At 40.7% G+C, this 137508-nt stretch overlaps 7 protein-coding genes across 7 annotated transcripts; 4 read left to right on the forward strand and 3 right to left on the reverse strand.

Moving 5' to 3' along the window:
- The first annotated feature begins 22169 nt into the window (after positions 1 to 22169).
- Positions 22170 to 27734, forward strand: nceh1a (neutral cholesterol ester hydrolase 1a). Its single transcript, XM_074692059.1, has 5 exons — positions 22170 to 22458; positions 24374 to 24629; positions 24932 to 25001; positions 25174 to 25345; positions 26270 to 27734. The coding sequence occupies exons 1-5, from the start codon at positions 22318 to 22320 to the stop codon at positions 26888 to 26890; spliced, it is 1260 nt and encodes a 419-aa protein (XP_074548160.1). The 5' UTR covers positions 22170 to 22317; the 3' UTR covers positions 26891 to 27734.
- Positions 27735 to 33966: 6232 nt separating this feature from the next.
- On the forward strand, positions 33967 to 41523 carry LOC141806627 (tumor necrosis factor ligand superfamily member 10-like). Its single transcript, XM_074692240.1, has 6 exons — positions 33967 to 34340; positions 35500 to 35637; positions 36511 to 36556; positions 36671 to 36778; positions 39473 to 39705; positions 40860 to 41523. Exons 1-6 carry the CDS (start codon positions 34227 to 34229, stop codon positions 41067 to 41069), a joined length of 849 nt encoding a protein of 282 aa, XP_074548341.1. The 5' UTR covers positions 33967 to 34226; the 3' UTR covers positions 41070 to 41523.
- Positions 41524 to 43349: 1826 nt separating this feature from the next.
- msl2a (MSL complex subunit 2a) lies at positions 43350 to 48479 on the reverse strand. Its single transcript, XM_074691776.1, has 3 exons — positions 47499 to 48479; positions 45391 to 46805; positions 43350 to 45205 (listed from the first exon to the last, which is right to left on the reverse strand). The coding sequence occupies exons 1-3, from the start codon at positions 47638 to 47640 to the stop codon at positions 44903 to 44905; spliced, it is 1860 nt and encodes a 619-aa protein (XP_074547877.1). The 5' UTR covers positions 47641 to 48479; the 3' UTR covers positions 43350 to 44902.
- Positions 48480 to 49740: 1261 nt separating this feature from the next.
- On the forward strand, positions 49741 to 56532 carry pccb (propionyl-CoA carboxylase subunit beta). Its single transcript, XM_074691777.1, has 15 exons — positions 49741 to 50028; positions 51519 to 51638; positions 51755 to 51823; positions 51914 to 51970; positions 52050 to 52163; positions 52940 to 53050; positions 53222 to 53330; positions 53524 to 53644; positions 53729 to 53810; positions 53902 to 54025; positions 54854 to 54961; positions 55043 to 55143; positions 55278 to 55376; positions 55468 to 55567; positions 55656 to 56532. The coding sequence occupies exons 1-15, from the start codon at positions 49783 to 49785 to the stop codon at positions 55775 to 55777; spliced, it is 1683 nt and encodes a 560-aa protein (XP_074547878.1). The 5' UTR covers positions 49741 to 49782; the 3' UTR covers positions 55778 to 56532.
- A 1739-nt stretch (positions 56533 to 58271) lies between these two features.
- On the reverse strand, positions 58272 to 113714 carry stag1a (STAG1 cohesin complex component a). The gene is made up of 32 exons (XM_074691887.1): positions 113532 to 113714; positions 72289 to 72489; positions 71910 to 72030; positions 71676 to 71831; positions 71485 to 71581; positions 71320 to 71396; positions 69419 to 69623; positions 69146 to 69297; positions 68951 to 69024; positions 68725 to 68848; positions 68509 to 68607; positions 68318 to 68397; positions 68124 to 68231; positions 67917 to 68031; positions 67707 to 67824; positions 67464 to 67567; positions 66210 to 66302; positions 65490 to 65783; positions 65192 to 65262; positions 64916 to 65084; positions 63509 to 63601; positions 62589 to 62763; positions 62368 to 62507; positions 62049 to 62150; positions 61796 to 61944; positions 61430 to 61558; positions 61135 to 61337; positions 60881 to 61049; positions 60686 to 60802; positions 60473 to 60587; positions 60299 to 60379; positions 58272 to 59752 (listed from the first exon to the last, which is right to left on the reverse strand). The coding sequence occupies exons 2-32, from the start codon at positions 72315 to 72317 to the stop codon at positions 59729 to 59731; spliced, it is 3783 nt and encodes a 1260-aa protein (XP_074547988.1). The 5' UTR covers positions 72318 to 72489; positions 113532 to 113714; the 3' UTR covers positions 58272 to 59728.
- Positions 113715 to 124764: 11050 nt separating this feature from the next.
- Positions 124765 to 130978, forward strand: slc35g2a (solute carrier family 35 member G2a). Its single transcript, XM_074692147.1, has 2 exons — positions 124765 to 125149; positions 129416 to 130978. The coding sequence occupies exon 2, from the start codon at positions 129442 to 129444 to the stop codon at positions 130798 to 130800; it is 1359 nt and encodes a 452-aa protein (XP_074548248.1). The 5' UTR covers positions 124765 to 125149; positions 129416 to 129441; the 3' UTR covers positions 130801 to 130978.
- A 3030-nt stretch (positions 130979 to 134008) lies between these two features.
- On the reverse strand, positions 134009 to 136309 carry LOC141806941 (pentraxin-related protein PTX3-like). The gene is made up of 2 exons (XM_074692673.1): positions 136098 to 136309; positions 134009 to 134665 (listed from the first exon to the last, which is right to left on the reverse strand). The coding sequence occupies exons 1-2, from the start codon at positions 136231 to 136233 to the stop codon at positions 134025 to 134027; spliced, it is 777 nt and encodes a 258-aa protein (XP_074548774.1). The 5' UTR covers positions 136234 to 136309; the 3' UTR covers positions 134009 to 134024.
- Positions 136310 to 137508: the final 1199 nt, after the last annotated feature.

Raw genomic sequence — 137508 nt, forward strand, 5'->3', positions numbered from 1 at the left:
GCTTTTTTCGGTAACCGGGGAACAGCAGGCAGAGAGAGTACGGAGGTTTGCTCCAACATGCAGCGACTCCGTGTGTGAGGACGCGTATGTGTGTGAGTATGTGTGTGTGAGTGTGTGTGTGACAGCTCATGGAGAGAATGAGCAGAGAGCGGAGAACCGGGGAACTTAGGGGGAGTTCCCGTTAACAGGCAGGCGGGGCGGGGGCTTCGGGAGAGTGACAGGCGGGCCAGACCTGAGGTTTCAGGGCTCAATTCAGGTCTATGAACAATCCATATTCCCGGGAAACAAACGTGACACCTTTTAAATACCCAAGACTGATTACATTTTATTTATTTATTTTATTATTCATTTATTTATTTATGTTATAGCGTAGCCCAAACTATATTATTGTCCAGCAGCAACCTCAGGTCTAAAATAGTGTTGGGACTCCATCAAAAAAAAACAAAAAAACAATTAGAGGTTTGAATTGATTGATCCCATTTAATCACATAGCAATATTTGATAGGAGAAGCTACATTTTTCGATTCACATAGTTTTTTTTATAGATAACTGAATCAACAAATATATATTTAAGTAAGCCTGAACAACAAAATCCTGTTTATTTTCAATCAAGACTGAACAAATAAAGTCAAGTTTTTAAGGACTTTTTGTAAACCGAGGACGTGGTCACACTGGCCAATTGTGCCTTGCCTAAGCACGCTTCAGCCGTTAAGCACGTTTGGAATGGTCAGTGTGACCGCAACTGTGCCGTGCTCAAGCACGATTCCCCTCCGTGCTTCTGCACGCTTCGAAGAGGTGGGCTTAGGCACGGTTTACTTCATGCATGAGCACAAGCACGCAGACAGCGCCTGCGATCCATTACGTATAATCACCACAAGCGCATCTCTCGACAATTATTTTAAACAAAGCGGGGGTGTTAGAGGGTTGTGTCGGGCGAAAACGACTTAATATAAGTCCAAAAGTCTCTATAGTTGCAGCAGTGCTCTCTGTGTCTCATTGTGCTGACTCTGATGAGATCGGGCTTCATGTAAACAGACGCGTCACGATGACGAAGGCGGGCTGTGCGCGTGTCTGATACCTGCTAAAGTCTGGTTCATATTGGGGTAGTGTGACCGCCGGCCGTACTCTCCAGCTGGGGAACAGCTCTGCAGGGGGGCAATTGTGCTTAGGCACGGCACGTTTTGGATGGCCAGTGTGACCGCGCTTTTAGGTGTAGGTTGCCGACATTACTCATTCCAGTCTATAGAATTGAGGTGATACAAGGGGTCCTTTCAAATTTTTTTTAACTCAACACTTTCATCCATCGGGTCAAGCAACATTGTCTCGTCCATCTCATCTGTTTCTTCTCTTTTCCATATTGTAAATGTCCACCTGCTTTTGTCTTGAGTTCAACGATGAACTGCAACAAAATTGGTAAATTTTTTCAAACACTCTTACTCTAAATTGTTAATCGTAATTAATGCATCAAAGTCCTAGCCTAAGTGAAAGTGTGGTGAGATTCATTGTATGTTGACTTAGTCTGATTAAAGCCCTCTGGAGGCCTGTCAGGGGCAGAGCTTTTGGCAGACCTTGGTGCTTGAGGCCCACCCCTCCAACGAGTCATGAACTAGTTAAAGAAATCTATATGTAATGACTTCATCATTTCAACAAGTCTTGTGAAGATCTTGAGAAGACCCCATAAAAACTCACGAAAATCTTGTGCTACATCAGACTGTTTTGAAATGACCCTCAACTCTGAGTGTTTTCTGATTTTTCTCACTTTGAAAATGGTTGGTTTGATGAAGGTTAAATTTATTTTTGAAAAAATTTCAAAGCTTACAAACAATATAGGGCTACAAACTGTGAATTTCATAAGCATATAGAGCTGAAATTATCAGCTGTGAGAATTTGAATAGTATCTGTTGCAAAGGACCGTTCATCATACTCCAAAGTAGCAGGCATGCAGCTTTACCAAAATAGAGGACTGCTGTCTGACGTAACTGACCAATGACAATCAAGTGTTCAGTCAAGCTGTGTAATTATAGGGACAATGTTCAACTGCTGTGTTCCAGATTGGAAAAATACAGCCTGCTGAAGAAGAGAATCTGGTAAATTACTATCGCAGCATAGTGTCTATTGTTTAGTAACTGGAAAAAACATGGATTGTGAAATACAAACTACAAACAAAACATGGATGTGAAATACAAAGAAAATAGGCTGTGTTCTTAGCTGAACAGCATATTTGATACTACAGTCAACATCTTAAGTTAAGTATAACAATGTTACAGGACATGAAAGCAAAGGAGTTGAAAGGATTTAAGGTAGTTGAAGCTAATAAGTGGTTGGATGCTAACATTAGCTGTTATAACTCAGCTTTCAAGAACTAGTTTGCATTTGCCTGCAGAAATCCAACAGTTTACAATGTATTGTTCTATACTTGAGATATTGTCAGGTCTCAGAGACTTTAGCATGCTTTAGCGCAATACATTTCAAACTAAAGGCTAATTTATGCTTGACACGTCTGCTGGGTCTGCGCAGCTTTGTGTTGATGAATGACGTCATTTTCGCATCTACGCCCCGTGCGCGGTCCATTTACGCAGGAAATTTCCACTCCAAAGCTTCTAACCTGCCGGACAGACACGCGCGGACAAGATGGCAGAAGAACAGGATCTCCTAGTGGTCGAAGTGCAGAAATACAGGCATCTGTTTGATTCTTCACACAGAGATCACTTTGATAACCGAGTGGTAAATATCTCATGGCGTGAAATTGCAGCCACTTGGCAGTGAAGGGCAATCGGTTAAAAGAACCTAGTAAAATCTCCAGGACAGATATATCATTTTGTAATCAAAGGCAAACTTCTTCGACTCTCATTTCGTACTCTGGTAGACGTGCATTTGTGATACACCGCCCCCTGCAGTTTGGGAATGGACACCAACGGACGCTTCAGGTGGGGTGTTAAAAATCATAAAAGCCTCACATGTTCTGTCGTCTAGATCTTGTGCGTCAGATTTCTGCGCGTCAGGTTTGTGTGGAAAGCATAACACAGCCTTAAGGAGTCTGACCACTCAAGATATCTGGTTCTATCAAGGAGAATTTTTAAAGAGTTTTCAAACCTTTCCAGCTGTGCATCGCCATCACGTCATGATATGCCTCCACCCTGAGAGAAAATTCAGGGAGAAATGGCTGATGGATAAAATTTCTAAATTTAAAGCTCATGTGAGGAACTTTTTGTTTGTGTAATTTTGGCACCCTCTGTGGGCAAAGTGATACCTCACCTTGCCTTACCAGTTTCGCATTTGCACATCCATGCTTTCTTAGTATGATTCTCACCCTGCTTTCATTGAAAATTCAACTTAAAAAGTGTCAGAAATCAGGCTATAAGTGCCCAGTGGTTGGGGTTGCACTCCCCATGTGGGGACCCTGTTTCATGCTCGTTCCACTGTCCCGTCCATCTCTAGATAAAGGCCAAAAAAAGCCAGAAATGTCTTCAAAACAATATAAAAAAAAGCTTCAGTGAGGAACTGGTTTTGGTTAATGTTTTCGCCCCCTGTGGATAACGTGATACCTAATGTTGCTCAACTCAATTTTGCATGTTTAAATCAGAAAAAGGAGGCCAATAAAGCTAATGGTGCTGTTGATTGTCTAATCTGCCACCTTTCCCCTCCATTACCATTCAGAGACAGTTATTTTTCTATTACTATTTTTTCCCTTTTTTTTTTTAGCTAATTGTCCCATTTGCTTTTGTTTGTCATGCAGAGGCATCAATATCATTTTCAGTGCAATTCATGACTAGCTAAAAGGGCTTTATATTCAATCACAGGATGCACTATACTATATGCTATAAATAAACAACAAAGAAATCATCATGGATCTAGGCCTCTTATGCTTCTATACAGCTGCTTTATTCATCCTGTATTATCCTGGTCCCTTTAAGATCTGAATTTTCTTTCCTCAAATTATGAATTATAAAGCTAGAAAGCAGTGTTCACATCACGCAGCAGGTATAGTTTCACCACAATATTTGATTTGGTGAACTGCAAGACTTCTGTGCTCAAAATCTGTGTTTCTATGGAGACCAGGTAGTCGACTACAGCATAGACTGCAGATTGTGATACAGTTTGAGTTTATAAATGTGGGCCTGAAGACTTTTTTATTGACTGGTGCAGGCTGCTGACAGCATCATACCATGGCTTCACATGGAGAGCCCTACTTAGTCCTTGTTTCTCCTTTGCGTTAATAGGAGGTGATGGAAATCTCCCCCACGGAAACTTCAACCTCTCCCCTGTTACACATACATGACCCCTGAAATTGGATCCATATGGTCATCAGGGGTTGATGGGGCTCCTGTGTCCTCCATCATTGGTGTGTGAGGTGGCGAAAAGCACCAGCGTCACTTCCCCGGACACTTTAAAGCTCAGTTTTAGCCAATGACCCAAGAGGGGGAAAAAATAGCTGAAATGGGAAATAGTCTGTGGCTGGGTCGATGGTGGTGTGAGGTTACAAAGCCGATGAGTGAGAGTGAGACCTGCTGATGGAGGATGTGAGGTGGATTTGATTTAAAGCACCTCAGCTCTTAACACACATGCACCAAAATACTCACACAAACATCTCAGATCCCCCTCCAAATCCTGCAGGAATGTATCTCCTATAACAACATCAGCTATCACAAGGCCCGCATCACATGACTAAAGAGCCCTGTGTGTGTGTGTGTGTGTGTGTGTGTGTGTGTGTGTGTGTGCGAGTATATATCTCAGGGAAGTGTGCTTGTGTGCTGGTGCATACCCACAGGGTATAAATAAACACCATCACAGCATTACAGGAAGGAGAGCAGATAGAGGGACAACAAGAAGTTTCCTAAACATTTTAAACCACTTACATAACGAGTCCCCTGATGGCAGAATACAAATTTACCCTGCGTCTAATTCTGTCTGCCTTGCCCGGGAACACACCCCAGACACATCAGCATGTGTAATGCATCCAGTGAGGGACAGCTTTAATGTGAAACCTTTAAGCGCCCACTTACAGAAGGAATAAATAACAGAAGAAATGATGGATAACTGCTACCCTTAAAGAGGAAAGTGGATCGTCCTAAGAGCTGCAAACAGCTTAGTGTCCATGGTGTTAAGAAATGTGCTTAGTCAGGCATGCAAACGCTGAAGTCAGTGTCCCTTAACCTGCCTGAAACCAGTGCAGTGAAGCCTGGTTTATTCTTCTACATTGACCCTACATCACAGCGGCTGACGTAGTCTTACACGCTACACACAGGTTGGTCCATATGATTGTCAGGTTGCTTGTTTCAGGTCCCTTTTCATTTCCTGTTACGTTTCCTGCTTTTTCCTGTGACTTGGAGTATATAATGTCATATTGAAGCTGATGTATGTTGGCACATATCAAACAGCAAAGATTACAAGGAAGGATAGAGAAGAGGACTTCAAGGGGGTAGAGTATACATGTAACGTATTGCTAATGTTTGGCGATTCTTGAAATGGTAACAGGATCCTGCTAAGGTATTAAGGTGTTACATATTGAGAAATGCTGATTGGATAAACTGTAGATAAAAAAAAGTGTGAGGTGAGACAGATGGTGACTGAAGGGGGCGTATGTGAGCACACAGGTTCATTTTACTACTATTCATTTACACAGAGGTGAGGCCAGCAGCAATTCTGAGACAAAGTGTGCAGCTGCAGTCCGTTCATTCTGAAATTTTGCCCCAGATGGAAGTTTAACATGGAAGTCATTATGTCTAACCTAAAATAAATCTCCAACTAGACTAACAACAAAGACGGGATTAAGTTAAATCATTGGCTGCCATCCGTTTTAACCATAGAGTGTATATAGAGTGGACAACGTGGCTCCGCTATTTATTATTGTACGGTTTTTGAAGCCAAAATTCCCCCCTCACAGGCGCAGCCATTGGCAGCAGTTGTGCAGCCAGAATCTGTGCAGTAGAGACTGTGAGGGATTCTGGGAGAATCTGAGTGATGCTGAGTGACAAAAATAATATTTTTTTTTTCTTTCAAGAGTCTTATCACTTCTTGACTCTATATTACGACATATTTTACAACACCTGAAAAAAATACATGAGAACATCAGCTGTCAATCATCGTTATATGTGACGTAAAGCCTTGTTTTTACCTCGTATAACTAATGAAAACAAAACTTTCAGAAAAAAGAGGACTTGGATACAAGGCATCCAAATGATATCTTCAAATCACCACAACAATCGGACGTGAGAAACATTTCTATGAGGCATATTAATTTTTTGAAGTTTGACCACAGCTCATCTGGAATGGCTGGATTTTTTTACCTATACTGCAGCCAGACACCAGGGGGAGCAGTTTCCGTGGCGACCTCACTTCAAGCCGAGCAAGATGATGGCCATTTTTTTTCAGTCTGGTTTTAACTAACTATGGCTGATCTTTCATGACCCACTGAATATTGTATTCTTTGACAATCTAAACACAGAAACTACCATAAAAAAGAGTACTCCTTTCTTTCATCATGGAAAAAGCTTGTTTACACCTTCTCCCCTTCTTAAGTAATCAGAAGTAAAATCAATAAACACCTGTTTTTGGCCAAAACACAGAAAAAAATTAGCCTTGAATAGTTTTACATGCTTGCCCCCGAAGCTCCATCCTTCAATCCTTTCTATGATTCCCGTTGCCGTTTCTCTTGATCGCGACACATTCTCTGTTCAAGTGTGAGCTGTCCGAACTTCTTTGACTTGCAACGTTTCACCATTGTCTCTCAGGTACCTTGCGTTTTCTTCTCATAATCTGTGCCGATCTCTCATCCAGTTAGTTCATTTTGTCAGTCAACGGCTGTAATAGAACTGATGTCTGTATGGGGATGGGTACCTTTCACATTTGAAACGATATGGTACAGATTCCCGGTACCTGACAATTGGTATCGGTACTCAGCAGTACCAATTTTCGGTACTTTTATGTGTTTATGTGGTAAAAAATATCAATTTGTTTAACAAAAAAATGTAATTTCTTTTCAATTTAACATATTTATTCCTCAGTATATAAACTTGCAATGCTTTGTTCATGTCCAGCATGGAAAATGGCAAACTCCTCCACTTCCCCACAGTCACAAGAATGCATTCAGGTACCTAAACATAGTACCTTTTGATTTTACATGAAACACTACCCAGTACTTTTAACAGAATTCAGTCAGTACCTATAAAAGTACTTAATTCAATACCCATCCCTACGTCTGTAGATGTCAATGGCAGCCAATGAGTTTATTAAGAAAGACCATCACTGGAGCTTAAAGGTCTGCTTCAAACATCAGGTCAGAAGACAACCCGCTGATATAAATTTTTTACCAGTTTTCAATTTCAGGCTGCTAATAGAACGGCAAATAAACTGCTCTGTTTGGCTCATTAATTTGTAAATCAGACTGCAGTCAGTGCCTCACCGGCCATGAACCTCACTGCACATCACTGGCTACACGTGATGCTAGCTAGATGAGTCAAGCAGGAAACACTGGGTCATAGAGATAGCACAGGAGCCTTGTGAGAAAACATCCCTTCAAACCTGTAAGTTTCCATGAAAGTAGCATGTTAGCACGGTTTACTGAGACCAACAAGCAGCTGGAGGCCAGCTTTCATTGTGAGCACTGCTGGCCCTGTTAACAAGCTTTCTGAGAGAGAAACCTGAGGAACAGAGTGGCGGCTTTATCCCTGAACAAGAAAGAAAAGAAAAAGCTTCGACCTCAACTCAAAAAAGACCGGGCCGTTCTGAACTGCTGAGAGCTGCAGCGCGGAGCTGAAAAAGAGATGGAGGAGAGAGGGCTGCAGGGATAAAAGGAAAAACAGATGAGGGTGCTGACACATCCTGACAAAATGGAACAGGGAGTGTCACTCATCACCTCACACACACACACACACACACACACTAACACGAACACGCACGGTTTACATGAGACCTTGCCTTAAGGACAGGGGACCGGGATCTGAGCTTCTGCTGAAAGCAACAGACGCCAGAAATACAGCATCACATAGAGAGCCAAGGACAAAGAAGTCACACACACATACACACACACACACACACACACACACACACACACACACACACACACAACTGTTTGACTCTCCAGGCCTGAATCTGGCAAGCAGAGGTGAGCCTTGTTACGAAGCCCGGCTTAATAAAACCCTTGACTGCACATGCATTTTTACAAGGTGAGCATGCTTGTCTGCATGTGTGTGTGACTTGTTCATTAAATGCACGCTTGTTGAAATGTGTGTGTGTGTGTCTCCTGGCGTGCCTTAGAGAGTTTGGGTTTTGTCTCCACAGGGACATGTTAATAGAAGGGGAAGAGTTTTATTAGAGCGTTACATGATACCAGCTGTCTAAACTGTCCTGCTTCTCCTGACCGAAGAGCTTCCTTCCTGTTTTTTTCGGCTCTTACAGTCTCTGAACATCTTAGGTTTCTCCTCTGCAGCTTCTGTGTGCAAATGGTCCCATCCTTGCACGTTTGAAGCTCTCCAGCTACAAATTTGCCTGCAGAAATCCCACAACCCACAACCGCAGACGTATGTGCTGATAAAATGGTAATCGCTCACATATTAGCTGAGTGCATGTGTTTTGTGAAAGTGACCCCCACCACATGTCGGATGATCTGCCTATTTGTCTACGTATCTTCTCTGGCTGCTGCCGACTGCATCAATCACGCCACCTCACCGCCACAACAGCTGCCTCTCGTCAATGTCGCCCTGCAGCAGCTGAGGACGAAGGGAGGAGTGTGAAACCGCATTTAACAGCCTCGGTTCTGGCTGAAAGGACAGTCTGGTGGGGGTTTGGGGAACATCAGGATCCGATTTAGAGTGTAGACAGTCTGAAACATGGACTGGGTCTCAGTGATGTCACCCATTGGTTTCTCAAGAGGCTTCACCGAGCCCAGTGATGACAGTCGCTGTATTTGAAATGCTGCCTCAACCTAACTTTCAATCAAAGTGGTACAAAGAGTTGGAGCTAAAGCGTGCTTTAACCTCCTTGCACATCGCTTCAAAGTGCCCATCTATCAAAGTGACCGCACCCATAATTTGTACGCAGAAAGAACTTTGTTTCTTTTTTTAAATTCATCCATTTTTAAATTCATCCATTTCTCTGTCCAACCGTCTGTTCAATCATTCTTTGTTTATTCACAACCATGATCACTTAAATTTATTGTTCTTATGATTGCTTGTTTTGCATGTCCATCCCTTAGTCTGGTCATCCTGTAGTTACTTAGTACACGACTATAATTGTGAAAACAAATGCACAACTTTTGAACCAAATATAATCAAACAGAGGAGAACTCTGACTCTCTCCAAAGTTTTTTTTTCATTCTTTCATTTCTTTATCTGTTTGTTTGTTCATTCTTTCGTGTGTCAATTTTTGTGTCCACCCTTCCATTGGTTTGTTTGTTTGTCCATCTGTTCTTCCTCCATCCTTTTGTTACGCTTCTTCTGGTTCTTTGGTTGCTCAGCGCCGCCCTGTTGGCTATGGCTTCCTTTTGCAGCAGCTCTCTTTTCTTTGTCTCTTGCATTTTTTTTGGTCTCTTTTTCGTAATCTTTGTATTTAGAGTGGATCATCACTTTGTATGGCTCATTTGTTGGTCATGGACACCAAACTTTTTGTGTCTTCAGCAATATTTTTACTACTTTTGCTCCTGTGTTTGTCTAGAGATCCTACATGTAACCATGGCCGCATTGTTTACATGGGAACTCAGCTGTTAGCTGCCTGTAGCATGACAATGCTAACTGGTGTAAGGCCCAATGTCTCCCTACAAGGTGAGGAGAAAGAGGTGAGGCAGGCTTGCTGGTTCTCAAGTGTGAGCTAAGAAGTGACGACATGGACCCGTCCTTCAATCCATCGTTATTGGGAACGTAAGATCTATCTCCAATACGATGGACAAGCTAACTTTGCTAACCCAGCAACAGAGAGAGTACCAGAAGGCAGAGTAGCATCATGCTATTCACAGACATGGCTGACAGAGCTAACACCAGACACCAACGCCACATTGGAAGAGCTTCACCTGCTGTGAGCAGACAGGATCTGCGAGACAGAGACTGAACAGACTGCTGAAGAAGCTCAGTCCTGGTCTCTGTGGAGGTGGAGGCTGGCTGGACAATTATGGACTATTCTATTCTATTCTATTCTATTCTATTCTGCCTGTCCATTTGTCCATTCCTTCCTTCTCTTGTTCCTTTGTCCATTCTCTCATTCGTCCTTCTTCTGTTTGTTCCTCCTCCATCTCGTCCTGTCAATCCATTTATTGCTCCAACCATTAGTTCCTCCTCCTCTGGTTCCTCCACCCAGTTGTCCAGTTGTCCATTCCTCACTTCATCCGTGAGTTCCTCCTTCATCCGTCCATTTATTCCTTACTCTGCTTGTTCATTCCTCCTCCCATACTTCTGTTCATTCCTTCTGTCCTCATCTGTCCTTCCCTGCGTCTGTTCATTTTTCTGTCCGCTCTTCGTTCATTTTCTTTGTTTTCTTTCCTTTTTTCCTGTTTTCCTTTGTTCCTTCAGATAAACGGCTGCTTATTGTTACTTTTAGTCCAGTCTGTCGTTCATTCATTTGTTCATGTGTCCATCAAGAAAGAAAACACTGTACTGTTTGTGAACAATTATTGGTTTGTCCAGCTGCCCCTTGGTTGTTCTGGTTTTAAGTCACTGCTGAACTTCTGGAAACTGTTACTGCAGAGCTGAAAAGACACTCATGTTTTTAGTGTCCTGCATCCATACATGTTATATGAGAAGAACCAAAGAGCAGTTTGACATTAAAACAGCACTCAATCCTCTCACCATGACTGTAACATAGGAAGAAAAGAGCCGCCATGTGAATATGGAGACCAGTGACTCCTGCTGCTTCGTTGTCTTTCATGTGTCTTAGTGTATTTGCAGCTCTGTCCATCATAGTGTCATTTGAGGCTGTTGCAGCATGCGATTTCCTGCATCCCTCTCAGAAGAACACTGCCACACTGTCCTCATCCACCTCCAGGTTAAAGGTCAGGGTTGAGGCATGTGGCTGCTCACATCAGTCCCCATACAACGCTTGACCTTTGACCCCTTTCTGCCCCGGTTCGGCTGCCTGCCTGCAGTCTTTTCCAATCTGTGGGATGCAGAAACTGAGGAAACTGACGTGCTATCTGCTGCTGGCTACCGTAAAAGGATTACACTATCTCTCTCAGAAGTCCAGCATCCCCAGGAGACTAATGGAAAACTTGAGTCTGACAGTAACTGGAGAAGAGCTGGCTCTGAACTGATGGTGGAAAAGGTTTAGTTAGAAATGTCAAACAGATGATGAAGAGTGTGTGAAAACTTTTCTGGCTTCTAAAGCTCAATCAATAAATGTATCTTGGTCTAATCACCCTCAGATGGATCACATGATGTTAGCTTTTCTCCCCCACATTAAAGCTAACATTATAATTAATCACTGAAGTTTGTCAAAGCCTGGCTTTGCTTCTGGCTGTTGTGTGCTGGTGTTTGAAACTCTTTTAGACCAACATATCGCTTCAGGCTGGCCTGTGCACTATGACTCAGAAAAGAACAAATTTTGTCTTTTTTTTCTTATCACATGAATTGGTAAAATGTGAAGTAGTCTGCCAGTGCTCTTACAGAGTACTCACAGAGGAGCATTGATGGCACGCAGATCAAAAGTCTCTTTGTTGACAAATTTAGCAGTGAGAAAGGAGATCTGTCCTTTTTTCTGGTAGAAAATGATTTCTTGGAATTATTTTGTAGTAATGTTTGACACTGGAGCTAAGTGGCAGCCTTTGCTTGGAGAGGTTGGCGTTAGTGGATGGGCACTGGTCGAACACAACCAGTATTCACTAACGCTACATGTTACACAGGCCTCTGTGAGTAGCGTTACATATAGCCGGCTACTAAACTACACAACAAACTAAGTTTACAAAGTTTGCTTGTTGACACATTTCAAACACTAGCACTACTACTGAATACGTCACCTTGTTGCTTTGCATCCTGGGAAAAGTTGCCTTTAACAAAGAAAAGAAGGGTTTAAAAAAGATATGATTTCCAAAACAAATGCATGCCCTTGTAAGAGCCACATCGTAAGGGTAATGGGTGATAGTGCTTTTGGGGAATTAAGGGGCCGTTTACTCGACTACGGTTTTGGGGTGCAATGCAAAAGTATTGTTGGGTTAAACGGAAACACTATTTTAAGGCCCATTTATACTCCTTTTACGTCAAAAATGTATCTGTCCGTTTCATAAGATCACTGTTTGTCACTGTTCATACTTCTGTATGTCCTTTGCATTGGCATTGCAGTTAACCAAAACATCCACCAGGGGGATCAGCCCAGAATAAAAAATTTATGACAACGAAACTCAAAAACAAGCATGGCAACTGTGGAGGAGGTGTGAATAATGTTACGCTTGCATGAAAGGCAAAAACGGAGGCAGGCAGTTGTTGGTGAGGCAGTTATATACATCGCAAAAGTTCCGCCATTGTTATTTCTTCTTTGTATCTCACTAAAGCTTTGTATCGAGTACTGACAGCAACACTGCCCCATGGTTTCCATTGGTACTGCTCCATTTGGTCTGTATCCATCAGCTTCATGGAAACGTGTAGGAATACGGATGAAATGAACACAGAGCACTAACAGAAGGCTCCATCCGTATCCGGATCTGTACGTAACGTTTAGCATAAATGGGCCTTAAGCCGACCTAAAACACAACCTTTTGAAAAGAGGGGAATTTTTCTGAAACACTGCCAACACTGTTGCTGTACAAACAGTGAGCTGGTGTTTTTAGTGGATATGCTGACGTCACGCTCCACTTCGCACAAGTGCGTACAACAGTAAGTTGTTACAATCATCGCAGACTACTATGTCGTGCAAATGTGCATCTGTTGCTCCACTTATGAACTTAGCATTCGCAAATACACAAGATGATTGGTTCAACTCCACTTGGGAGGAGATCTACCAAAAGCTAATTCTGGACAAGACAGTTATAGTGCCACCTACAGGCCTGTAATGCTTAGTATGGTATTTTCAGTCCCTCAGCGTTTCTGTGTAAACGCAGATTTTTTTCACTGCGTTTTAGTGTTTTGGGTGAAACTTGTCGTGTAAAGTCTTCATCCCCCCTAAAAAAACACAACTGCTTCCAACCAGAGGTGTCACTGCAAACACTGCAAATGCAAAGTGTTCACAAAGGTTAACTCTGCATTCCTAGAGTCCAGAAGAGGGCGCTAGTTGCCAAATTAGGTTACTTTTTGTTACTCATAACCAGCTGTGCTATTAGCTGAATGCTCACAAGAGTGTTCCTATCCATTTTCACCATGTTTGCTTAATTTATTAGGGTGCTAAGATTTGCTAATCAGCTCCAAGCAAAAAGTACAGCTGAAGTTGGATTTGCATGAAGTCTGTTTAATTAGAATTAAACCATGGCACAGATTTACATTCATGAAGTGATGATGTGGCTTTATGGAAAGGAAAGACGTCTCCAAAGATGCACTAAATTATCCTGAGACGAGAGATAAGTCGTCTAACGACCGTCAGTGAAGATATTCCCAAATAAAACTGTCAAATAATGTCAATTAAGATTAAAAAATGTTGTTATTAAGGCAGCTGATGGCTGTAGAGGAAAGTCCAGGGGGATCTCGAGTCTGCTTGATTCCTCTGCTGAGAATGATCAATGTCTGTGTTTGAGGCAATCATTAGATGGGTTTCATTGAAGTTAAACAGATTAAAAAAGATGGATTTTTATTTCTTTTTGGATAATCACCAGCAGGGTCTTCTTCTTTTGCAACACATTCTCTCCTTGAAGTGAATAAAAACTGGATTTCACACACAGAAGCTGATGATAGCCGGCCCACTCTGTAAATTCAGTATGGTCACTTTTTTTATCTTCACATTCGCATGAGCAGAAGGGAGGATGTCAAACTGAGCAGTCAGTACATGTAGCAGATGCTTCTCTCATCTCTTTTCTGTTGCTCACTCACATTCAGTCAGTGAGACAGATAACACATCAAAATAATGTAAACAATCCATTTACAAGTGATTAGCAACATCACACCGTGAGTCTGTGACTGTATTTGTCTGGAAAGGAGAGGAAACAGATAACTGAGCCAAGTGCTGTTAGAGAGAAGGTGGTGAAACATGAGAATTAATTCCCCCCTGCTGAGCTGGTGATAATATTTATTCAGAATTAGAGCTTTCAGCTGTTATAAAAGCATGTGTATGTAAAGACCTAGCACTAACTACAGCTCAGCTCTCAGTGAAAACCTTCTCCTGCTCCTGTTTCTGTTCTGTCAGACGTGACACCTTGTTCTGCAAAGGACAGAAAAACAACAGGTTGTTGTTTGTCATTTCAGAAATAGAGTCTGCGTTGCAGCTGAAGCATACCAACAGGCCTGCTGTCCATGACATTCCTAAATACCACAATACATTATTGTCACAGTGGGTGTGATGTGTGTCTAATGTGTGTGCAGTGTGTGTCAGCATGCTTTTTGGCTACATCTCGTATGTAGGTCAGTTTGACACGGCCTGTTCAGAAAAATAACCGTTCCTAATAATAGCAAATAAGGTCTGTATGTTTCTGCTTTTTTTGCATTTCTACTTACCCTTTTTTTAATTCAAAATTCAATAGTGTCCAGAGCAATGTTGACAACCTTAAACTGCCCAGACAAAGGCGGTTTTAGGATCTTAACTGACTCAAAGATATTAAAGGTCCCATATTCTGCTCCTTTTCTACAGTTTAATATGGATGATTGATGTGTTCATGAAATGGTAGTAACATGTTTTGGTCCAAAAAGCCAATAAATCAAGCACAGCAGCATTGTTTCCAGGCTCTCATAGCCCCTCTGTTCAGAACGCTCTGATTTAGTGGGCGTGACCTTCATATGTAAATGAGCCACTGCTGATACCGCCCCGCTCTTCCATGTCATTGAGAGCGGCGCCATGAGCCCTAAGTGTACAATGTTTAGAAAATAGCTAAGCTTGTTTACTGTAACATTACAGGCTAAAACAACAGGCTAACTGCAGCTACATTTAGCATCCTGAAGCTAACAGAGACAGGGGGACACTGAGGAAAAGCTCTTACATCTGCTCCACAGCACACAGCATTTAAAATACTCACATTTCCAGGGTCCGAGGTTTGTTGGCGGATGGTTGGTAATGCGCCTGGATTCAGGACCAGTCTGTTCGTTAGCCCTCTGCTGTACTGTCCAAAGTTGGAAAAGCTGTCGGCTGTGAAGTGACTAGCACACACATGCACAGTTTGACTGAGTGTAGCTGGAACATTTCCTTGATAAATGAACTCTAGCCACTTAGACTTGTCTTCTACCGAGATGGGAAGCTTTTGCATGATGGAACTATGTGGTTGTTTACAGCCAAAAACAAAGCAGTGATGGCTCTTCAACTCCAGCATTCTGCTGCTGAAGTGATTTCTTTCCAGCAGCGGGGAGGGGAGTGGGCGGGGAGGGAGTTTGGGGGTATCTGCTCCCGTGGACCAATCAGGTCAGACTTGCTCCTGATTGGTCAAAGAAGGGAATTGCTGACGTCAGCAAATCTCCAAAATCCAAACAGCTCGTTTTAGGTCAGGATTTTACATTCACAAACACTACTAAGTACAGGTTTTGTCATTAAATATCCCATTTTGTGGACTGGGAGGAAAGCTAAAGACCCACAAATTTCACTAAAAGACTTAATAAAGTGATTTTTGCACAATATGGGACCTTTAAAACCAGACGCAGAATCTGGAAACATTAAGAAATTTCAGACATTTTTTCTGACCAAAAAAGTCAGACTTTGATCTCAGAATTCTCTGTTATTCTCATAAAACTGAGAAAAAGAGTCTCATTATGAAAAAAAAATCTTGTTTCTGGCAAAAAGTCATTATTCCAAGAGATAAACTATAATACTCAGAATACTAAAAAGAGCAGTTAAATTCTGAGAAAAGTCGGAAAAACTTCCCCAAAATATTCTCGAGATAAAGCCCAAGACTCAGAGAAAAAAAGTCTTCTTTTCTGTGAAATTCACCTTGTTCTTTTTCCTGATCTCAAAATTTAGTTTTTTTTCCTCACTGGACTTAGATTATAATCAGAGATCTGACTTAAATACTAAAACTGAAGTCAGAACTTAGAAAGAAGAGAAGTTTGAGTCTACTCACCTCATCTGCCTGACTATAAAAGCCATAACTACTCTTCGTGATCCTTCCTGACAGATATTTCGTTCTTGTTTGCCGCGCTCTCTTAGTGTTTGAGCTGCTGGTTTTCAGTGCAGCTTCTGGTTCTTTGGTGCTTACCAGCTTGTGTTTTTTCTTCTGTAATCCTCTGTTCCTCGCTGCTTTTCCAGCCGTAGTGTTTTTCAGCACCTGGGCGCTCAATTCCCTTAGCCCTCATGTCATCTCTGGGAGCCTGCTTTCTCCTCTGCCAAGTTCTCAGCCTGCACTGCCTGCTCTTTTCTCTTTCTTCTTCCAGAAACTTGTCTTCTGTATTCCTTTCTGCCTCACTCTGCTTCAGGGCCCCTACTAAAAAAACCCAACAAGTGAGTACACAAAAGTGGAGTTAGGAGTAAGGAGTAGTGTGTACTATATACGGGAACTGTCTTTTTTTTAGGCAGATGATTAATCAACAAAACTATGAACTGGCTTAAAAGTAGTTAAATCTCAATGATTTCTATCCCTGAGGGGGCAGAAAACAGCAATATATGAGGAAGTGTACTTTCTATTATTGATCCTGTGGTTCCAGTAGAGCTGCTGCATGAACACAAAAAAAATAATAAACATATTGACCTGAAGTTTTCCTTATAAGGAAAAAAAAAAACAAGGGCTCATCAAGTGTTTTTGTCTTATTTTCAGTAGAAAATGCATTTTTAGACTTAATATGAGCCACATTCATCTGACCAGTCCAGAAAAAATGTCTCATTTCAAGTTATTTAAAGACAAAAATTAGGTCTGAATTGCTTGGAACGAGTAAAACAAAAAACAAAAAAAAAAATGCCAATGGAACAAGAAGAAAGTTACTTGTATCAACACATTATTCTAGTTTCAAGCATTTTTTCTGAAATCTGAACAAGTGTTAAATATCTTCCTTGAGTAAAAATTCTCTTATTCGACTCAATGAGCCACATTCAACTGAAAAGACACCATTCATGTCTATAAATATCTTTAAAAAAACAAAAAAAACATTTACTCAAAATAAGACGGAAAGACTTGCTTAAATTTAATTAAATTAAATTTTAAGTGTGATCTCAGAGGATATGTCAGTTTATTCCCTCAAAAAATGCTCAAAACTGCAGAATCATGAAACAAGATGAGATTCTGTTGAGGAAACTCAAAATCTTATTAGCTTTCTCCCTAACGTGTCAGCTTTCTGGTTGAATTACCCTTCATTTCAAAGATGTAGCTAATTTTACACACACATTTGAACTCATCATCTTAATGTGCTGTGAAAGGATACTTTAGTCTCAGATGAAGCAGATTACAAAGATTAAAAATATACTGTGTGAGTAATCTGGTGCAAATGTTCTCATAACAGCTTTGAGAGATTCAAAATAAGGATCCTTTGTTTCTTCTCAGCTCAGTCCAATGATCGATTAAAGTATGGGCATAAAAATATGGATGGAGTTGCTGTTTTCATTGGTCAAGCCTCGCCTTTATCGTGCCCGATAATTCATGCTCAAACACGTGTAAAACAGGACCGCGTGAAATGGAAAACCTCCATTTCTGCTTCATGGGTTTAGTCATGTTAAATCACCATAAGTGTAATTCCAGTCAGCGACACAAGAGAGGCCCTCTCTCTGCCCGCCATACCACAGACTGCAGGGAGACGCCAGACCAACACATAGGAGGGGAGGAGGGAGTTTTACAGTGCACACACTCACACACACACACATGAGATCACATATATCACATTAAGGTTTACAATTTAAGCTTTTTGCTGACGCCTTCATTCAAAGCGCTTTTTGGAAAGAGAGCAAGTATGGCATCCATGTGTGACTTAAAGTAATATTATGACAGTTATTCATGGATGCAGGACACAGGATTTTCAGTTTGTAGTTTCATGTGTCATCATGGGGGGAAGCAGCATGGTCACATTTAGGAAAATTGGTTACAAATGGTAGAATAAGAAATGCCCCTTTCAAGCACCTCTGCAGCGCAGTTCACCCACTGCTGTTCATCTCTTTGTGCAGATGACACCAATGCATGAATCAAAACACTTCGATCTTTCTAGTTTAGCAATGCATAAAGGCTGTAGGACAGGGAAAACATTTAGCCTAGCTCAATGCAAAACCATTAGCTATGTTACCTCTCTGCTGACTGCGGACAAGTTAAATTGAAGATATAACCCATAAAATTATTAAATGATGCCAATGCAGCTGTTCTACAAATGCAGTTCCTCAACTGTCCACTAGAGGGTGGCTCCCAAAGACCCCAGTTCTTAGTTTGCATGGCTTGTCTCTCTAACTGTATGCTTCATTTGAGGGAAGATTTTCTTATCACTTTTTGGTTTTAAGGAAAGTGAAGCTGCAAGTTTTGCATACTTAGACAAAATAGGAGGCGTGACCATAGACAGTATAAAACAAGGACACAGGCAGTGTCACAAATCCAAACTTCTGTGAGTGCACTGCATAAAATATCTACTCACTGGAATATTGCACAAAATCTTACAGGCTCATGTTGTCTCAAATAAAACACTGTGGCTTCCCACTTACCAGAAATTACAATTGCATTTCACAATGGTTCACAGGTGCTCCTTTGCAATTCATGGATTGCAACCATCATCTATCATTTGGTGTGTTCCCACCCCTTCCATTATTTAGCTAATATGGTGTTTATCATGTGAGAGAAGGGTTCAACGTTCTGCACTCAACTTTTTGAACATTTTGAGTGGGCCAGGTGTGAAATCAAAGTGCACTGTTAGTGTGAACGCACTTACACGATCGAAATAGCAAATGCTGAACTACACGGTTTGGGACACAGACACATTCTCAGTCACATCACCCGAGGGTTTTTGAATTAGAGTATCAGAGAAAAACAAATGAGTCAGTGTATTCATATTGGAAATGCTGACTCAGCTTAACTTTTGGTCAACCTAGGAAGAGACAAGGTAGCAGGAATCCTCTTTGCTAACAGCTGCAGCGTTTACACAAATTACACAACCATTACCTCTACCCCCTGTACAGTGTGTAGGATTAAAAATATAAGTTATTTGAATCAAAATCTTTTTTGAACGAGGCTTTAAACATGTTTATTTTACTTCATTTTATTTTATTTTTTGTATTAGTTTTTGGTTTATTTCTCAATGGTTGTGTATTGGGTTTGTGGGGGTTTGGTAGTCAGCTTCAAGTGGACACTTGGGGAACTGCAGTGTACTTCTGCATCGAGTTCATGTCTCAAGACTGGAGGTTGCTGCTTGAGCTGCCAACTTGACTTGGTTTAATTTAATAATGACTCGCTTTAATTCTGCCTCTTTGTTTTTTGCTTGAAGAAGAAAAGTTCCTATATGGTGACCAGCATCACTGGGCTTAAAAAATGTGCTTCAGAAACCACGACTCTACGGTTCAGAGGTGGGACAGGTGAAACTAAAGAGGTACAATGATGTAATAGGCCAGCTTCAAAGATATAGTTGGCTGTTTTTTTAATCACTACGGATGAATCCATGCAAGATGTTCTACTTTTTTTAATTTCTAGGAGCTAAGCTAACTAGCCAGTTGTTGCTGGTGTGCTTTATTTTGAAAGGACATGTGTGGATGTGGATTTTTTTTAAATATTATTGTTGGGAGGTAACAAACTAAATGACAACCTACATTGCTATTTAACCTAGCACTAGTGTTGGTTTATTTATGAATATCTGACCATTTCATACAGACAAGACAGTGACCTGCATCCACCTCTGTCCTCCACAAGACTAATCCGATCCGGTCTGGTGGTCCGGCTGCTTTGTTTTGGAAAACCAGCCCAGCAGAGGGGTCAGATCCTCATCAGCTCTGATGTTTACATTCTCACAGTGGGCCACCAGGGACGGACAGTGTCCATTTAGAAGTCAAACCGTGGGAAGAAACAGGGCGATAAATAGCCCAGAGAGGGAGCGAAACAGTGAGAATGAATGAGAGGGTGACACTGACACTGTTTGCCCCTTTCAGCCATGACACTGCTGATGCAACTGTGCTGCCAAATGTCTTTCTGTGACTTTGACCGTGAAGCAGAAAGACTTTTGTGTCATTGTCTCTTTAAAGCAGTTAAAGATATGAACGTGTCACTTTGACCCCAAGTGGTGACCTTTCTCTTTCTTACCTTTGGTCCGAAAAGCAAAAAAACAAATCGGACATCAGTTGATTTCATATTCGGTAAGCTCAAATGTAAATCTTGAAATTCTGAGTTGTGTTGCTAAGAGTGGATATTGATCAGTACAACAAAAAGGACAAAGACAGCTCTGGGCTTTCATCTAAAAATAACTGGAAGAGTAGAAAAAGGAGGAGACAAACAGATCAATAGACTGGAAACTGTCATGGTGAGTGCAGCTTATGTCCAACAACTTGCACCATTTATCTCCTCTGATCTGTCCAGTGCTGACATTGACACATAGAAAAGACAAACTGTAAACTGTATCTGGTGTTCAGAAGTTGTCCTGAAAGCTCTCTTTATCCTATTTTATATTCATCTATTTGAATATTGTAGAACACCTCTTAGGAACACAGATTATTAATTACATTTTACTTTCCCAGATGCCTTTTTTGTGTTGATTAATATTGTTTTAGATAACTTGACTTAATTTTCAAATAATCTTGATAAAATCTTATTTTTCCAAGATAACTGGGATCACATCATCCAAACGAACTGAGAGACAGTTGATATAAATGTACTTTATTATGACCTTTTTATTGCTTCCTTAGTGCTCTAATAAAATGAGCTCTCCAGGAAGTGATTTAATCTCTACCCTTCTGCGTATTACTCTTGTATTATTTGGATTATTACATCCTCAGTTTTTTTTCTTCTTTTTTTTATTAGATAGGAAAAAGAAATTAAATCAGCATTTTCAGAATTGTAGGCAAAAGTCTGCCAGTTCATTACATACTTCTTAAAGTCTTAAAAACAGTTATTCACTTTTACTAAACAATGTCAGATCAAACTATAAAGGCATCAAAATGTGATGTCTGCAGCGCTCCCTGCAGTCTGCAGCTAAATGGCGCCTCTGTGTGGTCACATTATGTCTTACAACATGTCATCCAGCAATGGCTGTTTGATATAGCACTGCATTTCCCAGGCATCCATTTGTTTCTTCATATGTGCTTCCAAAGTAAAAGCATGATTTTTTTCCCTACAGGATGGGTAGCATATGAGTTTTCACAATGGAGTAACCCATATTAACTAAAAAAAATAACATCTTCCGTAAGGATTAAAAAAAAAATAGTGAAATAAATATTTGAAGTGAAGCATGCTACGACTAGTAGGTGTACCCTGAGTAGGCGGGGAGTCTTTTCAATATCTTCCTTTATTAAGTTTTAACCCATAAATTGTATAATAAATGGATGTAGCCACTGTGAAATCACTCATCTGTTTCTGATAAAAATATTTGTGGCAAACAGTCTGTGGGGGTCATATGGATACTAGGTGTGCTTTAAGACTCCTCACTGATAGTTACAAGGCGCCGACTAGTCTGTCAGACGAGCCAACCTCTAAATGGGGAAACTTGGGATCTTAATATCTTCCAAACTGTAGAGTATCAAAAAAATCCCCCTGTACAGTGTGTGATAATAAAGAAATTATCTTTTATATCTATCTATAGTCATTTTTTTTATACCAAACAGTAAACAAGTTCACAGAAACAGGCAGTTGATGGACACTAAATCTATATATTTTATAGTCTGTGGTTAGCTCCATGGTGTTTCTGAACTTCTTACCACTCAGTCTTACTCGCTTGCCTTTAATGTTGCCTTTTCATAGGACTGGAAATTTTGAGACTTAACAGAGTAAGATTTGTTCTGACATTATTTCAAAGTCATCTGTCATCTTTTCGACCCTGCTTATTCCACATCCTTTGATTAAAAAAGAAAATACTCAGTACTTGAAGTAGATTTAAGAGAAAGCACTGTCATTTTTTACTTAGGTAGGCCCCAGGGTAACACTTTTACTTCTTCTTAAGTGATTTTATTTTTTCAAGATACATGTACTTGCATTTTGTTTTATTACATTTTATTTTGAAGAAGTCTACCGGAAACGGTTAATCCAGTTTGTAACGGTGCTTCATCGTAGCACTGTACTCTGTGGACCTCCTCTCCTCTACGCTACGCTGAAGAATCACTGTCCAACCTGCCGCGTGCACAGTCAGTGTGAACCCTTTCAGCTCGCGCACACTGAACACTGAGGCTGTCACGCGCAGGATGAAGCTGCTACCGGTTCTTCTGTCTGTATCATTATCGCTGCTGCTCGCGTACTATGTTTACATCCCGCTACCTGATGCCATCCAGGAGCCGTGGAAGCTGATGATGTTGGATGCTGGATTCCGCACGACAATGCACTTGGTGAGAAAGGGGGGGGTGTTCATTTTGGTCACTTGCTTGGATTTGATGGTCGCAGCAGGAGTACAACTCCTGAAAATAACGTACTAACTCACCAGATCATAGTTTAAATATCTGATTCTTTAAGCTTTGACCATAAATTGATTTTCAAGTGTAGTTGCAGTGCATGTTTTGAAAAGTGGCAGTGGTAACCTACAACACAGAAACATAACAGGCCTGTTTAGACATGGACTTTGACCCTTTCTCTTAAGCCTTGTGTTGTAAAGAGTTAGCTTGAAAATGACCTACCCAGAGCCTCTTTGAATTATTTTCAAAATAGTTCTTATCAAAACATCACTGCCCTACTATGTGCATCTATTTGAAGGAAAGCAGATCTTATGACACAAAGAGCCATAAAATTGGAATTATTTCGTAAATTATGGCTGAACTACACAAACTTTTAATAGATCAAGTTGTGACTAGTCTGCATTATGTGTCATTACCAGGGGGTCTCTTCTTGCTTGAATCCATTAAAGCTCATTAGTAACAGCAGCGTGAAATGTACAAACTTCTTGAAAGAGCTGTTTCACTACATTAACAGTTCTTTTCAAGCGTTTTTCTCTGTCTTCAGGGTAATAATCATTGCAAAACAGTCATCAGATAGTTCATTGTGGACCTCCCCTCACCTTTGTTCTACATCTTCAGACAGCCACAGTGGGTGAAAAGCAATGAATTACACAGGCTGAGGAAGTTTGCACATTCATGTTTTATTACTAAGGCTGTTACAAAGCTGATAACAGTGTCTGTAGTCAAAATTCAATAATGTGCTGCGTCTGTCTAAAATTGGAAACAAGCTCTAAGAGATAAGGTTAAATTAAGCCCAGGAGTAGACTGGTCCACCATGATTACTCTCTCTTTAATGTAGCTGTAATGCAAACCAAAACACTAAGTGAATCTGAAACTGTTCAGAATAGTACTTTGATCACTTTGTCGGATAACTTCTCCAATTAGTGTTTAAAATGCTCCAAATAAATGTTATTTGATTACTTTTGTGATTATTTATACTTCTTTAGTTTCTTCAAATGCCATCACAATCAAAAGTAATTTGAAACGACCATTAGTGCAGACATACTTTAGCTCTGCTTCCCCATATTTTAAACATAAATGTAAAGCAACAATGCCGGATGTCCATGCAAAAAGTGTCCAGATTTTCAAACTGCCAAATGTCCGTATGTTGTAGAAATCTATAAATCTGTCAGTAAACTGCCCCTGTAATGGCTGGCCAATCAGAGGGAAGGGGGTTTGTGGAACAGGGAGCCTTAAAGAGACAGCTCTGTAATGGCAGAACCTATGGCACTTAAATGTTTTACCTGTGTCTCAGGTGTTATGGAACAGGTGTTATAATTTCACTGACTGCAAAAGAAATCTACCTACAGGTACAAATAAAGTCACCTGAACCTCAAGACAGGCTAGAATCAAGCATTTCAGACACAGGCTGAAATACAAGTGTTTTTAAAACACCAGTGTGAGGAAAAGTGGGATTTTTTTTCAGCAGTAAATCATGTAAAACTAATACCCTGCGCCAGAAGGACAGAATAAAGTCTTTAAAAAAAGCACAAGACCTCCTCTTTTAGTAAAAGCAAAAGCAAACGTAGTGACCACTGACTTTTTAAGTGTCCTAGAAAAATATGTGTTCCAAAAAGCACTATAATCCTTGTACTTAATGAGCTACATTAGTGTTTAACCTAGTACACCGTGTACAGTATGTAGGGCAGATATGGTATCAGGAAGACCGTGCTGAAGATGAGTGAGGTTTGTCTTCTCCCTGTTAGGACTTGAACAGTTGGCTTCTTTTCCAGCAGACTTTCATGCATACCCTGAAAAAAATCCCTTTAAATTGAGCCTTCCTGTCTTTATTCTACTTTTCCTCTTTCTCCAGGCATATTTGATGGATTGGCTTGGCTTCGACCACTACATTAGGTCAATCAGACGAAGCACAGAGGGCTTCGAGGGTATGATGAAGGGTAAGGGTGGTTCAGACGCCGACGCTGGGGTTGTGCCTGGAGTCAAAATCAGCGACATCACCTTTGACGGCGTCCCCGTCCGAGTTTATGAACCTCCAGCAGGGGGGGAAGGCCACCTGAGGAGAGGGCTGATGTATTACCATGGAGGAGGCTGGGCCCTCGGCAGTGGAAGTGAGCACTTACTTAGTTACTGTCTTTTTTAGACATCACTGCCCAGTTTGAGAGGGGTTACAAGAGATTGAGGCTGAAATAAAGTCATCAAAGTAATCAAAGTTTGTTTTAAATCCAATTTTGTGAAAGACTTGTATTCATGCTCGAGAGAAATGATCCCTCCAGAACCCTCAAGGAGAGTTACTTTTTGTTGTCTATGTGCATATCTCCAAGCATTCATACTAAAAAGTGGAAAATTTGGTCACAGAATAATGTTTGTACACTTCAATTCTTCACACCTCTTCTTCTTTGCACTTCCTCAGAAAAGGGATCATATGATACGATCAACAGGATGCTGTCTGACGAGCTAAATGCTGTTGTGGTCTCTGTTGAGTAAGTGTGTTTCCTTTTGCAACACTGATCTAGTGTTTCAGCCATCACCTGCTCCAAGCCACAGAAACCAATGCCTCACACAGACTTAAAGCTGGAATTAGTGGAAAGAGATTCAAATGCTTGAATGCTTTTTGAGCCTGTAGTTGATTTTCATTTTCATTTGTCTGGGCAGGTATCGTCTGTATCCAGAGGTGCACTTCCCAGAGCCATATCTGGACTGCCTTACTGCTGCCAAGCACTTTCTGTCCAAGGAGGTTTTGGCAAGGTACGCCATTGACCCCGAGCGTGTGGCTGTAGCAGGAGATAGTGCAGGAGGGAACCTGGCTGCTGCAGTCTCTCAGGAGGTACACTGACACACCATTTTATATTGAAATATAGGCAAAATATATTCTGACTACAAAACAAGACAGTCATTTTAAGACAGACAAATTGCAGCAAAGGTTATCTTTTTACCACGTTGTGCTTTATCCAGTTTTAAAAAGAAATGTGAAGTAGAAATTTATGGGATGTTGATGCCAAGCATTGGCAGAGTGACCCAGGATGAGACTCCAGGACCAGCTCTGAACAGCTTATTCAGGAAGTGACATGAGAATGAAATGAAAATTACATGAAACTTGACCAATTTGTGACATCAAAGATTGGTAAATCAGCTTAAAAGAGCATGACAACAGAAAAAATGTCTTTTAATAAGTTCTTTGGAATTTTAATACTACACGTAGAAGAGGCGCTAGTGTAGCCAAGTGGTCTAGGTTGTGTGCCTTATGCGTGGTACTATGCGTGGGGGGCCTGGGCTCAAGTCCACCCTGTGGTGCCTTCCCTGCATGTCACTTCCTCTCTAATTAAAGACATAGCAAATATCATGGCTGTGATCTCAGGATGAGATGTCAGGCTGCAAAAGATTTGCCCAATTTATGACATCACAGATTGTCGAATCAGCGAAACCTAAAAATGCAATACTTCAATCTCTGTTCTTTTTCTGGTTTTCTCTTTCCCAAACAGTCAGGTTTAGACACATTGGTTAACTTAATGATGATGATGACTTTGTGGCATGGCAACAGTGGGGGAGGCATCCAGAGAGCTGGCCATCAGATGAAAGTGGACTCGCATGGGGTCTGAAGGGTCTGAAATGAGTGTTTACGATGACTTTTTCAGCAATATTAGCATAAAGACCCCCTCTTCAAAGGAAAGAAATGCGGTCTGAGCTGAGATAACTGCTAAGAAATGTTCAGAGTTAATGTGTATGAATTAAATGAGAGCTGTTTTCCCAGATTTCCACAGATGACTCCACAAGCATCAAGTTCAGCGTCCAGGCGTTGGTGTACCCAGTGCTACAGGCTCTAGACTTTAACACTCCCTCCTACCTGCAGAATCAATACATACCCATCCTCTTCCGGACTGTCATGGTCCAGTTCTGGCTACAGTACCTGGGTGTTGATCTCTCCCTTCTGCCCGAGTTAATGACCAACAACCACAGCTCCGTACAGCACTCCAACATCACCCCCGAGCTGAGGGGCCGGGTGGACTGGACTGTCCTCCTGCCCCCGAAACACAAGAAGAGCTACAAACCTGTGGTCGTAGGAAAAGGATCTAAGGGAACAATCAAGGAGCTGCCAGGTCTGCTGGATGTGAGAGCTTCACCGCTATTAGCAGGACCAGAGGTTCTGGCTAAATGTCCCCGGGCGTATGTCTTAACATGTGAATATGACGTGCTGAGAGACGATGGTTTGATGTATGCACGGCGACTACAGGAAGCAGGAGTCACAGTTACCAGCCACCACTACGAGGACGGCTTCCACGGGTGTTTTAGTTTCATCGCTTGGCCACTGGATTTTGATGTGGGGAGGAGGGCGGTCAGGGGATTCATTGACTGGCTCAAGAACAACTTGTAGGTGTATGTATGTGTGTGTGTGCAAATGTGAGAAAGCATCTTTTTAGATGCATGTGCATGCATGTGTGTGTGCTTCTGTGATACCAAATGCACTACTCCTTGCTTTGTGAATAACTGGATTGTTCATATTCTCTTTGTTAAAGAAAAAAAGAGATGAACGCTCAGGGCTCTCAGATACACACACCAGCTTGGTGCTTTTAAAGTTTACATGATTTATTTAAGATTACCAAAGGTTGGTAGGTGGAGGAGGTGAAATATTCCAACCTACCATGGCTAACACTGTGAGCATGTCACATACACACAAACTAACTGTGTCGAAACAGATGCAGACAGACTTTCGTTGCTAGGGGAGTTAGATTTTTATGTAGGAGTCAATTTGTTTGGCTGCTTAGTTGGTTTACTTCATGATCCAACCCCAAGCAAATCATTTGATCTATGCATCAGCAGTGATGAAAGGGTATGAAACTGCATGTTTTTAGCAATAATCTGATGTCTCTTAGGAAGACCACAAATGGATTATCAATATGAGCTTTTATCGATATCAGCTTTTAAACAACTAAAGAGGTAAAACTTTATGTGTTACACAATTTACACAGCTCCAGTAGGTGCAGGAGATTAAATTCAAATTAAAAAACAAGGATGATTCAGGATGTGATAGTTCCAGTGCAAGGGCTTCACATGACATCATTTCACATCCAGATATACATTTTTACATTTTTCTAGTATTCTCTATGTGACATTAACATCCCCACCCTGCAGTCTTGAATCTTCCTACCGTTGTCAATAAAAAACAAAGATGTTTCACTCAAAAAGCAACATTGTTGTGTTTACTTATTTACCTAAAAAGTGATTAAGCAGTTTGTGATGTTAAATGCCTCTGGAAAAAATGGTGTTTTTGGAGATAAGTCAGTAAAAAGCAAAAATCTGCCTTTAACATAACAACAAAAAAATCTGACTTTATTTATTTATTTATTTAGTAAAAAGAACTCTGTCTTATTTCCCCAAGATTCTGACTTTATTTAATTAGATTTATTATTATCAATTAGAATTTTGTGATCAAAGACAACCTACTGAGAAAAAGGCAGAATTAAAAACAAAAGAAAAGAAAGAAAATTTGGAGACTAAAAAGATGGGAAAAAAGAAATGTGATCAGAATCTAAGAAATCTGGATTTTTTTTTCTTAAAAGAGATTTATTGGGCTACTTTAAAAAAAAAAATGTTGACATTGCACGTCAATCATAGTAGAAATACTCTTCCTTATGCGTCTCTAAAATTAGTTTATGCATTTTTTAAGGACTCAGTGAACAATCTTTTTTCTTATTCTTCTTCTTCTTATTTGTGACAGTCTGAATACCTCAACTGTATCTTCAAGGACCCTTTATCTACGGAAGCCTGTAGAGGTCTTTTAAAAATTACTTTGTCTTTCTCTGTTTCCTAGAGATGATGAGTCAATTTCATTTTATTCCTCTAATGGTTTCAACTTTTTTTCTTATTATCCCAAGAACAAAAATCTCTTTTAATTGAAATGATGTGATAACTCATCTCTCTTCCTCTCTCTGCATAGCATAAGCACAAAGAAACACAGAAATAAACTAGAGTTATCTTAATCCTGTGGAAAGTGTAGGAAAGCAACTTGGCATGCCATCTTCTGGCTAATGATAGCCATCAACCTATTGTTTTGATAATTTCACTCTGGAAAAATTATCTAATGCAAGTAAATCTAGTTTATTCTTTTAAAAAATTAGCTATACTCTCCCTTGAAATTGAGAAAAAGAGGTTAAAATTCTTGAAAAAACAATGTATTTCTCCATTTCCTTTTGTTAAACATTAATCACAGCTTACATGTTCACTTATTTACAAAAAGGTGCGTGTTACTTTATGAATTAGTCAGTGCAACAGCCCCCTCTAGAGGTGTAAGCCTGACATGAAACTCAAACTGATGAATATTAGTCATATTCATGTATGACAGTGGTTGGATGTACTGCATGCGGCCTAACATGAAAGATTTATATGTAATAATATCTAGCAGATCAATACTACCTCAACTGCTTATTAACCATTGACACAGATGTACCGTTTTCTCTTATCTTATTTTTTTTATTCCTATTCAAGACTCTGACAAATTATCTTGTTGATCCTCAGTGCAAATTCTGATTTATATATCAACTCCTGTGCGGTCTTTTTTCATGCATCAACTGCCACAGATAGTCATCACTGATAAGGATGACTGACACACTAACTGTTAGTCACTGACAAGTGTGTGCGTGCATTTCGCCACTCTAGCACTTTTCTACACTAGTCTTTGTCTTATAAATGAGACAATGAGCAGCTGTAGCACTCACAAAGGAATTCAGGGAGATTCCAAAACTTTAACAAGATGAATGCCGGGAGGAGAGGCCTCAAGGGAGGGAACAGGGGAGTGGAAGACAGAGGAGGGAGGAAAGGCTTTAAATCTGTCTTTAAAATGCATTACATGTCCTCTGGCTGTGATTTAAATTCTTCACTTTGGGGGTAAACTGCTCTTTTTTTATTTCAGAGCAGAAGCTGTCCTCAAGCTGTTTCCATGTGTTCTTTAAAACTGATTTCAGACACAGAGACTGTAAAATAGTTGAAAAATGGCACCTAAAAGTTTTATTAAATTTTGTGTTCTCTTCACATTAAATTTAAGGGTGCAAATCGTGTTGCTGATTGATTTCATGTTGCAAGTTTAGAGTACTGAAGAGATTTCATAACACCAAACTGTTTTTAATCACATTTTTGGTCAGAGAGTGGCCTTCAATATTAGCACATGTGTATGTAATTTCATAACAGAAGTCAAATTTACTACACGGAAGAAATTCACTGAAAGGCACTGAAAAAATACTGCATACAAACTGTGTCCCAGTTTTATGGTCTCTCTGAACCCAGCCAAACTGTACAAATCTGTTTCTCATGAAAGAAACTTTGTATTTTATTTTGAAAGAGCATAATTGTTTATCAAAAGTAGTTCTGTTTATCAGATCCACACTCTGAGTTAACCCTGTTCTACCCTGTTTTGCTAAGAGTTGTATTTCTTTTTCTTATTGTAAAACCAAACACTGTCTGAGATGTTGCTGTTGACTGTGATCAAAGGGGGGCTGTGAGATTTGACCTTCAACTAAATTCACAGCAGATGGAGGCTGATGAGTGAAAGCAAAGGAGAGGAAAATAGGAGAAATATGTCACAAATGAAAATTTCCTTTGAGGTTTATGAATGTAGTTTTTCGGCATCTGGCAATCTGTATCACAAATCCAACCACTGTACTTCAATCAGCAGACTAACTCCCATCCAACAGGCTGGCATATCCATTAGGAAATGAATGAAAGCAACAATCAATGTTGCTGACATGTTTGCTTTTCAATTTACACGTAGAGGGAGAGAAGGCACTTTTACGATCCTTAGTAAATTTATGGCCTGCTCCATGTGTCCAATAGATATTAATAAGTAGCCTATGACACGCTAGAAAGTAACCGGGGCACAGATTGGTCGTTTTAAGGGATATGCTAATGAAACCTGTGTCATTTCAGCAATTGCTAACCAGCACTACCTGTCTATGAGGCTTTTTATATTAATTTATATCTTCTGCAATAAATTTGGGTGAATAAAGACCTGCATGTTTCTTTAATTGTCTCCCATGTGTATTAAAAGTGGTTGTTTGGTACCTCCTTAACAACATACAGTGGGCTAACTTAGCTCATAGCTAGCTTGTTAGCCTAGCCTCTGTAGCCAGCCATAGACCACAGCAGGTGGGCAGTGGTTTTACATTACATCATTACATGCTGTTAGAAGGCCTAAGCCAGTAATAAATATCAATAATAAAAATAATTATTACTTGTGAAACATTTTTTTAAAACAGGGTTGTAAAGTGTTTTACAAAATAAAAATATACATAAAACATCATTTAAACCACAAAGTAACAATATAAAAAAATGTAAAGGGCTAAAAAACACCAAGAGATAAGAGGGAGTAAAACATAATTAGAATAAACACAACAAAGGCAAACAGATTAAAACACTTAAGGGATTAAAGATCCTACTTGATGAAGAATCAAAGCAGTGTATTGAGGATTAAAACATGCCAAGATAACAAATACTGTCGATGCCCATAAATTAAAGAAATCATTTCTAAAGGACATCAAAAATTTTTTTAATCTTATCTCCTCAGGCGGGTTTTTTCAGAAGTCAATTGTAAAATTAAAATGTGCTACAGGTCGTCTATTTACAATATTTACTTCAAGGAAAGGTGTGGGATTGCACTTTATCCTCAATCAACTCTTTAGCTGAGGTGTGATGGCTGTAGAGTGCCAGACAAGGAAGTTATAAAATCAGCAACAAGGAAATATTAAAGAAAATATTCCTATACTGTGCCTTCCAAACTGATATATATTTATAGAAAGATAGTCCAGTTTGTAGTGATTTCAATGGCCTGTCTCTTTCTGTTTTCTTTCTCTTCCTGTGTTTTTGCTATGTGACCCTACACAGACACAGGCATTTCTCTCAGGGTGTTATCTTCCTCACCTGGGGCCACACAGTCTTCACATATCACTCACCTAAGCCTGGGAACTGACTCACTTGAGGGTAAAAAATAATCTCCCATCACTTCCTCTCCTCTATTTTAAGATTGTATCACTAAAAGGAAAACTAAGTACTCATCCCTTATCCTGTTACATTCAGTTACACTTCCCGATTTCCCTCATACAAGTCTACCTGCCTGTGTAAACCTGACTGCTGCTTGTGTCTGTGTGAATGTGTTACGCATGCTGCTTCACAGGTCTGAATAGTTTGGAGGGCTGTGCATATGCAAGCTCTGATCTCATTTCCTTACACTCACAATGGAGCAGGGGTTAAAGGTGAAGAAATGAAAGTAAAGGAACCTCTGGGAATAACTCAAGGTTAAGTTTTGCAGATTGAATGTCTCCCCTGTGACAAACTCCACTTAGGCTGCACTGAAGCACAAACAATAGCAGGTCATTTGGCAATAATCGGCTGACATTTTCTCAGATCATTTCACAATGGGAGGAAAGAGGCAAGAAATGCTGCTTTCTATCTTACTGTAAAATGCTGATTATCCTCAACGATGATGCTGCCTTCATGAACTCCTAAAGTTAGGCTTTGTGGTTTTTAGCCTTCATGGAAAGAGGTTTTTGTTGGAAAAACACTTTTTCAACAGTTTGAAACTTATTAAACCCAGCAATACATCTCAGTGGTCAACTTGCAAATCAAAAGTGAAGAGATAAGAAACACAATGACATAGTAACATCAACCTATTACACTGAATTTTTCCAATTAACTTTGTCTGCTGTTGTTTTAACATCTGACACGAAGAGAAGTTGTGAGTTTCAAAAGGATTAAATGAAAAGTGGAACAGAGGCCAAACATCTTAATAGATTACACAACTGCTCACCACAGATTGTTTCCAGGACTTCTTCACTCTTCTCTTAAATGTCTTTCAACTGCCATGGAAATTTGCCCAGAGCAGCTCCACACATGCAGACTGGATGCTGTATAAAGGATTTGCAGCAAATTTAAGTGCTTCTGGCACACAGTAGATGTGCCCAGTTATAATATGTGACTGTTTGGAGACACAGGGATTTGAGAGGAACATAGCTACTTTGAACTTTAAAAAGAAAGAAATAAACATTATAAAATATCAAAGAACAGATTTTTCTAGCATCTGCCTCAGAAATTAACACATTAAGACTACTGTAAGACGATATTGCACCAACGGGGAAGACCTCTAGTTAGACCAGACACATTGATCTCATATTATTTTTCCCTCCTTATGAAGCCTATTAAACTTCATGCTAGGTTAAAGCTCCAGGGGTGAGTTTCGAGCTGGTTGTACAACAGACTAAATAAACATTCATATTTCTACATCTCCTTTTTTCCCCCTTCTTACTCTGCAAAGTAAACAAGGGGAGAAGTTACCAGACCGCACAATATTGATACAGCCTTTTTGAATGCTTCCCTCAATGAGCAATGTTTGATAAGGTGAGATTTTGGGCAAGAATCACTAATATCACATTTACAAGACAGTATGAGCCGTTGTAACCAATAGGGATGCGCGGATATGAAAATTTTGGCCATTACTGCTTGCTGTTATGGCCGATAACCAATATTTACCAATATTACTAGTGGTTTAAAAAAACAAAACAATCTGAGATGATCAAATTCTGAACATACTGAAAATCATGCAAACTGAATTTTTCAATATCTCCCTTTATTTTCAAATTTGTTTCCTTGTCCACTCTTCTTAGTTAGTTTTGGTGTTTACATAGTCATAGAAAATAATATTATTTAGGTCTTGAAAGGTCATTCAAGATGCTTTGAAAATGGCTGGCAGCTAATGAGTAAATATTGGCCCGCTTTTACACATCAGTCAATGCGGATATGAGAAAAAAAAATGACCAACATCGGCAAATACCGATATTGATACCGATATATCCCACATCCCTATGAACCAATTCAGTCATTCCAACAGAGTGTAGGTTTCAATCAATTTTTGGCATTTTTCTATTATCTTACTCTATGTATGGGAGGTTTTGGCCTTTAAAATGATATACAAGTGCTTTAATTTTTGCTGTAAAGATCAGCTTTTTTGATAAGTTTATGTGTATCTGTTTATACCGGTGTTTCTGTAGTTGGCATCAAGTGGATTATCAAAGAACTGCAGTTTTTAGCACTTCTGTGTTGTATAGGCTTCATATGGCCCAGAGTTTGCCTCTTGGCTTAGACGTTGACATTTCTTGTTGCTAGGTGAAGGCTAAAGCTAGCCGTTACGTTCCAACGGTTATCAAATATAAAGTTTCACTTAAAGTATGACTGTATATTCAAAGGTTGTAACATTAAGCTGTTTTTTTTCTACTAATACTCAAGAGAGAGTGGTGAAATGAAATTGCAAAATTGCTGCTTATTAGTGAAGCTAACATAGAGAGAACTAAAGGCAACGGACACTATAACTACAGATTTTTAGTTTCCCGCCTTTGAATTTGTCGCCATGTAAATAAAGACGATTGGTTTGCTATGTGATACTGAATGAATGTATGCTTCACATTTCCGACAGCCCTTGAAGGCACCATATGTAGCTTAAAGTCCAGTTTTTCTGTCTAATAAATGACATCTTGTCGTTCTTGTAAAGTCCATACCTCCTCGCTTTCGCTCTCTGTCTGCTCCACCTCCATACAAACTGCCTCTCCCTCTCTTTCTAGGACAGAAATGCAGCAGAGCTTGATTTGACTTGTCCTCCCTCTGTGCTGGAAGTGTTTTACTTCTCCTCCGGACTTGTTTGGGTGCCGTTGCTGACTAGCACACGCTGGGACATGGCCGTTTCTGTCTCTCTTCAGTGTTTGGGACTTATCATACTCGCTGCAGTCCTCCTCCAAACAATTGCGGTCGCCATCAGTTTTATGTACTTCAACAAAGTCCTGAACACGGTAAGACATGCGTTTGTCTTCCTCTAAATCCAACACAGGGTGACATGACACTGACTTCAGCATAACCGTAAAAGAGAGGGTTGACACAGTTTATTGAAGGCAAATATTTACAGCAACGAGTGGGACAGTTATCTACCATTTACTTTACCTAAATACCACACCAGTGACATAATTTTACACCAGGAAAACTTCCAAGAAATGAAGAAAAACTGAACGATCAACACCTTGAAAGAGTTTCAGTATGGTCTCCTGCAGGATTAAAATTATAGAGGGTTTATTTGATGCTAGCTCCTATTTATTATGTCTAAATTATGCCTCTAATAGACAAGTTTACATGGGGTAAATGTCCCACTTATGCAAGAATCTCTGCCATTCTTATGTAGGACAATGAGAGAGAAGAAAGTTGGCAGAGCAGATAACAGAAAACAATTGCAGGAAATGAGGCTAGTTAGGGAATCAGGGGCTGTGACACCCTAAAAGCAACATGATGTGGACAATATGACAGGCAAAGTGAGATTTTATTCCACTGACAGTTTGTGCTGAGCTGTGATTGGCTGAGTAACTTTGGTACACCTGATTTACATAGGAACACCTGTGGTTGTCTCAGAGTTAACAGCACAACAGTTAGCTATTTGGTTTCCATTTCCAAGAATACCACATCATATCATGAAATAGCGTAACTTTTTAGTGTGATACCCATACGTTAGCAGTGGTAGTCCTGTTGAATACACTGAAAGGCCACTCAAAAACAGACAAAAACTAACCAAAACAAATTCAGCTGACTGGTCAAAAATCAGACTACCTATCTGCTTAACATTTATGTGTTTCTCAATTAATTTCCCACCACTGATACAAGCTTTACACGAAATTTAACTCCTATTGTGGTTAATATTTAAACAATTATGGCTAAAATATGCAATTCCCAAAAGTTTTTAATCTTGAAAGGCATTTTGCAACACTTTCCATGCCTTATTTTTGCTGGTAATAGTGTCCTTCATGGCAGTGGTTGACCAGTTTTTTTTATTGTTTTGAGAGAAATTATGTAGCATTTTCCTTAAATTCTTTTAAAAATCTTTATAGACTTAAGAAAATTTTGAGTGATAAGTAACTGTTGGATTCAGACCTGCTGTGGGACTTATTTTTAATTCTTTGTTGATAGATGCAGGAGAGTTTCTCCAGAAGCAGCGTGTCTTGTATGATCAATGCAAACCAGGGATCCAAATCAGAAGATTCAGAGGACAAGAAGAGTGACCCCTGTTGGCAAGTTACGCAACAGCTCCACTACCACATTGAAAAGGTGTTTGATTTATTTCTCAACCTACCGTTAACTTTCTTGATTGCTAAAGCCAATGTGAGTGTGATAAGAAGCTATTTGTTCTTTTAAAGCTCCTGTGAGGATGTTTTGTTAGTTATTAAACAGACTGAAAATCAACAATGATGCCTCTTCATGATCTTTAAAAAGCAAAAAGACTATCCGCAACAAGATTGGTTGTTTCTATGTAGTTCTTTGTAATTTCTAAAACCATAGTTAGGGGGTAGATGTCAGTTGTTGACTACCTGCATGCTGGTAAAACAGCCAATTGTTACATTCTGTATGGCAAAAATTTGAGATAAACGACAATTCCAAGTGTAAAAAAATGCATTTTTGTTAGAAAAGAGAAACTCACACAGAGTTACTGCTTTGTCCACAAGGGGCGCCAAAACCAACGATAACCTTAAGTTCTTCACTGGAGCTTTAAACGTTCCAGACTGGTTTCTGACAGGCTGCCCTCACTGTAATATTCATAACATATACACATTTGGCATGGCATTTCTCAGGAGTATAGACAACCTAAAACAAACAAGTGTCCAGTGACCTCAGTTTTAAAACTTTCCGATTCAGCAGCAGATATCTTTGTTGTTGAAAGATCCCCCAACGACTGTCAGAGCAGCTCCATTTTTGACTCACCCATAGGGGAATTCAGCGATTTGAGGTCAAAGGATGACATATTTGTTTAGCAAGAGGGGGGACTGTATGACTCAGGGGGTGATGAGGCCTCTGGTGAATTGTTGAATGTTAAGCGCATGGATCCAAAGAAAGCTAAAAGGCCTAATTGATGATGACATGATACTTTACTGTGTCTTTTCCTCAGTCTGTTTTATTTTTGTCTCTGTGGGTGTTCTCTTTCAGACCATGGCTGACCGTTTCCAGAGTGAAATATCCACCGCCATGAGAGGTTGGAACAATACTGCCATAAATTTTTACGTTATTACTCCATAGAAATGTATCTTGGTCCAGTTTTAAAATCATGTGCGCTGAGTGCGTTCCTTATCTGCCTGTGCTTTCACAGATAAGCTGACGGAGGTGATTCCTATCCTGAGTCCTGGCGTCCCACTTCCTAAAGTCGCTGCCCATGTCACCGGTGTGAGCTCATCCACAGAGGCTAAAAAAGCAGATGGTGAGCAATTTTTCATACAGTGCAGTAGAAAAAAAATGCATCCAATAGAGTTATTACCTTTTTGAAAGGCATGATTGACATCTCCAACTCTACAAAATGACATGTGCACGATTCTCACACACCTGCGAGTGCTGTCTTGCTCCAGCTGGGGTCAGAGGTGAGGAATGTGCTTCAAGGCTTCCAAGGCTGCTCCGAGAAAGGTCTTCATACTGACATATTTGTCAGGACCTGCACATGTGCAGCTGTTCTATCACCGTGTGCTGCAGGCATCTTATCTGTTTGGTGTCTAAGTTAATCTTTGTCAAAATAAAGTCAGACACAATCTCCTCAGAAATTCAAAGTTTATGGTTCACAGTTTTTATGGAGACTGTTTTTTTTATTTTACAGTTACAGCTGTAAAGCTTTTGACAGGGCAAACACTCACAGTTCCTGACTGCAACAGTGTTAAGACATGTGACCCCTTATAAATACATTTATTTATTTACTCATTTATTGTATGTGTTAGATAGATAATATCTTTGTCTTAACAATGCTTCTTGGCAATAAATCTCATACCGCTGGAAGTGAAAAGAAATAATAAATCGAACAAAAATGCCTCACTTTTTGTGCTAAGGTTCAGGGATGCACCGATCCAACTTTTCTGGTCCCGATACTGACACCTGGGCTTTGGGTATTGACTGATATCAAACAGATACCAGAGTTCAGTGTTCAAATAATCTGCATGCACTACTGTGGGATAAGACTTGTAATGTTAATGGGTAAAAGGCAAAAAAAAAAAAAAAGAGTACATATAGAGTTTTTGAAGATTATATTTGAATATTTGAATTATAAAGTGTTTAAATTTTCCCTGTAGTTTGGTAAAAAAAAAAAAAACAATGTGTCAAAACTGACATGCACCAATTGATCAGCTGACCTCCTTAATTTTGGGGCATCTGTGATCAGGGATCAGAGATCGGTGATCGGCTCATCCTATAAAACTGATCTTATGCACCTCCAGGAAGGTCTGACAGCCAGCCATTGTTGCTATTTGCTCTGAGACCTAAAACTCAGGACACTTGATTGGTTGTTTCAGTTAAAACATAAAGATTTTATTGTTTCACAGGTATTGTTCAATGCTTTCCAATAAAATGAGATTGAAACATTGAAGGTATTTGCTGTCAGTTAGAAAAAATAAAAAGTAAAAATCGGTATCAGCAGCTCAGATATTTTAAAGATCTGTGATTGGTGATCAGCCAAAAAATTGCGATCGGTGCACCCCTCGTCAAAACTTATAGATATTACTACTCAGCTGTAAACTTTTATTTCCTATAGACTGGTAATGCAAAACAAAAAAAACACTTGCAGGTGCAGGACCTCCGCTGTTAGACACTGCCATGATACCACAGCTTTTTTCGTCAGGCGCATGTGACGTCACGCAAGAGCACCTTAAAAAAAAAGAAAGTATGGCGCTTGTTGCCTAGATTGGTACCATGGATCAGCCCTGTCTCACCAATGTACCAGCTTTGAGGGGCTGGATCGGGTCGATACCTGATAGCAGGATTGGATTGGTGCACCTCTGTTTTGGGATTTAGGAAAATTGGCCCAAAATTTAACGGCTGGCCCTGAAGTTTTGGGCCCAAGTTTGACCTCCCACTTGGGCTGAAATTCGATCAAATATACGTCCCAGTTGGAGCCCATGCCATCAAGGATGACAAAAACGAGTCCTAAATCAAGTCCAAGGGCTAAAACCTCTGTTTTGGGTTTTGGGAAATTTGGCCCAAAACAGAAGGGCCAAGTTTTGTCTTCCCACTTTTAGTTTAAATTCCATGAAGTATGTGTCCCCCATCGAAACCTATGCCATCAGGGAAGACAAAAACGCACGCTAAATCAGGTCGGAGGGCATTTTAGTTTGCACTTGGGTAAATATGCCAGAAATTAGCCAAAAAGCTACATTTTATCTCTAGTCTCTAGCGAGTCATAGCTGCATGCAAAACAAAAGAAACAAATTGCAACAGTTAGAAACAATACCCCGTTATGACACAACAATGAAACCCATTACGCCCAAACAGCATGAGATATACAAATAAAAGAACCATTTGGTTTCAACTGTTTCCTTCTAATGTGAAGAACTCTGGGAATCACAAATCTGTTAAGACTTTCACTCAACCCATTAATTCACAGCAGTCTTGACAGATTGAATTTAAGGCATGTTCAAGCATTTAGATGTGTTTTTAGATGGTGCAAGGTCTTAAGTGATTTTGTTACCACACAATAATATCAGCAGTCATCAGATTTGTATCCTCTCTTTCTGCTCTCTGTAGCATTAAATGTGAATTTATTGGCCACAGAAATGTGTCCCTAAAAGATGAGGAGTTGATCCGCCTCTAATCAAATTTTGTCTCCTGCATTTACATCTCTCAGCAAAGCTCTCTTTCTTTTAGTGCTCTTTTAACATCTGACTGTTGTTAATTGAGTTGTAAAACACGTCAGATACAAAATACCGACTGAATCCTGGCTCACTTATCCTAAGGAATCTTTTCCCTCACATCTGTTTATCTGTTTCCTTCTTCAACATTTGTTTCTGATTTGAATGGTGTAGCTGTTAACTCTCAGTTACCACACCAGCCTGTAATCTCAAACCATCTTGCATCATCTTGATTGGCCGTAATTGCCCTGTGTGTTTTTTCCTGCTCGTTTATTTGTGTTCTGTTGCAGGCTCACGGAGCGGTAAGGGGTACTTGGGGGAGCGAATCAGAGCGTGGGAGGGCCAGAGAGGTCTGTCCTTCCTGCAGAACATGGAGCTCAGAGAAGGGGAGCTGCTGGTGCCACGGGCAGGACTCTACTACATCTACGCTCAGACCTACTTCAGACTGCCCTCCACTGGAGAGACTGACGGGGAGATGGTGGAAGAAGAAGGGGCACAGCTTGTCCAGTATATCTACAAAAAGGTCAGAAAATAACAGGAATTAGTGCTTCACTCTCAAGGAGTAAATTATGTGTGATTTGACGCTGTTAAGTTTCAAAAAGTTGAGAATCAAATGAGAAACAGCAACCCAGAATAACCTTTATAATTAAGTCATTTTAGATCAGACAGGCCTTTGACAAAGTTCCCAAACTCAGCTTTATTTTAATAAAAGCCAGAACAGAAAAAGTTTTATGGGCTGCTGAGGATTTTTCCTGCTTTAGTCCCTCAAAAAACTTCAAAGCAAGTCATTTAAAGTTAATTGCAGAGCCCTTGAGATTAAAGTTTTTATCCTCATTTTAAAATTGCCTGACAATGAACTAGTCTGGGGTCTCTCTGCATTATTGATGGGCACCAAAAAAATGTCCAAGTAATTCACTGACCTTGTTTTTAAGTTAGAAAAGCCTTTTCATAGTTTTGTAAACCACGCAGTTTTTGGCTGCAGGGGGTTATTATTTTCCATTTAACACTAAGAACCCTTTGGAGCACTAACATCCATTTTTGAAGTGCTCTTTAAATACTGCAACTCTTCAACCATTTAGACTAATGAGAAAATTCAAACGTCTCCTCAAAGAAGAAAATATAAGTTTTACAGCAATATCCTGGGTTTTTATGTATCTCAAAGGAATATATACACAATGCAATTCAATCTTATGCAATTATTGATGCAAGTCGTTCTCATTACAGTTCCTGAAGTTAGAGAACGTGAATTTTTCGGGCGTGATTTTTGATTCTTTTAATGCCAAAATTAAAAAGTTCCAAGTGGATTGCAGTGACACCTGTGGCTAGAATCAGTAGCGCTTTTCCGGGATAAAGCCCACTGCTGTTAAGATGTGACTCCTGTTGTGTGAGTTTTTTTTAATGTTCTTCGCACTATTAAATCTTGGCAGCCATCGAAGAGACTTCTTCTCTTTTTGGTAACTGGATTGGTGTTCTCCCAGACCCTGAAAACTCAAAAATCACATTTAGAAAAAATGGATTTTGGTGCTGATTATCTCCTTTTGAATCATAAATAAATGTCTTTAAATGGAAAAAAATAATAATTTAGCTATAGATTTAGTATGGGATGAAAAATAGGATGCTCATAAATCATTTTTATGCATATTTAGTCAAAGCTGTGTATCTGTTTGTTTGCTTCAGATGAGCTCTTACCCGGTGCCCATCCTACTGATGAAGTCATCCCGCAGCGCCTGCTGGCCTCGAGGTCCAGAGCCCGGCCTTTTCTCCTTGCATCAGGCTGGAACGGCCTTTCTCCAGCCTGCAGACCGCCTCTTCATTAGCGTGAGCAACGCCAGCACCATGGAGATGGACGGGAGGGCGAGCTACTTCGGGGCCTTTCTTGTTGGCTAAAACGAAGAGAAGCTAAGACAGAAGAGTCTTTGACTGGGAATACTTGATCTAAACATCAGCAGAAATGACCCCAGATTCAGGGTTTGCTCAGTAATCTGAGCAGCTGTTGGAGAACGAGATCGGTGAGGAGGAATCAACCGTGATGGGGGCGTCTCCTGGACCACAGGGCTGAAGGGTCAGACTCAGGGACTGAGAGCTGATGAAGAGCCAGTGGAGGTTATAACTAAACTCACACAGGTGATAAACTCCACTTTTGATACGGCTTAACAGAGCAGACTGAGAGCAAACATGGACTTCACGATGCTTTCAGGGACATTTAGAACTGTGCGATGGATGCAGAGGTGCCTCTGATGGCTGCTGGTCAAAGAGTCAAGTGCTGCACTGTTTGACACGTTACTGATCGGACAAATATGAAGAGAGCCACGAGGTTGTACATATTAAGTTTAATGAATGAAGCTTATTTTTGAGTACACTTCTTTTGGGAGGTCTCTGTGTGTCTTTTCTTGAATGAATGTGTAAATTAATTGGGTTATCCCACAAATGCACCGCTCGATTAGAGTCGGACAATTTTGATGTTGCTAATTTCAAATATTAGCATGTCGTCTTTGCTGATGCTCTACCTGCCTTGGCTTTTTCATGTGTTTACATAGAGGAGAGAGTTTAGCATTTGGACTTCTCTGATCTTTCTGACCACTCAAACTGCTTTTACATGGCTGGTCACCTTCCCCCATCCATACATCATTCACACATTGAAAGCAGAGGCTGCTACAACAAGAGACCATCAGTTTTAGCTAATGTCATTCACACACATTCACACACTGCTGAACAACAGCTGGAGCAATTTGGGGTTCAGTGTCTTGCTCAAGGACACTTCTGCATGTGACTGTAGGAACTGGGATTGAATCTCCAATGTTCCAATACAAAGGCGACTGACTGTACTCCTGAGATAGGTGAGGTGTGCTCTCCCTGCCTCAGACTTTGGCATTCCACCTGTACACTTTAAATTAAAATTTAAAACTTTTAAATAGATCTTATGATCTTAAAGTCTAAAAATGGGATTCAGAACTTCTGTGGGAACCCTGTCGTAGCTAATTTCATATTAAGACTGCATGCAGAATGGACAGCATAGCTCAACCTTTTACCATTGTATGGTTTTGAAGCTAAAACACCCCTGTCAAAGGCGCTGCCACCTTGCAGTGATTCTGCAAATCTAGTCTAGTTTCTTTCTTTTGAAAGTCTAATCATTTCTTGGCTCTCCTTCCTGACATCTCTACAGTGGCCCTGAAAACTCACAGCGCAGCAACCAAAGAAAACACACTCAAAAAGACAGAACACAAGCAAATTGAGAAAAAAAATCTTCATCAATTTGACAACATGTGCACATTATGTACAAAATGCGCTGCAAATACACAACACAACGGAAGTGTTTCGAGAGGACACTTAAAAGTGATGCACATGTCCTGACACCCAGATTTCCAGTCACAGCTCTATAATGGTTTTCTTTCCATCAGTTGTGTAGGAAAATGAGATAAAAGCATTTTTGATATATTTAAGATTGTGATCACATTATTCAGATATTAGCCTATAGCTGTGACTGAAGAACTGCGTCAACAACAGGCATGTCTGGACATGTGCATCGCATTCAAGTGCCCTCTGGGAACACTTTAGTTGTAACTTTGCGTCTTTGCAATGCGTTTAGTAAATGCTGTCCAAGTGTTGTCAAATTGATGACGATTTTTTTTCTCAATTTGCTTGTGTTTTGTCTTTTTGCATGTGTTTTCTTAGGCTGCAGAGCTGTGAGCTCTCAGGGCCACCGTACATCTTACTATTCCTGACAAAAAAACGACACAAGAATGGCAGATGTCCATCATTGTGAAACATGATGTAAAACCCTGTCTTTTAACTAATTAGAAAAAAAATCAGAAAAAAAGAGGACTTGAACACAATGCAGCCCAGTGATATCTTCATATAACCACAGCATACGGATGTGAGAATCACTTCTATGAGGTGTTTTTACTTTTTGAAGTTTGACCACAGCTTCTTTAGAATGAATGGGGAGACAGAGTACTGGACCCATACTACAGCCAGTCACCAGGGGGAGTAGTTTTTGTGGGACATCACTTTGAGCCAAGATGATGTCCACTTTATTCACAGTCTATGATCCCATCACATTAATCAGTTTTTAGTAAATGTGTAGACCCAGTCTGAAAGTGGCGACAATTCTAGACAGAAAAACACGGCACTGAAAAAGTAAAAAACTATCATTTAATTCATGTTGTATTACATGTTTCCATATTATGGCAGTGAATGTTTCAGCAATAATAAGAGTCACTCCTCAAACAAGAGTTTTTACATAAAAAAAACAATACCAAAAACTAATCAGGGTTCAAGTAATGCCCAAAAGAAATACAAATTGAAACAAACACACACACGAGCAGGAAGATCAGTCACATCTGCTGATCTTACTGTAATCCACCTGCTGCTTCTGGTCAATGAGTGGAGAACCAAGGTGTCTGTTTGGTCTGCCTGAGTCCTCTCTCTGTCTGCTTCAGTCTCTTTTTGGTCACCATGACTGGACTGACAAACATGTTGTAGTTACAGCTGAGACGGTAAACACAAATCACGGACAACACAAACCCTCTTGGGATATAGCAGGGCTTCAAGGTGCTTCAACCAAAACACAGAAAAAGAAAAAGACAGCGGTACCAAACACTTGGTATCAAAAATAGTCTCTGAGTTGGTCTCTAATCAGTCAGGACACTACAACAAGGGGAGGAAACGCACACACAGAGGATATTTTGTCTCAATAATGACAACCTATGGCTTCAGTTTATCTAAACACAGTCATGTACAATCTCATTACCAAGACATAACAGTGTAATATTTTAGAAGACAGTCAGTTATAGGTTATATAAATGACAATGCTGTAAACAACTGTGTGTGTGTGCACATGAGCTGGGAGGCCCCTTGTTGGTGCTCCTATTGCTATGTTAACCACGACTGGTTTTTAGTTGTAAATTGGCCAATCAATCAGACTAAGTGCTTACAACCCATCACACACCTCCTCACTGACATTACAGTAAATCTCAGCACACTCACTCTCACACACACACACACACTCTCACGCACGCGGAAACTGTGGAGCCAGCCAAGTGCTTTGACATTACTTCGCTGCCTGTACAATGCCTGCATCAGTCAGGTTCGTTAAGACAATTACAACGCTCGTCTGACAGTACTTGGATTGAGTGAGTTCACGAGATAGAAAAAGGCATAAACAGTCTCATGTGAAACAGAAGTTCTCCGTAGATTAGTCATTCACTATTAAGGTGGGAGCACATACAGGGTTAGTGAGGGTCGTCCTAATACAGATTATGCGTTTCTTAAACATACATGAAGCAACAAACATGGAAAATGCTGTGACACTTGACTTAGATATGCTTTTGTCATCACCAAAACTTGCACACTAGCAAATCTATATTTGTGTGCAGACGCTGACAAACACAAAAACAGGTATGGGTGCCTATTGCCTCTCTAGGTATGTCTGTGATTTAATGAACGAAAAGCACCTCTGAAATACAGAACCGAGTATAAGTGTTTAATACAGGCAGGCAACAATACACACCGGCACACAGGCACAATACAGGAGGCTTTGGCACACCCATGCTAGTCTTACTACTCAGCATTTTCCAACAAAGAAGAAGAAAAGCAGGTTACAGGACAGGACAGACCCATAGCTGCCGTAGATTGCCCCCTCCTATTCTCTCGAAGAGGAGGCTTTAGCTTGTTTGACAGACACACTGATCAGCTGTCACATTCAAAGAGCCGCCAGCATCTCATCCAATCAGCAGCTCCAGACTGTCTTCATAGTTAGGTTCCTGTGGGGGGCTTGGGGACAGGAAGGCCGTGGTGACTGGGGTCCCAGTAGCCGTGGCAACGTTGAGCAGGGTGTTAGCGCGGATGCTGGTGGTCGCCGGGTTGCGGAGCGCTGCGGCGGCGGTAATGCTGGTGAGGTTGATGCCAAGGGTGAGGCGTGTCTGCTCCAAGGCTTTCTCTGGCACGGCGAAGGCCTCGAGCTTCTTCTCACCGTTGGCCATGTAGGAGTTCTGGCAACCTCGGCAGATACAGTCCAAGCATGCCTGAAACGAAATATGAGAGAAGACGTTAAGTCAAAAAGCTCAGACAGAAGTTAATTCACTAAAAAATCATCTTTATCATTCATCCTGTAAATAATCTTAAGTCTGAATTTGTAACAATTCTGTGTTATCCTTTGTGTTGATCATTTGTCAATATCATTACAACTCCTCTGTGATCACACACTCACCTTGCGGTTGGAATAGCAGGGACAGCGCTGCCCCCTGCAGGTCAGCACAGATGGATTCTGAGTGGCCCTGCCACACTTGCAGCCTTTCTTCTCCACAGGCTTCTTATATGGGGGCCTGACAGGAGCTGGAGGCACGAGGCAGCCGGACATCAACCGCTGCTCTTTGCCTCCGTCCTTGGTCTTGGAGCCTCCGGTGCTGCGAGCCTTAGCATGGGGCTTCTTTGGGCCCTGATCCACATGTTTCCTGGCACCTTTATTGTGGTTGGGAGCAGGGCGGCTGGGTTTCGGCGGCGCCCCGTTTGAAAGGGATGAGTATGTGTGAGCTGGTACAGTCAAGGAGGGAGCAGGCGGTTGTGTGTGAAGCGTGTGTGAGGGGGGATTTGGAGTGTGTAAGTGTGAGGAGGAGCCCTGCAGGATGGAGGAGATAGGGAGGGGTTTGACTTTCTCCCTGTCGCTCTCTGAACGTGATCGTTTTCGTTTAAGGCGGACCGGCGGGGGCTTGGATGAGGGAGGAGGATCGAAGGAGGATGAGTGTATGTGAGCACCGTGGCTTGTCACTGCATTAGTCCTGTCTGTTCGAGGCTGTGTGTAGTTGTGAGCTGCGTCTAGCTGGATGTACATTTGAGTGTGTGCTCTGTCCGTGGCTATATGTGCGTGAGTGTGTGTTCTTTCTGGCTGTGTATGAGGAGAATCTCGACCAGGCTGAAGAGGATCCAATGTCTGTAACACCTCCTCCACACTAAGCAGCAGCACCTCCCCCTCCTCCAGCTCCCTGCTGTTGGATTCCCCATCCCTGAGAGAGCACACAGTGCCTGGAGTCGGGGCTAATGGTCCAGCGGTCAGACTCAGCTCCAGACCACCGCAGCAGGTGTTGGACACAGACAGGCCTGCCTGTGGCTGCTCCTCAACCAGCTCGCAAACTTCCAGCTCGGGAGACGAGGGATCCAGGTCCTCCAGAACTTCTCCATTGCATTCCTGTGGTCCATTGGAACAAGGAGGGTTAGAGGAGGAGCTCTGGGGTACAGCTGAGGGCTCTGCAGGAGCAGGTGGTGCTTCTGTGGGGGTAAGGGAATCACAAGCAGTGGGATTCACATCTTCCTGTGCTAGACAAAGGTCCTCCGTCTCCACCTCCTCCTCATGTGACATCAGCACCTCCTCTAGCAAGGCCATAATCTCAGGGGACCCGCCTACATGACTGCTGATCGGCTGCAGCAGCGGTGAATGAGTCACATAGAGACAGAGCTTCCTGTAGCACTGCACCAGCAAAGAGAGCTGTTTATTCTCCTGGAAGCAAGAATAGTCTTTACACCGGCCGCACGACAGCCTGATCCGCATCTTCTGGCCCTTACAGCCCAGGCAGACGGAATGCTGACACTCTGGGTGTGTGGGAGAGATGGGTTCTTGAAGTAGTTTACCTGAGAAACAAGAGGGAAAAGAGGAAGATATAAATCTGTTCTCAAGTCCAGAAGTTGGTACATTTCTTTATGTTGTTCTCAATTCACAGTTTGGTCGGTGAGATACAGAATGACCAAAAAGTCAAGCTTCCCAATATCCAGAGAAATCACTCTTGTTTTTAATATATTTCTACAGACATACTAAAATTTTTTACATTACCAAACTGAACTGATTATGTCAACAGCCTGTGCAAATACCGCTTAAGAACACAAATAATGCCACGAACACCATTATGTAACCAGCAGAGGTTACAATGACTGTCACATATCATTCTGTCAATACTGACAATCTCTAAACACAAGCTGTCCCGCCGTTCATGTTCTACTAGCTGAGCGTTGTCAGTAAATAAGGCATGAATAGGAAACACATGGCTATGCAGCAGCAGACTACACAGAGGAGTCATCTGTCTTGACAAGGGGACAGATGACGAGGGCACAGCCTCGGTTGCTAAGGAGACGAAGGTGGTGAGTGAGCACGACAAATTGTGTCAACTGCTGCGAGGAAAAAGCACGCCCATGGACATTTCAATCGATATGAATAGTAACGTTATGGATCTGAGGCACTTGGTGTGGTGAAGTGAAGCTAATGTGGAAATCTTGTAAAACAGCAGCACAAGAGAAAGGTTTAAAATGTACTGTGTGAAGGATGCTTACCACAAACAAGGCATGCGAGGGACTGTCTGAAGAAGGGCAGTAGTGTGTACATGTCCGAGAAGGTGTTCGGCTGCCGCGGGTCACACTGCAGCACGGCCCGGCTGGCGGACACGTACAGAGCGGTCGCATTAGCAGGGTTCATAGCGGTGTCCTCCGCAGCCCCGGGAAGATATCCGACCAATAAAGATAGCAAAGTCTTCGGGTGGGTGGAGGAAATATTGACCGGTCCGATGGAGAAACAACAAACCCCTCCAGAGCTCTGTATCAACGATGCACTGTGTGATTCACAACGAGCATAGTAAAGCGGTTATCGCAGAACGCGCACACTACCTTGAGGGGCTGCTTGCTAATGTTAGCATTACCGCTTCGCAGTCGTTCATATCCAAAACAAAGATTTCTTTTTTACAGGCAAAGCTTTCTTAGATCCGGACCAATATGACCCTTTGTTAAAACACCTCACATTATCCCCAAAACAATCTAACAGCTAGTGTATCCAAAAAGCCATGATCAAAAGATTAGCATTTTGTAGCTCAGGCTAGCTCGCTATATCATCCAAGCGTTTTACAAGAGAAATGATCGTTATTAGCCATAGAGCCTATTCACGGTCCAACACTGTATTCTCTCCAGTGTGTAGTTGAAAGAAGAACTGCTCCTTTTATCCAAAATTTGTCTGATTAGCAGATATCCAACAGACTCCAGGCGCGCACTTCATGTAAACAAAGCTAACCAGCTAGTGTTAGCATTGTTAGCCAAATTAGCAAAAATTCAACCGTATGACTAACCCCCCACGGCCGCCTTAAGCCCCACGCGAAGGGGGGAAGTGCAAGCTGTGAATTAAAATTCGGTAATTTTGGTAGGTTTTGCTGTGATATTTAGCGAGCAGCAACCGAAACATAGCTAACTATCCGTTTTACAAATGCATCAATCATTCGATTTTCCACTTTTCCTCGCATCAGCCCCTCTCGACAGGCATGATAATCACGCGAGACTACCAGCAGTTACCGTGGTTACCGTAGTGAAACTCTTTATTCGACACAGCACAGCGCCTTCACTGGCCTCCTCTGACACAAACGTTTCTTTTTAATAAAGGAACAAACTAATCATCTCAAGAAGAACCATATAAAAAGTGTTCCTTATTAAGGCATACTTGTGCAGTTTTTTTAAATTACAGATTAGGGCACAATTAAACAGCATCTATGGTTAAAAAATAGTGTAGTTATCAATGGAAAACTGCAATTCCCCCCGCCCATCTCTTTAAATACATATCACTTAAAATTGTGGTGCACTTGTTATCCCCGTGGCCTCACAGCAGGAAGGTTCCTGGTTTGATTGAAAGGGAGAACAAGTGGTTTTAATTAATGGATTGACTAAAACTACGGAAGCCTATTGCTGCCATGCCAGGAAAAAATATCTTTGTTAAAAACAGATGCTTTTCCTATCATAAGTTAAGGAATATTCTTCCATGCTGTTACAACATGCAAAATGATCTGCTATAAAGATGGAATTTTTTTAGTCATAACATTATAGCCCACTGTTAACATATCACATAATGTGGTATAACCAAGCCACATCCTCCAGCTGTGAGAAATGAGGACCACGCAGAAGTTACAGCAGCAATTCCTTGAGTGTCCACTTGAGGCTGACTCCAGAAGTACAAGGAACCAACCATAAGCAATAAAATAGATAATTTCACAGCAAAAATAAACATGTTTAAAAACTGGTGTTAAAAAAATGATTTCAGTCTAAATTGCTAGTTTCCCTAACAACAAGCTGTAGGGAGTGAATTTTCCTCTTTATTAAACTCAGAAGTAGAAAATAAATTCAATGGTTTTATTAAATGATGCTATATTTGTTCTCGGTGAAAAACTTTAAACTTGTTAAGTAATGTTAATATCTTTTCCATTTATAGGGTCTGCAGATGCACGCCAGGGGAATGACTGACAGATTTTATAATTAGATAGCAGCTCAAACAACAAGCATTACCAATTTTAGTAATATTTCTATCTATATTGTGTTTTATAGGTATGGTATTTGGGGATTTTAAACAAGGGGAATCTGGAGGAAAATTCTACCTGACGAGCCAAACTCTGGACCTGCTTAAACATGACTTTGAGATCACATGCATTTAACTACAAGAAAACCGGATACCCTCTAGATCCCGCCTATTATTCCTGTAACCCAATCCTCACTTCCCATTGGTTGCGAGAGCTCGCCCCCTAATCCTCATTGGCTCAAATCTCAGTCCGTCATTTCCGGGTGCTGTCATCCTAAACCTCACACCATAATGATGGCGGCCCTCAGTGTGGCTCGGAGCAGCTGCGGACTGATCCACGGGTTGAGGACGTCTTTCAGGAGTTTCTCGCCGGTGAAATATGGAGCTGTGGCGGCTACTGTGCCACAGACGAACCTGCTCCGGGACTGCCGGCGGTACTGTGCCAGCCACTTGTCCGTTAAGGAGAGGATCGACATCAAGAGAAAGGCGGCGCTGGTCGGGGGAGGTCAGAAGAGAATAGATGCACAACACAAAAGGGTAAAGTCAGCATACACGGACTTTATTTAATGCAAATATTAATGTTAATTAAAATGTAGTTTGTCTGGACTTTAATGCTAGCTGGACTGGTTTAGGTAGGAGGCTCTTTGTATTGGGCTCTCGGGCGACGAGAGGTGACTGCAGGGATTCAATTTTTTCTTACACACTTAGAATTGACCTTTAAAAACGCCACAAAGGTAACTTTAAAGTGAGAAATGCACTTCTAACAATGCCCCCTTTTGTCATCGCTCACCTTGCAGGGTCCTTAGTGCAAGGTTCAAAGCTCTCCTAACCCGGCACAACAAAGTATTTCAACGTTAATTCCAAATCCTGTTAATATCCTGTTATGAAGTGCAAATAGAATTCACATAAAAAGTAACATGTTTTTCCTATGTTTTAATTTATTTTCTGACTTTACTTTTACTACTGAGTAAGAAAACATTGTGTAATAGTCCGTGTGGTGGAATTCAGACATATAACCAGGGCTTGACATTAACTTTTTTGCTCACCAGCCACTGTGGCTAGTGGTATGCCTGAGTTACTAGCCACTCAGTATTTTCACTGGCTACAATTTGTTGTTGAATAATTATGTCCAATATGATTAAAGCCGATGATGACATGCTAAAGTTTACTTTAAAAAGATTTTACAACCTCTTTAAATGTAAATGACCCCTATGCACACTCAAAACAAGACTACATCAATGTTAAAATCCACAGGTCCTTAACCAGGTATTCAGCTCTGATAAAGTTGTGTGTAACATTGTGCTCCTTTCATATGAAAATATGCAGTCTATTAAGACATAGTAATTAAAATAGTAGTTTGTTATTGCGTATAATAAAATGGTAAAGGGGATTAATTGAACTGATAAAAACTCAGCAAGAGACACTGTTTGCTTATATATTTATTAACGATTGCAATCAAAAAATCATTTCTTTTTTCATGAGAATGACAATGAAAGAGAGGTAAATTAAATTTCCTCAGAGCTTTCATCATCAGAGTCATCTTTTTGCTTGTCTCTCTGCTCCATGTTTGAGATAAAATTCAACCAGCCAAAGTGGCCAGTGGGAGCGGCGGTGTTACCAGCCACTGCAGAAATCCACCGGCATTTGGCCGGTTGGCCAGTGTTAATGTCAAGCCCTGCATTTAACAGTTATTTAATTTCCATGCTTTTATTTTGAAAGATAGTCAATCGATCATCAAAATAATACAGGTAGTTAAGAGGGTGCTTGTTTGTCGTGGTTGTTTATTTTGCCAAGTTAGGTTACCACTGAGCCATAAAAAAGGTAAAAGAAAATAAATATATCTCTTTGATAAAAAGTAGTAAATTATTTAATACATATTTATTTCAACAGAAGATAAAAGTTTCCAATAGGTGGCTAAAAAGTAGTGGCTGTGAATTATGTATATTTTTGTCACAGAAGTCCAACCTAAGGACCTCAAATGCCTGTTAAATATGTATCATATAATGATTCTTTGCTGTCTGTTCCAGGGTAAGCTGACAGCGAGGGAGCGAGTTGAGCTCCTGTTGGACCCCGATACCTTCATGGAGTCGGACATGTTTGTGGAGCATCGCTGCTCTGACTTTGGCATGGAGCAGGACAGGAACAAGGTTACAAAGCAGCACATGCATGTCACAATTTGACAACATCCTATCTTATCCCTTGGAAGCTGATTTATTTTGTAGGATTGAGGGTACTTGCTTAGAGTTTTGTCTCTCTTCTATAGTTTCCTGGTGACAGCGTGGTGACAGGCAGAGGCAGGATCAACGGCAGGCTGGTTTACGTTTTCAGTCAGGTACGGTGTGTAACTACACCTTAACAGTCCTACAACCTGAATTGATTGCAGAATAGTTGGTTTATTTTGACCTTTCTGTCCCATTTTTAGGACTTCACAGTGTTTGGTGGCAGTCTTTCTGGAGCCCATGCACAGAAGATCTGTAAGGTAAACAGCACCAAAGAAGTGTTGGAGAGACTTTTTAAATCACCAGTTCACTCGACAGCTTTTCTTTTTCTGGGCTCAGATAATGGATCAAGCTATGACGGTTGGGGCCCCAGTCATCGGGCTGAACGACTCTGGTGGAGCTAGGATCCAGGAAGGAGTGGAGTCCTTGGCTGGATATGCTGATATTTTCCTGGTAAGAGTACATTTTGCAGAAGAGTGTCCCCGTCCATTGGCTGATAGCATAACCTCAAAATCATGCCCAATAACGTCAATTTAAAAAAAAGTTGGGATGTTGTGCAAATAGGTTATAAAACAGAGTTTCATGGTTTTAAAATAATTATGCGCTTTAATCTATTTGAATATAGCACGAAAACGACACAGGAAGTATTGAAATGGAGTCAGGTCTGTTTTTAATGCAGTGACTTCCACTACAGAGCCAATGCTTTGCAATTTCACTTCCAGGAATAAGAATGTCAAATTGTTGAACCGTCAGCTCACGCAGTCTCTTGCACAGTATTGAACTGCTTCCCATTTTCATACTTCGAGACGCACCCTCTTTAAAATGTCCTTTTTATACCCAGTTATGTTTCTAACCTGTTATATATTAGCCTAATGAGCTCTTTTAGTATCACATAACTTTTGAGTGTTATGGTTTTGTTTGAAGCATGTTGCTGGCATCAAATTTAAAATTAGATCAAACATTTAATTAAAGTATAAAAATATTTTTGACTTGTTTACTTGGTAATTCTTTCCATTCAGTTTAAATGTTTAAATGACTTATGATCATCAAAACATTCTTGAAACATTTAACATAGTGTTCAACTTTTTTAAAAACTGAGTATTGCAAGGTTTATTTGTAACAAGATGTATTAACTGTTGTGTAGTTTTGATACTTATGCACTTAAATTTCCGTTTTTTAAGTTTTTGTATCGTATAAAAGTGTAAAAGTAAAACCTCCTCCTTTTCCAGAGGAACGTGTTGGCTTCAGGAGTTGTGCCTCAGATCTCCATGATCATGGGTCCCTGTGCAGGAGGCGCCGTCTATTCCCCTGCCCTGACAGATTTCACCTTCATGGTTAAGGTAGGGGGCACATAGTCACAGCTGGAATACCGTTTGATATGTTTCATTAATCCTCTCATTCTCACATGATGCACATTCAGTTAGCATTCTCCTGATGTAAGCTAATTGTGTGTGTGTGTGTGTGTGTGTGTGTGTGTGTGTGTGTGTGTGTGTGTGTGTGTGTGTGTGTAGGACACATCTTACCTCTTCATCACAGGACCTGATGTTGTGAAGTCTGTTACCAATGAAGACGTGACTCAGGAACAGCTGGGTGGAGCTAAAACACACACAACTGTTTCTGGTTAGTTTGGTGCTTTTATGACCTTTCCTTTCCTGTTGTTGTTGTTGTTTGTATTTCTTTTCAAGATCCCCAAGCTTCAAAAGTTTCCAGCTGCTTTTAAAAATTTTCAGCTGCAGTTGGGGGTTGCATGAACTCATGAAAGTAGAAATCAATCACGTACCTTGTCAGTAACTTTGCTGCTTCCTGTTTTTAGGAGTGGCTCACCACGCGTTTGAGAACGATATTGATGCCTTACTCAACCTACGAGAGTTCTTCAACTTCTTACCACTAAGCAATCGAGACCCCGCTCCAATCAGGGAGTGTCATGACCCCAGGTAACCAATCTCCTCATCCTCTATTTCCCAACACAACCAGACACAGATCTGTATTTAACTCGTGTCTTTATGTGACCTTTTCAGCGATCGTTTAGTACCTGCGTTGGACACCATCGTCCCACTTGAGTCGACCAAAGCGTACGACATGCTGGACATTGTTCAGACGGTACGTTCACAAACAAAAACCCTCACATTTGAAATTATTGAACAGATCTCACTTTTTCAAGTAGTTACAAGTTTTTCTTGCTTTTCTTTAGATCGTGGATGAGAGAGACTTCTTTGAGATCATGCCAAACTATGCAAAAAACATCATAGTGGGATTTGCTCGCATGAACGGACGAACTGTCGGCATTGTTGGCAACCAGCCCAAAGTGGCGTCTGGTAAGAAGAATATTTCATTTATTTATTTTATTGGCATATTTTGTATTAACTAATATTTCTGTGTATATTTTCAGACCTAGTTTCCAGCATTAGTCCATGTCCAGATGTTAAATAGTGTACCTAAAAAAAACAAACAAAGCAAAACAAAAAATCACAAAATAACTAATAACACAAAGAAACAACATTAGCATATTTTAGCACGTAGAGATATAGCCACGGACACAAAAAACATACACAACAAGTGTGAAGCAGCATTAAGCAAGACAACAATACTATTAAAGATAGAATAAACAAATGAGAAAAAAAAATCAAAACAACATGAAACAAGAAATTTAAAAAATCAAAAAATAAAATTTTCACTCTTTGAATTTTAAACTTTTAATTTAACGCTTACTTAAAGCTCATCTTAAAGCTCCTGTGATTATTTTTTATAACTACTTATAAATAGACTCAAGCTAATACTGATGCCATTTTATGACCTACAAAAGCAAACAAACCCACCAGAATGAGGACTTATTGTTTATTTCAAGATATTTTGAATGTCTAAAACCCCATCCAGGGGGGTATGTATCCAGTAGAGTGATCCCCAGCCTAAATATGTACACACTTTTGACACAAAACACGAGACTGTTGGTCAGAAAAAAGGACAGACTTCTGATGTACAGGGGAAAAAAAGCAATTTAGTAAGAGTTATTACTTTGTCCACTGGGGGTGCCAAAATCAACAAAAAGTAAAAGTTCCTCACTGGAGCTTTAAATTCATTTAAATGTGAGATCAAGATCACTTTTAATCTCCCTGCTCACTTAATTCCTTTTGTTTGTTTCTCAGGTTGTTTGGACATCAACTCCTCAGTGAAGGGTGCTCGCTTTGTACGCTTCTGCGATGCTTTTAATATTCCCATCATCACGTTTGTGGATGTTCCAGGCTTCCTGCCAGGTACTCTTTGACAAATCACTGCGAGTTTTGTCTCTGTTCTACATTTGAACTTTTTTATAACTGCTGTGATGTCATCTTCAGGTACGGCTCAGGAGTATGGAGGTATCATCAGACACGGAGCCAAACTGCTGTACGCTTTCGCAGAGGCCACAGTCCCAAAAATCACTATCATCACCAGGAAGGTTTGTTTGTTACTCTTCAGGCATCTCTTTTTTTCTATCTTGAAATAAGATTTTTTTCCTGATGTGTCAGTTGTCTTTTTGCAGAGTAGTACAGTCATCTGATGTTAATGTTGATGAATTTGTCTGTGTCTCAGGCGTATGGAGGAGCGTACGATGTCATGAGTTCCAAACACTTGAGAGGAGACGTGAACTACGCCTGGCCCTCAGCTGAGGTCGCTGTGATGGGTGCCAAGGTTTGAACATGTTGTTTTCTTCTCTCATTGCCCTCGTTTTCTGAATTCACATCTGTTGATTTGATGGTCCATTTCTCCATTTCTCCCTCAGGGTGCCGTGCAGATCATCTTCAGAGGAAAGGAGAACCAGGCTGAAGCAGAGGCTGAATACGTGGAGAAGTTCGCCAACCCTTTCCCAGCTGCTGTCAGAGGTTAGCCTCTTAACTTCCTTAATGTTGTTTACACCTGAACTATAAATCCAAAAAACATGGCGTCTCATCTGCCAAATGTTTCTCCCAGGGTTCGTGGATGACATAATCGAGCCGTCAAGCACTCGTAAAAAGATCTGCAGAGATCTGGAGGTGCTGGCCAGCAAACAGCAGGTCAACCCATGGAAGAAACACGCCAACATTCCTCTGTGAAAGTATTCCCACTGACACTAACTAAAAACACTCACTGTGGGATTTCCCACTCAGATGAACTGCAGTGGAGCCTCATGATAACAACTTGCCTGCTAAGCAGATTTTGTTGTCACATTTTATGGTCATTTACCACTCCTGAAACTCAACACAGAGAAAAACATGAAGATACAGGCTCTTGTTTTGAGAAGTAGCTCCAGATTTGGTCAGGCATTTGTAAAAATCTTAGAACAAAAACATGAGTTTGTCTTTATGTCTTTCTTGTTGGTATGCAGAATGGTTAAAGGAACTTCCTGACACATTTTCCACCTGTACAATGTTGATCACACACCTCATATAAGCCAGTCTACTCTCAGTACTGGCCATATTGGCCACTGTGAGTATGATGATACATTTAGGAACGGTAAACACAGTTATAACTATAGGAACAGTAGATATGCAATACTGTGTGTAGTCTCTTCTATTCTAAAGTAATTCATGTACTGTATTTAGTTTTTGTTTTTCTCTGCTGTGTACAGTAGTTTGTACGGTCAGATGCACTCTTTGCGGTCAATTTCGTACTTTAAGGTCAACTAAAGTCATCCTTACAACCTGAACTGTGCCTTTCTCTGTGGCCGGCTCTGCTCTGCCATTTGTGAAATAAACCACGGACTTCAAATATGAGTGTTGTCTTTACTTTAAACAATGATGTGGTTACTATCTTGACTCATATTCGTATTTTGTTTTCTTTTGTACATGATAATTATCCTCCTTTAAATCCTGCTTTTAAGAATAAAAGTGTGATACAAAAGAATGGCTGCTTTGTCCTCTTCTTTTCACAACATGATTATCTTATGTGCACAAGAATTATTTTGCAAGTTATTTTGTTGACTTGAAGTTTGCCAAAATTCTTGATTATTACATTACAAGAGCAAGAAAGATATTGTGTAAACAATATATTAAATATTCTTCTTCTCTTGAATTTTCTTGTGCATGCAATACTTTCTCACCATCTTATCGTGTTGTGTGACAAGATATTTTTTTCAGGAGTGCAAATCTTTGCTGTCTGAGCAAGATTTATTTAGCACACCAACAGTCTTCTGGAAACAAATTGTCTCTGTTTTAGCGTGTGTGCATAAGATGAGCTCTTTGCAAAAATAAATCAGTGAGCACATTTTTTTTTCTTGATAACGATCTTGTTTGACAAGATGATAATGCTGATTTAACAAGATGATTTTTTAATGAGCCCATGAAACAAATTGTAAACTAGTTCTTGCATACAGAATGTAATTATCTTATGCGCACAGGATAATCTTTTACCGTCCTCATTGACAAGACAATTTGCTTGCGAGCACTGGATAAATTTGTTTTGGGGCTCTGGTTTGGCCTTGTGGTTAAGTTATGCACCTCATGGACAGAGGAAATAGTCATCCAGTAGAGGATCTTGTTGGAACAGTTGTTTGTGCCAACAAGATATTTTGATCAGTCTTATATGTCAAAATTATTTTCTTCTTAGCAACAACAATTTTGTGAACTCAGTATTTTGAGAACAAGACAATTACCTGCCTGAAATATCTTGTATGCACAAATATTGTATGAAATCATTTCTATGGATAATCCTTTAGCCACCTATCCTGAAAAGACATTTATCTTGTGCGCAGTGAAAAATGTGTGTACAAATCATCTTGTTTTGTTTAAACAGAATAATGTTTGGTCGCACAAGACTTTCTTACCTTACTAAACAAAAAAAATCTTGTAGGTACACAAGAACTATCTTGAATAGGTTTAGGTAATCTTGTGTCTTGTGTGTCTTGTCTTGTAGCCTAAGAACATAAAATAATAATCTGTACAAGATATTGTCTTTTGAGCATAAGAATGCTTTTGTAAACCATCTTGTAAAAATCTTGTTTTGTGTACACATGGAAATGGTTATGTGTGAGCAAGAACTCACACATTTTCAGTTGTGTATCTTGTGCATACATGATAAAGTTTGAAAGGGTTATAATCTTATGAGCAGAAGTTGACCTTTGATCAGGGATCTTGTTGGAAAGAAATTGTGCGTACAAGAATCATCTTGAAAAACAGGATTTTGTTTTACTTTTTTACTTCACAACTAAGTTGCAAAACAAATTATTATTGTATTGTTGTATGTACACAAAAAGTATCTTATCATGAGCTAGTGATATTTTGAACACTTACAGTTTTGTCAACAGCATTAAATTATGTCTTGGTATTAGCTTGTGCACTTTAAGTAATGATCGAATCTGTTTGGGTCGATGAGATAATTTGTTGTAAAGTTGTGTGTGAATACAAGATATTTAACCTTTGTCAATATCTAAACACATATAAAACAACCTGTTTTGTACTTCTGAGAGAGTGAGACCTGTGGGTTGGAATTCATTTTTTCCAGCTGCTGTCCCCAGGTCAGTTAGAATCCGTGAAATCTGATGATTTAATTGAACTGAGACATGAAGTTCTCAACAGTAGATGAAAATAAGACACCAGGATGGTTCGCAAATTGATTACAGATTTTATTTTATTAAAAAGAATTTAGGTTCACAGAAAAAAAAAGAAAAAGAAAACAGGCTTTTAGAGCATTTTAGGGCAACTGATGTCAACTGCACTGCAGAAAAGATCCAATTGTCTCTGATATTTACAGGACGACTGCCAAGCCAGCCAGGGGAAGGGGACGATGATTGATAAACGAACAGAGGGTGAACGGCGATATGGCTGGGAACATTCAAAACACATTCAAACGAATCAGTCAGACCAAGAGATCCATCACTGCACTTGATATGAACAATAACAAAGAATCTTCAGCTCCTCAGGTCAGCAAACACTGTCGCAGGTGTGAAAACGTGTTAGACCTTAACAGTGAACAATACAGAGAATCTGCTGTAATACTGAACCGTGAAACCCATACAATCACACCAGACAGCGCTTCAAAAGCCGGTATCCCACGGCAACAATCTGAGCTTGGTAACCATTAGATATGAGATACAGGTGTAAGGGAAGGGGCTGGAATATACTGTAAGTATGTAGGCCACAATTTGGCAACAAACAAGATACATATTCAAGAAAAAGCTGTACAAACATCAGACAGAAACAAAAACACACTTGATTTAAAACTTTAGTACTAAAGCTACAGAGTTCAAAATATGTTTATTGTCTTTTTTTAAAACTTTTTTACTTTAAAAGCAGTAACTCGAGAGGGTGTGTGTGTGTGTGTGTGTACATGTCTGAGATCTGAGAGGGCAGGGCATGTTCGGTCCAGTGTTGGGGGTGTGGCTTCTTTTACTTAGCTTTGACATCACACACGACACAGTCGCATCATTTCCTCCGAGCAGGTCTGAGTGTGCACAAGTGCCTTCACAACCGTCCACAATTTACAGCCACATCACACACCAGCACCACACACAAGGACTGAGATGGCCAACAGTGAGAGGAAAAAGGGGGTGAGTGGGCGGGAATAAGAGCAAAGATACAGAACACTGAAGTATTTGGAGACCCTCTTAACGTGGATTTAACCAGACCGATCCAGGCGGGGCACAAAAGAAGGGGCTGTACAGAGTGTCGAGCTGCTGATTGAATGTGAGCGGAACAAAACATCTGTGTGACACAGAACTGTAAGAACTGTAAGTACTCATTGGTCGGCAGCCGGGAGCGCCATCAGAGCTACCGCTAACAAGAGCTAAACCAACAGGAAGAACAGGAGCAAGACGAACCTCTTGAATAATTCGACAAGATTCTGGAGCCGATCCTCGCTGCACACGTCCAGGTGGGATCCAGCTGATGTGAGATCCATCAGGAGATCGTCCTTCCATCATGTCTTTTAGAAAGAGAAAAGTACTGTAACAATGTTTTTTCTTCTTCTTCTTTTACGGAGTTTGATTGGCAGGTGATCCCAAACAGTTCCTCCTTCCTCTGTTAAATCCTGATATGGATCCTGATCTCAGGATCTTTGTCTCCCCCAGGTCAGAACATGGGCATGCTGAATCCCTGAAACAGAGAAAGACAGAGATTAAACCATCAGATAAGAACACAAAAAAACTCTTGGCTGTTAACAATTCAGAAAGTGTAATTCATAAACTGTATAATGGCTTTTGTTTTTTTGGTGCTTTGGGCAGAAACCAAGTGAAGCTACAGGTGGTTGCTAAGCTAGTGAGTGTGTTCATGTAGCTGCTGTTGGAGGCTGTGGGTGTGCGCTGCCGCTGGCACTGAGCCCAGGAGGAGGAGCCCAGTTTGTATTTGTGTTTTACTAACAAGTAACAAACATTCCTGCAGACCCTAGCTTCAAACTAACGATAACTTCTGGAGCTCAGCTTTATTAACTTATCTGTAACAGCCGAGATAACAAGAGTTGGCAAACGTTCTGCTGAATGATTCAATGTAGATACTGTAGCACCAAACTTACAGAGAGACACTCTTGATAAAGTTGGTAAAAAAGCTGCTGTTTTTCTCATATTCTGAGCCAAAAACCTTGACTTCAGTGGTGATGATGATGGTGACAAAATTAAAATTTTAAGAAATGAAAGGTTAACTCACCGACTCGTCCTCAATCATTGCTGCAGAGTCAAAGAAGTCCGGTCTTAATTCTGCTCTTTCACGTCTGTTCCTTGAAGGCGGCTGAAAAGACATCAGTCATGTTTAAAACACCAGTCAAGACAAGGAGCTTTTTTTAATTTCTCTTCATGAACTGCACAAAGAAATGTTACCGACCAGATCTATCACCATAGTGTCCTCAAACTCCTCGTTCATGTCCTCCAGCTGGCCTCGCGATGACATCATGACGTCCTCGAAGATGGGCTCTGCATCATCCTCCATCAACCCGCGACTGTTAAGAAAAAAAAACACACCATCACTCTTATTTTCTTAAAGCCTGTGGTGGATTTTTCATTCCACAGAGGACAAACACGACACAGCGACACTTACACAGTCTGCCGGACGCCCTGATTGCTGCGTGACTTGATGTAGTTCATGCCTGTCCGATCCTTCCTGTTCACCTCCTCCATCTTCTGCTGGCCGAGCCACGACATCTGCATCTGAGGGCTGAAGACGAACACAAACCAAACTCTAATTTTCTGCTGATGTGATTAAACTGTATTTTCTTAAAGTGTATCGACTAACTTGTGTACGTAGTCGTTCTCTGATCCAGGTTCTGAGTCGGGGTCTGGCATGTGTTCTGCTGGTCTGTTCTCTCTGAGGACTGTTGATGTGAGCTGAGGAGTCTGCAGCGCCCCCGGTGTCTGAAGAGTGTCGTTGCGCATCATCCACGAGCCCTCCACGCTGCTCTCCTCTGAATAAACAAAGAGTTCACAGAATGAGTGGCAGGGAAAAGACAAACAGACTTTCCCTTGTCTTTTCACACCCTTTCTTCTCACCCTCGATGCGTTTCTTGTGGAGCGGCGGTCGTCCTTTCTTGCTGCGGACTGATCCGGTCTTGCTGCTGGACCCGGACGTGACAGACATGTGGTCCTCGTCTCCTCCTGTCAGCAGGCTGTTCCTGTACGAGATGAGCGGCAGCCACACGTCCTCCCGACGCTCCGACATCGACTCTGACATGAATTTCTCCAGGTACGAGTGACTGTGGAGGCACGGGAATCATTTCATTACAAACTAGCATAAAAATGTAAAATTTTCCCTTTGACTCATTAAAAGATAAAGTGGAAGACCTACACTGTCTTTTTGTCTTGGCGGATGAGTTTTGAAGAGAACTCGCTGAGGACCTCCAGGAAGGCCAAGTTGATGGGGGGAAACTCTGGTCCTCGAGGATTCTGGTATTTAAATGCAAACTCTATGCCATCCCTGAGCAAGAGGGGGAGAAAGAAAGAAAGAGGAAAGAAAAAAATAGAGGGAAGAGAAATGTATCAATGATGAAACCATGGAAACAAAATAAAATCACCTAACACTCTAAATGTTCTAAAGAAAAAAAAAGGCAACATTTACATAAAAAAGATCTCAACTCTTTCCTTTTTTTAACGAATCTGTTAGCCTGGCATAGCGCCCCCTTGAGGAAAGAAGTCACACTTGATGGTTTCTTACTTGTGCAGTGTGGCGACAGCCTCTCTGGTCTTGATCTGATCCAGGCCGAAAGTGAGGGCGAAGCGCCGAGCGAGCTCTTTGATGCCGCTGACGTGAGACGATGTTCGGTCCAGGTTTGGTCCCTGATCCTGAAGCAGCTCGTTGAACAGCTGTGACACACAAACACACACAGTGTTCATTTATTTTATGTTTTCGTGTTCACAGAAGCACAAAATATGAGAAGCCCGGACCTAAATTTTCAGTTGTGTCTCACCTGCTGCAGACTGAGAATGAGCGTCTTGGCGCAGAGAATCTTGTCCGTTTGACGGGTTTTACTCAGAGTCTCCTTGATGATGTCACCGTAATCATTGTAATACTGAGGATGAAGAACAGAGCAGTTTGAAAATATGCCAAAGTACACATTTAAGAGAAATTTTTGTCAGAATAATTTATTATTTGTAACCAGTATTTTCTGCTAGCTCACTGCCCTTCCACATGCCTGTGTGGAATGCCAAAGCCTGAGATGGCTCTTTCATGTGCTTGTATTAAAAGCAAAGGCAGGCAGAGCAGCAGCAAAGACATATTGCAGCTACCTTCATGTAGTGCTTAAAGATGTCGGCAGCAGCCGGCATGTCTACGATGTCGTAGATGATGAGTTTGCAGAAAGCTGCGAGCAGATTTCTCCTTTTGTGAAGTGCTTCGATTTTGTTGGCTTCGTCCTCCTCGTCTCCCTCTGCAGGCGGAAGATAACATCAAGTATAAAAAACTGATCATTAAACTGATCCCTGATATACTTCCACTCTCTCTTCCTCACCCATGCTCTGGCTCTCGTCGTCCTGGTCGATGAAGACGTGATCCAGGACGAAGTTGAGCAGCTCGTTTTGCAGGGTGCTGTCCGGGTTGAAGACGAGCGGTTGGAGGCCCTCCCGCCCACCTGATGTCAGCTGGTGACTGAAGATCATCAGCAGGTCGCAGAGAAGCATGAATGCCTTGACGGGATACACAAACCAGCATTTGAGATTCAGATGAAGAATGAAGTTGTGAGACGAAACATGAAGTGAGCTGATCTGAAATTTCTACGTTAAAGGGGCTGTGGGGAGTTTGAAAGTGATCTTGAAAAAGTTTCCCTTCTAGATATATGCCTGATCTTAATCCACACTTTGTAATGAGATTGTCAGCGACAGTATTGCTAGTTTCAGGTTATTTTAAATTGCTACTTTTTAGCTTCAAGTTCGGGTCGACCAGGACTGGATTGATTTATGGCACGTCTAGGTCTCTATGACAACATCACGCCGACTGACAAAGTTTAACAGTGAGAAGAGATGAAACACAGAAATCTGTGTGGACACAGGAGCCCAACTGTCAGACAGAAAAAGGAAAGAAGATCAGAAAAAAGATAAGGGGGAGAGTGGTACAGCCCACGCTAAAGGCTAATTAGCTTGACGTCACGTTTCAAACTATAGAGCTTTATGACTGTACTGATAAGTCCCTTACCTCAGCACGTTGTATCCAGTAAAAAGTTGTCTTGGATAGAAAATTTGTTTCAATCTGATCTCCATTTAATTCCAAAACAAACACACACCTCACTAAAAGTAATTTACGGCAGTGTGCAGACTCCGGGCCACAAGGTGGCGAGGGAGAGCAAATAAAACAGATCCTCCTCATAGCGTCTTTAAATCAAATATTTGGCATTTCCTCTTCATCTTTGAATAACTCTCTGACTTGTGTTGTTACCTGTTCTTTCACCGGCGTGTTGACGTTAGACAGGCACTGCTGGCACACAGCCAGAAACGACTTCACCACTCTCCTGAGAGCCACCAGGTCGTCCTGCAGCCAAACACACACACACATACATCGACAAACACAGCATGAGAGCAGTGTTCAAAATGACTGAGTGACTGAGACGGATGTTGAACAGTGTTATTTGTCAGGTTAAATGTGTGGCCCAGACTAACTGCCCCTCTGAAGTAATGAACTGTAATGATTTTCATTTATCACCAGCTGACTGCACTGAGGCGGCAGCGTTGATTGATTGTGTTGAAGCTGGTCTCGTTGAAAAGCCCACAGAGCGCAGGGTGGACTGAACACAGTTTAACGATCAATATCTGTGAGTGATGCCAACTTAACGCATTTAATACAAGTTCAAACTGATTAATTATAAGATTTGCATCAATTAAAGAGGGAGTGTTGCACTTTTTTGGATTTATACTGTCCCTCTGGTCCCCCTGTAGGAGCCTTAAATGATTAAAAGCTCAAAACAATTACAATTTTTCTCCCTTCGTTTAGCTTCTGTATGAAACACTTGAGCTTTGTTTCCACCAAGTGGTCCAGTATGGATCGGTACAGTTTGGTACGGGACAGATTTGTAAAGCCTGATCCTGGTCTTTCTTGGTAAGTGGTGTGTAAGCTTATGCCAATAACTGCATCAGCTATGTAATAGCGAGAAGACACAGCAGTGTGACTCAGTGTACCCCGCTAATAAATCCAACGAAGAAGAACAACACAACACAGTGAATGCCATTGTGACGCCATTTTCCAAACAAAAAGAAAGTTTTCTTCACAAAGTCGACTGGAGATTTTAACAAGACAGGGTTATTACCAATCACCTTCTGGGGTTGGGTTGGTATGTCTGGCACCCTAACAGAAGGGTACTGAAAATTGGGGCGGTACGGGTCGTTACTTTGACCTGTCTGGTTTTAGTCAAAGGAAACGGAACAACATGTGTGTCATACCGAGACGAATCAAACTAGTTTCAGCTGCTGTCTCTTTAAGGTTCCCAGCTCCACTACATCTGCTACAAATGACAACAGGAGCCTCAGCAGTGGATCAGGATAAATCTCCTTCAGAGGTTTGAGCTTCACTCCATGACTGATCATCAGCCTGAGGCTCTGAAGCCTCCACATGGTGTTAAATGGTATAGATTAGAGACAGGCTCCTGAGTAGGGGTTCAGCACCCTGTTTGATAATTAGATTGAGCTAAAGACCCACGCTGACCCTCTGTGCAGAGGTACAGATAATCTGCCGTCCCTCTGGGTAACATACAGTGGCTGCTCAGACTTGGCAGTCTGAACCCTGAGCCTGTGATGGAGGAGAAACCTGTGGATCAGAGAGTTTGTCTCTGTAAATGAGCTGAGTCAGCACCTTGCTGGGAGCTCCCTCTGTGATCTTGACCAGCTGCCACAGGATGGAGTAGTGGGAGCACTGCAGAGCCTGCACGGCGATCTGCTCCGGCATGGAGCCCTGCTCGATGCCCGCCTTGAGGAGCCGGTAACAGTTTCCGAATAAGTCCCACCGCGTCAGGTCATGAGCGCTGAGATGAGAGACAAGTGGGACACGCATCAGTGAAGACAGAGAGTTTACACTGTGGCAGTGTTTTCTCTCAATGCTGCAGTAACTCGTAAATGATGACAGTCTCACTTGTGGAAAGCTGTGAGTCTCTTCAGAGTGGATAAAACGTTGTAAATGTCATCATCATCTGCCTCCTCAGCCTGCAGGAGAAAAAGACACGTTAGTAGGAAGACGGAGCGAACACAGAATTGACAAGCCAACAAAATTGTTTGACTGTGAAAAGTTGAATTAATAAGTGCAAGACCTGCTAAGATATATCACAGCCTGAAATCAAAAATGCTCTGAATTTACGTCATTCGAAAAGACAAGTATAAAAAACACACTTCCAGTTTTCCGCCTGTCACCTTTAGGATAAACCTGCTCATACCTCCTGCAGCAGCTCCTCCACAGAGTGTGCGAAGCGATCCGTCATCTCGTCGATGAGCTGAGAGCGGGCGATGTCAACGCGGTTCATGATGGTGTACTCCTCGGAGCAGAGGATGCTGTATGTCTTGCTGCAGGCCTCCAGCACGTCTATCTCGATGTGCTTCTCCACCACCAGGCGGATCTGCTTCAGCAGCGCGTCCAGGTGTTTCTCCATGCGCCCGGCGCTGTACACGTCCAAGTCGAAGAACTGGGGGATCTGCAGCAGGTTGGCCACCTTCTCTGAGTCCGCCTGGTACTGCAAAGAGGAAGGAATTAAAAACAGATCAGTAGATCAGATAAAAAAATAAAATATAAAGAAGGCAATATGAAGGAACATCTGATCATTTGTTTTCTTGTCAGTCACATTTAAAGAGGGTGTATTCTGCTTACCCATATAGATATAAAGTCACAATGCTGGATGTTCATACTTAACCTGCGGATTTTTAAAAAGTAGCATATTCACTTCTTGTAGAAATCTTCTACGAGAAATGGATATGCAGAGGTAAAGTATAAAGCCTAAAAAGAGCACAGTTCCCCCTCTTTAAAGCTGACTTTTTGAAGCTGTCTCATGTTTGCTAACACTTCTCATGACTACATAAGCAACCCAATCAATCCTCGACAGTAATCAGACTCAGACATTCATCAAGGTCTCTGACCTCCCTGGCTCTCAGGAGGCTCTTACCTTCGACAGGAGCATGGGCAGAGCCATGATGAAGTGCTCGGTCAGTTTGTTCTTATCGTCTATCTGAGTCTTCCTCTCCTTTGCCGTCAGTACCTGCAAGAGGACACAAAACATATGAGATGTAAAATACAGGCAGGAAACATGACAAAGACAAGGGAAGCTTAGAATCATTTACATTTTTTTAGTTTTTGGTAGTACAAAAAGTGACCGAACTTTGTGGGATTTTTTTATGAACTCATTTTTTTGGAAAAATAGAATGTCTCTTGCAGGTGTTATCCTCTTGTATCAATAACTTTCCTTTCCATCTATGCTCATGGAAGGGTAGGGAGCTCCCAGAATAAAGCTATGCCACTAAACACCTAAAATTACTGCATGCAAATAATTCTGGTTTTTTATTTATTTTTTCTTTTATTTTACTTTTTGACAAAAGTGGATCTAAATAGCTTTAATTTAAATTTTGCTTTTTACTTTTTCATCACTAACATTGTGACAAAATTATTCAAGCCTTTACAGCTAACAACAGGAATAAGTCGTCCTACACAGCTTAACAGCTAGCTAGCACAGGTCCAAACTCTTCAAAAAAGACACAAGGTTTGATTTTCCTGTATTTCACTTGGAGCTTGTGGTTGAATCAAAACTTTTTTAAGGGCCAAATTCCTCCAAAGCTGTAGCGTTTGGAAAATGGAAAACGCGGTAAAATCGGCCGTTAAAGTCAGCAGTCGCTAAATCAAACACGAAACGTAGCTAATTAAAACAAACGTTGAAGATCGTCTATGACATTTAAAGCAGTGAGAGCGCTCACTCTGACGCTACTTTTGAAAACCAAAACAATACGAATACAGAGCGCTCACTCTGTCACTATTTACAAACCGTAAATTTGAATCGCTAGATAGATAGATAGATAGATAGATAGATAGATAGATAGATAGATAGATAGATAGATAGATAGATAGATAGATAGATAGATAGATAGATACTTTTTATCCTGACATAAATTCAAGACACCACAAGTGTAAAACTGTAATCACAAGAATATCTGTTCTTTTAACATTTTTGTGTTTGGCCAAAAGGTGAAAATTAGGGCTTAGCATTAAACTAATAGTCAGATAGAGGTTTGAATAAATCTCATCATACAAACTCTAAAGAGGCTCAATATAACTGAAGGCTTATGATGACAGGATATTCACCTGTTGTCTCATAAACAGTGAAAACTGACAGTGATTTAAGGGTTTTGACAGTGTACACATCACCTACCCGTTTGCCGGTGCCTCTCCCGACAGGTGGGTGTGCCTCAGCTGCCTGTCGGATGGTGCACACTGTCAGCTCTATCAGAGCGCTCTCCTGTCTGTCTGACAACACTGCAGAGACAGATAGACGGAAAGGAGGAGTCAAACTGTTAGCGAGCGTCTCACACAGACAGAAAAACAGACTAAAAGAGGGAGAGAGTTTCAAGGAGCGAGTTGTAGTTGCATCATCTGTTCTGGTTTTCAGCCTCACCTTCCTCTCCCTGCACAGGCTCCTCCAGCAGGAGCTCCGTCATACACTCCCAGTCTTTCAGCAGCTCCTGTGAGCTTTCCCACAGAGAGTCCACCAGGTAGGCAGCGTGCTCGTGGAGCTGAACACAAAGAACAAGACAAGCACAGGGCTCAGATTTTCATGTATGATATCAAAATTCCTGACGTGAGCATTGGAGAGTGTTAATGTTACCTCGCTCTCCAGGAAGAAGAGCACCAGCATGCGGATGAGGTTCCCGTTTGGGCTGCTCCTCCCTCTGCGCTTAGCTAGAGCTTCTTCTGCCTGAGGGTCGTGACGACTGAACAACCTGAGAGAAACAGAGAAAAATGTATCAAAGAGGAACAAACAGGGAGGAACTTTAAGTAGAGATAATTCTAAAAAGTTCCAGTATTAACTTACTTTCGGTGCAGGAACTCTCCAGCAGCGACAGCCACAGGTCTGTGCGCTGAATACACCAGGTGGTAGACGTTCTCACAGTCCTCATTGGACAGGGCGTCCTCGCTTCCCCTAAAAGACGACATCAAAATGAGTTCAAACTGTTTGATTTATGGATGATCCTGGATGAGATTCGATGAAGCCTTAAAATGACTCACTGTAGAATGAGTGTGACCAGCCTGATGGCTTCCACAGCTACATCATACTCCTTATCCAGCGTCATTGAAACTATGCGGTCCTATTGAAACAGATATGAATGGAACAGGAAGGGTAAATAAGTAGAAATGCAACAGACGTCAACATCAGAGCATCCTGGAAGTAGAAATGGTTCTGGTCTCTGTTCTTTTACCTTGAAGCGGTTGGTAAAAAGCTCTAACTTGGGGAAAAGTTCTCGGTTTGTGTACAGGTTCTGCAGAGCTTTCAGGCACTTCAGACGCACCTCTCCTTGCTGGGAAAGAAAACCAGAGGGAGACGGTTATAGAAAATATCTAGGGAGGTTTACGCCTGCAACTCCTGAGTAACAAATCAACACAAAACAATCCTGTTTTCTGTGATTGAGGCTTACCCTATCATGTAGCGTCCATCCCACATACTTCAGGTAACTGTCGTTGAGGAAAGCATCGCTGTACATCTTCATCCACACGCCAATCTCTTCGATGCAGATTGCTCTGATTTCAGCGATCGCATCTCTGTAAAGTAAGTAGCACAACAGAAACAATCATTACTAACACACAGTTTACATAATGTAGTTTGTTTAGGTTAGGACTGTTTGCATGGATGTTATCGTTTACCTGTATCGATGCACAAAGATTCCTTTGAAGATGGAGTTCATCATGTTCTCGATCTCATCCTGGTTTTCTTGAAGCTGGAGAGAAAAAACACAAAGATAGTTCACATAGAGATTCAGCAAAACTTAGATATCTGCTCTAAGCTCTCAGGGTAAAAAGTTTCATCCAGAGCATTAAAACGTCTTTCACTCTACAAACCTCCTTCCTCTTCTGCAGCAGCAGCTCCAGCTTCTCATTGGCTCGTTTCCCAGCTATCTTGTTCCTCTCCGCCTCGTACTGTCTCTGTGTGTTGTCCTGGTGGATGCTCAGGTTCAGAGCTACGTTTACAAGCGCCGTCATCAGCTTCATGGCTGCTCAGAGACAAAAAAGAAGGAAAATCAAGGATCTGTAGAAAATGACGCAGACTGACATGTTCCAGGAAGGATTCTCAAACTTTCTGTCTGACATCTGGGTTTGAAGATCAGTGTTTACCTGCTAGCGTGGAGGTGTGTCTGAAAGCTCGCACTTGAGAGTCAGACAGCCCGGTGAGGAGAGAGATCACCGTGTCCATCATGTATTCGTCGTAGATGATGCTGTACTGGCACTGGCGGATCAGGACGCAGATGAACTCGCAGAAGTTGTAGCGGAACTTTTTCCACATGGGCCCCGGCATGGTGAGAGGATAATCCCCACTGTCCTGTTCACAGCGGTGCGGGAATCAGAAGTCATTAGAGCGCCATGATCGTAAGACACCATCCTGTTTCTAAACTTTTTTATGAGGATTCATCATTTTCAAGTAGTAGTTTCAGATTAGAGCCACATAGATGCGTGTCTGCCCAACAACATGTTCTCTGATACACTTTTCCTCCCTCTAGTTTTTTAACTCTGCAGAGGAAGTTAAGAAAACACCTGCAACCCTTTAAGTAGAGAACTATGAAAGAGGATAACGATCACCTAGACTTATTTTTCAACATAATTAATTCTTTAGAAGAAACATTTTTATAGAAATTCTGACTTTAAAGTAAGAGTAAAAAGAAACAAATGGTGGCCAAGCTTCCAAAAACACAACCACAACCACTTCATTTGCTGGACTTCAGCAAACTTGGTCATGTTCCAGGTTTTATATAAGTGGGAAAAATTCTTAGCACATCTTTTTTTCAGGACAGGTGCGTTGGAGGGTCAGGTATCCTGTAAAACAATTTCAAAGTAAACACCTGCACACTGTCCAACTTAGAGAAATAATAAATTATTTTTATTACACAACTTTTCAGTGCTAAAGCTTCAAAAAACGAAAGTCTAGTACCGAAATGTGTAATAAAAAATTATTTATCCTTTCTGTAAAGCCTTTATTAAAGTGACGCATCATGTTGGAAGAAGTTGGGTCAAAAAAGAAAAAGAGAGTGTCATAATGTGAGATATTTTTGATGTTTTTATACTTGGTTTTCTGTGAAATTTCTGTGAATCTCATCAGGAGTGAGGATCATGGCAAACGCTAAAATGTGTTTATGGTAAAACCATCTGCTGAGGCGACGTGGGAGGAATGTGACTGTCTGTTTTTAATAACTGCATAATTCAAATCCTGCTGCTTACCTAAGTGTTTATGTCTTATTGCTAGTTAAATCATCTTAACAGGCTTTTTATGAGCCAGAAAAATGTATTATTTCAAGATATTAAGAAAGAAATGGCCACTAACTTGCTTGAAATCTGCCAAGAAGTAAGAAAATTGTACTTGTCGAGTTTGTTGAGATAAGAATTTTTTTTGGTCTTCTTGAGCAGGTTTGTTTGACTATCAACAAGCAATTCATACCTCTTTCTTGTTTTTTAAATAAAGACATTTTGGTGGACTTGCGGCTCATATGAAGTCTAATCAGAGAGTGTTGATGAATCATGTGACATAAACACTTGATTTGATTTCAGTTCTTGCAGTGTCCTGATGTGAATGTGTCACAGGTAAACGCCAAATCAATGCACAATGAGCCGGAGGAGAAACTAAATCAGAAGAACTCTGACTGTAATCTTCTCATTTTGTCAGTTGGAGGAGTATTGGCGTTTTCAGCTGGATTAGCTTCAGTGTGTAGAGGTACTAGTTTTTATTGAGCCATTTGAATCTGATTTCAACAACTAAAGACTTTACTGAGAGGTGTTTTATTTTTAGACTTTTGATTTTATCTTTCACTGAGGACATAAAAGTTGATATTATGTCTTTAACATCCCGTGACAGAGTTTTACCTTTCAAAATAAGAACCTCAGTAAACATAGTACTTAGAAAAATCAGCTCTACTTGCACAGAAAAAAGAATGACATAAATAACTTTCCTTTTCCTTTTCAGATGCTTCCTTTTTTGAGTTTCACGAAGGTTTCGACCACATGATTCTACCAAAAGAGTCGGTTACCTCATCGAACTCCTCTGTCATCTTGCGGATGATCTCTGCGTTCTGCATGTTCCTGAACATCTCGATCCTCACCGTGCCTGGTTACAGAAGAACGTCAGGATGTTAATTGAGCAGTTTCACATAGAACCACAGATTTTAAGCTTACACATCTTTCTCGTGTTTCACCTTTGCAGCCTGAGCACTGGATGAAAAAGTTGATGAGGTCCAGCAGCGCCAAGTCTCTGTCCTGTTTGTACGACTCGATCCACTCGTCCACCACAGACTACGAACAAACAGAGAAAGAAACACTTGATTTTACTGTATCAAAAAAAGTGTCTGGATGAATTTCCAAAAGATTAAAACCACCTCTCCCATACCTGCATGGCACTCTTGCCCAGTTTGACGACCTCGAACAGAGTGACGGGGTCTCCTCCGTCTCCGTTATGTTGAGCCACACCGTTTGCTTTCCCTCGCCCTCTGGGGATGCCCATGGACTTTTCCGTCGGTGACTTCCGAGGCTTCTTATTGGACGTCTGCAGGGAGCAAGATTTTACTTGCAACAGGTGAAGAGTAAAGAAATCCAAACACAAAAACAAGAAACAGGTGCATACCTGGGTTTGTTTTCCAGGCCTGCCTCTCTTCTTCTTGCCTTTCACCTCGGGATCCTCCATCTCACTCATGCTCATACTCAGGCCCACTGCGTCTGTCGCCCCAGACTCATTGGACGAGTCCCTGTGGCAGTGAAAACACCACAGGAGTGACGTTTAAACACTGATAAAAGACTGTAATTTTCTTCAGTGTTGTAAAAGTGGCAAAAAGTTGTTGTTTTTTAACTCTCTTGCTTGTGTTTTGAAGAATTGCAGACATAAATGCGAGTCACTCACATGTAGGATTTTAAAGTTTGATTAAGCACCACAGAGGGGATCAGTTTCACCCACTCCTAAACACTCACTGAGATTTAAAGGAAGAATATTACAGTGTTTCACTCACTGGAGGACGGGGAGCTCTGAGGTGATCATCCTGACGGCGTGGGAGGCGGTTTGAGCGTTTAACTCTGTTAGTGGTTTGAGGATGCAGGAGGGAGATCAGCTGTGTGGAGGGGGAGAGTTCAGGAAAGGGCCGGGAGGAGAGGCTCCGGGGACGGACGGAAGGACTGCAGTCAACTCGCTGGCTCTTAACTCTCTTCACCTCCTGGAGGAACAAAAAGAAAGCGGCGATTTAGAAAAGAAAACATCAAGAAGACTTCATTCATTCATTCATTCATGAAACTTTGAGGGTTTCCTCACTGTAGAGTAAACCTGACTCTCATGTGAAGGGACACATTTGTTAAATGTCACAAAAAGAGTCAGCTCTCTCTCACTCTGCTTGATGGAGGCCTTGGAGGGAAAATGGGGAAAGGAGGACACCAACTGGCCACTTTGGGAACTACACCGGCAAGATAATGTGGGTGAATTTGTGCTGAGGAGCCCTCTTCTTTGACATTTCTGTTAAAATCTTTAAAAAATGTGGGAAAGTGAAAAAACTAAGCAAACTCTTTGAGGAAAAATAAGTGAATAAAGCTTAAAAAGTGATTTCAAACTTTGTGAAAACTGAAATTATGTTGAAATAAAGATTTTTTTTGACCTGAAGTTAAAAAGCCATGAGGGAAAAATGTAAAAACACAGAAAATGTGAGGAAAACACTAGTTAAAAAAAAGACAGTAAGGGTGTTTTTCCTACAAGGAAAGATTTGATACAAACTCAGTTTCCCACAATGCCTTGCAGCAGAGCTCAAAGTGAGACAACTTTTTCATTTAGCTGACTGACAGCTGAGTTAATTACAACATTAGTTACTGACCTGTTCATATGCTAATGAGAGCAAAGGGCAGAGCACAGAGCTATACCATTTATCCCCACAAGGGGCAGTATGATCCACAAAGTCCTCAGACCAAAGTCTTTCTCCAAACTGCTTAATTGAGTTTTAACAGACGGGAGGTGAGCTTGGAAAAATCATTTAGCTTTCATTTAACCCACAGCTCAGCTCCAGTCCCGCTCTGTGTGTGTGTAATGTGTTTTTGAGGGCGTTTTTTTCCCCTGAGTGTGTGTGAGTGCATTCGTGTGTGTTTGAAAGTAGGTCTGGGCAACAGTAGGGGGCAGGCTAAGAGAGTGTGTATTTAAATACAGTCTTCCACACAGTGTTTGCACTGAGGAATAGCACGGGCAGGAGAGCTCACTGTTTTACCACACATACACACACTCACACTCTCTCTCACACACACACTGTTCTCAAACAGTGTGAGAACCAGACTCACGGCTCACACAGGATTTCAGTCACAGTCTCCTCTCAGAGTCAGTGAGCCCCTGCGTCGTCTCAGAGGACGGATGATAAAACCAGCAGTTGGACTTTTCCACACGCCTGAGCTCCGACTTCAAAAGGCCGAGCCGGCGGAGGCAGAGGGGGTGTGATCGCGGGGATTTGACCTGCTTTCATGCACATGAGCTCCTGATTGATTTTGGCGCTTTAATATTCCTGCAGCACTGACGTTAAACCTGCGAAAGAAGAGATTCTGCTGACAAGGCTGCTCATATGAAGAGTGAGGGGAATAACCCTGAGTGGCTCTGAATTTTTAAGAGACTTGGACAGACGAGGGAGAAATGTCAGGCTGCATGATGTCAAAACAAATCCATCTACCTTTGAAATCTGTTTTTTTTTCTGCACACAGGAGCTCTGCTTTAATTTAAAGGATATTTCACTACCTCATTATTGTCTGCAAATTTAAAATATCAGTTTTAAAGAGATACAAACTTTTCTAATGTTTGCATGTGAAGACAGGATTTCAAATGAAAGGAAAGGCGCAAGAACAAAAATTATAATTAAAAAAGATTAACGTTTTTCAGAAATTCTTAATCAAAAGAATAAAAATAATGAAAATAAAAATAATGAAATTAAAAGACAACAAGACTTGAAAAGGTGAATAAAGAGGAAGAAAGCTGCAGAGAAGGATCCGCCATACGCTCCTCAGATTAAAACCAGATTTAAAGCTTTAATCCTTTTAAAACAAACTTCCCACAGGAGATTATCTTCCTAATCCTTTTTAAATCAATCTAATAATAAAACCATGAAGGCTTCAGCATTTATCCTTTGTGCAACTGCAAACCAAAGCATCTTTGCTTTCATTTTTAAAGTGTTCTTAAAACCTTTCGTTTACTTTACTGAGCGGACAGGACAGTGGATAAAGAAAAACAAAAAAGAAAAAAACAGAAGTCAAAATAGAAAACAAAAGAAGACCCAAATACAGAATCTTCTTACAAACCAAGCCAAAACAACAGACTTTTACGACGTTGAGAAACATTTTAACAGCCTGGTTCAAAGAAGAGCTTTGATCGAAATGTTAATTTTGCTGTCGGCACACACTATATGGGGGTGAATTTTTCTTTTACTCAGCGGTTTAGAAAATATCAGGATCACAAGTTTGTCCAACCAGAGGATAATATGGACTGAAGAAGCTTAAGGTGGTTCCTAGGGATGGGTACCGAATTAGGTACTTTTTTAGGTACCGATCGAATTATGTCAAAAGTACCAGGTATTGATTTGTGTAGAGTCAAAAGGTACCAGATTTAGGTATGCAAATGCATCCTTGTGACTGTGAGGGGGTGAAAGAGTAGGCGATTTTCCATGCTGGACATGAACACAGCATTTCAAGGTTATATACTGAAGAATATATTTTTTAAATTGTAAAAAAAAAATATATTTCATTTTTAAACAAACTGATATTTTTTACCACAGAAACACAAAAAAGTACAGAACATTGGTACCGTTAAGTACCGGTACCGATTGCCAGGTACTGGGCATCGGTAACGTATCGTTTCAAATGGGAAAGGTACCCATCTCTAATGGTTCCCAACTCTTTTTCCTCCCAAGCCGCAAACAAGGGTACAAAAATATGCTGCCTATGTAAAAGCACCAAAAACTGCAGTTCTTAGAGTGTCCACTAGAGTTTGGCTGCAGAAACAGCAGGAAACTACATACACACCCAGTCAGAAAAGATTATTATTACAGAAAAATAAGCATATGGTTAAAAAAATAGTTCTTTTACTAGTTTGTGGGTAGAGTTTGAAGTCAATCTTTGCTTTTTTTCTTTGCTGCACTTAGCACAATGTGCAAGCTCCCATGAAGGCAGCAGTGCACGTTGGCAGCTGAGAAAAATGTGTGGGTTTCTCTATTTCGAAATCAAAAACTATTTTTGATACCATGTTCCATCAATTATTGTAAAAAAAAAAAAGGAAAATAAAAAAAAGGGGGGTAAGAACTTATATTAAAGAACAGAAAATGGAAAATGTTTGATTTGTTGTTATTGTTGTTATTTGTTGCCACAAGGTGCCAAAGTGAATAAGCCGTATGATGACGGTATCAGTGGTGGCAGAAAACACATAAATACATGCATGTCATTTTTTTACTAATCAGCTAATTTAAGAATCTTGGGTCTTTTTGTCTGTTTTTGGATTGGCCAACAAGTGTGCTCCCACAGCAGGAGGTCCACAGGCTGAAAAGTTTAGAAAACCCTAAGGCTAAGGTGTCACTCAATTCTCTTACTCTGTTTAACGCTCAATAAAACTATGAGAACAGGCACAAACAAAAACAAACTGAAAAGATCCCAGCAGAGACACAGATGTGATTTGACAATCAAGCAAACAAAAGTCCAGTCAAGCTAAAACAATATGTGCACAAAATGCCCGAGGCTGTGAAAAGACTCCAGTCAACAGACAAAATATTGTGAGAAAAAGTCTAAATGATCTTTGTTGAGGAGCAGAGACAAGAAGTGGACTTAATGTGTTTGTGTTACATAATTTATACATGATTTAGTCTTCTGTTTAGATTAGCTTTCATATTTTACTGACACTTGAGAAAGCTAATCAGCAGCTCGACCATAAAAATTATAACGAGAGTTTAAAACTGAGACGACAAAGTGATTTAAAGTGACAGCGCTGCAGCTTCATGACTGACTGTTATGTAATATCATCAGTGTCCGCCACCGCTGGGGGAAAGCCTCTCCCCCTTCCCTTCCCCTCCCTCTATCATCCCTCTGTACTTCACTAACTGTTACATCTCAGCTGTTTGCTCTTGTTTTTACCCATCATGCCTCTGCTGTGTCCCCCTTTCATCATCAGATTATCTTTCTCCGGAGGGACAGAAGCCAACTTCATCTGAATCATCCTTGTCTGGTGTTTTTCTTTCTTCACCCTCCTGAGCTGCACAGACAGAGAGGAAAGGGAAATGTGTGTGTGTGTGTGTGTGTGTGTGTGTGTGTGTGTGTGTGTGTGTGTAAGCTGGGAGCAAGCCTGACCCATTATTATCGACCAACAACTAAATAATCTTTAGCTCGCTTTGGCTCTGCTCATTTTCCCAATACACTGACACTTTATCTTTTTCTCTCACACACACACACACACACACACACACACACACACACACACACACACACACACACACACACACACACACACACACACACACACACACACAGATTGTACAGTCTCTTCAGGAGTCTATGAATAATTTGCAGAGACTCTCCTGAACTATTCTTCAGTTTCTGTGGACAGGATAAAAGCTGCCAACTGCATCACTTCACACTTTATTAAAAAAGCCTTTTCTCACTTTTGATTTGAGATTTAGTCCAATAGTGGCGTTTGAAAAGCCTGATCCAAAGTCTTTTAGTGAGTAAACTTCAAATTTTCAAAAGAGTGTCATAGAAGAGTTTAAAGAAGAGACTGAAGAATGAATAAGACGACACTTTTTCACGTTTGTTAGCTTGTTGCTGCTCTTTGGCTGTTCTGACCTGAGCTGTGTTAGCGTGGTAACCCAGGGACAGTTTCATATATCCGCCACGGAAATATTTCACGAGTCCATCTGGGTCCCAGCGCTTCCGATTTGTTTTCAGAGGCGGGACCTTCAAAAAAAATCAGCTGGTGATTGGATGACCGCTCTGATTGACACACTCAACACAGACCAATCCGCATCAAGCCACGGTATGACGTAGCTTATGTTTGCTGCTGCTGAGACACAATAGATGAAAAACTACAGGAACACGAGAAACAGTTGTGATAATAGCGTTAGACGACTGCTGCTGTTTTTGTAACGTCAACTTAAGAATCAAAGGAACGCTGACAAGTACGAAAGTCTGCTGACGTTATGTCTTCTCGTCACTTACGCTGCTCCCACAGCTCCCGCCTCTCTTCCCTGATTGGGCCGGTTAGAGTTTAGCCGAGTGAAATTGTTGGTCATTGGAGCCTGACAAGATGGATCTGCAGGATTTCAGAAATTGAATCAGGCAGGTCCATCTGCTCTGCAAGGTTAGCCGCTAACGGGGACATGTGTGAAAGAAAACCACCAAAAGTAGAAAGAGCAACATGATTTTTCACTCTGACTCATTCTAGACTTTTCCTGTCAGCTGTGGGGGAATTAATGGGAGACAGAGTTTATGAGTATTGGAACACAGATGGTTAAAGACGCTATGAAGAGGATCTGTTTTAATTGGACCTCCTCGCCACCTTCTGGCCCGGAGTCTCACGCACACTGTTGTAAGTGACTTTTAATGGGGATGGAACTAAATGGAGATCGATTAAAAAGACTTTCTTTGTTTATTGGACACAACTCGCAGAGGTAAGGTATTTATCAGTACAGTTACATAGCGATACGATTTGAAACGTGACACCAAGCAAACAGCAGCTAGCTATATGTAGCGCTATTGTCACCCTGGTCCCCCAATGTATCTGTGGGCTAACGCGACAACAAGTAAACTGTCAGTTTGTAAGTCGTTTAGAAGCCGTCTATATCTAGCTCAGCTGGCAGCCCGGTGCTCTAAGACCTGTCTGTAATGTGTAACGTCAGTCAATCCTGGTTAGCTATGTCCTGCCTGTCATCTACCAATCTGAGCTAACGTAATCTCACTCTTCATTTTATTGATAGACTCTCAAGTTTGAACAGACCACTGCAGAATAACTGCTGACTGTGGGTTGAAATTAACATTAGCACAAACAGTTTAGCCCCTGTGATATAGAGTGATACAGCCTGAGCTCAAGGCTAATTAGTCTTTCTTCTGCTCTTTGTCCTTTTTCTTTCTGACAGTTAGGCTCCTGTATCCACCATCACTACAAAATTAATCACAGTAATCGTTTTCAGAAGAGAAAAACACAGACCTGTCTTCTCACTTCTAAATTTTGTTGGCTGGCGTGGTGTTGTCATAGAGATGTGCCATAAATCAATCCGATCCAGCCTGACCCGATCGGGCTATAGTGCTAAGTGGCACTTCAAAATAACCTGTAACCTGTATTATTGACGCTGATAATCTAATTTTAAAGTTTAAGTTTACAATCAGTCATATATCAAAAAGGGAGACTTCAAAGATCACGTAAAAACTCTTTACACCTCTTTAAAATTCCTGAAAATGTATTGAAAGTGATAAAAGACACGTTGAGTTTTGCTACAGTATTTTCTCTGTTGCTGCCTCAGCTGTCAGTTCTGTGTTTTCTTCTGTTGTGTTTCTAAAACTGAAGTGTCCTTGTACTTGATGCATTGATATCAACTCAGAAAAAGTCTCCATTATGGAATAAAAATCCTCCTGTATGCATGAAGCAGCAGCTCCTCTGCTTTAATCAAAGAGAGCACATCGAGGCATCAAAGGTAGTCACTTGCCCAGAGATGAGGTTAAAGCAACTTACAGAAAGTATCAGGACCTGGAAGAGCTGTCCCCTTCACTACACTTCCCATTTTTCTATCTTTTGTCTAATTTTTCTGCCTTTCTGTCCAATAAAAAGACAAAATGTCTCTGTGCCTGGTTTTGCACTGGAGTATAAGTCCTATCACTGGTATTTTACAAATTATTTTTTTCAGCCTCTGTCTGTAAGACTTTGTTTTAGCTGCTGTTCCTTTAAGACTTCACAAACCCCCTTCCTTCTGATTGGCCAGCCCTCTGAGGGCCTGTCAAAGGCAGAGCTTGTAGGCTGGACCACTTTGAGCAGTCAACAGACAAATTCAGAGATTTCTACATCCTATGAATATGTAGTGGTTTGAAAATCTGCACACGTTAAGTAAAAACAACCAGCACTGCTTTTTTATATCCACGTCTGAAATACAGAAAGGCATAACACCCCCTCTTTAAACACATTTTTGGAACACAGGTGCAGTAAAGCTACTTTTTATTTTGACATTAAAAAGAATGACTTGCATCGTCTCTTTGTGTCAGCTGTAGTTTATCATTTTTAAAGCGGTGCAGTTTTTACCAGAGCGAGGAAGGAAAGGTATTAAAATAGAAAGCCTGGTCAGCTCATTAAATGACAGAGCTGCAGGTAAGAAGTGAAAACCTCTTGAACATCATTAGAGCCAGCACACAAGGAGATTCTGTTTCTATTATTGTATCAGAAAGTTCCAGTGAGAAAAGAAAAACCAGGCCAAAGGTAAAAGATTCACAATATCACAGCTGTTAAAATGCAAAAGACAAATCCAAGATCTGTCAAAACCCAGAGTACAATCAATAACATACTCCACACCAGAACCTGCTCATCAAATATAAAGTAAGTTATCCAAAATTCCCTCAATCAAATCTGTAAACTAGTCTGTTGCTCTTTCTGACTAACACGTCTTCACAGAAGTCGACCTGATTCTTCTGAAATGAGAGAGCACACCGTGATTCTGTCGGTGTCTGTTTGGAGGTCGGCCTCCCTGCTTGAAGGATTTCAAAACATTAACAGCGACAGTGCAGGTGGTGGGACAGATTGTCTTGTGAACTTCACTCTGGAGCACAGTGATCTATAAGGGGAGCAGGATGTCTAGTAAACTTCACCCGGGCGAGCATAACAGTGCTTGTATAAATATTTAGTTAGAATAATAAAACTTTATGCAGCTACTCTGATTCCACAGACTGAGCCAGCACAAAGTTGGTCGGGTTTATTAGGGTTTAACACAGTGGGAGCTAACAAGTATATAAAAACTAATTTGTTCGGAAGAAAGTCTGCGGTGTGTCAGCTGTTTTGTTTTGACGCAAAGGTTGAGCTGAAGTTTTTATTGACAATCCAACACGCGCCAAAAAGAAAAGAAAACAAAACAAAACAACTACTGCTACTACATTGAAAACACAGAAGTGGGTCTGTAGCTTAAAGATAAGGAGACTTTTTAAGTGTTGTATACTTAAGTATGTTCAAAAACACATATAAACCCCAGACGCAAAAACAATTGTGCCAAAAAAAAAAAAAAAAATCCAAAACATTACAGCAACTAAAAAAGGGATGGAGACATAAGGCTGTTTTTTTTTTCTTTTTTAATTTTTCAATTTTGAGAACAAGGTAAGGATTTCATCATTAATGTCAGATTTCTAAAGGCACTCAATTTTTCAATTTTTACTTGAACTCATTATATTATTATGTTATATTTCAGAGTCTCAATTTTTTTAGTTTGAATTATAAAATGATTAAAAATATATATATAAAAAATCTAAGAATTGAGCCAGAATTTTAAATATATATATAAAAACATATTTATATGAAGTGTTCTGGCTTAATTTTAATTCTCAGAATTTTTATTTCTATTTTTAAATCTACTTTTACTTTAAATGAAATGTTATAAATCTTAAAAATTTTTCTTATTCACAGTTTTGTTTTGTTTTTTCAGATTTCTGAGTAAATCTCACATTTTCTGAGACTTTGATTGGGCAAAGAGGTCAGTAATATGGCTGTAGTTTCAGATGTCTCTGCTGACAGAATTCTGTGAAAAAAGTTAAAACTTTGATGATTAAGTCAGAACCCTGAATTTTTCTTTGAGCTCTAGGAAGTAGTGGAATACTGACAGGACTACTAAAAAATTTCCAAGAAGTAACCAAGAATTCTGTGTCAGGGCGTTGGCTTCCGTTATTTCCTAATTTGGTTTTTTTTCTATTTCTTAGAATTTGTTTTAGAATTCTGAGAAAAAACTTTTAATTTCTAAGAGTTCTGAGCATTTTTAAGGAAATAAATCAAAATTCTGACCTATTTCTTGGAAAGACTAAATTTTTTACTTGGAATTTGAAACTACACTTAACTTTTACCTTGTAACTTATTACTGTCCAAACCTCCAGAAAATGTTTTTAAGGCCACTTTTTACTTTTCTAGAATAAAAAAAACCCAATGCTACCCTTGATTATGTCAATTAAGTCTGATAAATGTAATCCCTGATGAGATATTCAGCTTGAAACTGCTGCCACTGATCTTAAACAGACGCTCTGGGGGGAAGGAGGATCAGTTATAAGTGCTGCTTCAGAGGCTGTAAAACAAACCCTCATGTGTTAACTATCTTTCTGCTGTGTGTGTGTGTGTGTGTGTGTGTGTGTGTGTGAGTGTGTGAGTGTGTGAGTTTCTACTTGAGAGAGAGCGTAAGGCAGAGAGACAACGGGTGAGCATCTGAGAACCACTTAACATGCATGACATGTTCTCTAGGAGGCAGGCCGGCGTTGCTATAGCAACTGGTGTGGGTCATAAGCCCGGCGGTGACGGCAGATTTGATTGGCTGAATGGAGACAGGAGGGACCACAGTGAGTGAGAGAGGGGGGCTAGACAGAAGTGTACGAGTTACAGATCCAATCAGGGCCCCTTTAAATGTGACTTACACACACTTATACACACTTAGATGACCCCCGCAGTGTTCAGAAATGAGTTTCTGTTTCTGTTCTAACGTCCACTTGAGTCTGTCAAACATCAGGCTTATATGAGCAGATGTTACCAGTCAGATAACACGTTAGCATAATGAGGCTAACTTTCTGGCTCAGGTAGAGTTACAACCCAGGAAGGACATTAATGGATAACCGTATAAATTTTAAATTTATACAATTCTTATTTAAAGAACCACCTGTTAACTTCTCTGATTAATACGCACATCATGAACTCACTGCGCAAACTTTCTCAAAACTTTTACTGTGAAAATTAGTTCTTCAGATTTTTGATTGAGAAAAAATCAACACACGTTATAAAAAGTGCTTTCATTCTCAGTTTCTATGAAGCATGAAAGGATATGCGCCATTGAAAAACACAATTTTTGAAAGTTAAGCCAGTAGAGTTCATTTTTCATTTCAGAAATTGAAGTTGTGATCATGGGATTACAGTCAGCTATTTTGTAGAAAAGTCATAATCCTGACTTTAATCTCAATGGGCCTTATTCACCAATAAATGTGTGGAAATGTTCTTACTCTGGGCATAAAATAAGTGTGTACATAAAATCAGCGTCTGATTCATGACATGTGAGTATCAGCCAAATTCAGTCTGAGGAAGTTCTTTTATTCTCAAGTAAGAATATATTATGATGAATCCCAGATGTGTTCATCAAACTTTTGTACGTACGGTTCAAGTGTCTGGTTTAAATGACTTTTAAGCAGGGCCAAAATATTAATCGAAGTGAAACCAACATCGCAATTTAACAGAATGCAATTTTCAAATCGCAAAGGCTGCAACTTAGAGAAAGGAAAAAAAGTTTCATGTTCACAGACCTGTAGGGAATATATTAACTTGCACTTGTTCTTAAACAAGAAAAAGTCATTTTGCTAATTTTTCTGAAAAAAAGACAAAAGAAAAGGTTGTTACTCTTACTGACAACTGGAGGTCAGTAAAATTTCACAGTGTTCGTCTTTCTTTTTTAGCTAAAATGTGCAACATACACATGTAGACATATTTTAGTGGTAAAGCCAAAGCTTTGTGTTTATTGTTCTGCACTTAGTGTGTGTGAGATTCATAGAAGAGAGGATCTAGGATTATTGTTCACACCAGGCCTGTTCCTCTACAGCGCTTTGTTCTTCTCTCTGATTTTATTTAGGGTAATTAATGATAATTATATTACAAGTCTAAATAAGTTAATTAAAGATATGATATTCCTATCAATTCATGCATTAATTCATATCATTTCATAATAACATATATGCCTGGCCTACAGGGAAGAATTGTTTATATGTTGTCAGTATGCTTTGTCATCTTGGTTGTATTATAGATTATTTTATTGCTTGTGTTTAGTGAATAATGTCGAACATAAATGTCCCTCCCATAAAATCACAGGTTAAATCGCAATTGCAATATTAGTCCAAAGAAAAAAATCACAGTTAAGATATTTTCCAAAATTGTTCAGCCCTAGATTAAAGTGGTGCTAGCTCTGCTAGTGTTAGCCAAACTAACTGTTCAAGCTCTGTGACCCCAAGTGGAGCTGCGTTGGATCAATATTGATTGATCTGAATGTTTGTTTACCCTCAGACCATAGACTGTATACAACATGGGCTGTGTCTATATCAGAAATGCCAAACTCTACCGAGCTCCCAACGAGGTAGTGTGAGGTAAAGAGGTGGGCTTCAAGTCTGATCCCTGGCTGGGCAAACTAGTAATCTTAATCTTTTAGCATTTCTGCATTGGCCCCTCTGCCCTGGCCCCCATCCTATAGGTAATTTAAAGGACAGTGAGTAAGAAACTACTGTTGGTTCAAATTAGACCATTTTTCTCATTCATTACAATAAATTCAGACTTTTGCGATGTTTCTACTGCAATTGCTCAAAGTGCAATAATGACTAAATCACACCTTGTAGTGCAGCCCAGTGCAGAAAACACAACGAAATCTTAGCTTAAGAGTTTGACTTCAGAAAACTTAACTCCAAGATCACTGGACCGAGTCTCAGCAATTATATATTAATGAAAACACATAAACACACAGAAAGATGAGTGTGATCTGAGAAGAAGCTTTAAATCTCTTTGATCCATCACTAAACTGCTCTCTTTTATTGTTTTGTCTAAATGATACCTGAACAATACGCCTCCGCCAATGCAGCTTCTTGCATATTTGAAACACAGACCTGTTACGCCCCCTGAGGCCACAAGCAACACAGAAAAAGTAACGCACAGCCCCCTCATTTGTCTCAACAACACCTCGACACAGAATCGTCTGGCAAGTAAAGCAAAGCACAGAGCTGCTCAGCAAGAAAGTGGAACTTCTCCTCAGCATAAAGCCCAGAATCAAATTCATTGACTCGTCAATAGAGTGTAAAACAGCACCTTTAATAGGTTCCTCTGTTTTTTCATAGTACAGCTAAAAATTATGAGAGCTTCCTTCTTTGATAGAAGTTCCTGTATTATTATGTTTGAGCAGAGCAAAACAGTAACACAAGCCAAACTTGTGTCACTGGGCTTTATCAAAAATTCATTGTCAGATCAAAATGTAATTACGTTATGGTGCAATAAATGCCTGACATAATCTGATAAGTATGACATGTGCAGTAGCTGATGAAACGATGCAATGAAAATCAATGAGTGTTATTCAGAGTAATAAATCAATTCCAGAGCCACGGCCCGCCACGATGAGAAAGCCAAAAAAGCCTTCACAGAGAGAAGCAGAAAGCTGGCTGTGTAAAATACCTCTCACCAGAGCTGATGCTTTTCATGGTCAGTCCACGCTTTCAAACTGTGAGGAAATTGATTTATTTCTATTCTGGCCCAAAATGGTAAAGGGAAAATATTCTGGCGCATGTCTTGTGTTTCAAATATTACACTTGAAATGTTGCTTCTGCAGATGGAAAAAAGGAGAGGGGAGAGATTATCCAGCACAGAAACGTACCATTAAGCAAAACCTTATTCATACACACCGAAGGGGAAGAGCAAATAAAAATGAAGCATCACCTCTCACAACTATTCATCTAAAAGGCTTAAAATGTCAATCAACGTTTGTTGATCCATATGATTAGTTATCTTTATCTGGTCATACTCTTCAAGGTAACAAATTACAGCCTCTGTACAATTAACAGTGAAACTGAGACTCGTCAGGAATCAATACATGTTTTTTTCCGCAAATTTAAGACCCATTAAATCCACTAAGAATTTGTTTGCCTTTACTCTTGATTTACAGTAGCTTCTCTGAAGTCTCAGTACCATTCACAGTGAAACTGAGACTCACAAGACACATAAATTATGTAAATTAGGCAAATTCAAGACCTGTTTACTCCAACTACAGAGAAAACGCATTTCCCTAATTGTGGTCATAATCTTGAAGGAGGTTTCTTGAATTCTCCATAGAATTTACAGTGAAACTAAGACTGACACTGAGGATCTGTTAATCATGAGTTCAAAGCTATTTGTTTCCTCATCGTGATTTTATATCTATGGAGGTAGCCAAACCTAAATGTCTATCATTTACAGTGAAAATGAGCCTTTTCTAAGAGACTTATTTTGATATTTTATATTGGCCCTTACTGTTGCAATACTCTGAAGATACCCAAACTAAATCCAACAGTGAAACCGAGACTTGCCAGAAACTTATAAACCATTTAATTTTGAAAAACATAAAAATCTGTGAATTCCAAGTACAAAAGCCATTGTTTTCTTTTGCTGTTACAACACTCTTAAAAGTAGCCAAATTGAAGGCTATCTGCTCCATTTACAGCCAAACTGAGACTTGCCAGACATAGATAAATTTGGGCAAAATTTGAGACTTTAATCCAAGGGGAATTGTTTCTTTTAATGTTGTAATACTCTTTAAGGTAGCCAAACTGAAACCTCTAATCCCTTTACAATGAAACTGAGACTCACCAAACACAGATACAACATGTAGTTTTGGCCTACCTAAGATCCCTTTATTCCAAGGACAAAGAAAGTTTTTACCTTATTGCTATACTCTTGGAGTATACCAAACTGAAGCCTCCTTGTGATATCTACAGTGAAACTGAGACTTGCAAGTCACCAATAGTCTATGTTGACATAGCATAGCATTTATACTGCAGTTTATCTGGAGGGGAAAATTCTGATTTGTTTTGGATCAGAACATAATCTGATGGTAAGGGGACCAGTGGCTAGCTGGTGGCTACACAGGTAACAGAGAGGTTTCCATGATTTCACAAAACATGTGATGTTGTCACTGGTTTCAGAAAGTGATCAGTTAGCAAGCGGTTTATCATCCAGACTGTGGAATGTAAACCATGAATGAAGAAGAATGTAGCAGAGCTCTGTGGTTAAGGATCCCAAACTAGCGAATTTGTTCTTCCGAACAAGAAAACACTGAAATGAACCACCACAAAAAAAGAAAAAAAATAACAAAAGCATGTTTTTGCTTTTGTTTTTCCAGAAAGAGCTAGCCTTGCAATTACTCTCCTGTAAACTCAGCCTAAACACACATACAGCCACCACAAACACCATCCACTAGCTGTGGTCCCTGCTGGACAGTTCTTCTGACAACTGTAACCTGTGCTGCATCTGCCCTAATTAGCCATTATCTCTGGAGACACAGGGTAGCGCAATGCCTCATGCGTCTGAAAAACGCAAGACTTTGTTCACTGCTGGCAACATCATTAAAGTGGGGACTGTAAAGGAAGGATGGTTGCATGGATGTATGTATTTATGCATATGCTGCCATCAATAAATGAGGCTGGCGTGCTATTTCTGTCTCTGCAGTCAATACTTGAAGATATGAGACGGTGGTCCTGTGTTGGTGAGCATTAGCACTTCCCACTGGGCCACCTGTGAGAGGAGGATGTACAAGATATATTATATGATAATGACTTGTGAGATTGGAAATACCATCACCTTGAGGGTGACAGCAGTGTAATTCCCATGCTCATTAATTTAATTCAGTGTGCTGAGGCTGAACAGGCAAAGCCAGCTGTTTACAAGTCAATACTTTCACAGCCAGGTCAGTTAATTAACCTGCTTCACAGTGTTTCTGTTGCTTCTGGATACACACAGAGAGACTATAGGGCTTAAATCTTCATTTCAAATCAATGATTTAGCAGAATTCACTCAGAAACCTTAGATTGAGGAAGTATAGTTAGTAAACCGGGATAAGGAAGGAAGTTGTTTCATATTCCATTCAGTTTTCATTCAGCTTACTTCATTAAAATCCTTCATATCAGACTTTTTTTTCATCTAAAATAACCAAGGAGTCCCTTAAATTTTAATTATGAGTACTATGAAATTTCATAGTTCCTCAGTAGCAGCATGATAGCTCCGAGAAACATAAAAATAGCCTTTAATAATGAAAGGATGATTATCTGTGGTTCCAGCATGACCTATATAAAAAAAATTATATTCCTACAGTAGATTTTGGCAGAGTATGGCTTAACTGGCCTCCACTCCATGTTTTGGTGCTTATTTCAACAGCAGATTGGACCTGATCTATTTTAATCTTATATTTATATCAACAGTGACTAAAAATGTGTCCTAAGGCTAAATTATTATCTTGAATTTGTCCATATATCAGTCCAAAAGCTTCAAACAAAAAAAAGGGCTTTCATTTATGAAGACAAAAAGAAGCATCAATTTCTTCCCAAGGATCCAGAGCTTCAGTATTTGACAAGTCATCTTTGAAATGGGTGAAATTATCATTTTACCACAAGACACTACCCATTACATTTTCTGTTGATGAGCTAATTGAGACAGATCATTAAATCTGTATCCTCAGTGGAGCAATGCTACTCAGTTGATTTGATCTCAAACAAGACACAAGCATGTCCACGCCTGAGCTCTTTAAAATATGGAACTGCTGCAATACCTCTCCAGAAGACTGCACTACAAGCATACAGGACCAGTCATCATGTCTACAGTCTCTAAAAGTAGTATGGGAAGTACAGCCTTCAGCACTTCTCTCGTTTAGGATTAACTACCAGTCGGAGTCCAGGCAGTCTCTCTGCTTTTGAAAGCAGGCTTAAAAGCTGTTTGATATTGGCAGAGGAAATTTGGCAAATTTTTCATGGGCACAACTCTCAAACCCAGCTCTGCTGTTCATCCCATAAATGCATATTCTTTACAAATGTGGCAGCATTAAAAGCGAAATAAGTGGTATACGATTTATGGCAAAGAAGTATTATTAGAGCAAATAAATAATATAGTAAACAAAAATTGTCAGACTTTTTTGAGATAAGCTTAGTCTAAGCTGGCTCAGGCCTGTACCAACTCTTAAGTATGCTGCTATAGGCTCAGACTGCTGGGAGAAACAGACGCACTGAGCCCCACTTTCAATCGCAGTTTGTTAGATAGAGGATAGATATCTCGTTTCTTAGGTTCCTCTGAATTATTGCTGTGGCTTTTAGCAGTATCGTCGTCATCATCACTGCTACAAACTGTACAGCTGAGGTAGATTTCTGTCTAGCATGAGTTTGGTTCTACACAAGGTTTCTGCCTGTCAAAGTAGGGCTGAACCATTTTGGAAAATAATCTAATTGCGATTTTTTTAGACCAATATTATGATTGCGATTTAGCATACAATTTTTTTTTATTTTTTTTTTTGGGGGGGGGCGTTTATCTTCTGCATTGTTCACTTAACACAAGTTTGAAGTCATTTTATAGTATGACTAACCAAAAAAAGATGCTGATAGCATTTAAACAAGTTTTTTTGCATTTCTTAATTGGAAAAAAAAAGTAACACTGTGAAATTTTACTGACCTCCAGTTGTCAGTAAGAGTAACAAACCATACAGAAAAAAGGGATCAAGGGGTATGGCTCTACGATCTACTGGATGGATCTTTGTAGCCCACAGGGGGTGTTTTTTTGCCAGAAAAAACAGCATTTTTGACTTTTGCTGGTTTTAAGGGGGAACAAGTTACTATATTTACTCCAGGTCTGTGTACGTGAAACTTTTTTTTTTCTAATTGCAGCCTTTACGATTTGAAAATTGCATCCTATTACATTGCGATGTCGGTATAAAATCAATTAATTGTTCAGCCCTATGTCAAAGGAAGTTTTTGCTTCCCACTGAAGCTTACAAAGGGCTGTAAAGGTCTCTACTCATTGTGGGTTAAGATGAGATAACGGCATTGTCACACTGGCCATCTGTACCGTGCCCAAGCACACCTCACTGAACAAAAGTCTAGTTCGTTTGGCCAGTGTGACCGCTCCATACGGTACGCTTCAGAGAGGTTTGCTATATCAAGAATAATGACGTGTTTGGTGAGAAAAAATAATCACTGCGACTGCTCCTCTCAACAATTGTTTCAAATAATTGCAAGGGTGTTAGAAAGCTGTATTAGACCAAAACGAAGTAGCCAAAAAGTCACTTAAGTAGGAGCTGTGTACTCTGTGTCCTCAACTGTGCTTACTCTGATGAGACTGCTTGTAGTCAGATGTTTTATGATGACATAGGCGGACCATGTGTGTCCCTTAAGTCTGGTTCATATTTGAGCAGTCTGGAGGCTGTAATGGCCAGAAGGGGAATGGCACTGCTGGGGGCCAATCGCTTAAGTACAGCACACCAGAGATGGCCAGTTTGACCGCGCCTTTTGACACCTTATCCTGTTTCATACAGGTCAACAGTTTCAGAATAATATCCCTCAGTGTTGGATTGATAAGAATTTGGTAATTTCAAGATCTGGACAGATCCCAGTGCAAAAAAGACAAGGTTTTAAACTAGTGTCGGATGGTCATGATCTTCAGATGGTACTGCATTGACATGACTCTGTAGTGGAAGTCACTGCATAGGCTCAATAACCATTGTCTGACAATGTGTGAGTAGTCCCCATGGGTGTGAAACCAACCCGCAACCCCTTTCCCACGTTACCCCCACTCTCACTCTGTTTCCTCTCCCAGCAAAATGCAATAACATCATATTGTAATTGAAGAGAGCAGTCATACTCATATAACATGACTTTATGCCACAGGGAGTGTTCCCTCGCTGTCTCCTTAAATTTGTTTCTGCTCCTCTGATAAACAAAACAGTAGACGTGATGTGACATAAATAAGCTCTGAAGAGGTTTTAAACCATGACTCCAAACAAACATTCAGGTAAAAGATGCTGAAATCCCTGTCTCTGTCTCCCTGAAGCTTTAAAAGAGCACAGACAGCTGAGACACGACCCGCTCTGTCCCTTAATGAAGTGTTTCTCAGACAGTGCTCACAGAGATAAGAAAAGAGGAAACCAGGACACTGTTATTTCCTCTTTATATCATGGCCACAGTGAACGTGTTGCCCTGCAGAGCCCTGACTTACTGACTGATACCGGCTAAAGCTGCTTAACTTTGCACTCCAGCTGCTGACTCTCTGAGCTGGTTTCATATCAGGCTTTGGCTGGAGTACATCAACTTTTCACCTCCCCGTCTCCTTCTGTGTGGCCGCAGTCAGTCTTAACTACTGTTTTCATAAGCTCAATGGTTCAAATCTGAAGGGAAGTCATTTTCTGTAAAATACAGATGTTAACCACTTGACTTTACGAGGCTAGTTTCCGTAGCAACATGGCCAATACAGGCCTCAAGTGATGTAATTTTCCGCTTAACGGCCATTTACGAGATTATTCATTCAATATTTCATTACTCTCCCATAAAAGGATTTATTTTGACGGTGTGTGCCTGTGAAGGATTTGACCTGAATCATCCTGAGCTGTTATCTGTGACTATAAACCAAGCTTTTATCTCCTCTGCTGTCAGCACACTGTGGTCTCCTCTGAATACTTTTACCACCACTCTTTATGACAGCCACAGAGGTGTCTCTACTCTTCAATCACTCCTGGCTTGTCCCTGCAGAGAGCTGCAGCGGTGTCATGGTTTGAACCCTGAGCGCCTGAGGGCAGTGGACTACTTTAACCCCGATGGGTTTAAATGGATTGAACTTGAAGCTGTGTTGACCTGCTGGCCTCAGGGATCATCCTGTGACTAGAGGCCAGAGAGGTTTACCATCCAGGCTGTGGGCTAGAGAGGTGCACTGGCCTCAAAGCATCAACAGCTCACTATTTTCTTCTATCCCCTCCAACTTCATTGATTTAATACAGTTTACTCAGATTTCGTTGACCAATATTTCTCAATTATATTAATGTTGTTTGACTGGATTCTTAGCTAACAGTATAAGGGTGAAACCTTGAGGCAGATGGCAATGTGTATGTAAATGCCTAATCCACTTGGTTAGTTGTCAAACAGCCTGAAGACATCCTCTGTATATGTTGTAAAGTAAATCACTGCAGCTCAAACAGCAAGCGATCAAGTCTTACAGCTGCACGTGAAGTCTGAGCTAAAGACGACAGTAATCTCTTTCTCTCTCTGATCAGATCGGCTATTTCAAAGAACTGTCTTATAAAAATGTTGTCATTTAGAGGTTGTGGTATTTAGCTCATTTCTACACTGTTGTCATTATAGTGCTAGGGTTGCTAAAGCTAATATGAATACTAATGTAACAAATGTTTTTAATTTTTGAAACAGGCTGCTGTAAAGTGGTTCTTAGCTGTAAATCTATGAGTAGATATCTATATTGTGTTGTATTGTTTTCCTTTTAAAGAAGGGGAATTATGCTTTCCTAAATTTAAAACCAGAATATATGGTAATAAAGCTGGATATCCATACTGGATGTACCATTCATACTGATGTCGAAGAAATCTCCGAGTCTATCTGTAAACTGTAGAAAAACAGTCTGAAAGTAGAATGAGATCTCCACAAGATCTTCATGAGACTTGTTTTAATAATGACATCATCACATAAGAAATTCCTAACCTGTTTGTCATATGTTGGTAAGGGGGAACTCAAACACCAAGGTTGGCCCATTGTTCTGCCTCCTTCAGGCCTCCAGAAATCAAGCCAATCAGAGGGAAGAGAGTTTCTGGAGCAGGGAACCCTAAGCCGCGTTTCCACCAAGCAGTCCGGGTCAGTTCAGTACGGTTTGGCTCGGTTTGGTACAGTTAAGCCTGATCCCGTTTGCGTTTCCACAGCAAACTGTGCCCTCTCGTGGTAGGCAGCGTGTAAGCTGGATGCCGCAAGCCCCAGCTGTTAAACAACAGCGTGACGCCGTAGCAGCGCGAAGAAGAAAAACGCAACACAGTAAACAAAGCACATAGATATAAAACATACAGAATTTTGTCCTCTTTGTGATTGGCATGTAGCTCTTTGATACAAAGTGCAATCAAGCTTTTGTTTCAGAGAAGTCTGTGTGCTGCCAAGAGAAATGCAGCCATTGTCGGGGTAAGTGACGATTCCTTTGACCAATCAACGGTCTGCAGTGTGTTGCTCCACCTTCTGAGAGCAGATTGGTTCAGTCTGGCACCCGTACAGAAGGGTCCCAAAAAGTAGGCCGGCTCGTCCCGGTTTTTGGGGATCTGTCCCAGGATAAGTCTGTGGAAACGCCACAAAATGTGCGCCGTACCGAGACGAACCGAACCGGTCTGCTTGGTGAAAACGTGGCTTTAGACCCGTTTCCACCAAGCAGTCCAGTTTAGATCAGTACTGTTTGGTACAGGTTGGCTCGGTTAAGCCTGGTCCTGTTGGCGTTTCCACAGCCAACCATGCCCCCCTCACAGTAGGCGGCGTGTAAACCAGATGCTGATAGCTGCATCAGTGAAATAATAGCATGACGCCATAGCAGTGTGACACAGTGCACCCTGCTAACAAATCCAAGAAAGGAGAAAAACGCGACACAAAAACAACTATTGGAGACATCCAGCTATTCACCTTCTTTGCGATTGCCATGTGGCTCTTTGTTACATAGAAAAATCAAGTGTAGAAGAGACAGCAGCTAAAACTAAGTGTTTCTTGTGTTGAGAAAATTAAAGATTTATTTTTGTTGTGTATCATGTCAACCTTCTACAGGGGTGCCAAAGGAAGCTTTTTAAAAAAAAAAAAAAAAAAAAAAAAGATACAGCACCCTGGACTTTCAGTGCTACAAAGCTCAACTAGACTATCATAGGTAGCTATCAGGATTGTGAAAACAGAGCTTATCAGAAAGAGCAACACAGCTGCACTGAAACTGTACTTTGTTGAATTTGATGAGCCAAATAGAAGTCTTTGTGCAAGAAGACAACTTTTAGACCAACAAAACCACATAGAACTTAGAGTCAAATACAAATTACACCTATGCATTATATTAGTTTGCTGGATTAGCTTCTAACCTTCCAACCAGATTCTGTCGGATTTAAGAACTGTGTTTCTCTGCTAAGAAATTATAGACCAAAACATTTTTCTTACTGCTCCAACAGCTGCTCTCAGGTTGTAAATTATATTTTTTATTAAATAAACTGGCCAAGGTCATAAGCATTATACTTGTAAGAGTCAGTGTGAAGCTGTAAGCAGTGACATAAATATAACAAAGGGAGGGCGCTCACTCACTCAGTGGAATGACTTCGCAGCCCTGTGAACAGTCTGCGGTGGCTGTAACTGACATATGATGCACTTCTGTAATTGAATATAATAATATAGTGCCCGTCATCACAAACCACAGGGGGAAAACTTGTAAATCTGAGGGTGTTTAGGTTGTTTGAAACACTCCAGCCTTTGGCCAACATCCAGTCAGCAGTTCAGCACTGAATCTGCTGCTCCATGTTCACACTCAGAGGCTGCAGGGCCAGCGAGGTGCAACAGAATGATTAGTAAAACATGCCATCTTTAAATATTTCACACACCCCAGACCTCTCTGCTTGTTAAACTGAGCACAAGCTATGTTTTTGCTTAAGATGCTTCAGCCAGAAGTCAGAGTAGTGTTTTTTTTGCTTGGTATCTGATTGAAAAAGATCTGCAAAATAAATCAAAGGAAAAGGGGAAAATCATACAGACGGACAAACACAACTTAATCCTGTTAAAGTGTGTGACGTGTTTTGAGGCACTGTGATACTTTCAGAGGAGGGAAATGCTTTTCAGATGTACTGCATTGACTCTGACCACTTTATAAGGTCGGTTACGGTTTTATTCTCGTTCAAGTCAGCCAGAGAGTCAGTCTGCCATGCACCCAGCTATTAATAACCAGATATAGATACCACAAAGTTTTCAGCATAAGACTGAAGCACAAAAGTGAACTCTGGTTTTCACCCAAAGACAAGGAAAAACTTAAGAAGAGCTCTGAAAAGACACTGTTGACATGAAGCTGTTTAATTTTAAAGACTTGTACTGCCAACAGAGCAAGCTGAGCCAAAGCTACCAGCTGTCCTGCTCTCACAGACTGTATACGACACAAACATAGCTTCGATGACATCACCCGTTGGTTTCAGATGCAGAGTTTTGAAGCCAGTAACAGCTGCTCGCATATTGGAAATGCTGACTCGGCTTGACTTTCACTTGATCTAGCAAAGAGGTGGAGCTTAACTGGGCCTTTAGATTTTTTTTTTTTTTTTTGAGTTATTAACTTAAGAGTTATGCCCATTTTAGGGTATTTGTGATTTGACTGACAAGCAAGCAACATGTAGCTAAATTCCCGCCTTTTCACCTCATGCCTAAGCTAGGTTCAGTTCAATATTTCCACTGTCATTGATGGGCTTCAAAAACAGATAGGTGACATCACAGACATTACATCTATATACTGGGTACTTAATGGTCAAAATCCACTTTTTAGATGGTTAAGTCTTGCTGGCAAAAAAAACAAACAAACAAAAAAATTAGCAGAGCATCTTTGCTAAATGCATCAATAAAACAAATAAAAAAGGAAGTGATGGTTAAAAAAAGTATACAAAGGAGCTATTCAGAACTTAATTTATAGAGTTTTACCTCCGACAAGGAGATTATGTTTTTGGGAGTTTTTCTGTTTGTCTGTGAACAACATAACCTAAAAAGTAACAAACAGATCTTGATGAAATTTTCAAGAAATGTTCAAAATGGGATAAGGAAGAAGTGTTTAAATTTTGGAGGTGATCCAGATCAACGTCTGGATACAGGATTTTTTAAAAAGACTCTTTATCATTGTGAGATAGGGCTGTTTTCACCATATTTGTATAAAACTCCACCTAAAATGGCCAGAATGCTTTGCAAAACAATACAAGACAAGGCCTCCATAATTTCTGACAGATGTAAAAGTACGATCCAGATCCTGGCAATATTCTGGATACTTAGAACACTGGGTCATCATAATTTTTAACACTGTCAGGAAACAAATTATTGTACAAACCTGCAACTAACATCAAATTGTAGCAGACAGTCTGCTGAAAGGGAGTATAACATTAAAATCGGACTAAAGTGTTGGTGACAATCTCAATATGTTTGGCAGAGGTCTGCCCTCTCTGCGTGCTTTTCTAGTTTAATTTGCTGTCACCAAAACAAAACATACCAAAAGTAGTTTTAATCATATTGTGAGATTTTATCTACCTCACTTGATTCGGTTAGTGTTGCCTTAGAGTACCTGCTGTAAAACAGAAAGAAAACACACAGCAGCTCTTTTAACAAGGGTATGTACCAGAAAAACAGCTCTAAAAGGAAACTTAAATACCTTAACACAAAGTCTTTAGTAGACTTTGAAGAAATAACTTGTCTTCCAGGAAACATCACTTATGGCCATTAAGTCATTAATTGTTCCCCCAAGTGATAATTAAGTTTTGAGATTTACTGGAGCACGACTCATAAATCTGAATTTCATGTTACCTGGTAAGAACTGGCGCAGCTTGTTGGAGCACAGCAGACAGAGAACATGTGCTGAATAAGAGTGAAAAGCCTCACGTCGTTCTATTCCTGTCTGTTCACATGCTGTATGCAAAGCGGATGTTCTTTTAATTATCCATGCAGTTGGCATGACTGAACATCGGAAATGCACAGAAGAGACTGTTGGAACGTTTTATTGGAGATGATTTAACAGCTCTTTGCTCCAGTAAGGAAAAACAAGAGGCAAGAAAAGATGTATGGGCTGGTCTTAGTTGCACAAGGAGTCACTTTTATGGCTTAAACTAAAACGTCTGCAGCACGAATCAGTCTGCAAAATGAAGTTTGGGAAGAAAATTGGGATGAAACAAATGAGTGGTAAAATATTCATGGTGCATTTGTGCATATTTCAGCATAAATTCATCTAGAGGTGTAAAATTCAGACAAATTCAAAATGAAAATTGAATTTTGAAATTGAATTTTGGGTTTAGCCCTATCAAAGAAAATGGCTGTGTATTCAGGAATATCCATGGCTGACTGTTGACAAAGTGGCTTGAAGTTAAACTTTTCTGAAGAGCTTTAACTTAGAAAGTTCTTCAATTAAAATGTTTATTAGTCAGAGATGAAAAGTATTAAGAAGGGTTTAAATCCAACAAATTAAAATATATTCGGGAAATGGCATTCTGATAAAACCAACAACAAACAGGAAGTATGAGCCTTTTTGTGACTTGGCAGACCTAAGGAAAACAACCCATCACAGCACGAGCTTTCCACCTGACTGCACAATCCCCCACTTACTCTCTTACTCTCTTCTTCTATCAGGGTTCTCAGCAGAACTTGTTCACGGCCACATGTGCGAAGCCAAAAGTGAAGCACAGGTCACGGCTGATCCTGAGGTGTTAGTGAAAAACACGTTTGATGACTGGTGGCACTGTTGCCTCACAGCTCGAAGGCTCCAGCTCTGAAACCTGAATCAGGCTTTTCCGTGTTGAGTTTGCCTGTTTTCCTGAAGGTAGAATCGTCTTTCTTGATAGAAACATCTTTTTACAGATTCTGGTCTCTTGTTTGATTGACAACCTTTTGAAAGCTGCAATATCTTCTTTTGTTACCACCGTTTTGCTATAGTTAAGAACCAAGAGCAGAGCTTGTATCAAAGTTGCCATAAAAATGTTAATATGGCTAACCTGCTAGCAAAGCTTTCTTTGACATTTGCATCAGATAAAAGCAATGTTAGCATGTTTTTTAGCTTTGTTTTGTGGGCTCAGGAGGCCAGGGAAAGCCTGTTTGTTTCATTTTCAGCAGGTGCCACATTCGTAAGAGTAAGAAACATTCAGTCGTGGAAATTCGCCAAATTTTCTCTGCTAGTGCCAAACAACTTTAAGTGATACTCCGGGATGGAACAAGCTGGGTCCTATCACAAGGTTTAGGGCAGAAATTACCCCTACAGCAGTGTTTTTGTGCAGCAGAAGCCCAGAGCGCTGGCACCAAACACCCCCTCCCTGCTCCTCTGCCGGTTTCCTCTGCACTCAGACGGGGCCATATTTTACTTAACCAAAAACACAAATAAACGGACTCCCACCGAAAAGTCTGATATCGGTCTGCATTCACGCTTTATTTAGAGAATTTTCAACGTGTTACTTTCACACAAAAACACATCTAAATAAGGCTCTAGTTCTCATCGTGTCGTAAAACGGCGCTACCTCCGCTGCAGAGCCACAGCTGGCTACGAGACGCTCACCACTTAGTGTATCAGTCCGCGCGTGGCGTGCCAGATATAAACAAACGCAGGTAGTCTGCCAGGACGAAGAGACAGGATGAGAACTAGAGCCTAATTTAGCTGTGTTTTTGTGTGAAAGTAACGCCCTGAAAATTCTCTGAATAAAGTGTGAATACAGACCGATATCAGACTTTTTTGGTTCCATCCCGGAGTATCACTTTAAGGCTGTGTTATGCTTTCCGTACCAACGTGACACACGGAAATAAGATGCACGGAGTCAGTTAGCACGAAAGAACGTTTGAGGCTTTTCTACTTTTGAACAATGTGCATGGATGAATCATGTAAATGCTGGTATTTTTTGTACTTTAGACACTTTTGGAGGTGTGCGACGCAGAAAAAAATCCCACTTGAAAAGGAACAAGAGAATGGGCGGGGCTGCTAAAATGACACCATTCAGCAAACCACGCAGACCTCACAGACCCGTCAAGCGTACACCAAGCTTTATCCTGATTAATGATTGAAGTCTGAAGAAACTGTAAAAGAGTCTGTATTGCATTATTCAAAAGGAAATATAAAGGCTTTCCAACGATAAATGAAAATTTACCATCAACAAGCATTGTTGACTAAGAAATAATCCACCAAACACAAACTGCCTTGCTTTTTGTGTTATGTTTAGATATAATTGCAGCCCTTATGATGCGTGACAAGTTTTTCCTTACTCCTGATTTGTTCTACAAAGCACTAAAGTGCAAACTCTTAGTAAAAAACGCAGCTGTTAAACTCTGAATTACTATAAAGAAAGTAAAAAGAACCAGCAGGCTCTTAGGCCTTTATAAAGCTCTCCACATAAAGGCCAACCAGAGGCTGACTTCTGAGCCTGAACCACAATCCGTCTCTCTGGGCCAAAGCTACGAATTGACCCACCAGAGACAATAATTGTACTCCTTCACGCTGCCAGCCTCTGTACACGCTGAGACCAAAGAGCCTCGGCCTCGCAATGTGGGCCAGCCTTGAGGCCGATTGAAGCCGTCTGGTTTAACCAGATTATGATTATGTCACACGGGAGATTACCCATCCGACACAGAGTCAAAGAGTCACAGAGTCAGGCACATAGTGGTGTTACGAGATCGCACACACACACGCACAGCCATCTGTTATTCCCACAAACTACTGTACGCTCGCTGTGTGCAGCACACAAAGCCTGATCTTAGAAAAAGCAGAGGGGAGGGGAAGGATGCTGTGTGAACTGCACAAACTGATAAGATCTCTGCTGAAAAATAGATTTTTTTCCCCAATCTCTAGAGAAATACCTCCGTGAATAAAGGATAAATGGATCATAGGAAAAAGGGCAAAGCTATGGAACGGCTTATAAGAGGTAGATAAAGAGGCAACTGATTCCTCTTCCCCTCTTGGTGCAATGGCTGCCTGCTCTGTGACGCAAAATGGAGCCGCAAGAGCGAGAGGAGAGAAGGGGTGAGAGCAAAGGGGCAAATAGGGAGGAGGGGTGAGGTGGGGGAAAGAGAAGGAGAAAGTGTGACAGCAGCAGGGAGGGGGGTGAGAGCAGCAGGAGGAGAAAAAGAAACACTAATTTGTTCTTCTCTTGTCTGTGTAGGCTCTCTCCCTCCGTCTCACCTTGGCCCTGCCGAATATTCACTTCTAATCGGGGGGGAAGGACGAGCACACACATCCCTCCCAGATGCCATTACTCTTCACAGCCATCATTATTACTCGCTAATGATCCAGGGGCACGTTGAAGACTTCACAGCAGCAAGAAAAGCCTGCTAATCTGAGCCGGCGGACGTCAAAGCAGAGAAAGAGACAGAAACGCTGCCATGAAGCGATGATGTTCAGACAGCTGAATAATGACGGCGTACACAGGCCGAGGGTTAAATCAGAGGGGGAGGATGGAGCTTTGACAGAAGCTAATGGCTGATTCAAGGCTTCGTGGTGTATGTACATCCCAGCCAGGTGTGAAATCAGAGGCAAAGAAGAGGAGGAGGAGGTTGTGTAAAGCAGGAGTGACATGTTGAAATCACAGTCAGTAATGTTTGATGAACCTCGACTGCTGAGGTACATGCAGCGACTTAGTCTGCTGGAGGTTGTTTAAATTTTCTTATACAGCACAGGAGATCAAGTTTCTGAGGAAGTGTAGCTTTGACATTTAATCCAACTTATTCAAGTTTTTTGACACTAAATAATGGTGTATACATTTGTGTACATTAAAGCGATACAAAATGGGCTCAAAGTTGACCTGGCGGTTAAAGCATGCACCCAATGTACAGAGGCTTTATCCACACATCATAGTGCCCCCTGGTTTGATTCATGGCCACAGCCTTTTAAGGGGGTATCTGCCCTTACTCTTACTCTCCATGATCCATGATTTTTTCAATTAGTCGATTAATCACTATTATTTCGTGTTTCAACCTAAATCTGCCTTCAAAATGTGCAGACGATTAAAATTCAACTTGTGATGTTGCATTTTCACAGAGTTAGGTTCTCACCTTTGATTGGTCAGCCCTGTGTCATGAAAGCAGGTAACAGGGAAGTAAAGTTGTTTTTCGTAGTATTGATTGGCAAGACCTCTTACCAGTGACTTTGTTCTTGTTTTCTAATGTTTAGCTGCTTACTGTGGCTTGCTTTGCTCTATGTATGATCCCACCTAACCTAGGGATGCACGAAATTGGATTTTCATAAGTTTGTTTGTTTTTTTCACTGTAAAGAAAGCTAAGTCTATCCTGTACTGGCATTTATATGTCACTCTTATTGTGACGGTCTTATTTGTTTAAAAAACACACATAAAACAAGACAAAAAACATTTGATTTTACCATAAATAAGAAATGTATTATTTTTTCAAACTCAAGACATTCAGTATTGAAATACAGAAAAATAATTTCTTTAGATCACACGAACTCTAAATGTACAATGCATTTTTAAACATAACCATAATATCGTGCATCCTTCACCTAACCCTCTCCCAGCTCTCCAGGAAACCCTGTTTAGTGTAAGGCTTAGTGATTTTATCCCATAAAAGTATAGCAATAACATGGTGCCTCATTGAGTGAACTGAAGTAAGAAAAGAGCATTTACCACCTGGTATGTCATTTCACAGTATGACAATATCAATATAAACAATAATACGGCACGTCGACTGCTGAAATTTGCACGGATGAATTTTTGCTGTCAACATAGTCCATACTATCGACTATATTTGCAGCCCTTGTGCTGATTAGCTTTTTTTTGTTTGCTATGCTGATTATTACATTTGATTCGTGGAATGGATGAGCCAAGTTAATGCCCTAAAAGAGCATTAAATGCAACCTTTTATGCAGAGTACGCAAGCACAAGTTGACTTTTTTGCCGGTTTCCCAAGAAGTTCCCTGGACATGACATTCTGCCCCTGCCTCGCTTTCAAGGTGCAGGATGACCATGGCTAATTTTTGGCAATCATACATGTGGTTAACACTAGAGCCAATTGGGCTCTGCAGGCATCTTGTGCCCGGTAACTCGCTGCTTCAGGTAGATAAGTCTTGAATTCTGAATGAATCAACAAGAATCATATCCCTATCTAAGGTAAATAACAATTATCTGCAACACTAAAATAAATTTGTCGTATGAGGAATATACAACGTTCTTTTCCTATTTCATTTACTGAGTCTCAATTATTTGCAATGATTTGAGAAAACCGAAACAAATGAGTGAAATCAATTAAACCACAGCAGCAGACCAGCCTTTGCTGTACATGTAAACACTCTAAGGTATCTAACGGTGGTGGGTCTGCAGCACTGTTTGGTTTACAGGTGGATAATACTGGCAGGATAACACAGAGCCAGTGGGGAATAAGAAAGAAGGTTTATGGGTAAATAATCTGCTGGAGTCAGCCAGTGAGGGAAGCCCCTAAATCCCTTGCTGTACACAGGCTGGAAGAGCAGATGGGGTCTGAGCGATACAAACTAATGATGTCTGAGGGAATGGTGGTGAACAGATACAGCCCACTGAATCTCTACCTACAAGAGATCTCTGAGGGATTCATCTGAAATCCATGAAAACATGGAAAACTACATGGGTTATCTGCCGGTGAGCACCAGCTGGATTTTTCAGGGCAGCTGTGGCTCAGGCTGAGTCTCTGAGTCTCTCAAACAGAGCTCCAGCAGTCACATGCCGAAGTGTCCTTGGGCAAAACACTGATGGGGGGTTGGGGGTGAACTTTTTATTGTAGAGATTTTCTTTGTTTGAATTTGCCTTCCAATTGATTCTTGCAAGAGCTAGACATATTTTTGCTAATGTGCATCTTGATCCTTCAATAGGAAGATCTTGAATTTTTATCCAATCAGTGTAACTTTTACACAAATTTCAGAAATCCCAGTAATCCCTTTGAGATTGGAAAACAGTAGGATCTCAGTGTACCTCTGCTACCACAACACCTTTGTTATTATACACAGAACTAAATAATGTTTTAAAATGGTGTCCAAGAATATAATTTTGTTTTGTTCGTTGATGTGTCGATCTAATCCCGGTGTTAGGTATTGTCAGATACAGACTTGAAAAGATAGATCAGACATCAGAGGCCGAAGGACCTAGATCCAAAAGGCTCCTCTTTTCAACTCAAGTTAGAAAATCCTAAACTTACTAAAGGTAATTTCCCATGTCCCCCTTAACATGAAAGTTGGATAGGCAATGCAATTTTTAGCTTTGTAATTATGTGTTCATGCCAAACTGGACTAAAATATCTGAGAATCTGAATCACATGTTAAATCTATGAAAAAAATACTAGTTCCTGTTGGGCAACACAAATGACACAATTTGAGGGGAAGCTAGTTGTGCAAATGTAGCAATTTTTTTGCACATACTTGCGGCATGAAACACTTGACTTGCTTCATTTGCTCAGTTGCTCAGTTGAAGCTATACTCAATGGCAAATCACTAGCATCACAATGGCCAATCAGCAAGAAGATGATCCAATGCAATGTAAACTAGTGGCGAGCCAGCAGAGTTTCAGTGGCGTCACCTTGCAATATGGTAAAGCTCTATGGTCTTTTGTTCTGAACAGGCTGGAGCAACACTTCCCCTCTCACAAGTTTTGCATCTGAAGTAGTTGTGAATATAGCGAGTTAGCACAAAAACATTCTGGTGTTAAACTACGTGTAGTTTATGCAGACAAATGTTTTTCTTCTCATGTAGACAAACCACAACAATACTTAATGGTAATTCAGTGGTCAAATGACTTTGCATTTTCAACTTTAAACAACATGTAGCAGAGGCGTGATAGTCCTGATCTGAAAATGCAATGTTAACAAGACATCTCAGATCAAATAAATTTTGTTTCCACAATTTTAGCCCATATAAGTGTTTTGTGGAGTTATGCTGGTGCTTCCAAAGAGTGATCTAAGTTTGTTCTGAGCACTAAAATGAATTCTTTAAAGTAGTGTCTGTTTCCTTTTCAAGAATTCGTGCTCCACATTACTTTTCCAGGCTGTTTTTTATCTCTTAGTGTGTGCAATCCCTTTTTTTGCATATGGTAAAGTTTAACATTGAGATCATAAACCCTGTGTCAAAGCACAATTTCCTCCCTTCTTGTAACCACTTCATTTCCACTTGTGCAGCCAAAGGACTGACTGAGCACAGACCGGTGAATCAATATTAAGTAAAAGGGTATACAAATAACCCTGACCACTGACACACACACACAACACACAGACACACACACAGCTGATGCTAAGGAGCTGGTATTTGGTGGTGCTGGAATCTGGATGGAAACCTCGCCTGTTCAAATGACACCTGGAGGATTTGAGGGTCTGGTGCTGTGCCAAGTTTAGATCTGGTTGGCGTGAGAAATGTAAATCCAGCGAGAGTAGGAACTAACCTAACCACATTTGTATACAGCAGCCCTTTGAGACTCTGTGAGCCAGATACCAGTCTCTGCCTTTGAAACTAGAGGTGCTCTTCTTTGCCCCATAAGGAGATCAATAGTAAATCCCTGCTTGTTCCTCGTCTCCTAAAAAATCTTGAGTTTTTCATGATGTCTTTTTCAGGAAGGGCTGGGGTTAGGGTTATAAATATTTCTAAAGTTTCAGATTTTCACAGCTGTGTATGCAGCTTATGTTACAGAAATGTCTCACTCTTTTGGAGACCAGTCATTTCCACTCTGCAACTACTTCTACAGAATCAACAGGGCAGACATTGGCTTTTATCAAAAGCTATTACAAGTTAGTTGTTCATCTGCTAAGCACTTTTAAAAACTTTAATCTGTTTAAAATGAACTAAAAAACACATTTTTACTGATTAAAAATGAAACAGTACCACCAAATTTAATACAATTATTCTGTGTAACAATACAAACATTTAAGACGACTTTTATAAAGTTCTAAATTAGGATGTAAAAAGATGAACTTATGATGTGTTTATACCAAACTTGAATGAAATCATTGGTGCAGGTTTATTACATGTAAAGTTAATGCAAAGATGCCAGTTAATACCACTTCTTGGCGGCATGAGTGGCGCAGAAGAAGAATAAATTTCTGCTAATTCCCGACGTATTCAATAATACTTTTCCATAAACTTATTTTGGAGAGTTGAAAAATATATACTTAAGGGAACTATTATTTCCGGGTGAACTGATATTAATTTTTTGGGGACTGACAAATACCAGTAGTCCATAGTTCATAAGTTTGATAACTTATACTGGGAACTGTAAACAGTCCAACCTAAATTTTTAATCTTTTATTCAAATAAATAATTTAAACCATTACAAACACCAACAAAAAAATTGAAATGTCTAATCCTAACTGAAACTTTAAATCTCACGTACAGGTATTACATTTGAGTGCAGTTACGTTACACAGTCTTGGGATGATTAGCCAATCGGAAACTAGCCTAGGGCCAAAGTTGTGCACTTAAATAAACTGAATCTGTAATGTTTCAAAACAAAACACCAATTCAGACACCCTGATAACTGGTGAGGGCCGTTAATCAGTCAAGCTCTAATGGTTAAAGATTCAGTGAACATTTTTCATCAGTCATAGCTCATCTCTATTTTCATTAATTATTCACCTGAACACCAAGATCTACTCATAGAGGCTTTAAAGGATGTAAAAAACTAAGCAAAGGCATCCCAAAATTCTTTAAAAGTCACAATATCTGGAGCCTAATGCACTGTTTTAATCAACATCATGTTCCTATGCAAAGGCGTTAAGCATTTTAAGGCAAAATGTGTTGTCCTTATGAATGTATTTCTTAAATTTGTTGGTGAAGAGTCTTGAAACCCAAAGTGCACAGACTTAACACAAAGGCTAACTGTCCCTTCCACCTTAAACTCCCCACATCTCTCAATGACAGTGAAGCAGAGCTGTGGCACTCTCAGTCTGTTTTAATAAGTTGTTTCAGTCGACAAAGCTCCACTTCACAGCTTCAATGTAAAAGTGAACTGCTGTCAGTATCAGCGCAGCAGGCAATCCAAACACAAGCGAGAGCAACACCTCCTCACTGTCCTAACAGCAAACAGCAGATGTGACAGAACAAAACATCCCGTAATAGTGCTGGGAACGCCACGTTTGAGAATAACAATCAAACTACAGCATACTCAATCACTCCCTATCAAATAAAAAAACACTCTCATCCAAAAATTAGCATCAGGTTGAGAGAATCTCACAGATAAAGCACATTTCCAAAGCAGTCTGGCACATCATGGCAGTAATTTGCTTTTATCTGAACTGTAAAGTGAGGAAAACCTCTGCCTTAGCATTTAAATTGGATGTTTTTCAGGTAATGGCAACAACACAGCCGCTTCTAATCCATCATGCTGCCAGCCAGAGGATAGACTGTGGGTACAGTCAGCTTAAAGGAGATAAACTGAAACCATCCACATATTGTTTTTTCTTTTTGTGTTGTGTTTCAATTGATTTACATTTCACTGAGCTGCTCTGAGGCTGAGGTTAAGATTTCATGAGCGTCCTAGTTCAGGGGCTGCATCCTCCGAAAGATGTATTTTAACACTGGATCTCAAAACTTACTCGCTTAGATAAACATAACTGAGTGTTGTGTCCTTCAATTCTGACAAACTTTGTAGCCAAACCTATCCTAAAACTGCAGAACACACTACTCCAATATGAACCAGCCTCTTGGCCCATGCATGGCACGCCTACGTCATGTTGTTTACATGAAGCACAATCTCGTCAGGCCCTGTTTACACGACAACGTTTCATCTGAAAACGCTAAAACACAGTAAAAAAAAAACCTCTGTTTACACGGAAACGCTGACAGACTTAAAACGCTGTAGTAAGCATGCCAGGCCTGTAGGTGGTGCTATAACTGTCTTGTCCAGAAGCCGCTTTTGGGAGATCTCCATAGAAGTAGAGTTGAGCCGGTCATGTGGTGTATTGGGGAATACTAGCAAGACAAGCATAACACGAGCGAGGCGGAGTGGGACGTCAGCGTTTCCACTGAAAACGCCAGCTTACTGTTTACAACGGTGTCGGGAGCGTTTAAAAAAAATCCCACTCTGGAGGCCGTTTTTAAAAGTTTGCGTTTTAGGTCGGCTGAAACACCGTTTCTGTGTAAACGCGAGGCTGAAACACAACAAAACTTTTGTGTTTCACCCTAAAACCGTTATCGTGTAAACGGCCCCTCTGAGTTGGCACAATGAGACCCAGAGAGCTCTGCTACAACTTTTGGCTTATGTTAAGTTGTTTTGGTCTGACACAGCCCTCTAACATCCTACCATTGCTTAAAATAACTGTCCAGAGGCGCGGTTGCAGCTATCATTCGTCATGGATCATACCTCATCTGTCAAGCAAAAAAGGAATACATTTTAACTGGTACAACTAGCTTCACTGCATTTTTCCTAATGATTTCCATCCATTTTCCTCATGATGGTATTGTTTTTCTCAATGCTAGTGAGTGGTAGCAACAGGCTACTGGCTAGCTGTGCTCTTTAGCTAAAAGTAGCTATAGTTTCCAAGTTACGCACATTGCAAGCTTTCTGCCCTCTTCTATCAATGGGATAAACTCGTATGCTGATGACATGCTGCTGTGTTGAATGTCGGTCATTGTAACACCTGATGTGTCACGACGAGACCTTAGTGTTTGAGGCCCACAAAACATAGTGGTCAATATTCCACCAGAAAATGCCAAACTACAAGAGCCCATCATGAAACCAAAGAATGGGCTGAAAAAAAGCTATAACCATGTTGGATAGAATGATACCTTCATCTAAATAAAACAAAAAAAGAAAACTCAAAGGATGACTTGTAGGAGTTTTTTTCTTTTCTTTTTTCTTAATGCATTGCTGTAAGATCAGATTGGGAAATATCTGGATCGGCAGATACTCAAAATAGAAAAATCGGATCGGGAGCAAAAAAACATGATCGGGACATCCCTGCTTTCAAAAGAACATCAATTTTTTAACCGTGAGAGTAATGGATGAGGAGATAGCTATGGCAGACAGATGGGTTTGTTTCCAGTCGGATGAAGTGTTACTTTGATAAGCTTAAAGGATCAGTGTACAAGGAGCTAATCTCAAGCTTTCAACGGGTCAAAGAGTTTAGATTAGACTCTTAGAAGCACTGAAAAACAACCCTCCAGATAGATTTTGAAGGTAGTTTGGTTGTATAATCCCCCATTATTAAATACCAAGTGCACCTAATTACCTAAACAACTTGAAATAAAAAGAAAGAAAGAAATAGAATAATAAAAAAGAAGTGTTTTTGTGTTTGAGATTCCAGCCTTGGTTTTCCTTCTTTGACTTTTTATTTAAGTACTAATAGCGGCAGCTTGCTGGTATCTTGGCTGCAGCTGTAAACACACTTGAGTGCCAGCTGCAGGTAGAATCAGCTGAGCCTAGCAACCACTGAGCCGTGTGAGAACACCACAGAGGGATCACAAACCTCAAACACACCTAAGCACACACGTGAGCCACACAAGGCACCTTGTCTCATTACTACTTTACCTGATGGCTGAACGGCAGAGCCTCCACACAGCTTCTCAACTGATTTACCTCAGGACGGTTTAAAGCATAAAGCTTGTCAGTCCAGTCTGACCTGTTATTGGGTTTTCAATGTATATGGGGTATTAAATATTTATGTTCAAGGTTAAGAAAAAAACTTAATCTGTGAGGCAAAGAGCCTTTGAAAACAAGCACTTGTCTTAATGTAAAAAACGTGAGTATGTTGTTTCAACAGCAGTTAAAACATTTATTCAAAAAAGATTGCAAGCTACAGTTTATTTTGTTGTTTCTGATTGAGAGAGGCTGAATTCTTAACTTGAATTTGTCTATATTTCCAAGTTTTCAGACCCCTGTCACAACTCTTTTTCAAAAAAGTGACTAGCAACAAATCTAGCAACTTCTTCCTGGAGTTTGGAGACTCTGACATGAAAGCCAACTTGCGAGCACATCTTAAAGCTCAGATTCTGTGCAACAATAGTGCATAGATTCTCTGGCTTCCTTCGACAAATCGGGGAGAAAAACTGTTAACAAAACTGCTGCCAGACCTCTTTTCAGCAGCGTACAATTAAGTAAACAAATTCAGCTTGGCTGTACTGTACAGAAGTCTTGTTTTTTAGCTTGACCCGAGTTAACCTGCGCCAAATATGTGACAGTTAGACAACAGGTTCGAGAACAAAAGCGTTGCTAAATACACAACAGGAAACCACATCACAGGAGAGTTTTGAAGCAGCTGCTGGGAGTGACGATGGTTTTTAGAAAGTGAGAGCAGAGGACTGTGGTCCCAGGTAAAACTTAATCACGTTGGGTTATTTCTACGAGAAACTTTCGGGATCAAGAGCAATCATGCTAACCAACCTATCTTGCTTCAATAGGTGATAAAATGATCTCATTTAAATCCTATTTTGGTTGCAATTACACCTAAGATTCAAGCCTGAAGTGTAGGGCTTTGCAACTAAAAGACCTCTGAGCAGAAATAAGCATCAGTATTTGGGTTTCCTTTGACTTTCCTCTGAATGAACCACAGGCTGAACAATATGAACAGGAAATATTGTTCTTTCTCCAGCCCCCCTCTTGAAGCAAGGTCACTGTGTAATAGGCTGTGACAAATGTCAAACACATTACATAATCTCCCAGGCTGTGCCATTATAGTCATATAGCTCTACCATCAACGCCTCTGGGACTATTGTGTGGCTCTGTCTATAATAAAGAGCCCTGGCTCACTCTGCACAATTTGATTTATCATCTCAACAGCATAATTTAGTAGCTTTATGATTATATTAATAGAGACACTCAGTACCCTGCGTACACTGCCACGAAGCACATTTTCTCTGAGCCATATGGAAAAGCCATTTGCTTCTCAAAACAAAAGCCGCCTGAACCCGATTCTCCTCATAACAAACACCCATTATTTATTCCCCAGCACCTATTATCACCTTTAAAAACAGCCTGTGTGTACGCTCGCATAAAACAGCTTTAAAAGGCTTCACAGTCTTTGTGCTTATGAGAAGAGACAGAGCAGAGAGCAGAGCAATTTAAATGACAGAGAAGGAGGGAGACATTCATCATCTCTGCCGACCCTCAGTGTCATCTGAAAGGTTTCCAACAATGACATGTTCTTCCCATCAGCCACCTTTACACAGTTATGCAAGAAACGCTGCTGAATGTCAGCTTCAAATTGTTCCAGAGCCCGAGGCAAAGACAGGCTGAAGTATAAATGAATATTTATTACCTCGCTGCACAAACAGAAATAAAAACTGTGAAGACATTTAAGAACTCCGGGATATCTTGTCTTTGGCATAAGACCAGATTGAAACAACATTCCAGTTAAGATAGATATCCCACTGAGAAATCTGATGTCAGCTCCTAACAATGGATCCTCCAACAATTTCCTGTTTCTACTAAGAAGAAACTACTAAGAAGACATCTACTTTGTCTTTGACTTGACTTCCAAAGAGGTAGAAGAGTCAGTGTGTATGTCCATATGTGATGTTAGCATAGCGAGAACTAGATCTCAAATGGTCTTTAGATGCCAAACCAAAGGAAACTAATAATGAGACGACCAAAGGAATGTTGAGCTAACCTTGGTTGTCAAGTGTTGGCCTTACCACAGTCGAATCTACTGAAAAAAAGAAGGTAGAAAACTCACTCAGGTGTCACGCATCTTTATTCTCATATTACGAATCCATGCGCAGGGTATGGATGTGTACCTTTCACATCTAAATTGATAAGGTACCAATGTCCCATACCTGGCAAACGGTATTGGTACCAATTTTCGGTACTTTTTAATGCTTATGTGGTAAAATATCAATAATTTTTATAACAAAATATCAAATTTTTATTCTTCAAAATACAACCTTGCAATGCTGTGTTCACAGCCGACATGGTAAATCGAATAATCTTCCAGTCCCTCACAGTCACAAGGATGCATTTAGGTACCTAAACATGGCATTTTCGATTTTACGTAAATCGATACCCGTTACTTTTGACAGAATTCGGTCTGTACCTATAAAAGTACCTAATTTGGTACCCATCCCTAGTGCAGGGTTTATAACCTGTGCCCCGTCTTACAGAAAACAAGTGTGTCTTGATCAAATGGCAACCACCCGGTCATAAGAAATCAAGCTGATGCTAAGGTGTAGTTCCTTGAGTGTCCACTTGAGGCTGGCATCAAAAGTACCACAAACCTTGTACACATCAATTCAAAAGAAAAAAAACCCTACAGCACAAATACAAATGTTTACAGCATGGTTAAAAAAAGGACACAGCTAATTTGACTGATGGATGAGCACCCCAAATCTGTCTGCAAAGAGGCCAAAGACCCATCTCTTTACCTCATCCCAACTCAAACAGAGCTAGGTTGAGTTCAACATTTCCAACACTGCCATTATTGACAACAGGCCCCAAAACTCTGTATCAGAAACAAATTAGTTGTGTCACAGACATTACATCCATATACCATAGTTTATAGATAACACACAAGCACAGTAATTTTCAAGAGTAAATGTAAAACTGACCAACTCATCACAGTTTCCAACAAAATCATCAACCATAATAGTATTCAAGTCCAGAAGCTACCGCTCTTGGCTGGCAGCACTTCTCCAGACCACTGTAACAATTAATGTTGATTAACTACCTCCAACAGAAAATGTCGACACAAAAATGTTTGCAAATCTGTTCCTACAGATGATAAAACTTTAACCCCAGATTGCATATCATTCGGCCCCCATTTCAATAGATTCATAAACTGAGATCAATAGCCTTCTTGTCATTACCAATCTTTCATGGCTTTCTGTTTCCAGTTGTCACTTATGGATCCTGAAACGTGCATTATGGAAACTCTGCATGAGGCTAGGTAGGGGGACCTAAATCCTCCCTAAACATTTCAAGCATGGCCTGATCAACATCTTAGTCACCCACGTCTTCCTAAGAGTACTGTGCCCCTCTTAATTTCCTCCCAGGTTGGACGGTCGGACAAGGGCTGAAATCACATTTTAGAAGCCTTACCCCCTCATGCAGTCATTTTCACATGGAAAATTTCTGCCCCTATGAAAAATTACTTACTTATGGGCAAAGGAAAAAAAATTCCCGGCATTTAAACGGTTCAAAACACAGAGATCGCCATGATAATTGCATGGTGAACAATACTGGCGTAAAATTGCAGCCACACTCAGTAGGGAACAAGGAAAAAATGTTAACGGCGCCAAGTTCTACCCTAATTTAATACTGTGGTAGATGTGCGTTTCAGATACACCGTCCCCTGTAGTTTGGGAACAGATGCCACGCAGAATGTTTCAAAGTATAAATGCGAAACCCGTTCTCTCGCTGATTCCGCGCATTTCATTTCCGTGCCCCAAGTCCGTGGGGAAAGAGTAACACAACCTAAAGTTTCTGAGAAGGTCAATCTTTGCTGAACTGGATCGACTAATTCGTCTCTCTGCCATGGACTTTACATTTGACGGATGTCTGTTTGGCATCCTTGAGGTCATCCAGGGTGACACAGTTGATCCATTGGATGGATCCGTACTCAAGTGGTATCACAGGATTCTACATTTTTCCTGTACAGGAGGATTGTTTGGAGTCTCTTGAGTCTGAGGGATTACCTGACAGCTGGTTTTTCACAGAAGACATTCACTTCAGAATTGCTAGAAATCTTTTTCTCTAGTCTGCTCAAGAAAGAAGACAGTGAGCCGTCCTTGGTATTTCCACCCAAGATGAAAATCTGTGGATTTGTACACCTATGTTGAGGTTCATGCTCTGGTATATACAAAAATTGTGGCACTGACACAATCAAACTTTTTTTGTATAAAGGCTGAAGATAGTGACGACGGTTACAATATTCTTGTTTCAAGCAAAACTATCGTCATTACGCGGAATATATGAAGCTGTGGTAGCTTTCATTTAAGTTTGATTGCTACGTTTGGCTAATGAAGTCAGTTATTGTTATATGAAGTTATTATTGCAATATTTCAAGGGACATTTTTTGTATATTAATGCAAAAATGAACAAACTTTTTCATATCACAAACACATGGTTAAAGATATTTAAGAATAAAATATATATTTTTATTTTAATTCATTTAGACCAGTTGCAACATTAACATGTATACACCTTCAAGGCCAAATGCCACATATGTGTGTTTATCCTTTTTCAGACCCGCTGTTATGTGAAGGTCATTTTAGATAGAGCCATCCATACGAAACTAAGAATAAAAAACAAACTTTCCACTCCTTTCATGTAAATTGTAAAATCCCAAAACATACCCATTATTCCCTCCATGCGTATTTCAGCGAATCACAGTGTGTTTGATTAGTCATGTGGTTTGAAAACGACACCATCTGAAATGCCTGACACATCACAACTGGCCTTAAAAATAAAAATGCGTAAATGTTGCATCCTGTCTAAATGGGTAAAATATATTATTCATTCATTTATCTATTTATTTTTGTTTTGTCCTTAAAATGTATCTATAGATTTCCATGACTAGCGGAAAAGAAAGGGTGGCTTGACCTAATTAGTTGTTATATGATATTGTGTTGTAAATAATACAATTTTTTTAAAAACTGAGCTCTGAAAATTCGTTAAGTGCCTGATGCTATGATACACTACAAACTGCACCAATTTCAAGCAGTTCCCCAGTGTAAACTTATTATGTAGTGTGCTGTATTTAGATGGTTATGGAAATATTTGCTCCTCTGGCCCATCAGGATAAATGAAACATTATGTGTGTGGTACAAGATGTAAAAAAATGAGTGATAACAGAAGACAACTTGGCAGAAAAACAGGCCACAGATAGCCTTCCAAGACATCCTGCATGAGAAAAAAATCACATGGCTAACTGTAAACAAAGCAGTTATGCAACAAACTGAGATTGATGCACACAGCCAGGAGGGACTCTGACCTCCCTTCAACCAGCCCTATCTCCAGTGCACAGGGTGAGCTGTGCATGGGTCAGTGTTGGAGGGGAGGGACGACCAGGGCTTGTCCAGACCTGTCGGGATGGCTGTTGGAGCCCATCCCCCTAATGTGACTCATGTTTCCCCGCGCTGTGTTGCCTGTTTCCCGCACAGAAGGGGGCGGGAAGGGGAAGAGAAAGCGCCATAATAATGTTGTGAAACGTTGCACATTGAGTCCATACTGCAAACTGCTGCTGTATTAACAAGCATGTGTGTGTTGTCATTCATTAGAGAGCAACACGTTTATTATTAGCTGGGTTGAGAAGTCACTACTACTCTGAAAACTTGAAGGCTTAGAAAGAGGTTGTGGTGCTGATGTTGACACAAGGAAAAAGTAGATTACGTTTAAATCTCACATTTTACATCACTGAGTGTGAAAAGGGAGAATCAACAACAGATGAAAAGTCAACAACAATATGGCATCTGCTTAAATGACAAACCAGAGAAAGCAGGAGAGCATACTGTAGCGTGCAATCACAATACGGCTGTGCAAATGAGAGAAGGTGATGCTCTGAATCCTGCCATGCAAACACCAAGAAAACACGTCACACCGCATGGCTCTTTATTTGTTGACAAGCCAAACTCCAGCACCGAGTGGAAATAGGTGTCAAAAACAGGGCAGCGCTGCGGCAACCACTTGCCCCTCCAGCAAGTTGTCTTGCCTAAAATTTGGAGAGCTAGCTCACAAGCTAACGGCTCTGCTAGGCTATAATGTAACTGAGGAAGAGAGAGAAAGCACATTCACCTCCGTTAGCCGCTAACGCCCATCCCCCAACCAACCAGTCTCCCCTGTCTGTGTCCACCATCTTTAATCTGTGCTCCGTCTCCCTTCCCGCCGCACAAAACACGACAAAAACGCCTCACACTCACCTTTAACGACCATCGCCGAATCGATTATCACCTTCCGAAACAATAAATCGATTTTCGTTTTAATATTGTGCGTATTATATTATTGAAAATTGGCCGTGCGAGCGGAACCGCGCCTTGAGAGAAGAGCAGCAATCCTAAACCGCCATCTGGTGGTATTTTCCTCTCTGTGATGCAGCGGGAGCGGCGCAGCCTCAGACCGAGACACAGCTGCCCCCTGGCGGACACACCGGGTCGCGGCGGACACGCGCCTTTGGGGGTATTGAGGAGGGCGAGCACGGGAAGGGAGGAACCGCGAGACCCCGCCAACACAACACTGACGGGCACGAGCACTGAATCAGAGAGACTCCTGCCTCTATCAGCTCAATTATCCTTTTAACGACACATTGTTACAAAAGATACAGCGAAATTCATTACTTTAATGCTGAAAAAAAAAAAAAGATCACCTTTAGACTAATGACATTGGCCCACTGTTTCTTAAGTGCAATGTTAAGCAATACAAGCATGAAAACACTTAATAATGTAAATAATGTCCAGAGCAAAATCAAAGATGCTCCATACAAAAGTTCCCTTCAATTCAAGAGAGTCAATATGAATGAATGAATGAATGAATGAATGAAAGTTTATTTTGAAAATGTAGGAGAAGAATAACGTTATAGACACAGCCAACAAAAGAAAGAAGAAGAATATATATATATATATATATATATATATATATATATATATATATATATATATATATATATATATATATATATATATATATAATATTTTAAATCCCTGATTTACAATCTTTTACAATCTTTTACATTTTCAAAAAGGAGTGGAAAGAAGTTTAACTTATTTTTTCCACCCCCATATGATTAGAGAGGCGTTAGTACATTTACTGTAAAAAGCCCATGAAATAATTTAAAAGGAGATCTGTTGTTGTCATTACACTTGCATCTTGGAAGCACACACTGTTAAAAAAAAAAAAAAAAAAAAAAGCTGTTGTTGGAGATTGAGAATATTAACCGTTGATCTGTTCACATTTTCCCCCTCACTCTTTGGAAGCTAGTAACTTAATTAGCTTATTTTGTTTAAAACAAATCTACTTCTAGTAGTAGTTTCCAGAGAAATTCAATTATAGTTAAAATATCAAGACCAATGTCCTAAATTTGCTACCTAAAATGCAACAGAAAGGACCCTTTTGTTTATAAATTTCCATGTTTATTTCCTTAAATATGTATACATTGAACCCCCCGTTTTCTCTTTTAACTTTGTCATCCATGTATCTCATTTGTCTTGTTAATTTTGTCAAAACACTAATAAATTAGGATCACAGACCAATTTAGGCTGCATGTGAGAATCAAACAAACCTAAAGCGTCCTTAAATATTAAAAACATTTCAAACAAACACTGATATAATGATATGGTCTTTAGGGAAAGGCTGCAACCTTTTACCTATTTTGCTCAGAAATCATCTTAATAACTCCCTGAATAACATTAATTGTCTAACTGTAGTGAAAAAAGCCACATTCACAAAACTCAGAGGCAGAATAGAATATGTGTATTATAATTATTAAACCCCATTAAATTGCACAAGAGTTAACTTAGTTCTTTAGAAATGATGCAAAGTTTTGTTTAATAACTAAAAACAAACTGGTTGAATTATAAATTCTGAAAAACAAGCATCTTCTTCTGCTTTAAAGACCTTTGACCCAAAGCTACCTTTGACATCTTGTTCCCTCGTTGTCCCTGCTGCCTCTCTTTTCTTAAGATAAGGAGTAGGAGTGAATTTTCACACTTATGACCTGACTTTCATGTCATTAGTCTCCACGAGGTCTTCAGGCTGCAGTCTGACGAGCTTAAACCTAATTACAGAGCCTGGATGGACGTGCATTTCTCACTGCAGCCTTATAGAGAGACGGACAGAGACAGAGAGGTCTCACTTAATTCTATTAGCACCGTTACAGAGTCATTAAGTCGAAATCAGACACCTGCATTTCATGTGGGTATGTGTGTGCATGCATACAGAAATAAAGGCTGAGATAAATTCTTATGTGTGCATATCTTCTTTGTATTTTTTTTTCAGCACACATACACACACATAAGCACACACTTACACACACTTACCTCCTTATAAATGTGCAGGGTGGTGTCTAATCTGACAGACGAGTACACTGTTGTTTGCTATGGTAACAGCACGTCTTGCTTATAAAAGCTGCAGCTAGGTCCTTGCCTTAGGGTTATAATAACACACACACACACACGCAAAGACACACACACGCTTGGACATCATTGTCACATCATTTCATATGTTGGAGTAATTTGGCATCTCAAAGGTGCAAGGTGTCCAGCAGAATCAGGACGGAGGCCTTGATTTATTTTCATGAATCCTTCAAAACAAATATCTGAGACGCAAAAAGAGAGTTGTTGTTTTTAAAGAATCTTAACATGCAGTGTCTATAGATTTGTAACTTTTGTTTTTGTCTTGATTTTGTGCACATGACACTTTGAAATACAGAAAAATAACTTCTCCTGGCACAAATTTTCCTCATCTTGAAAGGCTGTCAGAGGTAAAAGTAGTGAGGCCATTATTTTTTTTAGCACTTTTGTAAATCTCAAAGTAAAAAAAAAAACAGAGGAATAAAACATTTATTATGACTTGAGGTTTCTGTGTCACCTTTCTTTCTCTTAGTTAATAAATAAGAAAAGACAAAAAAATCAGTAAATGGTTTTATAGTGAGAAAAAAAATCTTTTTCAAGTTATGATGTGCACTGAAAGGCTCCACGACTGTTGTTTTGAACCACTAAAGTAAGATGTCAGGACAGCAGAGTAATCATTATGTCTTCCTTGGACTGTAAAACATCAGGACAACAAATGACAGCCATATGAGGAATAGATGACTCTGCAAGGCCTGAGGCGGGTCTGACCCTGACAGGGAATCAGTAATGGGGCTTGCAAATATCTCTTTTTATTGTATCACCTGCAGGCTTCTGTGGTACAGAGTTCTGACTTCTTTCTTCTGCATCTAAGTATTAATCTTTGGTTAACATGCATTGAACATGCATTTCATGTCAGCCAGATTGGCAACACACTTCCTTTTCCGAATCGGTGGTTTTCAATGCTGATCTTGCCCTGTGAAGCACCTTTTTTTAAAAGATTTGTCATGTAATTCCGCAAGACAATCAGTATTGAGGTCTATCGCCACCTCCCGTGATATTCTAGTGCAACCAACTATAAACATGCCCTTCAAATTACAACACCATGTTGAGATGCAGCTCTGTGACACTTAGAAATTAAGACCCATTAGTTGAATACCATGGATCTGGACCCTAGACTGATGTAAAACATGGACGATGTGACACATCCTGAGAAGTGAAGCTAAAATGTTCAGAGCTCCTCTCATTTGCTGGCAACAGAAGGCCATACATCTTGCCTCCTCCATGTAAACAGATGGGACATCGAACAACCTTTAACACATGAATATGCGACAAAAACATGTTTTACAAACTTAGCTACTATCCCCAAAGTTATTTGTTTTCCCTCAGATTTATACCCAAGTATTGAAGAAAACAATATTTACTACCATGGTTGACAGCTCTGTTCACAAATAAGTCTGTGCAACACTGTGTGTGCTAGATTGGCAGGAACAGTAAAAGAAAAACAGTACACAAGAGTCAGTGACGGGCAATTTGTGCTTTTGTTACTGAAAGAGGCAAGACGTAAATACTGTGGCTCCACCAGCTGACCCCAAAAGTGTAAGGTGTCAGCACCTATCTTATATTTTGGCATCACTTTAGAACAACTTGAAGGAGTGTCACCATCTCAAATGTTCATAATGTTGTAGTATAAATAATCATAAGGAGTTGTTAATTTCCAGATTTAGCCTCATAAATATGCATATTTAACATCCCCCGAGTCTCTGAATCACTACACATCGCTTAAAAGAAACCGTCTGGCTGCTCATCCTCTCATCTTTTTTCTCATCAGACAGACTGAGACAAAAAGCTGCTGTCTGTTTCTGCTGGGTGTTGCAGTGTGTTGCAGCGTTCGCTCCAATTTTTTAATCTCTCCTCTATCCTCTCTCCTTCAGGCCAGAATCTTCCAAACCTTTTCCGCAGACTCCTCTTTGTCTCTCTTTATCTTTATTCTGAAGTGAATGTAGCTGCTCCTGCTCAGGCTACACCTTACTTTTTAAGTATGCATGGTGCAGTGTGGAGTTACATAACCTGCAGACTTTCACTGTGTCTGCATCGGGGTGTCTGGGTCCATGTTGAGCGACGCGATCTGCCCCAATTTCAAGCCTCGATGCAGATTCGGAGAAACCATGTTGAGCACAAATGCACTAAAACAGTCATACTTGAGCGCACAGGAGTAATCCACACTCAATCACAGCATCCACCCTAATATAAAAAAACTATCCCATGGCTGTAACCATAGCAACAGAGGCTGTCTGCAGAGCAAAAGCCCTTTTAGACTGTCAAGGTAATCGCAGGTTGTAACTCAAATAGAGAAGACAGCTGGCAAACATATCCATCTGTGGGAAAACAGAAGCCAGAGGGGGTTAAAGGTGCTCTGATGACGGCTTTCAGAGCAGAATGTGCGCGGAAACACGCTGGCTTGACGCGTTCGATGAGTTACACAACAGACGTCTGTTTGATTCTGTCTCATCTTAGGGGCTGTTGACTAACAGGCGGCTCTATGTGGCCTGTTCTATTTTTAATTTCTTCTGACCTTGCTTGCTGTGTTTTGTGTCTGATACCCCGATTGTGACTCTCTCCGCATGTCTTCCCCTTTTCTCTGCATCCCTCCACCTACCCTCTCTTTCTCTGTGGTCATGCAAAATGTATGAAAGGTTGAGTGCTTTATCACCAAGGGAGGAACCATAACAGCTTATCACAACCTCACTTTGAAGCAGATATTTGTTGTTCTACGCACACACTCTAAAACACTCTAAAGCACATTCACACTTTCTCTTTTACTGCTGCTGTGCCTAATTTCCGTATAAGATCCTCATCTTGTTCCCAGACGTTTCCCAGAATTGGTCTCTTGTCCACTTTCTCTCTTGTTCCATCCCCTCCTGCCGCCAAGGGAGGGCCCGTGGTGATGAATGTGTCCTGTCGGTGGCTGCGGTTCACTTATTCCTGCTCTCATCAGCTCCGGCTGTAATGAGAACACGCGGCCAGACATCCAAGGACCCATGCTTTGAATAATGACACCCTGTTCGTAGTCCATAAGTACAGAGCGTCCAAAAGAGACCCGAGTGAGAGTTAGTGCAGCCAGGGATGGAGATTTATGCCGACCAGAAATCTTTACCTAAGATCATTCCTTTTTGTATTTATTATATAAATCACCAAAGTGTGAACTCAACTGTGGAAAGATGTAAATTGAATGATCATGAGTGTGAATATTTCACTCACAGACTGAGAATTATGAGACTTCCTTTGTCAAATAGGTGTGAAACTGGAAAAAGGCCGTACATGTGGTTATGTGTGAGAGCATAAGTGAGAAGCAGAAATAGATATTATGTGTCAGAGAGAGAAAGCCTGAGGTTGCATGAGAAAAGAACTCAAGTTAAGCACACTCAGAGTCAACTCTCTCCTCCACTGTACTCCATAATTCATGTCATCCAGACTTAACTTGGAGCAAGAGAGGCAGACAGCGCAGAAAGCTTCTCCATCATGCTTCTCCCACATGCTTCTCTCCTTAAAAACCTCTCTGCTCCTCCTCCTCTTCCTCTTCCTCTTCCTCCCTGCAGCTGTCAGCTCATCCCTCCTCCCCTCTGCTTGTTCTTATCACAGCCAGTCGCCAACCCGTCCCTGGAGGCTGCACCTCAGAGTCTGAATCCGATGAGCTTCCTTCCAAAAAGTCCAGGCCCTGCAGAGCTGTAGATGAGATTTAAACCGTGCCCTAAATAGCTTGGTCTGATGTACTTTTATTCACCGTCACCATGGAAACACTAGATGTTCCTCCTCATCCTCAGAGAAGAAGAAGAAGTCTAAAGCAGATGCATGGGTAAGATAGAGAAATAAAGAGAAACAAAGAGGGAAAGGACTGTTTTGAGTCTAATCTTCGAGCACCGTGCATCTCTCTGGGGAGCATGGCTACTCTAAAAACGTCCTCAGGGACACGACGAGGGAATTAATTCCTCTTCCTGTGCTCTATTTGTTTGTATTGAACTCATTACTGAAGCCAATTTAGGTACCATTTCCAGGCCAATTATGAAAAACCACCAAACCGGTTGCTGTTAATTCGCAAACAGCTCAAGTTTAAGGTCTATGAACCCTTTTTAATGACTTCTGGACTCCAGTACAAAGGAAAAACTGAACAGGGTTTGTTTTCCAGCCCTCACCTGTGGTCACGAGCTGTTGGTTCTGACTGAAAGAATGAGGTCACTGATACAAGCGCCTGAAATGAGTTTCCTCCAAAGGGTGGTCAGGTTCAGGAGCCCAGACATCAAGAAAGAGCTCTGGGGTTGAACCGCTATGACTTCATATTGAAAGGAGTCAGTTGAGGTGGTTGATTGAGATGCCCCTCGAACACTTCTCTTTAGAGGTGTCCAATTGGGAGGAGGCCCTGGGGGTAGATCCGTAAATGATTTGAGGGGTTAGAAATCTAAACTGGTCTGGGAACACCTTGGGAATTCCAAGGAGGAGCCGGAAAGACCTGCAGGAGAGAGGGATGGTTGGGTCAATTTAGTTCGACCATTGCTCCTGAGACCCAACAGGGAAAGATGGATGGGATGGATGGGTGGGTTGTTTCTTTTTCAGCTTCCTTATAAAAGAGTAAAATATATACTTCAATAATTGATGTTATATACCAGACAGAAACTAGATTTTGAGGAAACAAGTGCATGAAACTATTGCTCGTAGTGGGCTTTGTAGTGGAAGCTTTGGTTTTGGGGTTTCAGGTCATTTCAAAGAATTTTTAATGTTTTGGGCATTTTTTCCTTCATTGGGTCAAACTGCTGAAGAGAGGCAGGAAATGTGATGGTTCAGACCAGGAGTCCAACCAACGGTGGTTTTAAAAAGGATTATTGCCTGAGTATATAGGGCACTTGCTCAAATCACTTGGCCAACCATGCCCCCAAACAAGTAAAAAATCTACAGTGCAATAAGACTTGAATTTTGCTTTCCTAAATGTATTGGCTGTTTTGCAACCTTTCTTTATAATTTATAACATTAAAGGTTGAAATACATTTTGCATAGTAGATTGGGTCCATTTCCATGACAAGTGGGCAGATAATTGCATTAAAAACAAACGCAGCACAGAAAACACAAAAGCTAATCAAGTAAAGCATGACTTGAATTTCAAACATGCACAAGGTACCAAGTTCTCAGATGAAACAGTGAGCACTCTAGTAGAAAAAAAAACATGTTAATATGTGACCATGTGGTCCCTACTGTTCCCAAAAACCCAAACACAGAAATCAGTAATTGTCCTTGAACGGACACTTTGTGAACTGCAGTTTTCATCGGCTTTATTTCTCATCGCGGGAAGGTGATGCTTGTACACAGCCCAGATGTGCTATCTATGGTGGCAACATAAAGCAAAGAGCTAATTAGTTAAATCAGTTGTTATAGGTTGGCAAAGAAACCTTCCCACTCTCTGGTGGTCCTTAAGCCAAAGGTACAGACAAAGCTAAACCTTACCCTTTCATCTAAATATCAGGGGAAATTAGTGAACAAGGGGATTAATTTTCCTCTTCTCATCATTTACTCATGGGTATACATCTTATTTGATCCGGAGAATGACCGCTGTGACTCCCCCAGTGGTGCCACTTGGGAAGCCACACTCTCTTTCTCACGGTGTAGCAGCAGCCCAAGGCTTCTTATTGAACAGTGAGATGGTGCGTTTTTACAGTGAGTCCTGCAGCACTTGGCAAAGGTTAACGTGGCCTGGAACGGAGCAGAGCACACAAGTGTTACAGCAGCGAAATGTCAAAGCAATTACTGTCAGGCTGCAAGAAGGTGAAAGAGTGAGAGATTGGGCTGCATTTGTGAGTCAAACAGAGGAGGACAGAGAAAAGAAACCGCTGCAAGGTCCTTTGAAATCTGTCTTGTCTTGATTAAATCTTTTGTTGCTACTGCAATCCAGTTTTAAACTGCATGAACAGACAACTAAAAGTTAAACCCTTCTACATTAATTTTAAAATCTATGAATAATGAAACATGGGTAATTTTACAAGATGCTGAAACTTGGTGGCATAGACATTTTGTAAATCAGACTTCTGTATACTCCTTTATGCTGACGATAACCAGCTCTATCTACCTATTACATTAAATTATCCCTAACATTTCCCCTTTCTCAAAGACTTTTTTGAATAGATATTAAAAACTGGACGGTTCAATTGGTCCTAAATAACCTTAATAAGCTAAAGCCTTGGTGCTACTTTTGAAAAGTTGATTACATTTGACCTCTGTGCAGGTGAAAACAGATTAGGAAACAACCGCCAATCATCTGAAGACTATTTTCAGAGGACCAGAGTTAAAACCCATCCTCGCATTCAGTGACCCAGAGCAAGTAATCAATTTCTTTTTGGCTTGACGGGTGTAACTTCCCATGTACTGACTGATCAGTCATCTCTGTGTTGCCTGAGAAATGCTCCAGCCAGGCTCACAACTGGCTTGAGAAAGTGGGATCATATCACTCCCATTTTAGCCTCCCTTCACTGACTTCCATTTTTCTTTGGGATGGACTTTAAGGTTGCATTACTTGGTTTTAAAGCCCTGAATGGTCCACCTCATCCCAACATAACTCACCCTCTGAGCCTTTACTACCAGGCCTCTTGGATCATCTGACAGAAGAGCTTATCAGGCTATTGCTACCAAGCCTCCCTCAATTGGAGTCATCGATTGGATCAGCCATTCAGTTCTTCAAATCTGGCCTCAGAACACTTTTATGTGTTACCCTTTAAGTCCCCCTTTGCTGAAATGACAGCTTGATTTCTGTCTTTTGTGTGTGCTCTGTCTTGTTTTTCTAATAAAGCTGCTTTGGCTTTACTGTGCTGTTTATTACAGCTGAAATTTTGTCTGATGCTGCCGTTGTTTTGAATGTGCCTTTCAGTCAGTTTGGTCTCACTTCATCACAGTCAATAAAACCATGGCAGTCAGAGACAAACATAGGTAATTCACTGTCATAAATGAGCAGCAAGCTTCTGGTGACAACCCATCCCCAACAGTAACTGAGCCTAAAATTGAAAGTAAGGAAAACTTACAATATCAGGGCAACTGTCTGCACTACACTTTAGCATTTTGAGGCCAACCCAGACTCTTGAATTTTGAGAAAAACTACCAACATTTGAGCCAGCTTATCATTTCTGTGCAATATACCTTGATGTGTTGAGTTGTATTAACCAGAATTCCAAATAAGTAACGTTTTGCCTACTCTGCTTTTTTTTAAACAACTACTTGTCTTTCAAACACACAAAACGTCAATATATTGATATATGCGTGTTACCAATGATGGCCGCTCTGGTCTGTACCCGTGGGGGGTTTTGCTGCTGCTCTCCCTGCCTTGGTTTTTCATGTGTGTCAACACAAGACATGGGAGGTATGCTCTCCAGACCTATGGTTTTGGCACTCCACATAAGGGCACGGAGCTCCTAGAACAATCGTTTAGACAAATTTTGCATCCATATACCAAAACCTCTATGAACTGTTGGAGTTGAGTCACCAAACCTTGAGTGCCAGTCAACTCTTAAATAAGATCCGACACAACAGGATTCAATAAGTTATAACAAGACACAGCATTACGATATGACATGATATGATATGGCTCAGTGAGATTTGACATAATTCAACCATAGACTGCATAATAAACGGATATAGTCTTTGTGACATCACTTGTTTCTGAAAAGTCTTTGAAGCAAATTGGCTGGAACAGCCATCTTGGGAATGGGGCCAGCTTTGAGCCTCCGCACTAACAGGTATAGGGCATTTGTCACATGAGCTGAGCTTTGCCTTTGACTGGCTGAGCTCACGTTTTAAATATCTCCTAAAATGCTGAGTTGGAAAAAAAATACACCCCACATAAAGTGTATGCCGTTGGCGAAATAAGCTATTCAGATGGGAAACATTTTGAGTACCAAGCTGTAAATATGTTTATTGCTGCTGTGAAAAAGTATTTTTTAGGTTGGCGTTTATGTGGTTTCTAGTACTTCAGAAAACCAGCCTCAAGAAGATGCTTGGCGTACCACAGATTCAAACATTTCTGTATTGTCTAATATTTTCGATAGGTTTTCGATAGAATTCATCAAGATATAACAAAGCATGTATTTCATAACACAGCACCATTGCCGTGATATGACATCACATGACCAACAGTTATGATATGATACAAGACATGTTTTAATGGAAATCTGGGCTTGATAAGGAATAATGCAGAACATTGTTGATGTCCTGATAACCTCCGCCAAGGAGATTATGTTTTAGGGAGAGTTTGTTTGTATGTCTATGAACAACATAACTCAAAAAGAAGTAACGAACAGATCTTGATGAAATTTTCAGGAAATGTTCAAAATGGGATAAGGAAGAAGCAATTAAATTTTGGAGGTGATCCGGATCACCGTCTGGATCCAGGACTCTTTTAAAGGATTCTTTATCATTGTGAGATAGGGTCGTTTTCACCATATGTGAATATGTGTATACAACTCCATGATAAATGGTCAGATTGCTTTGTAAATCAATACAAGACAAGGTCACTATAATTTCTGACAGATGTAAAAGTACGATCCAAATCCTGGCAATATTCTGGATACTAAGATTCGGAATATGAAATATGTACTGGGTCGTCATAATTTTCAACGCTGTCAAGTAACAAATTACCGTACAAACCTGCAACTAACACCAAATTGTAGCAGACGGTCTGCTGAAAGAGAGTATAACATTAAAGTAGGACTTAAGTGTTGCATGAGAATCACAATATGCTTGGCAGAGGTCTGCACTCTGAGTGCTTCTGTAGTTTTTTTTTAATTTCTTGCAATTTAAAATCAATATTAAAACCTTTTTCTTAATGTTAGATGTATGTTACATATTGCAGAAAAAAGACTATATTTTACAAGTGTTAGACAGCAAAGGGAAATCATCCTCACAGGAGCCTGTGGTTTGTTATAACCCTACACAGCTCCTCCTAGATATTTAACACACACACACAGACAGGAACACACACTCGCAAGCACACACTGTTGTGACAGATAACGTACAATGATCGGTGTGATACAGTACTAGTGTTCAGTGGTTGTCACGCATGCTCAGATGATATTATTAGTTCACCTCCCTCCCCATGTCTCTCTCTCTTTCTCCGGACAAGCAGTTGAGGAGGAGCATCTGTATCAGCGCTCAGAGGAGGAGAGAGAGGGAGATGGATGGACAGCAGGTCGCCATAAAACACACGTTCTCCTCCCGCAGAGTGAGGTGAGGTGACCGCAGGTGTCGGAGTGTGGCCGGGCGGAGGCGCTCCGAGGTGTCCTTGAGGAGAAACTGCCGCAGGAGAAAGAGGGTAAAGAAGGAGAAGAGGGTAGCACAGCAAATAAAGGAAAAGGAGGAGAAGAAATGGCCAAAAAGAGGTGATGGAGCTCGAGGGATGCTCTGTGGATGACTGACCGAGAGTGAAGTTCAACCAAACGGGGAAGCAGGTGAGTCACTCACCCTCCTGTAAAAGAGTATCTGACAGTAAATAACACACCCGGGGGTTTACTGACTTCACCACGAGACGTAATTAACGGATCGTCTGGTGTCAGGAATCCAGTGATGGAGCTACCGCGTGCCACTCTGTATGCGCGCGTGTGAGTATAGGTAAACGATAGCGCGCGCACTTGTCTGCCATTCAGTAATTTGTCATGGGTCACGGGTCGTGGTGTTGGAGTAGGTTACAACATAATAAAACTCACAAATACCACTCAGTGGATGCTGGGGGGGGGAAATCACAACATGTCAGGGGGGTGGGGATCGAACCTTCGTCCTTGTGAGTGCAGCAGCCGTGTGGTGTCAGAACAAGTGGAGACGTAATGTTTAGTGATGTGAGAGGACGGTTTGATTGGATTTTGAATATGGATGCAGCGCAACCCTTCTCTCTCTGTCTCCCTCTGTGTGTGTGTGTGTGTGTGTGTGTGTGTGTGTGTGTGTGTGTGTGTGTGTGTGTGTCTCTCTCTCTCTCTCTCTGTGTGTGTGTGTGTGTGTGTGTGTGTGTGTGTGTGTGTGTGTGTAAACCCTCTGGCGTCACATGTTCGCATCACCAAGGAACCGAGATAACCTTGAAAATAACATCTCCCCTTAGTATTCCGACACACACCCACTTAAGATGACGTTAACATATTGATTTATTGAGAATAACATAAAGCAGAGAACACACACACACACACACATCTGTATTTACCTCTATGAAAATACATCACTCTGTAGTAGCTGTAATAACTCTCATGTTGAATAAAGACGCTATAATAGCCGCATAACCTTTCAAAGTGTTTAAATATTAACGCTCTACACGAGCTCCACTCATAAAGTGTTTGCCCTGTTTAAAGATGTGATTGATTTCAAAAGCTTTGAAGTCTTTCCAGGATGTTCCTCATGTAAAAACATAAAAATATGTGGCAGTCAATAGTCCCCAGTACAATTGTTCGCTCTCCCTTCGTACAGGTTTGGCGCTGGCTTGTAGTAGCAGCTCATTTTAGGGTTGTGTAAGGTGTGAAAAAGCTTTTGAGAGCAGCAGCAGCATTGCAGAGGTGGCTGCATCAGGCAGAACAGTAAATATTAACTGGTCGAGGAGTCAAACAAGAGCCTCCTGATCTTTTTGTGGTTTCACAAAGCAGCGGATCGAGTTTCTTGTAACCTTGAATGGAAATACACAGCTGGATCCTCTCAGATATCAGCAATGCAAACTGATAGCTGTGGCTGTTATTTTACAAACTCAGTGAGCCGTGAAGTCGTAAAATCTGCACAGAGTTTCATATCATCTGGACTCAAGCTGGGAGGTTTTAGCTGGACTACCTTCTTTTCATGTCACAGAAGCAGGAAAATGTCTCAAACTCAGATATGCATTTAAAGTCAATTTTTTAACATCAGAATTCACTCTGCAAACTTGAAAAACACCCTCACACTGTGAGCCTTCCAGCCGTTGTAATTTGTAAAAGGGCGATTCAGACTGATTCGAGTGAAAACTCAACATCTCCAGGGGGAGTAAAGGCCACATGTACAGCTGCAAATTCCCAGCATGCCCTGCTTCTACAAACCAAAGAGGCTGCACCATCAGTAATGTTAAAAACAGAAAGGAGCTGCAAAACATGCAGACTTCTAAAGAGTAAGATCATTAAGCTCAATAATGACCAAGAAAATATAATCAAACAGTGCGTTTTTTAAAACCTGAAATGAAGTACCAGTTTGTTTCTTGAGATTTTAATCTTCTGGATAGGTCACAAACTAATTATTTTGAGGTTACTTGATCGCTATTTCTCATAGATATTTCTTACTAAGTTTACAGACCCCATTACTTTTCTTTTAAAAGCCAATGAGAGATCAATATTTGTGGTTTCACGAGAAATATCTCAACAGCCCTTTTTTATTTTGCTTGTCTGCAGTACACATAATCTGTGACAGCATGATCCATGATGCCCTAATGTTGGATTTCTTTCTGCAGCATGTCAGTGCTGCAGGAGCACATGGTGTGTTAAGAAACAAATGTGGAAACCATTTATCATTTTACCTTAAACCTCTGTCGCTTGTTACGCCACCGTTTCTAGCCTCTCATGCTGAAATTCAGCAACAGTGATTCAACAGTCCGCTTTGGTACTCACACATTGCACCCTTGAATAGCCAAATACTGGAGCATCAGAGCTGGAACAACTTCTACGCATTTGTGCATTACACAAAGTACAAGAGGCATAAAAGAAGTATTAATATCACACCGTGAAATGACACTGTGTAAGTGCCGGGTGCTAGCTCAGCAAGGGGACAGCTTTGTTTCAGTATCAGGCCTCTGGGACATTATAATTACTTTAAAGGCAAATTGCTTTAGGGTCGTAAAGTCCTGCATTAAGCTAGCAATGTAAAAAAAAAAAAGGCTAACAACTAATGGATGTATTTCCCATGATGATTGGTACAGTCATTCAGTCACTCGGTATACAATCTCTGTAATAGCTTTATGAAGAGAGTTTTTTACGTGTGTCTGCCAAAACATTTTGTTCAGTGCTACTTCACTAATATTAGCATGCTACCAAAAGTACCACTGTAAAAAAATGAGAAGTTGGTAACTTGGTTGGTTAAATTTAGTCAGTTTTAGATAATTATATTGAAACTCTGTACATCAACGAACATCAATGTTTCCATTAAAGCATTGTATCACAGCTAGCTTAGAGCAACTTAACTTCATGGGATGTCAAAGTTAAAATAGTAGCTCCCAAAGTGGGGGGTCATGAAACAAAATGCCTCGAAACTACATTTTCATCTATGATCATAAACACTGAAAAAAGAGGTTAAAATTTATATAAAACCATGCAAACAGAAAATCTGTTTATATTTGCTGCCACAAGAGCCCCATAAGTGACTAAGCCAGAATAATGAAGGCATCAGTGGCAGTAGATTGATTATATGTTCAAACAGACCATTTTAGTTTTACCAATTGGCTATATGAAGGGCTTCAGGCCTTTTTTTTGTTTTTGTCTGTTTTTGGATTGGCCTATAAGTGTATTCCCATAGCAGGGGGTTACTGGTCTCTGGCACTGCAATTTTGGGAACCCCTGAATTAAAGCATCACATTACAAATATACCAAAGTGTAGCCTTACAAAGCTGTTAAACATGTTACTAATAAACACTTCATGTTGTGTAAGGGCAAACTGACTTTTGGATTGAGTATCGCTAACACAGTTGCTTAGTTTTGGGTTATATTAGATACACAAGGTATTGAGGATAAAGGGTGGGTTATCAAACAGCTCCACAAAACTCACACATTGTGTCATTGCTCCTATTTACTGTGTGTAAACTGGCACACAGTGTATTTGCTTTTCTTCTGTGTACAGTTTACTGAAGAAAAATATTAGCGTTAGGAAGCCAAATTACGGTCGAGTAACACTTTGGAACTCCAGGGAAATCACTGAGCGCTGAGCTTTAGCTGCCTTGCATGAATAAACATTATGTCATGTGAAAGTATCCCCTGTTTCTGGAGAAACCAGTGAACTGCTGAGTGTTTTACAACCTGAAATGCAGCAGTGGGTATGTGCTGTGTGCCACCTGCAGGACCAGATTGTTCAGCTGCAGAGAGCTGTTACTATCTGGGTTGAAAGGAAATATAAAGGGATGTAGAAATGAAAGATGGAGCAGAGGAAGATTTTTGGAACTGATAGAGGTGACTCATACATTTGTTACTAATCTAATAGCGGGTGTCTCATGTCTGAACCAAATGAGCAATACCCAGACTTAGAAATCTAAAGCGTATCTCATCCTCCCTGGCTGAGGGTACAGAAATAAATAGTTTTAGAATGCAAATGAGGCAGGAAGCATTCACTTATGTAACTGTCATTGCCTACAATCTCTAACCAGCCTTTCAAGGTCATGTTATTTAAAGAGACTTAAAGGGGCGATAATAACATTGATTATCCGCCTTAATGGCTCCTGGGATTCAGCAATTTTGAACTCATGTGAACTATCGTCCCACACACACGCAAAAAAACAATTAACCTGTGCTGTTTGCTAGGACACCTAAAGCCTTAGTGGATTCCCTGCCAAACACGCAGGCACTCTGGAAGATGTGAGTCACTGCTATTATTATACGGGATATGAAAGATAAATGAGATATCTACAAGTATCCCAGAGAAAGGGAGAGAGGAAACAGACATGAGGTTTGCTGAAGAGTGTGTGTAAAATATGTATTGAATGTGGCTCTCACAGTATCTTCTCTTTTCTGTTCCAGGTGTCTGTTGTTGCCAAGGTTTCAAAATGGAGTCCACTCACCTCTTGAGCGGCTCGAAGAAGAGAGTCAAGATCCACCCTCACACTGTCACAGCTAAATACGCCACGCAAACCCCCTACTCCCCACAACCTGGAGTTCACACACACTTTCCCCAACCGGGGGATGAAGGCTACGATGATGCCCCGTCTTTTGAGGACTTTGGCTCCTTCCTCGAGGAAACATCAGACAGGAAACGGCTAACGGAGGGCAAGAGGTGGCCTTTGACTCTGTTTGGCTCCAAAGATAAGGACACAACCAGCAGACCGCAGGCTGCTGCGGGAGGAGGGGAGACTAGTGATGGGGGGGTACGAGCAGCAAAGGCGTCCGGGAAAGGAGTTGGAGAACAGCTGGCAAGTTTTGGGGAGGCATCGGTGTCTGCATCTCGGCTAATGTGGGTTGGTTTGCTAGGTGCAGCGTTGGCTCATGGATGCTTGATAGTTCTGACCCGCCTTGCCACAGAGCAATTCAGCCTCGGCCCCCTGTTCCTGCTCATGGTTCGATCCATCGTGCAACTCGTCTCCTTAGCTGTACCTTTGCACAGAGGGGAGAACCCTTTTGGACCAGACGGCTATCGCATACGTCTGCTCTGTTACGGCATCGCCTACTCTCTTTCCCTCTGCTGCGCCTACTCATCCCTAACATTTGTCTCTCCTGGAAACGGCACAACAACCTGGCGCCTGGCAACCACAGGGCTGTCAGCCATCTTGGCATTTTTGCTTCTGGAGGAGAGGCTTGGATTGCCGGATGGGATCACCATCGCTGCCGGACTGTGTGGTTTGGGGCTTGCATTGCTCCCCACAGCAGATGAAAGCAACTCAGATTCACGTGTTGATCCAGTTACGTTCTGGAGGGGAGCGTTCGGGTGGTCTCTCTCAGCTCTGGCTGGGTTGTGGATGGCTCTGGCACTGGTTGGGTATCGCTCCCTGAAGGAGAGGGTGGGAGTGGGCACAGCTTTGTTCACAGTGAGCTGGACTGGCAGCCTGCTTTCCCCGGCCTTCTTGATTCTTCTTCAGGAAGGCTGGTCCTGGCCCACGAGCGCTCCAGCCTGGGGCATCATCTTGGGCCTGGTTGCCTGTTCGGTAGCTGCCTTTCTTGGGATGACACATGCTCTCACTCGGATCCACCCGGCTCTGGTCTCTGCCTCACAGAGCTTGGAGATACCCGTTGCCATGCTGCTCCATCTGGCTGTGCTGCCGTTGGCTCCAACTGCGCCGGAGGTCGTCGGGAATGTGATGGTCATACTGAGCGTGGGCTGGCTGGTGGCAATGAAGCTGCTTCCTTCCCGTGGGGGAGGACGTCGCCAAAGAGAGGAGTATGAGGAGATCTTAGACTCGCCAATCAAATAGACTTCTCTACACACTCCTCACTTCACAAGATTGTTACCATCGTACACAAAAGACTGCTAAATGTTTACTGGAGCCTGATCTATTTTGTATTGTCTTTTTGCTTTTGGGAAAGTGCCAATATTGTGTTGTGTGTTATTGTGATGTTGTAACGTGACATTAAAGTCTCTCTGAGGAATGCATGGGCCAGTGGTACTCTGTATCTTGCCTTTTAAAGATCGAGTTTGTTCATAGGCTACATTTTATAACAGTGTAATGTCAGTCACTTTAAGCAGCCAGCTGAGAGCTAGCCAGGGATTGATGCCATCTATTTGGCTGCAGGCTCCCGGCGAAGGAGAGGGACAGGACATGGGAGGCAAGAGAAGGGAGCAGCGGAAGATAAACGGGAGCGGAGGGAAGAGATGATTGGATTGGCACACAGATAAGAAGCAGGAGAGAAAGATGAATGATGGCAGATGACGAAACAGATGAAAGAGAAGGAAGCCAGGACAGAATGCGAGGCTGACGTTGGGTGATTATTTTGCCGCTTCTGACCAGCTGGCTATTGAAAACACTTTTATATGTCGGGAACAGTCATTATGTCTAATAACTACCTGTCAGACACATAATCACCTACACTCTTCTTCTCTGGGCCTCTCATCCCCTTTTTGATCATTAGCTTCCATTTTTGCCTTTTCCCTCATTTTCTCCATGTTACAAAGTGGCATAACAACATAAAAAGGCTCCATTCACTAAAATGTAGACACCCTGAACAGATGGATACTTTCTAAGAAAACAGGTGCACTCTCATTAAACAGACTAGTGTCTGAACAGGTGCATGTGTTGACTTGCTACTACATCTTGATGCTCCTCTTGCTACTTGTTGTAACATTTAAAAATAGAAAGAAAAATCTTAGCAATGTGTGCAATTCTCAAGCTGGCCTAAGACTTCCAAATGAGAACAAACACACTAAAGTACAGACAAAAGTTTGCATTATGGTTGTAAGTTTTCCTAGTGATCCAACAACTCTATTCACATCCAGACAAAAACAACATTAAGATATTTCTATTCTCCTTAATTATATTGTACGCTAGTCCACACTGAATTAAATTAAAGGGACACAATACTATAATTCTATCCCTCAAAATTTACTTTACAGAGTTGCAAGATGTAAAAAAAGGAATGTGATTACAAGAGAGAATTCATGCCACTGAAACATATTTCAGAGGTCAAAAATAGGAAAGTTAAAAAAATAATCTTTTGTACTCTGAGTGGGAAGTTGAATTCTGAGATTGTGGTTAGATACTTTACTTTTTTTCCTCTAGATTTCTAAGATTACATACAAAGTAGAAAGTAGAGTTTTATTTTCTGTATGACTCCTAGCTTTTTCCTCAAAATACTGACGTCAACCATCACAATGAAATCACAACAAAACAATGCCAAAAAAGCTTTTTTATGGCCATTAAAAAAATTACGTGGCTCAAATTCACTGCCATACTGTAATAACTTATAAGTAATGAATAATAATGAATACATGAGTTACTGATTAAGATGTCATTAAATAAATACAGGTTTATACATAGCTAGTGATTATGAAACACTTTATGTCACATTTTTAGGAAGATGTACATTTAAAAGTTACAATTATGCTGTAATTTACTTAATTTACTCAAAACTGATTAATTAATTCATTCCATCATTCATCAATGTTCTAACACTTATCCTGGTCGGGGTAGGTGGAGCCTTTCCTAGCTGTCTTCAGACACCCTGGACTGGCCACCAACGCAAACTCAAACTATGAGCAATTTAAAAACACCAGTAAACCCGATGTTTTTGGACTGTGGGAGGAAGCTGGAGTACCCAGAGGAAACCCACATTTGTTTCTGTCTCAGGCTGATCTTTCGAGTCAGGAAATAATGACAGTATGGAGTCAAGATGTAAGGAGCTACAGTTCCGTTACTGGGAGAAGTGGAGGGACATCCTGTCCTGCAATCCGGGCCACAGCAGCTGAGTAGGTGAGTTCACGTCTAAATTTCCAATTGGAAAAAAGCAAAATTATGTGGTAGTGATAATTGCAATGGTGGTAGAAATTGAGACGAATGCCTCATTTGTGCTTCTGTTAACTACAAAAGTCCTGTTTACCTTGTCTGAAATTACCTTCAATGGGAGTGTTTAGTTATAGTATAGTCATTTCATCCCAAAAGGAGGTTAGAAACAATCTGATGTCATGGGATAATATAATGGGATGAAAAAATGTAATTTTTTTAGATCAATAAAATTAAACTTGAATCAATGTTTTGTTTAAAAGCATGAGACTCTCTAACGTCAGGGCGTTGTTCAATTGGTTTCATGTCTTTTTCGCATAACTACCCTGCATAGATGAATCTATGTAATAGTCTGATAACATCATTAGAATTCTTATTCTGTAGAGTTGCTGAATTTCTTTAAGGATCTGACACAGTATTGATTTTATTGTGCTGTCTTCCTCTTCTCTTCTACGCTTATTTTTTTCAATCACTCTTTTTTTTCCCTTTTAATCGCATCCTGTTTACTGCTATATTTCTTCTCTTTACTCTAATAAAACTCAATAAAACACAAGTAGAAAAACACTCTGATTGAAGAGGGGATGTGGAGCAGGAGACCAGCATATAAAAAGAGACGCGGAAAGTACCTCCATTAAACACCATTTAATATGTGGTTTATAACAATGAAGGCGAGTGTGTGGCTGCAGGACTGACGGGTGGTGCAGTAATAGCTCTGGCAGGGTTTCATTAATCATAAACACTCTGAGCATTGTAAGTCAGGGCTTCTAAGCAGCTAATGAGAAAGGTGGGGCCTGCCCACAATTAAACTCAGGCCATAACCACTGACACACTTTCTCGTGGTTATAGTAGTTTGCAGACATGTCCACAAGAACATAAACATGGAGGTGTAAAATCCAGCATGCGTAGGACACATACTGAGTCAGACAGATGAAAGTGTAAACATGTGCATGGACTTGCAGCTCTAAAAGTGATTACTGCGTGGGAGGAGGGAGGAAACCTTTCCACGAGGCAGACTGAGTTGTTTTGATATGTTTTTATTTATTATAGCAAAACCACGACATTTATAGTACATCTCAAGTCATTGTCACCAGACATAAACAAGCTCAAATAAAAAAAAAAAAAACAAAACACGCTGATGTTAAAAACAAGTGTGCAAAATCACATCACTGGAATGTGTCCTGTTTATCTTTCCTTCTCTCCTCTCATGTGTCTCCTCTGCTCTTCCTTTGCATACCTGCCTGTTCAATAACTCTGCTCAGCTGCAGGTGGACCCTCTGTAGCTCTGCTGCCACGGCAACCAGGGCCTTTTCCATCCCCGCCATGTCAAGAGGTGTAGTCACTTCCTGCTCTTTCATGCCCGATGAGAACGGCTTCACTCCCAAGCCAAACGCTGCACCTAGACCTCCAGGTCTCTGCGTGGGCTGGTGTCCCACCCTGCTGCCCCCCGCTGCCGACGGCACTGCTCTTAGGCCGCTAGTTTCCTCCAGACGCTTCAGGTGGGCGCTCCCCTCGTGGCTACTGTGCAGGAGCTGCTGTAAAGTAGTGTTTAGCCTCCTCTCCCTCTGTGCTTCCTCCTCCCTCAGCTCCAGCAAGCCTTTTTGCAGCTTGACACTTGCCTGCTCTGCTTGCAACCTGCAGGCTGACTCCAGGCTGGGTAGACAATGCTGACATGTTCCCTGAGCTAGCTTGTCCACCTGGGCTCTGATAGAATGCATACCTCCACAGCATTGTTCCAGAGACTCCAGGAGCATGTTCTGCCTCATGTGGGAGTCCTCCAGAGCGATGAAAAGCTTGTCCCAGCGAGAAAACTCTGCAGTCTGACAAGATGGGGTTGGATTTTCACCTGCGGACAATATCAAAGGTTGCATCAATTATATAGTTCCAGAGACAGGCCGAAATGATCACTTAAGGACGACTAGAAATAGGCTAGTAAAATGCTATTTTGGGATACATATCTTTGAGCACATAACTGGAAACAAACCTAAATCTTAAGTTCCAAAAAAAACTAAAATTTTGCACATTTTGAATAAGAGAAAGCTCATTTGTCATTTATAGAGGACACCAAAGTTGAAAAATGGATGACAAGTGTTGGATGGTGTATTGAGTGCATGGCTGATTTCCAGTTTCTGTCGTTTGATTTGGCTTCTTTAAAGGTGCTATTCCTCATAGATGAAAGGTAATAAAAAGAAATGTGTTTGCCCATTTCTCTTGGCAGTTATTGGAAAAGGTTTTCCCCATTAGAGACTCTGGTGTCCATGTGAAAAGAACTGTTGCTATAGTTAATGGGCTATGTGTAATATAGTTTTTATTGAGTGGTACCCTGATGAGCTTTATTTTGTCGCAGAGCGTGAATCATAAAGAACAAATGTGCTCTTTGTTCCTCGATCTTCTTTCTAACATAAAAAGAAACTTCATAGTTTCCTAAAACAATGATGTCCTCTACAACACTTACGTTGAGACGTAGTTACGTTTTCAGTGTGAGTCACTATTATTAAAAACAGGTTGGGATACTTATAATTAGGGCAAATAAACTTCTCTCTAAGATCTGTTTCAGTCTTTCTGGTTCAAAATAGTCACATATTGAAAACTTTTTTTAAACACTAGAGGTTCCAACTGAGAATAAACTTACTTAACTTAACTTGGCCAAAAGTTTTGAGAATGGAACACATTTAGTTTATTTTAAAGTTCATTTTTCATGGCAGAAAATTTTGCAGTTAATTTAAATTCACCTCATAGCTTTACAATCTAGAGTTGATACAATTTGCCACCATAAAAACTGAGGCAGCAAACTTTGTGAAAAGCAAAATTTGGGCCATTCTCAAAACTTTTGGCCACAACTTTACAATATGTTGGAAAAGCAAACATGTTTAAAAATTTGCAAAAAACAGCAATTGGAGACATGAGAGCCAAATTAATCACTACTTTTGCAATTTGGGATTTTTTTTTTTCATTTACATGACAGTATTGAGGCTTGTAGAATGAATAGCATTAAACCTAGACAAACCAGACCACCTGCCTGTACATAGAAGCATTATTGTGGACTGTCAGAAATTCTATTCTAAATTTAATATTCGTGAACAGATATGGGCCAAATATAGAGCCTTGGGGGATACCTTCACTAATCTACCAAAATGAATAAATCAAACTTCATAAGACAAACTCTATTTCCTAAAAAGAGTCTGGCATTACAGCTGAGAACAAAATCTTCTCAATAAGCCATCTGCTCATACAAGCTGGTAACCAAACAGACGAAAGGACAAACAAACAAAACTCACCCTCCTGCTGGTCCTGAGAGATCTCGTTGTCGTAGTTGTCTGCGTAGTTTCCTTCATATTCAACTTCATTCACACACAGGGATGCACTCACGAAGCCAAGCACACACAGCACACGCCAGGTTTCGAATACATGCATGATGTTGCTTTAAATATTATGCCTTTCAAAATATCAGAAGTGTTTGCAACACAGTTTTCCAGCTTATCATTTCTCCTTTCTGTTCTGTGTATGCAAAGCTCTTCACACTGAGCCAACCACTGAGGGTGCAGAGTTTATAAGGATGGAAGAAGGAGGGAAGTCGAGGAGGGTGGGACAGAGGTGGGGGTGCTGCAGAGGTTGAGTGAGTAATGCTTCACTGGAGGTAACATGTCAAAAGTCACAATGAGTGGGAAATTGGGGCATTATAAGGAATAGAGAGTTATAGGGGCACAGGAAAGCTTGGGTGACAAGAAAGCCAAGTACAAGAGAGGAGAAAAACAGGATGGGGGCAATAGCAAAACCAACAAATGTAGAAGTACATTTGTTACTGTTATTTAAAATAAGTTTCAATAAAGCAAAAATATGCCATGTTTAAGAAGTAACTAACACTTTACATGTCTGTAATGTCCAGTAACTTTGAAGGCCCATGTTAACCAAAAACAGCAAAACAGATCCAAAGAAAACACAGTAGTGAGTTTGTTTACTTCTTACTTCTTACTTTTGTGAGAGGATTTGACTTGTAGTGTAAGCTGTATTTTTCTTTTCATAGCCTTTTAACTGCATTGTGACTTTTAACTTTATTCAAAAAAGAAACTTACCCCAACTGTCACGCACGACCTGCATCCATTTAAGAATGCGTCATCCGCCGTTCCCGCCTCTAATCCTCCAACAGTGGCTAAAAATAGAATAGGTCACGAGCCGTCTGCTGAGCGGACCCGTCGCCTAGCAACACGAAGCTAGCCGGTTAACTACCAAAAAAATAATCAACGTCGCGTTACTCAGCACATTATGCTAAAGTTTCAAAACCTCACTGTTTTTTAACACTATTGCTAGCTTTGGCTTTATTGAGTAGCATACTAACTCTTAGCTTACATTTAAAAGTGACAGGGCCACCCTCTCATTTGACTTAGCAAACACCAAATCTCAGGATGTGAGGGAAAGGATGCTTGTGAAGATGAGACATCCTCGACAGGATGCCATGTCATTTGGTATAAAAATGTGTCCTTCAAGGATGCAGGGTTAAGAATGAGAGCTTTTCTCTTTCAGAATATGGTCACAAGAGAGCAGTTTAGCCATTTACCTTGTTATTTTATCAGAAAAAAAAAACATTGAACTGGAAAAAGACATCAAAACAGATCCAAATGAAAGTTTATCTGAAAATAGGTTAAAATTTAACCCTTGATCCACAATGACCTGACAAAACCCCAAATTCTA

Source organism: Halichoeres trimaculatus, unplaced genomic scaffold (assembly GCF_033239565.1).
Source record: "Halichoeres trimaculatus isolate MK-OKI-2021-1 unplaced genomic scaffold, fHalTri1.1 fHalTri1_scaffold_17, whole genome shotgun sequence".
Lineage (NCBI taxonomy): Eukaryota > Metazoa > Chordata > Actinopteri > Labriformes > Labridae > Halichoeres > Halichoeres trimaculatus.

What these genes read in the sequence shown, in the direction of transcription:
- nceh1a (XM_074692059.1), top strand. Translation starts at nt 22,318, where the DNA reads ATGAAGCTGCTACCGGTTCTTCTGTCTGTATCATTATCGCTGCTGCTC. An exon ending in TCCGCACGACAATGCACTTG is followed by an intron (nt 22,459 to 24,373) that starts GTGAGAAAGGGG and finishes CTCTTTCTCCAG; the next exon opens with GCATATTTGATGGATTGGCT. An exon ending in GCTGTTGTGGTCTCTGTTGA is followed by an intron (nt 25,002 to 25,173) that starts GTAAGTGTGTTT and finishes TTGTCTGGGCAG; the next exon opens with GTATCGTCTGTATCCAGAGG.
- LOC141806627 (XM_074692240.1), top strand. Translation starts at nt 34,227, where the DNA reads ATGGCCGTTTCTGTCTCTCTTCAGTGTTTGGGACTTATCATACTCGCT. An exon ending in TCCACTACCACATTGAAAAG is followed by an intron (nt 35,638 to 36,510) that starts GTGTTTGATTTA and finishes GTTCTCTTTCAG; the next exon opens with ACCATGGCTGACCGTTTCCA. An exon ending in AGAGGCTAAAAAAGCAGATG is followed by an intron (nt 36,779 to 39,472) that starts GTGAGCAATTTT and finishes GTTCTGTTGCAG; the next exon opens with GCTCACGGAGCGGTAAGGGG.
- msl2a (XM_074691776.1), bottom strand. Translation starts at nt 47,640, where the DNA reads ATGAACCCTGCTAATGCGACCGCTCTGTACGTGTCCGCCAGCCGGGCC. An exon ending in CCTCGCATGCCTTGTTTGTG is followed by an intron (nt 46,806 to 47,498) that starts GTAAGCATCCTT and finishes CTTGTTTCTCAG; the next exon opens with GTAAACTACTTCAAGAACCC. An exon ending in CCTGCTATTCCAACCGCAAG is followed by an intron (nt 45,206 to 45,390) that starts GTGAGTGTGTGA and finishes ATTTCGTTTCAG; the next exon opens with GCATGCTTGGACTGTATCTG.
- pccb (XM_074691777.1), top strand. Translation starts at nt 49,783, where the DNA reads ATGATGGCGGCCCTCAGTGTGGCTCGGAGCAGCTGCGGACTGATCCAC. An exon ending in AACACACACAACTGTTTCTG is followed by an intron (nt 53,331 to 53,523) that starts GTTAGTTTGGTG and finishes TCCTGTTTTTAG; the next exon opens with GAGTGGCTCACCACGCGTTT. An exon ending in TCGCTGTGATGGGTGCCAAG is followed by an intron (nt 55,377 to 55,467) that starts GTTTGAACATGT and finishes TTTCTCCCTCAG; the next exon opens with GGTGCCGTGCAGATCATCTT.
- stag1a (XM_074691887.1), bottom strand. Translation starts at nt 72,317, where the DNA reads ATGATCACCTCAGAGCTCCCCGTCCTCCA. An exon ending in ATCTTTGTGCATCGATACAG is followed by an intron (nt 68,849 to 68,950) that starts GTAAACGATAAC and finishes CTTACTTTACAG; the next exon opens with AGATGCGATCGCTGAAATCA. An exon ending in CTGGTCACACTCATTCTACA is followed by an intron (nt 68,232 to 68,317) that starts GTGAGTCATTTT and finishes GTCGTCTTTTAG; the next exon opens with GGGAAGCGAGGACGCCCTGT.
- slc35g2a (XM_074692147.1), top strand. Translation starts at nt 129,442, where the DNA reads ATGGAGTCCACTCACCTCTTGAGCGGCTCGAAGAAGAGAGTCAAGATC.
- LOC141806941 (XM_074692673.1), bottom strand. Translation starts at nt 136,233, where the DNA reads ATGCATGTATTCGAAACCTGGCGTGTGCTGTGTGTGCTTGGCTTCGTG. An exon ending in CTCTCAGGACCAGCAGGAGG is followed by an intron (nt 134,666 to 136,097) that starts GTGAGTTTTGTT and finishes TATTGTCCGCAG; the next exon opens with GTGAAAATCCAACCCCATCT.